Genomic DNA, 144,179 nt, shown 5'->3' with positions numbered 1-144,179 from the left:
TGCAATCATAGCTGCAAATCAGTCATGTGACAACGTGGAAGAGACGAATAAGCTGCAAATACGTAAGTCCGTTAAATTAGGAGAAGCAAACACACGTGATAATGTTGAGAAGAAGAATTTGTTCCACCTGCAAAAGTCTGAGGGCCGGGTATTGCTCCACCAAGCGGCTGTATAGATGGAGCATGGCACCTCTCGTAAGCCATCTTGAAAAAGAAATTTCCAAACATATCTCTTCAACTGAACAAATAAAGTTTCATGAAATTGCCAGTAAATTGAGAACAGAATTAATATCGAGGTGGACAAGTCCTGCACAGCTCAGAAAAAGTCAAGCAGTAAACATAAAGTTTCTTCGTCATAAATTATTCGGCCGAAGAACAAACAGCTTGCTCTTCTCCCGTGCTCTACTTCGCAATACACCGTTGTTTCCACTCCTTTGTGCTTCATGTGACAGTTCTCTCACGCCCCGCTCACTCTGCACTTGTTGTACATGCCAAAACATGATACGTGCCTGTGCATCTTGCCTCCAGCTTGCGTCCTTACCCTGGTCTCTTGTTTCGTGTCTTGTCTCTCTCTCTCTCTGTCCTTTCTCTCTCTCTCTTTCTTCCTACCCTTTTTTCACGTCACCATCTTCCAATCGGTGAGGCCGCCGCGCCCCACGACGCAAGAAGGTTTCTAAGCCTAAAAAGTCCGGCCCCAGCAAGGCTTCGAGCGTGGAAGGCGTAGGTTAATCTGGGCCCGCCTACTCCGCAAAACAGCGTCCGTCCTCCTCGTTCCCTCCTTTTGAGTAAGAACGAGAAAGCAACCACATCCGCATCGCTGTCGTAGTGCCCGTAGAGTGCAGAAACTAGCCTGGCGCTTCAGCCCCCAGTGGCCGCCATCTTTCTGCCTTGTTTTCTTTCTCTTTGATACACTCCTGCTTCTTGATGTGCCCGAAGAACGACTTGTTATCACGTCCAGACGTTTCGATGGAGTTTCATCATCAGACGGAGACATCAAATTCGTTTTAAGAACCTGCAGCCATTGTTCAAAATAAAACGTTCAGTGCGGTCTCATAGCCAGAGCGTCTCATTTCCTAGCCGAAATGGCTTTGGTTCTTCATAATTGCGTGAGATGGAGAGTTTGACTTGATATTGGGACATAGCTCAATTAATATCCGCGAATAGCAGCAGTAATCGCAAAACTAATACATTGTCTAGAGCCTGGTACTCTATTTTCTTAATGCGCTCTTACTTTGCAACCTAACGATAAACTGAAAGGAGGTTTACGGGGAGCCTTAGTGGCACATAAGCGTACGAGTAACTGTCATCAACAAATTAGATAGCCAGATCAAATATTTTTAATGGGCTGATTGGTTCCAACCTTGTAACAAAAACTAAAGAGCTGAACATAGGTTGAGAAAGAGCCTCAGCCCGCAGGCTTACATATCGACAGGAGGACTTATCTTCGTCTGAGAACAGAGGGAGATACATCCTCCCGTCGAAACGTTGGCTAGTGAACTGAAGCTCCTCCTAAACCCTTTTTCGGTTTTTGATTTTGTGCAGCCATATTCTCCCTCACGTTCTTCCCTGAATACTCTGCAACTAGTTTTTTTTTTTTTTTAACCTGTGTCACGCGCATTGTCGTTCGTTGTCTTATGCCCATTTCTTTTTGTAGAAACTCTAACATAATTTCTGCTCCCAATCTACAATGTTATCAAGTCTCAGCTGTTTAGTCGCAAGCTCCATAGCGCAAACTTTCTTGGCGGATACTTATAACGGTCACCTCACCTGAAATCGTTAATAAAACGGCGTGCAATCAAAGCACCCTCACTGAAAGAAAATATAAATACGTTTTGCAAAAATTGTGATTACCAGTCGCTCTTACGGCACCATAATTTATTTTCTTCCATGCCTTTAGTGCTTGCCTACTGTGGCTAGAATAGTATTGCTTCTAGAGGCAGCCGTCTAGTCTCCCTGGCTATTCCGCCCATCTGCAAGGATAAGTTCTTTTGAGTTCTTTGTATTTTTGTACGTTCTGCTGGCATTGTTCAGAAGGCACGTCTATAATGCAAGCAGACGGGAGTGTGGTCGGCAGCAGAATGACCCAACCCACGTCTAGCGACATACGCGCGAAGAGCAGAACTTTTTTATTGCCAACTATGCTTCTTTTCCTTCTTTGCCATCTTTCATCTTCCTATTACATGTATCCCTTTCCTGGCCTCCTTTCGACCAGCATGTGTTGTAATAGCTGCACAACCAAAAAAGCATGATTGTGAGCATGATTCAGTTCTGTTTGCCCTACAAATGAAGAATGAAATCGTGTGGTGATTGTCAGCATGAAACCTGTTTCACTGAACGCAAAACTGAAAGTGTGAAATTATGCTAGTTCTCGAGCCCAGTTTCTGTTGTACTATTCAATAACAAATATTTCCAGCAGTGAACACGCAATTAACATCTTCATTGCATAATTATGAAACTTTCTGTGTTCTGTCAATAGGATCACGCTAGGCCGACGACTTTCAGGGGTGTTTTGAAACCAATTAAATTGACACTCTTTCTTCGGTGCACTCTCTGCATTTAAGGGGTTAGATTTAATCACAATATGCTGCTCAGTTTTTAAACAATGTTTCGCATACGTGGATCGCCCTTTGTACATATTCACGTAACAACATATTGGCTTCATCAATAGAACACTGCTTTCAGGTGATAAGTATTTAAGTGTGTCAACGTATTTTGAACAGGGCTTTTTTCATCCTTTGTAAGCCTATAGAGACTGAAGTATGATTTATAAAGGTGCTACCTGTGAACACTAACAAATTGTCACATCTTGTACGAGAATTTGTTACTATTTTTTTATCTATCCTTTGTACAGAACACCCTTTTTCACTACAAAGCTAACGGATAAAATACAGACGAAGGAACTCACATATGAGTACATACGCATGTTTCGAAAGTTCCACTTTTGCTTCATCTCATTTTAACGATGGAAAATCACCACTTCGTTACTCACTGAGTGAGTTATGGGCATCAATATAATTTTTCGCGTTTAATTCAGCATATCTATTCTGAACATTTAGTTTTCATTGTTCATACAGTTATTTTTCTAATGCCAAAAATGTTTTCTTTTTTTATCGCACGTAGCACCTACGTGGGATATACATTGCCACCTAGCTTTTTGCAAAACAACAAAACCAAACTTTGATGAAGCTATCTTTCTTTCCTTTCTTTTTGCTTTTGCGTTCTGCTCTCTTTCAGCCGTGATCTCGGTCGGAATTTTAACTTAATTCTTGTCTTTTTCTTTCACGCCCGCTCTTTGCAAAAGCCCGTTGGAGACAGATAGTATCAGGTAGTGTTCGTCCCTCGTGTCGTCTGTATCGTCGTTGTGTCTGTCGCTTTGTCCTGTCTTTGTGCTTGTCAACTCACTCCATGCACCAGTAACATTACCAGCGAAACCACTATTTAATTACTGTTTAAGCTGTGGTGGTAGATTTTATCTCGTTTTGTACTGTTACATAGTGAAGTTGAGAATGCATGCACAGGCCTTCTACCGGGCCTAGCCGATGTGGTGGTAGTTATTGAGCAGGTGATTATTTTGCTATCATTTCATTGGTTAGAAAGGCGCGTGTTACTCGGAGCTCAGTCTGCACCAGAGTTGATATTTGCTTCATTGTGAATACCTACCTCAAGACCTTTTTTTTATCAGCGCGTAAAATTAAGCATTTGTTATGCTTATTCATTTTTTTTTAGCCAGAACCATTAGAGAAGCATATCTATCAGTCTGTTTCTTAGTCGGCTCATGAAATCAGTTTTTTTCATGTCTGTATCACAATATCCGCAAGGAAATCTCACTACAAATCGTGTTACCAGCTTATTGCAAAGCGTACACGCTCGCAATATTAGTATAAATTGGAGTAATAACCCTGAGCGCCCTAAAGCTACAAACAATAAATGCGTTTCTTTATAACCATTATTACTTATTCAGTCGAATTTAATGCTAATTTCACTAACTCCGGTAAACAAAAATTATAAAATGCACCTTCATTTAACATTTCTTCAGCCACGTAATCACAGAGTTTGAAGTTTAGTTACAACCCTGGCTACTACAATTCTATTTTGTAATGCAGTCAATTTCATGAGAGCAAGGGGCACGGTGAGCGCAACTGCGCATAAGAGAAGTTATTTCGTAGAGAGTAGGAACAGCCAAATGTTGTTATCTCAGCTTAAACAGTGCAGATAAATTTTGAAGGCTTTACATTAAAATATGCACTAACTCAAAACTATTTGTACTCAAGTGAGCACTATTCGTCTCGAACTTGTTGCTGCGTAGACAACCTTTTCCATGGATGGACTCTGTATTCGTTAAAGCAAAACCCCTGTAGTAGAAAGAAAAAAAATTTACTGATCATGTCATATGATACTTAGCACCCTCATTCGTGTTCTCCTCCATTGTGCCATACTGCAGAACCTTGCTAACCGCTGCGCACAAATAAACGTAAAATCATCATTTTTCGAATCTAAAAGCACATTTTAGGGACCTGAGACTATAGCGGGCACAATTTCCGGTGAAAATGACTAGCGTGACATTTCATACCTCCGGCTAACGTCGTGTAAGTGTATTCGTTTTTATATTCGTAGGAGAGAGGATCGCAACCTAAATTAGCACAGCAGTACATGTGCCCGAATTGCCTAAACGGCACAAGACATTAGCTCTTCGTTACGTTCCAGCTAATTGATATTGCGGAGCTTTTTAGAGGAGTGAGAAGCGTAGCACTGTTTTCAAGTATTATTGTCTCCACGGGCATCTTGCAAAGCAGCATTCCGCATGAAATTTTGAATTCGTTTTATTAGTAGTTTTATACATAGTGAACAGTGCGCTGTGTATGTAAGGCTATGTGGACTACCTTCTTTGGTCATCTTTATGCGCAGCTACATTGTTTTCTTCAAATATTGACTGTGAAAGGGCCGCTGATAACGAATTGAATATGCGCTTACATATACCGTTCTTTTGTGTTTCTTGCGCGGAGCCCTCAGTCGTCACGTACACACAATGCACTAGACAGATCCGAACTGTATGTGAAGCTTGATGTGGATGAGTGTTGATCGTATGTATGGCGTATGGTTGGCTCAACTTAGCTTGTGCTGCTGTCAAGTAGTCTTAGTGCTTGTTAGACGTAGATCGATAGCCTTCAGAGCAGGGTGTCTCGCAAACTATCCAACGTTTACACTACTGGGAGAACTCAAGGTGGCACCTGCAAATCTTGTCAGCTGATCAAAAATCTTTATGTCTAATGGTCATTATTTATTAGGCTGTTTTACACGACTGATCTTTATTATAAAAAAAAATTACAAATTACCATAAATTACAGAATGCTGTCTCTGATGCCGAACACTCTCGGTGCCCAACATCGTAGCTGCTAACTGACACATTGCGTCTTTTTAAGCTCTACTCATGTCGTCTTTCATATTGTCTCAGTTCAGTTTAGAATTCGATGCAGTGCTGACTCAATTTTTTCAGCAAACACGCTGCCTTAAAAAGCAAAGATGGTCTCTTCCTGTCATATTTGCCAGTTGACGGAGCAGGGCCAAAGCGTTGTGATAAAGAGCGCGAGACAACCTGCTTCCTTTGCTGTCGCCTGACTGCTATTGCTGCTCGCCTAGTAGTGCGGTTGTCACCCGCTGTTGACTCTGTGGGCGCAAGCTCAAGCAGCGCTCTATTCTCTCTCTCTCTCTGCCTCTCTATGACGAGCATAAAAAAATTGGCTCCTCTACCTCTTTTTTTACTCCTTTCCTCTCCTCTCAATCGCTTTGCTCATCTAAACAACAAACAACGATGACAACACTGACGAAAAATACGGAAAACAGCACCTCACAGCCCCCAACGCAAGAAGCTGTCTCTCCGAATGAAGAGCCTCTCCCTGGACAGCCCTGAGTCGACCGAGCATGCTCACCGTCGACGACAACTCACAGGTGCTGGGGCTGACGCCATTATCTCTCTCTGTCTCTGTCCGCGTCTGCTCTTGCAACTTTTTTCTTTCGTTATCTCTCTTGTTTATCCCCACCCCATTTTCCTGTGTGCCCTCTCGGTCCACCTTGACTGAGCTATTCGTGCACATTGTCGCACTTGCGTCTTGCACTTGCATGCTTGCTTGCTGCGCTTTGTTCGCTTCCTTGGCCTGAGCCCTCAACAACAAGGATGCAGCGATCATTGTGGCCAAAATACGACCCAGTAGAAAAAAAACTTCTCTAGTTTCTAAATTTTATCAGAAAACGTTTTCATGTATCACAGGATAGAGTATATCAGAATCCTAATGACCTAAGTTCGTTTGGCTCAGGCACCTTGCTGTCGTTTCATGGCTATCAAAATGCATCGCTCTCGAACCGGAAGTATCACGCTATATTTACTGTCGTGTAACGGTTATCGTGCCACCCTGGCTATCGTATCATAGCTAAAGTGCCGACGTGGCGCGACAGCCGGCACGCCTATCATGAATCTCCAATTCATGAGAGCCGACAAGCCAACTACAAAGCGAGCTTAAGCACTGCATACTTTGTAAACAGAAGCCTGGAAGCAAAGCCTGTTGTGATAGCAAGTTCGCTTCCCCTTTTTTGGTGAAATTTTCAGTGAATTTATCTTGTTATTATTTTTGTAAATTTACTCCCTGCTCATGCTTGTTTTGTGCCTTTTCGTGGCCAGCTTTCTAAACTGGTGCATCTGTTCACGCTCCCCCTTCCTGAATACTACCCACTTCCTAACCAGAATTTGTGTTCCTAACCAATTTTCTTCACCACTATTTCAGTTTACACCCTGGATTTGTTGCCATCTTTTTTCCTGTTTTTGTTCATTGTGATCTGTGCCCATTGTTTTCACCTCTGTCTCGTGTTTTGTGTCACCTTCCTTTACAGGTATATTTTGCCGTTTTCAGCGTTTTTCTGCGTTCTGTGAGGCATAACCAGCACTTAGCTACTGCCTTGGCTTCGCACTGTCTCTCAGATTTGCTGCACACCAAAAAGCCGCATGCGTTTTCCGGTGCTTGAGCTGTTGCCTCACATTAGTGACTAATCACACGCTGGTTCTAGTGCTCTTGCCCTGTAGACTCACATCTCGAAAGAATGCTCTGTGCGCGATGCCACTAAAACAGCAATCTTTCAACCTTCTAGTGCTTATGCCCTATAGACTCACATCTCGAAAGAATTATCTGTGCGCGATGCTACGAAAACAGCAATTTTTCAACCTAGCTGGTAAGAACACGTTTCTTGCCAATCGCAAGAACTTGCTGACCTACGATCAAGTATTTTGAGAGCGCAAGGGCCACATTAGCAAGGGCAGGTGGAGAAAACAGAAGGTTGTTCGTGGCTTCACTTTCCAAGCATGGACATAAGCGCTCACTTCTTTACTTTCGTCCGTGGTGTGAGAATTATGCTGTCATTGTGCTCTCGGCAGCAACTTGCTCAAATTAACGCACTGCATTAGTACCCTTAAATCGTGTAACTGTCAATTGTCATATGCTTTCAGGAGGCATATTCAACGGCAAGTCATGAAGTTTGGGTTTTCAGGCTTCGAAAAGTCGTTGTCATTGCTGGCTTTCTTTGAGCTCCAACGATAAGATTTCTAAAGATAATAATTATAAACCTGATTGCGAAGCCCTAAAGTTAGGGGATCTACAAGAACCATTCACTCTGCGGTTTGGCACATGGATCTGTGCCTGTCAGAGTGAATAAAAGCGTGGAAATCTTGTCTGCACCCTCTTCGGCTTGGTGCGCTTATGAAGCATAACGAAACATGTGTCTAAAGTTTTCATTTGCAGACAAAAACGAACATTGCATTACAGGCGAAATCCTACATCTGCCTCTTGAAAAATACTTATGGTGCTGTGATCAGCGGCATTTTTCTCCCGTGAGTTTTAAATCATCCAAGTTTATCTAACCCCATAAGATGCAATAGAAATAGTTCACGTAAAGCTTGTATTAATATAAAACACCTGCTCCTGTGCATAACTGATAAAAGTGGCCTAAATCCTTCCTTCATCTCTGTTCAATGCTGACACAAAAATATCGCTTTAAGTTCACTCTTTTTTCGCCCTGCTCCTCCCTGTCCTCTCAAAAAACCAGGACTGGACAGCAAGCTACCTTTTAATTTTGGCTTGGTTTTGCAAGTACTTCAACCGACATCATAGGTCGTCGCAGATCTTGTCCGAGCACTGCATCACTTGTAGTGTTCAAGACACCTTCTCAACATATATTGACGTTATTGCAAGGGAGAATAGCGTTTTCTAGTATTGCTATCGCTTACGAGGTTTGTTGGAGACGGCAACGTGTTTGCTTACTCCATGGCCCAAAGGCTTGCCTAAGAAAACATTGGATATAAACTGAATTTGTTATAATTCGAATGCTCTAATTACAAACAACCCGCGCTCACCAATCAAGGGACACTGCTGCACTACATATAGAAAAAAAAACACCTCCATTTCTTTTATGTATCATATGTGTCTAACTTTCCTTCATGATGTCAAGTAAATTGCACCAGCTAAAGTTACTTCTCCAAGCAAGGCAAGAAGCACTACTGTAGTGTCAGTAGCGACCACATTATACACAGTTTATGCATTGTCTCCATAATGAAATCTCAATCTTAGCGCTGCTAGGAATGGAACCTGTCACAGTAGCAACGCGAAAAAGACTGGATCGTACCGCACATATTTAAAATTTGGATGTAGTTCAGCCTGGTTGACTGATCACACAGGCGTAAATTATATCAAATGGAGTATTCCTAGTTCAAATATATCTCGGCAATTGACGCTTCATGTGAGTGCATATTTAAACGACGTGCTTGAAAATGAGGCCTTCTTGTGCATTGGACTGCGGCTTCGCTTATTAAGCGCTCTGCTGCATTTTTCCTGCTAAATGAGCATATTCACAACACTGTCCGCTTGTCGTCGCCTTCGGTCGCAGCCCCCCAGAGCCCGGTGCATGGTCGCAGGCCGCTCTTGAGCGCCAAGGCGGTGCGCATGAGTTCGGTCGACCTGCCCGACGACAACGAGAAGTCTCTCAGCAGCGCCTCCACCTCACCCTGCCCATCCCCAGTGAGTGACCGTCCTGCTCCGTACATGCTTCTTACACATGCTAGAAGGATGGCGGCGGGACTAGGGAGATTTCAAGTTATTTCAGTTCAGCGAATGGATAACGGCTAGTATACATTCGGTGTATATAGCTACTGGGTTTCTCGAACATTGTTGCTCATTTTTGTTTTTCACTTTGTCGGTTTTGTATGTACCGACCAGGACAAAAGTTGTATTTATGACACGAGCTTTGACTTAACTGTATTATACCGCCACTTCACTGGAGAGCGTGTTTACAAGCAGGGATGTTTGTCTCCTCGTTTCGAGTGTTGAAGCTGCCGCTTAAAACGTGGATCGCTTCGCAGGCTCAACGAGCCCCATAGTAGAAGCTCGAGTTGTGTAAACCATCTATACTATCAACAGGGATTACCTCACGTTTTATCCTGTACCCTCATAAATTATTTCTGCGGGGTCAGTGATTAATTGAAAAGAGCAATACAAATTACGCGAATACGAAAGTATTTTTATAAAACCGGAAATTCGGGGGATATCTAAGCTTTACCTGAGGGTATGACGCTAAAGCGGTAATGAGTCCCTTAAGCGCAGACATAAACTCTGCATTTTGCTTTCTTTTATTTGCTATTATGAGGTATGATTTCCGTCGCACAAAGCCCTTTAAGTACTACTTTGAGTGTGCATTCCTCAGAGACCAAGGATAGCGCGCCCTGCTAAACATTCATGTGGCAATTATTCTATTATCGGCTCGACCATTTACCCTCTTAAATGCGACTGCTTTTTTCCCTTTGACGCGCTAAGTAAATATGGTGCAATAACTTCACGACCATGTAGGCCAATGAGGAATTAATTGTCCATAGGCGTTATGGCTATTATACAGTGGAATCGTTGAGGGGTGTTTGAATTTCGCGTGCGAAGCCAAGTATCCTAGGTTAGTGACGTCACGACCTTATTGACGAATCCAAAATTTCTCGATGCAGTTTTCACACTAAGTTTTAGGCAGAATGAGACTTTTAATGCTCTGGCGTTAATTGTGTTATTGTAATTATGTGCAAACCTTTCATTAATTGTTAGTAAGTAAACAAATTTGCCATAAATTCCCACGATTCTAAGCAAACCAGAGCCTGTGGAAGTAGCTCCTATGCCACCGAAAAACGATTTATATTAACTCCTCGCAGACTAAGAATTAGTGACAAATTTCTTTACTCCATATTGCTCGTGACTAAATGGAATGGACTCCTACGAAAGCAATGACAATTCGAATACCAATTCATATTTTTTAACAAATGACTCACTTCAAAGTCATTGAAATGTGCTTCGATTTTTTGTGAATATCATTAGTGCTTGACGCACCAGGCTTTTAACTTTTTTCTGTTGCGTGACAAAGCTTTCACTCGCCATAAAAACTACAACTCAGACGCAACATCTCCTGATTTTTTTGTCCTTCCTAAAAAGCAGAATTAGCTGGTTTAATGTTTAAATAGAGAAGATCGATTCGAATTCCCTTTTTGCTAAACGTAAAGCAATGTCATATTTTCACACGTTCTCTTCAGTCATGACTTTAACAACATGTAAAAATAATACTAAACTTGTATTTTAAACGTAGGGTGACACTGCTGTCGCTATTATGAACGAAAAAAGATTTATGCACTGATTCTTACTCTACCTCAATTGATATTTAAGCGCCTGCCCGTCAGCGTCTGGAACAATCTAGTCTTTTTTTCTTTGCGCGCAAGAACTCTATGCTCTTCTTCGTGTAAGAACAAGGCCTCCTCTGGATAGCTTCTGGACATTTATCTCTTTCGCCACTTCACTACACTCCGAGCACTGGTGTGTCACTGAAAAGGATTTCGTTAATGTTGGTATTCGACGTGCTGGCTTCCATGCAGAAACCCCATCGCCTCCTCCCGACCAATATCTACGTAGTGCTGTACAACTTCAGAAGTCGGCATCAAGACGAGCTCGATCTCAAGTAAGTTCGCCAAATATCCTTGCGCTATAAGCACATTAGTATTGTGTCCAGTTCCAGTGTTATTACTGCCCCGAGTTAAGAAAGCAATTAACAGTCAGGAATTTCCACATTTGAGCCAAAGTTGCGCTCGGTAGTCAGGTGCACAAAGATATCGATGATGGCGACTTAAGCAGTGGTATGAACAGAACAGCTCTGAACCATTGAGAGTGGCGTGTTCTTCCTTCAAAGCGGTCTCTAGTTATGTGCGCCTAAAGCTTCTAGACATGCTGTAAAGGTTTATGGCACTAGCATATGTGGAGTGTTTAGCCGTGTAAGCATTGTCCACTCAAGCAGGGTACGCTTTAATCACACAAGGCACATAATTACGAATTTTATATCTTAATATCTCAAAACATGCGTTATCAGGCAGCGCCGCGAGCCTACTGTTGCTTGTGCTTCTACGTAGTATTTTTTTAGTAGCGCTAGTAGTTTATTGAATCACCGCATGCTAATAAGCTCCAGCATATATTTCCTCACCTCGCTTGGCCATTGAGCTTACAGAAATGCGAGGAGAGATTCGTAAAGTCCTGATGACGTTAACTGAGAAAGCCTGTTCAAGGTAACGCTCCGAAAGCCTGGATAAACAAATTAAATTCGAAGAAAATGTTTGTTTTGTCGGACTTGTGACTAGTTGGCGAACTAGGTTTACCAAGTGAGGGTACTTTGGCCTCGTTGGCGCCCGCCAAGAACTTATGGTAAACTAAACAGGTACTTGCTTTCCATCTCACACGCCACCAGCGGAATACAGCTATAGGTCTCTGAAATGTGCCTTAAAAAGGTCGCCTTCACTTTCTCGCCTTACCATTTCCAGGGCTGGTGACACGGTGACTGTAATAGACACCACAGACCCAGATTGGTGGCAGGTGAGCCTTTATTCTTTCTATCGGTTTTAATGTTGACATGAATTTCGGATCTAACCCAGGTTTTCAGCTCCCTTTGCGTCCTGAATTTGCGCCAATAATGCAGGTCTCACTTAGATAACAATCCTGGTCTAGGCTCACCTTAATAACAGCAAATGCTAGTCATGTCATTAGGCGGAGACTACATGCACGACTGCTTAAGAAGGTGATAGTTTACAGGGATAAAAGAGAAGCATGGGATGGCAATAGGAGATATTAGCCCTCACCTAATGTCTCTTGTGTACTTTTGAAGAAGACGTAAACTAGGAAAGAATTTCATGTTGTCCAGGTGAGCAGGAAATATGGTGCACGTAGTAGATAAATGAAATAGTCTCTACAGTACAGAAGCTTCTGTGAATAAAAAGTCCTTGTGCCCTGAGGCAATAAATATCGAAAAAAAAAAAGCCCTCAGCAGCAGCTTTAAGCAGCGTATTTCGCTTTTGCCTTAGTATATTTTTTGCCCCTTACTTTCACCGTGCTCTCCTTTGGGTTAGCGAGTCGTGATGAAGAAGGGGATATAATAGTGAGCTGTTTTGCTCTTGCTATCTCGCAGGGCAAGTGCCTGGGCCGTGTGGGCTTCTTCCCGTCCAAGTACGTGGCCAAGCTCCACTCGGGCGAGCGGGCTCTGCAGGTGCTGCACTCTATACAGGTCATGGACGGGCAGGAACCCATCAAGCTTCTGCGCGATCAGGTAAGCCCATTTGCTCATTCACGTCGGCCTTAAGATTGGCAATCGCTGAGAGCCAAGTTACCCTAGCTGTGGTTTATGGTTTATAGGGTCGACGTCCCAAAGCGACTCAGGTTATGAAGAAAGCCGTAGCGGAAGACTGTGGATATGTTCAAAACCCTGGGGCTCTTTAACGTGTACTGACATCGCACAGTGTTAGGGAGACTTGCTTTCCGCCTCCATCGAAAAGCGCCACGGCCAACGCTATAAGCACATAGCCTTTCCGGCTGGGCGCTAGTCTTATTGTCTTTGACCAGTTCCTTGAGCAGTGCTTGGTTGCTAAAAATCGAAACATTTCCCCGTAGTGTCATTGCAAAATGCAAAATGAACAGAGGGGGTACACATCAAACGCTTAAAGTACGGCGTTAATGCATAATACCACAAAAAAGCACTAATAGCCAAAAGGAACAAATGCAAGCTGAAACATCACGCTGCGAATTCGAAGATGATTGTTTCTAACTCCACATCGTATGCGTAACGTGGACTACAATCTTTGTGCACCTCACGTACACCACGAGCCTTGAGCATGTCTGAGCAAGTCGCTCACAAGCGGAAACCCGGCTCTGCTGACTGGTCGCGGCAGTCGATCGCACGGAGATTTCAGGGGCAGCAGCCACAAAGAGATCACTATGGGTTTATCCCGTTTGCGAAGAAATCCCATCATCTCAGCTCACCGAGCCCGGCGACCCACTGGCAACCCGTTATTTAGTTCGCCGTTCCTTGGTCAAAGAACATGAAGCTTATTGCAGCCATTGCTGAAACTCGCTTCAGCGCTGCTCCATCCGCTGCATGCAATCGCGAAAAAATAGCAAAGGCATCGTGATCTTGAGCTTGCAGCGCTTTCGCTTCATTCGATTTATAACCGTATCTTATATACTGTGTTTGGTCGTCTCGTGGAAGCGGTGTCGTAATAGACGCGTCCGCTACAGCTTCAAAAAGTGCGTCTCTCGCATTTTTCTAGGTGTGCAGCCTGTTTCTTGCGATAATCTTTCTTTTATTGATGTAGTACAAGAAAGTATCATCTCAAGAATATAAAGAATACTATATGAACATAAGGAAAGAACAGCCAATAGCAAGTCTCCTTACGAAATTTGCGGACCAATAGCAGTCTCACCTGGCCAGAAAATAGATTTCCTATTTTCTCTCCGATACCAATTATTGCAGACGTTTGATCCAGCTCCATTTTTCAGCTCTATTTTTCCTACATCATGAACCAATCCGCAAGGTATATGCGAATGTTTGAAATAAGGCTTGCTGATTATGTTCTGAAATGAGGAAGCCGTATGTAAGGATGAATATTTCTTTCATTATATGGGAATATACGTTTTATAGTGCAGCCAGAGAATAAATAGATCATACAATTTCAACTGTTTAATCCGATAATATAGTTTGTGTCACATATTTCAACATTGAAGTTTTGATCAATGTAATATATCTTGTGTAATAAAAGTACCGGCATCTTTTTTCAGATTTCTTAGATAATTGGGGCGACGCGTTCATTATGCAATTAAATACGGCACCATGATGACACATGCATATTGCACAACGATCTGATGTTCTTGTATGCGCAGATCGTGATTCAGGTGGCTGACGAAATGGACGGCAAGGTGTTGGTGCGTACTGGGCTGGGAGACAAGGCTCTTCCGTGCCCGCTCAAGTACCTCCAGGAAGTGTGAAGAGGGAAAGGACGGGTCATATAGCTGCTCTCTGCGCTTCCTACATCCGGGGGATGCGGTTTCACGAAGAAAGGAAACAAGACCACTTTCCGGAATGCTGTTTACCGCCGCCATCGTCGTCGCCACCATGGCCGCCACTCCTCTCTGTTTTCTTTCCACCCGCCCTAATGATCATCGGCATCACGCTTAGCGATGAGGGAGATCTCTGGGACGTCGTGGTCGTACCGATGGACGCTGCCGCCATCTTGACTGGGCGCACGTTCGAACGATATTGTTTGTATAATTCTGTTTCTTACCAGTATGTGTGCCAGTCCTCTTCTCGCCTCGGCTTGATTGGTGGTTTGTGATCTTGTGACTGAAAGGGGTGAATCGTGAGTGTGTCGTCGACCTCTCGCTCTGAGCTTTCCTCTAGCGGCTCGCGAGTGACTTTCGAGCGAAATGCGGATAAAACGCAAGAAGTGGTGACTTTCCGCGGAGAGGTGCATGGTGGCTTGCTCGCGTGTGGGGGTGTCATGGCGTTTTCATTTCTGTTCTTTTGGCATTGACAAGGGTTGCCTTTTGTTATTGTTATTGTTGTTGTTTTCAGGCTCTAAATTGCCTCCTTTCTCGCACATTCTACCCACGTAATCCGTCTTCTCTACCTATATCACTATGAGCGCATTCCAGTCCTTTTGAAACCCGCTGTAGGAAGGCGAAAGCTTCGCCATACTCACGAAAACGAATTGCCATCGCCAGAGAGAACCGCCGATGTTTGAAGACATGTATACTTTTAAAGCACACAGTTAAGCCGGTGTCAAATGTCTGCTGTCATTAATGTCGCGGCCTGGCCGACAGTCATCGTAACCACGGTTGCGATGATTCAGATTCAGACCTGTCTCGACTGATTTGCTAAAACTTCGCTGAATCGTGGTTATCAAATTTTAACGTGTTTGTTACGTAAACGAGTTTCAGTTCTCTGCATTCACAATCCACTCCAGAGAGTCCGTTGGCGCGAATGTGCAATGCCTTCCTTTCTGACACCAATCATGGCAGTATAGGATTGCTGGCTACCGCTAGTTTCAGATCAAATGGTGGCAGTTAATGGCCTGTGCGCAGATAATCTGGTGGCCAGTTAAACAGGTCCTAGCTGCGCAACCTTCGCCACGTTGATGGCAGGCACTAACAAATGGGACTAGAGAAAAAAGCGGTTGGCGATGCTATTTTTTATTTTGCTGATTCTTCAGAAATCAGAATGAAATCAGAACGCAGTTATATTCGATACATTCATAGAAATCGTAAAACCAAATTTTTTTAATCGTTATTTTTTTACCACGCAAACAAAACGTTCAAACGAAAAACATGCTGATGTTAGGCTGTTGCCTGCAGTTCAACTGTCGTGTCAGTGTGGGAAGACATCGGAGGCTCTCTCGGCTTTTGGAAACAAAATGCAGTATGGAGGAGGAAGAGCACGCGATTATTTTTTGAGTGCATTACATCGTCACAGATTCTGAACAGAGCTGTACTGATTGCGTCGGATTTCGTTTGTTGCTCTTTGCTTGTTCGATTGACCATCCTCCAAGAATGGTGATAGTCAACTCACATCACAACCGTGAAGGCGTGTTTGCACAAATCCCTCTTCCCACGGTAAAATGACCTCGAGTTCTTGTGAGCTCTCAATACAGTTCTATTAGATTCCCTAAGACTATCACCTTAAAATACTTGATGAGGTTGCATTGACGATCTCAATAAAAATTCAATAGTGTTTTATTTCATCGTCATCATGAAAGTCATAACTTGTGCTTGTTTTGTGTTAAGAATAATTTTGACTAAGAAAGTTCAGCGATAATAATGATTTCCAGTCTTTCATTGCTGCCACAAGAAAAGGCCTCAAGTTTTCATTGGCTCTCATCTCAAACTTGCGAATTATTCTCTTTTAATTTTACCATAATCAGCTTATTGAGCGCTTCTTGCCATAAGATTTTTTTCTTTAAAAATTGTATTGATAAATTATTTCTACTTAGTTACAGCTCTAAGAAAAGTTTAGGTTGCCGCGCTTATGTTTATAGGCATGAATGTATTCGTTAGCGTTCGAAGCAAGTCTCAGCCTTTACCCCTTTGTTTTTCCAGTTATATCGCCCGAGGAACTGATGGGAGCATTTTGCAGAAGTGTGTTTTGAACCTTTACAGAGGGCGACCACAGTCTTTGGCGTTGTTGTTGTTTTTTCGCGTGCACATGCGCTATTTGGCTGCCGTACAGGCTCAGTGACGTCGCTACATATAGGCTTTGATTAGCTGTAGTAGATTGCACCGGTGCAATTTGCGTAGGTCGCATTGACCGTGCTAGGTGCGCCGCGTTTTCGCCGATCCTGCCATGGATGTTTTTTGCTGAAAAGCAGCCGAAGTGTCGCTTTGGCAAGAAGCTTTCTTTGTTTTGGTGCAAATTTCATTTACTCCATTTTCATGGTTATTCGAGCGCCAAAAGCACTTATTGTACGTAAGTATAAATCGTCGCACTGAAGAAAATCACATTTTTTGCATTTTAAAGCCCCCGAAATATTGATTCGGCTTGAAGATATGGTCCTATGCCTGTTTAATTGACATCATATTTCATATTACGTTTTTATTTAGCGTTTCTGCGATTTCGATTGCTCACTTCTTTGATGCTGGCAGGAAACTATGGAGAGAAGTTAATTCTCATCATCACTTGAAGGACTTGGTCAAAACTCGCCACGTCTTGAAAAAAAGTTTCTGTTCTTACCGTTCTGTGTCGTAGAAACGGCATCCGTTGTGATTAAGAGCTAGGAAAAGAAAATTCAACGATTCTGCATTCACTTGCTTGAAACCCGATTGAGAATGAGTAATTATTATCAAAGGGCTCAATGTGCTCATGATTGAAACCCGCAAGCTACTGCACAAATGATGAAAAATGATGAAGGCACTACATGTATTTGTTTCCCCTCTTACCAAAGCTCCACTTCGGCTAAGACAAGAGTTGTAAGCATGTAAGCGGTTTTACAAGAAACGAGACCAGTTTCTCACTGTGGCGCCGTTTCCAGGCACCTTGTATAGATCGATGTTGCTTAGAAGTTTCGCTCTGTATAGGAATTGTTAACGCGTGAAAAGGAATAAGATTGTTGCACACTTTTTTGGAAGATGTCCTTGTTGTGAGCGCTGTCATATTGCGTAACACATGGTGGCAAGGCTGACATAGAAGGCTTGTGCAGTACGCTTCGCTGACGTGGCACATTTATTTTCAATGGCCTAGATCGAGCATTGCACTTAACGCGTTGCATAATCTAGCTTTGCATAGATTCGCGTCAAGTGTTACATAGTCCTGCTCTTGACGCGAGGCGGAAGGTATTCATAGGTTTGGTTTGTGGGGTTTAACGTCCCAAAGCGACTCAGGCTATGAGAGACGCCGTAGTGGAGGACTCCGGAAATTTCGACCACCTGGGGTTCTTTAACGTGCACTGACATCGCAAAGCTGCCGCCGAGGCCGGGATTCGATCCCGCGTCCTTGGGAACAGTAGTCGAGCGCCGTAACCACTGCGCCACCCCGGCGGGGAGGTATTCATAGGTCTCAAGATGCGTGGCCCGTTTATATGTATTCGTCTAATTCTTACTGACCGCTCGGTATATTCAGCAGGACATGTGTTCAAGAAGTCCCACTAAATTTTAGCTTCCCTTCATTACGACCCATGTAATGTCACAGTTGGAGTACGCATCATCCAGATCCCATGAAACTACTGAAGAATGAGAACCACCATACTGACGTATTTTGATGGTCGACTTCCAATTGTCATTGTAGTTTCTTCTGGAATTTGTATCTTCAGAAACTAAGCACACATTATTTTAGTTCATTTGCAGTTTCCTTGTGAATTGCGGACTGTGTGCGAAATGTTTGCTGAAATTCGCCAGCTTTCAATTACATGACACAAGCGCTCAATTTTTGAACCGACAATTTTAGTTCAAAACTCCAAGCCTGCAAGGTTCGCGTCAGGATAAAACAGAAGTCTGCAGCATGAACATTTAATCACAGTTGTGCTGTAGTGTCATAAGGTGGCCAGATTATGTATGAGCTAACACACTGAGATTTCCTTACGTGAACTGGTGCAAGAAAAGATCATTTTATAGAGTAAAGCTTTTCAACTCACCCAACTGTCGGAAACATGGTTCTGCTAGTTCGTTCGTGACTCGCTATTTCTGTCTATACGACGTCATTTTCACAGAGTCGTGCTAAAAAGACGCAAATGTAATGTGCTGTGAACACGTTACTCGCACAAGTTTGGGAACGGCGGGAGCATCTCTACCGCTGTGTGGTTTAACCATTAGAATCTAAACAGGACGTCATAAGCACACCAAAACAGCCAACTATACCAGCCTTGCCAGGTGTAAATAGCTTGTACACGACTGCACCACCGTTATTTTCTTCTCACAATGCACCCAGCACTGACTGTAGGCACGAGAGGAAAGCTGATGCCAGGCACCTCATTTGTTCTTGGTGGGAACAAAATTGTTTCGGACTCACCGAGAGCCGCTAATAAGCTACACATCAATACACGCATTCGGGAAAAGTCGGACAAGTTGTGTCTCTATAAACGTAGCAACATATCAGTGATCGCTTCGCTTTCATAGTCAGTAGTGAGATCACGTTTGGGAGCAACGTATTGGAACGTCCCATAAACAGCCCGTTATCTTGTTAGGCGTTGTCAGTTTTAAAATGTACAAGCGCCCAATACGCTTTTCCATGCTGCTGCTCGGCAGACGTGCGTCTCAACAGAGTTAAATACCAACCGCAAGCCCCAACTGCGCATGCGTATTCATGTTAATGACAGATACATGCGATAGATGGCGGCACCAGTGAAGCAAGCGCATCTGCTTCGCAGCTCCTGTCGGCGTCTCCCTATAGGGTTTGTTTTCAACCTGTAGCAGATGAATTTTTTCTACTGCTCAGAGAGCGCCACATCTTATGAACAAGGTGGATTAGGCTGCTTGTAAGCCACATCCTGTGCAAAAGGTGAATTTGCCAGCTTGTGGGCCGAGTCTTGTGCAAAAAGGTGGATATGGCATCTTGTCCCTAGACTTCATGTTCGCATCACAGAAAGGACTTCGTCTGAACCGCAGCGTCTCGACTCAATTTCACGACCCTGCATAACCGGACGTTGCTACACTTTAACCACTGAAATTAGTAGGGCCCGTACTTGACTGCCTCCCATTCAGCGCTTTGGGTGTACTTGCTGTCAAGCCCGGAATCAAAACCCAACCCTGTCGTGTTTCCGGAAACTATCAGACATTTCGCCACCTTTTAAACGTTTGATGCCATGAAATCTGAAGCTAGCTGTCGTTTTAAAAGTTTAGTTCATTGACCACAGGCGACAGGAAAAATATTAATCTTAGATTCCTGACAATATCAATTTTCAACGTCTTGTTCGACATGTATTAGAAAAATTGTCTTGGAATAAATGAGGTATAGCAAATCAGCTAGGCCATCAGTGGAGAGCAGCGGACATCAGAGCAAAGTTCTTTAAGCTTTTGTTTGAGAGTTGCCCTTTGAATGGTCTCACTGCATGCGTAGCTGCTTGTGTCAAAATGAACACTATATTTCGAATGTTCTGTGCGAGCTCTCCGTGTAAATTTCCTCTCAGGAACATTTTGTAGACAAGAGAATGAAAATTGTTGCTTGATGGTACAAGAACCTTAATTTTGTGTTTCTTCTCTTGTATGCTTTTTGCTGTCCACATCGCAAGTGAACGTTTGGCTGAACGTCAACCTATTAGGCTTTGTTTCATTTCAGTTGTGTACACGGATTTAAGCGTTTGCCAATTCACTGTTCTAATCACGCAAACCTCAACATCGGCGTCTACCCGAAGCTCTTTTTAACTACTGCTAAATCACCTAACAATGACTTTTTGGCAACTTACGATTGCTGAAGTGGAATACAATGGTTTTCACCAGAAATTCGCCGAGGCAGCTTAGCTTTCTGCTGGTACAGCCACAATAGGCGGCCGTCACTCGATCGTGCCGGAGCATCTGGCCGTCTATTACCAGGCTTCGTGAACAAAACTCCTTAAATTTGTCGAAACACGGTGTATGTTGAGATAAAGTGTGATGTGCAGCTTCTCGAACGCCATATTCTGTACGTGCATTGTCATTTTAGAGCGAGACAGCTACGACTCGTCCAAAAGCTTGTCAACGATCATTTCCTCTCCTGTTTTTGAGGAAAAGGCTTACAAGCATTTACTCGTATACAGCACAGACTTCAGACTTTGAACTCACGGCTTTCCGACAATAACGTCCTAGCTGGCATATAACTTAATGTGAAGGCTTGTGCCTCAAGGTAGACGTCAAGCTCGTGCATAGGCAAAACTTCCTAGGTAGAGAAAACTGAAAAAACAGGCAATGTATATTGGTGAAATTGCGGCAGTTCGATTATCTACAGTATATAGAGTCACCCTGCCACTCTAATGCATGTCCGATTACACTCCTTAGTCTTGTCCACTATTTTCTAAATTGTAAAATATGGGCAATCACGCGAAAACAAAAATACCTTTCCAGATTTTTAACCGACGTCTTGAAGCAAGCTAAAAGTATGTGGTTATGAGCGCTATCTATCGTTAACGGCCAGATATGCTTTCAGAGATATAAGTAGTGGTTCGGGTTGTGAACACATATACATAGCAGTACAAAGCGATGCTATTAAGCGCCAATAAAACCAACTTGTTAGAGGCGAAAATCGCGCGGTCGCTATTTTTGTATAGACTTCCGTAGACAAGTATCGAAAGCATCTGCTGTGTATACAAGTGCAGTTACTCGATTCTTCGATATCCTCTCTGCCAGTTCCGAGCTTGCAATTATCAACAATGAGAGCTGATTATCTTTTCGCTCATAGATATCTTTCCTCTGTTCGGTATCTTGCGCAAGATTTTCCTCACAGATGCTGTAGCCGCCGGGTAGTAAAGAGAACTCATCATAGCAAAGGAATGTTTTCGGACTTACCGATTGATCTAATTTCAACTCTACCAGTGAGAAAAACTGGTTCACCTAGTAGGGAATCTATAGTGGCTACAACGCGAAGTAGGCAGACGAACGTCTTGTGGCAAATTAACCCTAAGTCACTCTGATCGTGCAGAGGTTCTTTACACTCCAGCTAAACTGAAGTAGGTCTTCGCTAAAACATAATTCAAGCTGGACGGAGATTAATATTCGAAACTGTTTCATATAAACAATTCCATCTTTGTCGTCATCTGTTCCGCAGTGAGCCCCGACTTTCATATTGCATGTCTTGTGACGTCCCTCCTCTGAAACTGGCTAGCAGACGACAGTTGCCTACAACTTACCACGTTCAGAAATTATCAGACAGAAGGATATATCCTTGTGTTAGTGAAACTGCTAGAACTATTTCAGTATAAGCAGTCTTTCTGCATCATTGACTTCTCCTGGAAAGCTTATGAATTCGCTGCCTGTGAGAAAGACAAAAGAAAGCTGTTGTCTGCTAGGCAAGGTACAAGCAGACGTGAGACTCTACATGAGTCGGGGATGCCTGTTTTGTTATTGACTGATAGAGAATGTACAAACTGCCTCTGTCAGGTTCTGTCGTTCTCACTTGAAATGTTAAGGTAAAAATAATTAAAGCCTCCCTGTGTGTTGAGCACGTGACAGGTACTTTGTACAGACCACACGCACTTCTTGTAGTAGTTGATGCTCTGTTTCCGATGCCATGTTCTTAACCTTGTAGGTGACGTCTTGACCACGCACACACAAACAACCCGCATATATGTAGTCTGATGGATACCGCTTTTTTCTTCCACTGGATCACTGTATTGTAGTAAGCATATTCAAGTGTCTGCCAAAGATGGAAAATGGTTTTTGAAAGAGAGAGAGCTATGTGAAGAGGTATATAAGGTATATATAATATATGACTGTTTCGTCGGCAGCTGTGTCGCATGAAGACCATGTGCCGTGGAGTTGCTATCTTCTAAAAAAACACGACAATAAAAACGGAATACACTTTACCGAGCATTGGAAAACATTTTCTCATACAAGGTAGATCAGACTTGTTTGTTGTTTTTTGCATTTATTGAACCTTTAGTCACGACGTTTGTTGTATTGTGTGCAGATATGTTCGCCGTAGAATTTAATCTGTTTTGTTTTTGGGCTGCCCGAGCTGCGATTATCATTGAGAGTATTTCCTTCTAAGAACCAGGTACGAACCCTTGCACCCGAGGGACACCAGGGGTCACCCGGTGGCAATTGGGGCCGAACAATGTACCTCCTGCACACCAGACGGAGGACCAACCAACTTAGTGTATGACGGGCGTCCGCTGCTAACTAACCCACCTCTACTTTTAAAAGAGGACAGTTGATACTCTTTCTACCAGATCTTGTCACTGTGCCACTGTGTGAGTGTCACTTGTCACTTTTTACACATATATGTCACACAGTTTTGCCTACCACAGTTCTGGTAGATTCAAGGGCTGCTGTTTGACATTCAACTTGACGTTGAGCAATACACATGGTGAAGGAGAAAAAGGCAGAAAGGCAACGTTTGCTGCTACGAAATTGTAACGCTGGCGACAGCCTGTAATGTGTCGGGACAAAGCAGCGTTCGCCCCGAGTACTGTTTATTAGACTGAAGCAGCTAGCGTACACCTTTAAAAAATGTTGGCTTCGGCTACGCTGTATTCCGTCAGGCGCTTGACAAAACTTCACGCCCATACAACTGCCTTGATTGAACAGGAGCAAGAAACTGGCGGGCAGGATACGCGCAGCTGGAACATATTACGGAACTAATTCGAGACATTATGGGATTTGCATGTTTTGTGTAGCTTTGATTAGACCTGCAGAAGACTATTCCAGATGAAGAAGAAGAGGATGATGATGATGATGATGAGGATAATGATGATGATGATGATGCCAGAAATTTTTAAATGAGTGAGAACTAGTGAGGTTCCTCTGCAAGCGAAAGCCATGCTATTCAGTAGTCTGTTTCGTTATGACGCCTGCACGCAAATTGTTGGCAATACAGCTGATTTCAGCGCACTAAATCTCATGCGCATGAAGTCTGTCTGGCCCAAGCGACACTGTTCAACAGGTCTTCTCGGTAGCACGGACGCAGATTGTGCACATGTGGTACAGAATTTTCAGTCCACGTGATTTCCTTTTCAGCCATGTCGTGGGACACTGATGGCACCTGCGAAGCTCCAATGTGGTGTTGGGCAAGAATTCTCCCCCGCATCTTTCAACGTTATGCATATTCCCCCGCATAAGCTGAACAGCAAACCATTTGCACTGACTAATTTGGAGTGAGGCTGCATGTGCTCAGTAATTCCCACTTTTCGAAGGTTTCGTTTCACGGGTTGAGCCGAACGGTGAGCCTAAATATCGTATCACTCAAGCCACTATGGTATGAATCCCCTCCATGAGGCCGAACTGTATCAGTTACGATATGGCTGGCATTATTTATGCTCTGTGCTAGCGGCTCGGCCTTTTTTATTTACATGAACAATAAAACAGAGGTGGGTGCCGCATAGCGGCTCCGGCTACTCCTTTTCACCAATTCATAGGAACCACCTGGTGTCACGATATACATGCAGTTCAACCTCACTTTACATATACACTACTACAGTAAGATTACCCAAACACAAACAGTGCACAACATAAAAAGCAAAGTTCAAGCGTCAGAAGAAACAACACTAATGGGCGATACAGACTCTTTAAATGTGTATAGACGCCTGCAAATGTGTGATTGTGTACAGTACAGTACATAATACAATATACATAAGAGAGATATAAATAAACAAGTGCATAAGAATAAAAATAAGATTATTTGCGCTATATGCAGCAAAGTAAATAACAAAGGTATTGAGTACACACTAACAGAAAAATTAGGAAATAATGGCAAGCTTGTTTCTCAAACACAGCAAACGAAAATAGCAATAGTAATACTACACTCAATCACGGAGAGAAAGGACGCCATCATTAGGTACCCCATGGTTTGAAATGCCCCGCGACGCCGACATAAAAGACCACTTTAATCTAACCACGCGAAAGTACCTGAATGGCCTATGACTAGCATGTCTTACACGGGACGCTATGATACATGAGGAATCAATCTCCATCTCATTCTGTCATATCGAAGGAATTAACCGAATTACCAGCTCCTGTCATCTAGGCCGCGTCATGCACTGTCACGGGGTTCATCAACGAGAAAATAGTCGGTACCCGGTCATGCCACCTGCGAACTACCACCTGCCAACGGCGTGGCTGTTATTTTATGGCTCAGAAAGCCGAAGTCAATTCCGATAAGGACGACGATTGAAGAGCGACGGAACCAGTCCGTTAGAAAAATCTAGGGAATATGCGCCGAAGTGAAGGAGGAAAGTTGGTACTTATAATAATTAAACCTGAGTCCAGTAAGGAGATTATCGCCAAATTTTAACGTGATTAGGATACCTTCCGGCCAGAGCGAAGGGAGAGAAAAGACGAACTAGTAAGATAACCATAACCTGTTAATCTGGTTCTAGCTTGCTTATTCAGCAATTCCCTGTTGGTTCCAGCTGCACCTAACTGGGAACAACTTTATCAACCAGTCTGCAAAATACAATGTAAAAAATAAAGTAGGAAAATGGTTGTTTCAGTACTTTACAACCAGCAGGTTCGCAGCGCATTTCAGCGCCATTATCGACAAGACAGAGAAGGTTTAGGCGCCGCTATAGTACTCGTTGGACTGCATTGTGAGCAGAAAAATCGGTTCCGCTGCGGCTTCCATCATGCTAGCGACAAGCGAAAAATGCAGTCCAGCGAGCAACATGGCGGCGCCCAGTGACCACTTATTGAAAAGGTGGAGACGCGCAATCATTCCCATAATATGCAATTATAGCCAGTATAAAGCAAGTATTAAAAATTAAAAGATGGCAACATCTAGCTCGTGCTCATATATAAGAACAGTGTGTTACTACCTACTGAAAAAATAAACCTTAATTTAAAATTGGTCTCCAGATAATACAATAAGGAAGTTTTGATTTGTTTATCGCTTTATGGCGCAAGAATACCATTTTTTTGCATAAATATTAGGCACCATGAGAAATTTAGCCTTTGCGCTGCTCTATCAAACTGTAACCAGTTTTTCTCTCTGAGAAGTTGCCTTCAGAAACAAGCCGTAAAATGCATTATTGTGACACTGGGTGATACAGAATAAAAACGCATTTGTTTCTATAGGGTGCAAGAAAAAATGGAGGCGCGCGATGTACAGTCAGCGGACTACATATTCTATTGTTGGATGGATATGCCAGTAGTGTGATGTCGACATTCGATGATAATAATTCGTGAAAACATGCATGTCACTCTTTCGATATTAAAGCGCGTCTAGTGTAATCAGGGATGCGGGAGCGAATCTCGGCAGCCGCGGCAGAGCTTTGATCGCGCATTCCTGGGAACACCAGTCGAGCACTTTAAAATCTGAAAAGAGATTTGGAAGTTTCCACTAGGCGTGTCATACCTGTTTCTAGCCTCTGCTAAGCAGTCTAGGTTCAGAAAAAGTCTATTTACATATGTAAAAGTGATCGGTTACGTAGCACATGAATATTCACGCTATTCCCACGTAGAATTGTAGGGACCATGATCTCGATCAGGACGCCGAGGAATTCGCTCAGCGTGCAGAGGAAGCTCGACAACTAGTGCGTGTGCGGATCAAAAATCAGCAAGAGCATGATGCACGACGCTACAATCATAGACACCGACATGTCATGTACGAACCTGGCGACAAAGTGTGCGTCTGGACGCCTATTCGCCGCCGTGGACTCTCCGAAAAACTATTGCGGCGATACTTCGGGCCCTATGTTGTTCAGCGACGTTTAACCGACGTCCCTTATGAGGTGGTGCCAGACGAGGTGTCGACATCAAAGCGACGCCAGCAACAAGCAGTCGTCGTCCACGTTGTACGCATGAAGCCGTACAACTCGGACTGACCTTGACCTCGTACTTCCTTTTATACTCATCGAGACGATGCTTCCTGAGGAGGTGGGCAAATGACGCATAGAAGACGACGCAAAAGATGACATCTGAGACGACAAGCGCGAGCCTGGGAGAGAAAGAAGCTTGAACGCAAGACTCGTTCTGGTCGGCCATTCAAACCATCTATTGTTATGCTCTCCTTGGCGTTCTACCGAGACGTGACAATATACATGATAAACTGAAAAACGTGATTCCCCAGAGAGAAAAAACAATAGAAGGGGGGTGGAGGGGTTCTAATAAAGGACGACAGGCATCTTAAGCCTGCTCCCCCGTACAACATTGAAGCGCGTGTGCCAGCGCCGCAGAACTGAACTGATTTATTTATAGGAAGGGAAAGGCGCGGTAACTGTCTCACTTGTTTTCCGTGGACACCACAACCGCACCGTGAGGGAAGGGAGGAAGATGGGAAGTGAAAGTGGAAAGAGAGAAAGAGGAGCCGTAGTGGAGGGCTACGGAGTAATTTCGACCACCTGGGGATCCTTAACGTGCGCTGACATCGCACAGCACTTTCGCCTCCATCGAAACGCAGCCGCCGAGGTCGGGTTCGAACCCGGGTACTCCGGCACAGTAGTCGGGCGTCTTACCACTGCACCACCCCGGCGGGGCACCAGCGCCGCAGAAACCGCGTCTCGCCGTACGTTTCTAACGGTCCAGACATACTTCTTGATGACGAGGCGCAGCCTCTGCAAGGCTGGGTACATTGCGTGGGCGGGAGTGCGGCGCGCCTCAGCGAGGCACCTGCGACGCCACAACAGTGGTATAATTTCCTTCTGTAATACAAAAATGGGTCATCGGCGTTCTCAAAACTGTTTTGCTACTATTCCAAGGAGAAGCAGACAGGCACTGCGCATTTCCTTTCCTGCCGACCAATTTGCATTTACAATTTACACGAGGTGCCTGTGTGCTGTACGATGCCAGCGTACGTCAAAGAGCCGAAATGATTGAAATATCCTGAGCTGTCTTCTACAGCATCTCTGATATGATGAGTTGATGTTGGATACTAAAAGCCATTAACGAAGTCCTCATTTAATTCTAGGACACAGTGGTAAACTGAGTGGCTCAGTTCCAAATGGGGTACATAATTCGCCTTTCCTTCATGCGAATTATGTACCCCATTTGGAACTGAGCCTTTCCTTCATCAGTATGTCAGCGCAGGTTAAGATCCCCAGGTGGTCGAAATTACTCCGTAGCCCTCCACTACGGCCCCCCTTTCTCTCTTTCCACTTTCTCTCCCACCTTCCTCTCTTCCCTGACTGCGCGGTTTTTCCTTCATGAGCATCTTTTTGACCAGAGCTGATCTGAGTAGATATTTCCCCATGCTTAACCTAGCATTCACATTGAATATCGAAATGTTTCTTATTCAGAATAAGAGCAATGATAATAGCGCAGCGCGAAAAATATATTAGCCTACATAGTAGTTGTTGGAAACAGAATAGCAGTCCGTGCCTGTAGAAAGCGCATATTTGCCCGGTAGCCATAAGCCTCTTTTTCTTAACAGGCTGTGTAAACATCGCGACTAACAAAGTCGGTTCCATGTGTAGTGTTGTGGGGTTGTTGTCGGGTTCCGGCCTCAATTGTCTTTATTTTACGTGTGCCTGTGAGAAATTTGTCGCAGTCTGCGTCCATTGTCGTATGTTCGTAAAAATAAACATTCGCTACGATTACGCTACTTCCTAATTGCGAAATTTGAGCGCAGCTCTTCAGCGCTTTCAGCTTTTCGATAGATTGAGACTTCGAGTAACACATGTATGTATGCCACTAGAGACATTTTTTGAAAAGTGAAGGTCTTTTTTTTTTTTTTTTTACTGTGGTGAACGAGTTGAAAATGCGCAGCCTACATCAAACTATGATGCTTTTCTTTGGAAGTGTGTAAATTATCTTTGTAGTGTGTATCATATGTGGCCACGTGGCAACGACGTCGCAAAAAGCGCCAAGGAGCAGCGCTCTAAAATTTATCTTTGGCTGATAGCATTTCCCTAGGAAGGCTGGTGAGTGCTTGTACATTTTTGTTTGCCTAGAATGGCGATAGCGTGCTAATGTTATCAAGGCGAAACCGTGTAAAGATAAACAATGTAGGAACCAAAAGATGACAATGAAACTTGCATTCCTCAATTAAATTATTAATATGCATGCATAATATTGTAGCAGTTTTTGCACAGAAGTACAGCCTTTGCCAAAAATATACGGCCCAACTGTTCGCTTCTAAGCACTCTAACTAAGCCCCTATAAGCAATACTGGAATATATAAGTAAGCATAGAGAAGCACGGGGAGTAGATTTGCCGTCTACTAGATTTCGAATGGTGCAGATACGTACTGAGCCCCGTTACGGGGCTTAGAAGCATAACCCTTGGACTGTATATTTTTTACAAAGACTGTACATACACAGAAGAAATAGCGCAGCGATTAATTAAGGGCGCCAAGAACGGGCCTGCACTACTCCATCTGACGATGGAAGCGACACGGTTGACGCGTCCGCCGGCTGTGCGATGTCAGTGAGCAATAAAGATCCCCAGGTGGTCTAAATTAATACTCCGAACCCCCAACTTTGCCTCCTTTTACTCTCTATCCGCTTTCACTCCCATCTTCCTCTATTCCCCGCAGTTCAGGTGTCCAGGGAGCAAATGTGACCAATACTGTGCCTTTTATTTCCTTTGAGCCAATTACTATTGTAAGAGAGGAGGAAGCACCGGCAGGTTCAGCTTTCTATTGCCAGCCAAGCCTAATCATTAGCTATGAAGCCGCAGAATTTCGTCCACACTTCACAAATGCGAAAGACCAGGCGCTTGGCCACCTGACTGAATACATCAATGAGTGCTATAGAGCTGGCAAACTGCCCTCGACATCGATATCGGCAGATGTGAACTTTATCCCTGTACGAGGCAAAGAGAGTGGATGTGGAGAAACGCCGTCCCATTTCCCTCACTTCGTGTGCAGGCAAGCTGATAGAGAGAGCAGTGTGTGCGAGGCTTTCGCATAGTTGGAGAAAACGATTACATTCCCACAACCATGTTCGGCTTCAGGGAACATCTATCCATGCAAGATGTGCTGATTCAGCTCAAGATGGAAGGTATTGGCCCGCCCACAGTTTGGAAAAAGGTCTTTTGGATACAATAAAGACCTTTTACAAGACTGACAAACCCATATAACGATTGGCGATGTGAGGTCCAAACTCGTCTTTATGGGCATAGAGGTACACAGCAAGAAGCAGTCCTCTCTCCTCCGATCTTCAATATTGCCGTTATGCAATTGCCAGAAGTTGATAGCATAGAGGGAATTCTGTACGCCCTCTATTCAGACGACACCACTGAATGGGTGACAAGGGGCAATATGAGGGAGACGGAAGAAGTGCTACAAGAGGCTGTTTCTACTAACCAGAAATATGGCAAACAGTATGGGCTTTGCTGCTGTCCGCAAAAACCAGAACTTCTTATCATGCGCAGTCTAGGAGATGAAGCCCCTGCCTAAATTATGCTGCACGATGCTGCGATTCCTCAGCTGAAAACTGTGAGGATCCCGTAACTACTCGTTAAGAACAAGGGTGCCAACGTACTAATGAGTACTAAGCTGCGCACTGTATATGAGCTACTAATGCGCCCGTATAGAAGTAAAAAGAATGGGATAATTGAGAAAGACACACTTCGGTTGGTTCAAGCCTTTATACTTAGCCGAATCCGGTACGTGTCCCCGTACCTTTGGTTGAGGCAGTGCTACCTAAACCATTTCGACGTCATAATTAGGACAGCATACAAGAAGGCGTTGGGACTCTCATTCAAGTCATCTACATAGTGCTTGCTAGAGTTTGACGGGCACGATACCATGGACGAGCTGATTAAGGCCCGCATTTCAAGTCAATATGCAGACTATCAGGTATAAAAGCTGGACGCAAGGTGCTGGAATAAACATCAGCTGCCCTTGATACGCGGAAGCTAGCAAGACACCCCGAAGGAGTGGAGGGGTAAGTCTGTACACTGCCCCTCTGTGAAAATGTGCACCCGGAACACCATCTAGCAAGGAGGAATGCGCGGGCTAAATTATTGGACATGAGCTACTCAAAATCAGAGCCAGCCTTCTTCTTGGTCGCTGCTGGTCCTGCAATAGGGCTATCGACCATATCGGTGGTGCATCAGGGGCAGGCAGCTAGTGGGCATTCTGTTCGGCAGAAAACAAAATTGTAGAGTTGGCAGAGGTGGTCATCGCCATGGCTGCTTCTCATCCAAATTCTGAATGCGTAATTGCTAACTCGCACACTGCGTACCGAAATTATATGCGGGGCAGTATTGTGCCGCTAGTCTTCCAGATCCTGAAAAAATGGGGGGTATGCGCTTCGCGCAGACTTTATTTGGGCACCAGGTCATGAGGTTGTAGAGGTAAATAAGCGTGCACATGTTGCAGCAGAGCTTTTGGCCCTCGAGATCCCTCCTCCCTCCCAGTAGTCTTGACTACAATGACTAGGCATGAGTCATCGGGACTACGGAACGACCAATATGTCAAGCGACTATTTTTAATGGCGCAACTGACTCGAAATGCGTAAATATGCTTAGGTATGAGTGGTAATAACTAGGCATGACTCAGCTTTACTACAGAACGACCAATATGCTACACGACACCATTTAATTGCCCGCAACGTATTGGTAACGAGTAAATATACGTAGTTATGAGTGGTAATGACTACCATGACTAGGCATGACTCATTACTCAGCTGACTACAAAACGACCACAACTTGAATGACCGCAACTGACTGGAAACAAGGGAAAGAGGCAAACTATTAGAAGCAATGATAAAAAAAGGATAGCAGTTTCTCTTAAGACACATCTATGAGATCTTTTATTTTTATGACACGACACGACTATACACGGATAAGGACCAAGGAAGCAGCAGCAAGTGCCTCTACAAGTATGCTGTGAAGCTCACGGCGTGAAATGGCTATCTTACATCGCGGTCAGTCCAATTTTAAGGAGGGTTCTTGAGGCAGCTGTCAAACATTTTCTCTTGAATTCTGCCATTCTACGAAAGACTTTTCTTGGTTGTCTGAATAGAAAAACACCGCAGCGCTCGGTGACGCACTCAGAATCACTGGCAAAATTTCAGAGTACCGCAAAGGTGCCCGCGGGCGCCATCTTCCTTCCAGACCGTTGGAACGGCGAGTGACCGCATTCGTAGACTTCTAATGTTTTGAAGCAAGCAATACTGAAAGATCTTGGCATGTTTATTCAGAAAAGTACCACCAGTAATTATGTGGTCACTAACTGTATCACTTTAGTCCGCAATCGATGAAAAAGATGAAGTGTGTAAGTGAACTGGCAAACACTTCAGGGCGCCTGCTCTTGTAAATCGCCGGCCATTTGGATCAACTCGTGTTCTACGCGCAGTGCAGTGGTGTTACAACATTATAAAGTAATCAAGTGTGAAATAGCATGTTTACGAAGGTCGCAGGAACGTGTGCGTATATTGTTAGGTCTGAGAATGCCGTCCGCTGGCGCCGCTGTGCCAGACGCGGTAAAGACACGGCGGGCGACGTGCAGGGTTTATGACGCTTTGACAAATTGAATCGCTTTTTATAAGCAACACAAAGTTAAACAGTAGGTTCGCCGAGGCTGAGTAAACAAGCATACAATTTAGTATCACCGTCGCTGCGCCAAGAACGCTGCGCCAAGAACGTGAACTTGATTCTTTTGCGGCGCCGTCATTAAGTGAAGGAAAATTAACGCGCCGGTCGTGGCAATTTTCACCCTGAAAAAACAATCATGGCCTACTATATCATCGCTATCCTCGCGCGGTTGTGAATATTGTACTTTTCATTGTGTAATAGTATCTCTTCGTTTTTTCATCGCCATACGCCTCCTGCCGCCAATTTGCTAAAACGTCGCTAATTAACTGCCGTCAAAAATTAAAATGACATCGCACTTTGAAGGTATTTCTGGTTAACATAGATTTACCAAACGTTTCCAGCTAGGTTTCTTTAACATGCAACAAGAAATAGATAACTAATAAAACTGTGCATAGTTTTATGTACATTTACATTAACAATAAAAATAAAAAAGAGCTGCGGGCGGTCATCGATACGCACACGAACACGCACCCGTAGGCATGCAGGCACGAGCAGAGTGTGTGTGATTTCGCAGAACGGAATATAGATGTATCTGATGCTGGCTGGCTGGATATTTAACCTAATTTGAGGGTAGCTTTTGCAAAATTTTCAAGGAAAATGGACGCTGCATATTGCTTCGCACGTGCGGCACAAGGCGTTAGAAGGTAAACACATGTCCCCATTAAGCAAACGATGTTTACATTGAATATTTCGTGCGCTTCTTTCGCCGCTAAAAGAACAAAAGTTTAAACCAATGAACCAGCGTATTTAGTACAAGAAGGTGCTCCTTGATGGCACGAATTTTTTCTAATCGGTTCTGTGAAGCCACACCTACCACTGGTGCAGATCACTATTTTCGTTCAGGCACAGAGAAAACGCATTTCCAGACTCAGGCCTGGTGCCTCACCAGAGGCACAGCAGAATTTCTCACGTGTACACTGCGAGAAACGATCAGAAAAAGAGGAACTTCCGCGCAATACACGTATTCAGCGCACGCGCTTGGAGGGGATATCGCGACACGAAGTCACGTGACGCGCATCAGCCAGTAGACGAGCCGTCGGCGCGGGGAAAACGAATGCGGTATTCTGAAATTTTTCCAGTGACTCTAGGAAAATATACCCGGATACGTCGACTGCGACACACGGACAAGAGCCGTGAGTGTACAAGGCACCTTTCAAGACCTTATTTACGCAAATCGGAGCTCGGGAGACCGAGCTCCGACTGTCTAAATCCAGCTTCACTCCGGCGCCCTTGCTTACCCGAACGCCAGGCTTAGTGCGGCGCGAACGCCACGGCGGCAGTCATGGAGTACGCCGTAGTTGGGACGAACGCTTCCCCAGCCGAATTCGAAACACCAGATTGGAAGACAATTGTTTCTTACCGTACCAAGAACCCCAAAGCTGAGTCATTAACACCTCAGAAGAAAAATGAGCAGTCCGAGGAACCGAAGGCGAAACCTCTCCCTCCGCTACATCCCAAGAAACCGCTACCCCGACTCCCGGAGAAGGACAATAAAATCATCTACAGACTAACGGGTGGCGTAGACATCACGCGCTACACCGAAAAATCTATCAGAAAAGCGATCGCAACAGCGAGCGGCGTCACCACGTCCACGGCCGAAAACGACCAATCTAGAACCAACTCTGCAAAAAATGTGATCACCATATCGACGCCGGTGCAGGCAAACGCACTACGGTACGTCGCAGTCAAGCAAATCAAAATAGAAGGCAAAGACATTGTTATGACGTCGTACATCGCCCCTCCGGACAGGGCCCTGCAGGGCATTATCTATAGGGCTTACGATGGCGAAACGCACCAAGAAATGATGACCGAATTCCGAAAAAGAAACCCTGACATCGTTCAAGCACGCACCATGGGAAGAACATCAAAGTCCCTCCTGCTTCACTTCGACGCGGACGAACTCCCAGATAGCATCGTCTACTTCGGAGCCCTGTACCCAGTTTACCCCTTCATTCCCGAAGTAGAGGCGTGCACAAACTGCAGAAGAGTCGGCCACAGAAGAGACGTATGTCCGGAGCCACCGCAACAACGGTGCCCTTACTGCGGCAACCAACACCTGAAAGAAGTCTGCGACCCGGTCTGCATTATCTGCGGAGGAGGGCACCGCACAGGCGATAACAGCTGCAAGAAGCGATTTCAACGACACCAAACGAAAAAGTCGGAGCACAAATCAAGACCCAAATCACGGACATGTGATGACCCAACATCTACCGAAAGGAAGGACCGCTCGAGCTCCTTCCCATCCTTGGACAGCGGACGGAGCAGCAGCGGCGGACGCAACGGAAGCAGCAGCAATGGAGGAGGCGCCAGCACTAGCAGCCGGACTCAGAGCCCCGGGCCGAAACAGGTGAGCTGGGCATGAGTGGCCTCTCATGGGAAGGGGATGGAGCTGCAGACATTACAGTCTAAACTAGATCAGGCACTCACCACATTCAAATTCTCACGGATCGAATCAAACACTTGGAGGAGGAAAATAGTAAACTAAAAGCACCCGCCATATCTAAGGACCCACCTCCGAAACCACTCCCATTGCCGGAAGTCACAGAAATGGAAACTACTGTGACCGCCTCAGTCGAAACCCCAGTAAGCGTAGTTAGCAAGGAAGAAACTCCTCGCAAAAAACGAGCAGTAGCAGCTGACGTAAGAAATACCTCAGTGGAGGATAGAGTCCCAAAACTCGAACAAAAAGTGGAGGAGCACAGCCAGAAACTCGATAGTCTAACCCAAAGAGTTGATAATTTAACACAAAGACTCGAACAACACATACAGGACGTAAATCACAAGTTCGGAGTAATTGACACTGTTTTACAGGAAATTTTACACCGGCTGCCCCCTTCAGCTCAAGGGGCGCCAATCGATCTATCCCAGCAAAATGGCCAATCCTAAAACCGTAACAATTTGGCGGTGGAACTGCAGGTCTATGCACAACAAAAAAAAGGAATCTGTAGTTACACGTTCAATCGCAATCCGAAAAACCTGACGTTATAGCGATTCAAGAACCCAGAATGTCTCGACTAACTGCCAGGGTACCGGGCGGTTCTGCCATGTCACATCAAAGAACAGCCTTTAACCACTACGTTGGTACATAGAAATCTTACCGTGGTTAACCACGAGACTGAAAACGTAGAGCTCGATTGTATATTAATTGAAATTCTGCCTAGCAGAAGAAACTCCTCTTCTCTGTTCGTACTAAACGCATACAGCCTCCCCAGGGCACCGGCTGGACCAGCGAAAGCCGCTATACTCAAAACCCTCCATGGATGGATGGAAAAACTTTATTTTCGTCAGAGAGCATGTATGGATGGTTCCGTGTTAGCCCTGGTCTGGACGACCGGGTCTGAGCTGGCCAACACGGCCTCCCACTGCTCGAGGGAAGGATCACGCATAATATCCGCCGGTGGCGGTGCTATGCTACAGCTCCATAATATGTGGTCATAGGTTGCCAATTCCTGACACCATTTGCACTCCGGCTGAATGTCCGGGTAGATTTTGCTCACCACGTATGGGTTGAAGAAACATCTAGTCTGCAATCGTCGCCAGACGCATTCCTGCGCCTTCACCAATTGCTTGTCCGGGGGTGGGTAAATCCTCCGCTCAAGTTTGAAATGATTAGTAATGTCATGAAAGGATACCAGCCCATCTCTCGTTGACCTTCCCGGAACGTCCGGCTCACCTACTCGGCTGACGAAACCTCGAGCATTCATGTGAGCCGTCTCGTTCCCAGGATTCCCAGAGTGTGCTGGTACCCAGACAATTTCCGCCTCCGTAGTCCCTCGCCCCGTGGCCCGATTCAGCAATCGCGCCGCTGTGACAGATATTCTGCCCCTCGCCAAGTTTCGGATGGCTGTTTTGGAATCGCTGAAGATCAAGTCAGCATTACTACTAGTAATAGCTAGTGCTATCGCTGCTTCCTCTGCAGTTTCTGGGGAGCGGGTTTTGACTGATCCGGAGGCGATCAAGCGTCCCCGCCCGTCCACCACCGCAATTGCAAATGCGTCCTTGTCCCTATACTCGGCGACATCTACATAGACTGCCCCGTTGTACTTCCCGTACTTAACATGTAAAGCTTTGGCTCTTGCCTTCCTGCGGTCCTCGTGATGTATTGGATGCATGTTCTTGGGCAAAGGTTTTATGTACAAGCCCTTGTGCATTTCCCGCCTAATCTGAATTTTAGTGTCACCAGCTGGAGCATCAACTCCAATGCCGATCCTTTCCAATATGTCCCTTCCTGCTTTTGTTTTTGAAAGCCTACCGAGCTGCATCACCAAGTGCGCCTCCCGTAGTTCTTCTAGGGTGTTGTGCACCCCTAATCCCAGCAGCCTTTCGGTAGACGCATTGTGAGGCAACCCAAGGGCCGCTTTATATGCCTGCCTAATCATAGCCTCCACCTTGCCTTTTTCCGTCGCGTCCAACTTCAAATAAGGCGTCGCATACACTATTCTACTGAGCACAAACGCCTGCACCAGCTTACACAAGTCCTTTTCCTTAACACCTCTCTTACGATTAGCGATTCTCCTGATTAACCTCACGGTAGCATTGACCGTATTTTTAAGCCTTTTCAAGGACTCGCTATTTTTCCTGTTAGTCTGCAGATACATACCCAGGATCCTGATCGTTTGAACCTCAGCGACCGGTACGCCCCCCACTTTGACCTCTAAAGGCGGTGGCGGCACATAGTGCCTCGCATGTATCCCTCTTGGCTTGTCCCTCAGCACAAAAAGCTCGGACTTGGGCTGAGAGCACGAGAGTCCTGCTTCCCCTGCTAGCTCCTCAACAATATCCACCGCGTGCTGTAGAGTTTCTTGCAAATGTGCGTCACTGCCTCTTGTTACCCAAAGAGTAATGTCATCCGCATAAAATGTATGTTTAAGGCCCGATATCCCTTGCAGCCTGGGTGGTATCTTGATCAATGCGAGATTAAATAGGAACGGCGATAATACCGACCCTTGCGGTGTCCCTCTGCCCCCCAATGGGAAGGGATCCGATTTCATTTCTCCGACTATAATCTCCGCAGTCCTACCCTCCAGAAACGATCTGATGTACCGGAAGGTTCTACCCCCCGGTCTTATGTCCGATAGGTTCCTCAATATTGCCTCATGGGTAACATTGTCAAATCGCAGGCCAAAACCCAACCCTAATTGTGGGCGACTTCAACGCTCAACACGTGCAATGGGGACACGCAACCATATCCAGGAAAGGAACGGCCCTAATGGATTTTATCCAGCAAAGAGGGCTCACCCAATACACGGACCCCATGCAACCTACTAGGATAGGCAACAGCGTGACCAGGGACACGTGCCCGGACCTAACGATGGGCAAAAATCTCCCAGACTTAAGCTGGAGCAACACCAGACAAAATCTGGGAAGTGACCATTATATCATAATGTCTAAAATCACCATTGCCAATCTCAAACCCCAACCCAGAAAAAACAAAATCACCGACTGGGACAAACTTAGGACTATCCGCGACCCAAATAACGAACCAATCATAGGCTTAGAACACTGGACACAGACCCTCCTATCGGATGTGGAAAAGGCCACTAAGGAACTAGTACATGTCTTAGGAGTAAATACGGTTGACAGCCGACTTACGCACATGTGGGAGGCAAGGCAGAGCCTAGAAAAAAGATGGCTTAAGCAAAAATATAACAAAAAGCTAAGAAACAGGATAGTCACACTCACGAAAGAAATTCAACACCACACCGCAGAATTAGCGAGACAGCAGTGGAACCATATCTGTGAAAATGTGAATGGCAATCTAGGCACGAGGGAGACGTGGAATCTTCTGCGGCATCTCCTTGATCCGGAATCCAACAAAGCTACCACTCAAAAGGAAATCACCAAAATTTTAAACATAGACCCAGGCACGGATCAAGATATTATAGACACGCTACAGCAGAAATACTTCTGCACAACCCGTGAGACGAAGTCCCTGCCCGATTATAAAGGAGAGCCAAACTTCATCCTGGATGCTGACATAACAATGGCGGAAATAAGAGCAGCCCTCTTTAAGGTACGTACAACATCCGCCCCAGGAGAGGACGGCATTAACAATAAGACACTCAGAAATCTAGACGACGCTTCTATCACAGCCCTCGCGGACTTTGCGAACGAGTGTTGGAGGGAGGGAAAACTCCCAGCGTCTTGGAAACATGCCATCGTTAAATTCATCCCAAAACCTGGCAAAAAGCTCGCGCTCGAAAACCTCAGACCTATTTCGCTTTCTTCTTGTATAGGAAAACTGATAGAGCACGTCATACTAGACAGACTCCAGTCCACACGCAAAAAGAGAATTTATATCCAAAAACTATGGTCGGTTTTAGACCACATTTATCAACACAAGATACGATGCTAAGACTAGCAAATGAAGTCCTATCTCATGAGCAAGAAAGGAGTACCAGGGCAATCCTAGCCCTAGATTTAACCAAAGCCTTTGATAATGTTAAACACAAAGCAACCCTAGAATCCATTTCACTGCTGAATGTAGGCGCAAGAACGTTTAACTATATCAAGGACTTCCACTCCGATAGGACGGCTAAAATTGAAATTGGCACTATCAAATCCGACACCTTCACTTTAGGAGATAGAGGAACTCCGCAAGGATCGGTCCTCTCCCCCTTTTTATTCAATATAACCCTAATCAAAATGGCACACGAACTCGCAAGAATCCCAGACCTAGAGCACTCTTTGTACGCGGACGATATCACCCTTTGGACCACCAGGGGAGTATTGGCACGATACAAGATACGCTACAACAAGCGGTAGACGTAGTCCTAGAGGAGGCGCAAGCCGCGGGACTCACGTGTTCCCCCTAGAAATCTGAATTACTCATTCTACACCCAAAGCGTCAAAGAAAGAATAAAGCGCCTGCGATCAAAATCTAGGCGGAAGGTGCAGCCATCCAAGAAGTGGAAACACTAAGAATCTTGGGAGTGCTCGCACAGTCAAACCAAAAAAACGACACACTAATTAAGAAACTCAAAAACACCGTCAACCAAATTTCCCTCCTCCTCAGACGAATCGCGAATATGCGTGGAGGAGTTAAAGAAGCTGAGACCAGGAAACTAGTAGAAGCCTTCGTTCTTAGCAGAGTTATCTACTCTACACCATACGTCACCCTCACAGTTAGAGAAAGAGACGACCTGGATTCACTAATTAGGCAGTCCTATAAAATTGCTCTTAACCTCCCTCGCCATACTCCAAATGAAACACTACTAAAGTTAGGAATTCATAACACCTTAGCGGAAATGACGGAAGCACACCTCACCGCACAATACGAACGATTACCAAGCACTAAAACGGGACGTTTCATCCTAAAAAAAGCAGGAATACAATATGAAGGGACCCGGGTCCACACTTTGCCGATTCCAAGACATGTGCGCGAGTCCGTCCTCTGCCTAAAAACATGCATCCAGAATACGATACGGACAGAAGGGCTAGGGCACAAAAATTACACGAAAGATTTTCAGTACAGAAAGACACGGCGCACGTGGACGTGGCAGAACATGCGGACAGAGATGCCTTTTCCCTGCCAGTTGTCGATCATCGAGGTTCTCCCCTCGCATCGGCGACAATCAATAAAACAAAATTTCCGGAGGAGGCCGAAGAGGCTGCCATAGCTTTAGCCATTACCTCCACCACTGCCAAATACATCCTTAGCGACTCTAAAACCGCAATTCGAAATTTTTGCAAAAGGAAGGGCCCACTCCGCAGCCATCAAAATCTTACAAAAAATCTCCCATACCCGCCTTATCACATTGGTCTGGGTCCCTGCCCATTCGGACCATCCTGGGAACGAGGCAGCGCACCAATTTGCCCGAGGATTCGTAGTTAACCGGGAGGTGCGCTGCCCTGAGCTCAGGTCGGCCAGGGAGCGGATGACAACCTACAAAGAAATTACTGCCCACTTCAAGAAAGAAAGACAAATTTTCCCAGAACCACATCGATCTCTAAGTAAAACACAAGTCACCTGGCGGCAGCTTCAAACAGACACTTTCTTTAATCCGTACATGTACTCCAAATGGTTCCCAGAGCAGTTCAGCCCTGTCCTCTCTGTGGACATCAAAAGGCAGACACACCACACATCCTATACTCATGTAATCAAGACAAGTCATCACAGAGTCTGCAGCTCTCTACCCAATCTCAGTGGGAGGCCGCGCTGCTCAGCTCCGACCAGGAGGTTCAACTCCGAGTCACGGAGCGGGCCGAAGAGGTCGCCGAACGACATCGTCGGTCGGCCACCTGGCGTCCGGCCTAGAAGAGGAGCCCACCGCGGGGACGGCAACGTCAACCTACCCCGCGCCTACGACCTCTTCTTTAAATAAAGTTTACCTCCTCCTCCTCCTCCTCCTCCAGTGACTCTACACTCAGTGAAGGAGGTGAAAGCCATGTCATAGTTCCTTGATTGCGTTCCTTGGGCACGCCGCACAATATCGCTGTTTGTGTGGTAAGTTTGTGTTTTAGTGAATAGGGGTCGATAGGGTCTACAATTCGGATTATAGACCATCTCTCAACTAGCGTAAAATCAAGATGTTTATTTTGGCATCGGGGGTCCAGCAGTGTCCCAAAGAAAGATTACATCGAATTAGATATGAGTATTTTTGTATCACGACTCTAAACACTAACATACAGCTAGTCTTCCGAGATAACGCTCCTTGTGTCTGTGAGCCGTTAAACTACAACTAAAAAGTTCAGAAATATCGAAAATGTATGCAGTAAAGAATTCATATTTCGCGACATATGTGCGTTTTGTTGAAAACGAAAACAGCAAAAAAAAAGCACCAGCAAGCATCATATGCAGAATTGGTGCCGGTGAATAAAAAAAGACTACACCACATATGGGGTGTGGTCCCCCTCCCCGTTCGCGACACTGGCGAAGCTGTTTTCCTCCTGCAGCTGCGGCAGCGACCGCCAGCACCGAGGGTCTTCAGGTGAGAAGGTCCCTGAGTCGTCGGAGAAGGACGTGCTTCTCGCCGCAGTAGCCGTCGCGGTCGTCCCCTTCGACGTCGAAGACCGCCAGCCCGCGTATTTTCCCCTTTAGGCCCAGCTGCGAGCATTGAACACGCCAAAGACTCAAGGAACGAAAATAAAAACACTTGATCATATGAGGGTATCCCCAACATAGGTGCGTGCTAATAACAGGAATATGGTAGAAATACCTTGTTAACAACAAGGCACACCTTACAACTTAGTCTGAGGCAGATCTATAGCCACATCATCTAGCAAGGTTGAAAGGGGTTGGCCTTTGGGTGCATGCCGCACAGACCTTGCTGAACGTTCAGCGCCCGGGCATACCGCCGGTAGACGGAATACCTTTACGGAAAAGTATTTCGGTTTGATTTGGTTTGGTTTGTGGGGTTTGACGTCCCAAAGCGACTCAGGCTGTGAGAGACGCCATAATGGAGGACTCCGGAAATTTCGGCCACCTGGGGTTCTTTAACGTGCACTGACATCGCACAGCACACGGGCGCCTTGCTTTTCGCCTCCATCGAAAAGCGGCCGCCGAGGCCGGAATTCGATCCCGCGTCCTTGGGAGCAGTAGTAAGCTCAGATGTTGGCCCCCAGTTTGTAGCGCCTTGTATGTTTCGGGGTACAGCTGTTTGATATGCATATTGCCTCTTAATAAAATATTCTATACAGTGGAATGTGGCCTCTCGCATACAACACCAGGCCACGCACGCATGGTTGTAATCATGATAGGACACATGTTCTGTTGGCACTCACGATCCAGTCTCCGGAGAAGGGTGCGAACGAGGAGACCAATTGGACGCCCTTGGTGGCCTCGGTGCAGTCCGTGTCCAGGTTGGCGCGCGCACTCCATCCTTCCGACATCAGCAGCCGGCACACCTGGAAAGAGGCGGCCATTGCGCTCCATGCCATAGAAATACAGACCCGACACGCGGAAAACAAAGCAAAATTCCTGCATGTGTCGGTGCGGAGAATAGAGGTTGACATAAAACGCTGCATGAGACTCCAATAAGGTAGTCCATTGTGCACCAAGTAAAATAGAATCGCCTGCTTTAAACCTGTCCAGTAGCCTATACCATGGTCACTTGTTGTCTCTACTGCTCAAAAATGGCTTACAGGGGCTCTAAATTGGACTGCGACAGCGCAACCAGTGCGTATTTCTTCGTATCGAGCCGCTCGTTTCCTCTGCAGAGCAGTACTTTTAGATGTCAAGTTACTGGTCCAGCGTCTTAGAAATAATCATTAACTTACGACCCACTATCAGTCGCATGGAGTATGCGTTATTCAGACTGATTCGTGATGACTTAAGGCGACCTTTTCTTGAGAATGCTGATATGAAACTATGCGTGATACTTCATTCCCCACCACAAACCACTCTCACCAAACAGTAGTAGCAATTATGCAAACGCTCTATTTTAACCAACAGTCTATTGCCGGAGAGAAGTGTGAAATTGTTGACGCACCCCTGTCTACATTTACGTCAAAAAGTGAGGGCGAGCTAGGAATATTTTGAGAATTTATTTTTAAATTGAATGGAAAGGTCAGGCCAGAATTGAAGAAGTGCCATTCTTGACACAATACATTGAGGCTCCTCGAGTAGCAAGGAAACGTCGTTTTAAGTTGATACCCTGCTCATTATGACTGCGATTTACTACGTTAGACTTTTTATTTCAGCTGAAAGGCAGTTTAGTCGCCGTAACATTTTACTCCGAAATAATAAGGGTGTCACTCCCCGTATAAAATATTACTGACATTTAGCTCATGCTTCAAACATGAGTTACGGCAGAGCTATCTTCATGGCTACGCTTAGGATCGGCTTGGAAATAAAGACATGGCTTTCGCACATAGGGGTTCACTCTATGATTTCAGCTTTATTTATGCCATAGGGGGCACATTTAAGCACTAAAGTGCGATAAGACGAAAGCCTAAATCACGCGGTGGTCCGAAGCCCTCCACTACGGCACCTCTTTCTTTCTGTTTTCACTCCCACCTTCGCAATACAACGTAAGCCACCAGCCAATATACAAAGCCCAGCTTTAACCGAGTCGTATGAGCATGCCTGCATTGCCTAGGGAGAACGTGAATGTAAGTGTTTTGGCAGGCTGATTGTGATATCACCCTCCAATATGAAAGGAGAGACCTTAGTAGGCAGCTCCTGATAAAAGTAATGTCAGGAAGCCGTACGTCCAGTTAGTGCTCGGTCATGTCCTACCAGCTACCACCTCCCACGACTTCTTAAATTATTCTTCTTTCTTCGCTTTTCGGACAGGCACGGACAGGCACGGCAAAATGGCGAGACTGTGGCCAGTGTAGCTCTCGCAACAAAAACGCACTGACACGACAATTCGTAATGTGTTTATGAAAGCAAAATGCGTAAATCATGCCGTTGGCACTGCCATCGGCAGCGCTGCAGGTGGAAAAAGTGTCTTTTAAAATCTAGCACTGGCATCTCATTCTTGTTAACAGTTCTATATGCACAGTGCACTCAACTGTACGTTTAATAAAATCTACGCATACCGGTTAAAATCACACTAATTTTTCACTGCACGTCTCTTATGCTGGACAGCCGTCGAAAACTGGAGATAAGGACTGCCTTTACCGAATGTGTCCCACACGTCAGCGTTATTCACTACATAAAATATTAAGCTTTCAATTTTCCCTATCTTGATTTTTAACACGATCCATAAGTAATTTGTTAAGTGACAACTTGAATGTCGTGTGTCACATAAAACTCACGGTCATCGGCATAGTTGAACATGAGCGAATTGCCTTCATTGGTCGAAAGAGCCCTGAAGTCACATCCCTTTGCCTCGCGACAGAATTTCAAACATCTCACAAAGGTCGCAATAAAGTGCCGTCAAGAAGGGCAACAAATGTAATTAAACACAAATTGCAAAGCAATTTGAACGTCCCCCTCTGCCGTTCTCGAGTGATATATAATTGCAAAATTTTCACTGTGCTTGAGGATAATTTATAGAATTTAGGCCGGATAGGAACCAATGGATGACCCTTGGGTTGCTAACATCACACACCATCAGCTGAGTTGAGGAATGCATGCTGGTAGGAGTTTGGAAACAGCAGAATCTATCCGCATGTCACATCGTCTTATGCGTAAAGTGGTGTCTTTAGACAGCATGCCAGGGATATTGTGTGTAATTAGACATGTAACAATTACAGACGTATTTAAGGCAGTAAAAAAATACATGCTGCCGTTTCTAGCCACACACTGTGGAACCTCCATTTCGCTACCTAAAGAAATGGTAGGGGAGTAATATAAAATACGGCGCTTTGTGTTTTATTCAGCATCTTGAAATAAAATCGGCAAGCTTCTGCATTTAATTAATTTTTCTCTACCTTTACCATTTTACAGCGCTCCCCGAAGACACAGTATAGGTGTCCAGCGAAAACGCGACATTGCTAAAAAGAAAACAGTGCAAACCTGCAGGAAAATGTTCACGAGTTGCAAATGTTAAGGGCATTCCTTCACGCGTGCACTTGCCTGCGCGTAAGGCATGAAGCCCTGAAACTTTGCCGCCGCCAAAGTTGCGCTGGAATTGCGCAGGGGCTCCTGATCAAGCAGGAAGTGAGCGCCCATGAGGCTGACGCTGAAGAAGAGCCGCGACAGGCTCTGGCGTCGCCGGTGCGCCCCCAGCGCCGACCGGGTCCGGTTCAGAATGTGCTCCTGAGAAAACGAGGGGGGGGGAGGGGAGGGGGGAACAATGTGCCTCAGGGCGAGATGACAAGGCCCCTGGACTATGAAGTGAAATTACCACAGCCCAAGATTATTATTTTTCACTCCATTTCTACCAACATGCACCCACTAGTAGCGAAAGTAATTTCCAGCTTGCGTAGTTCATCGCGCATAGTGACAAACGTTATGTAGATAAGACAATCGCGCTGAAGCCGAAGTGAATGTGTCCGTATTTTTAGTATTAACTGCTAAAAGGAGCATGGTTATGTGAACGTGCAATTGGTTTTGATAGCAGCTACCCTCTGTAAATAGGGAATGAAGTCTTTCTAAATCACTTGAATTCGAATAATATCCAAAATCTAGTTACAACCTAATGATATAGGTAAACTAGAATTAACTCAATTAGCATGCTAATTTCGGAAACAGGGATGCTAAAAATAAGAACATGCTAAAACTCGTCTCTGCCATTCGTGGCAGTTCTTTCTGGAACCAAAGTGGGCCCACTCACGATGCCGAAGGGGACCCCCTTGTACGGTGCCGGGCAGCTGGCGTGCTTGAGGTCGCTTGTCAGATGAGTTCTCTGTATCGGGTACAGGCCACGCCTGCGGAGAATAGCGCAGTAATAAGGCAGGAAATACTAAGGATTCGGAAAATTGTGATCTCGTCCGCACTAAAATAATGTAGCCTGTCCGCACTCATAACCAGCTGTAAGGAATTACTTTTAGCTCACAAAGAATTTACCGACAAGGAAATTTATATGGCGGGAAAGACGATTTTACAACAAACATTAAGTCTCGTTTTGCAAAATCATGATGTTTTCAAGTGTCTGTATGCAAACCCACCGTCATCAGGTAATTATAATGTCTTATTTATGTTTCCCGCCTATGCGCATGAAACGGCACCACGTCCACTCTTGGTAGCCTTAAAAGGTTTTCCGTTTAAGGCTACCAAGCGTTGATGGGGCGGCTTCACCTGCTAGTAATAAAATATGATGTCATCCTGAAAGCGCAAGTGGTCCGTATGCATGGTAAAGTACTTACTAAGGCTTGGTTTGGTTTTCCAGACGTCCCAAAAGGATTAAAGCTATGAGGAGGCCGTAGAGGCGGGCTCCGGAAATTAATGCAACTTGGGGTTCATTAACATGTACTGACATCGCACACCACTCGGACACCTTTCTTTTCGCCTCCATTGAAAAGCGACCGCCGTGGCCGGGAATACGTACTTAACAAGACTTCAGCGGTAATATATCCGCCGCAAAGAAAAAGGAATATTGTAATGATTTAATGTGGTACCGTAACGAAACAGAAGAAAAAAAACTGTGAGTACATTTTTGGTTGTAATCTATAGCGGCATAAGAGAAGAGGGCTATATGCGCGGTAATTTAATCATGCATATAAGGGGCTTGGTGGCAATTATGACCCCGCCTACACTACGTTAAAGCCCAGTAATAAAGAAATTCTGGCGCACGATCACTCAACTTGATCTGCATTGAGTCTCTAGTCAAATGAAATTGTTCTCATATATGCCTGTTCCTGAATCGCATACACTGGGTTCTCTTATATCGCGAAAACATTTAGTGCCGTAACCCGTGGAAGTTTCGATTGACCTCTTTTTGCCACCCCTTGTACATTCCATTTTTCAAACCATTCCTTATGATGAGACTCAGGCGGTCACCAGAAGTGAAGAAGTAATGAAGCGTTCCATTTGAAAAGAAGCAGTTTTGTTTTCGGCTGTTCTACGCTGTCGACAAATTAAAAATTAAAAATAAAAAATCTCCAGAGTATAGAAAAGCCCGAAGCAAGATGAAATGTGCTGCGCAAAAAAAGGCTGAATTTTGTTTGTTCTGAAACAACGTCTTTCTTGGCGACTATGCCGCTGGGTAGGCCACTGTTTCATTAAATTCTCTTATCTTTCTAAATATTTAAGCATGTTATGAATAAACCTCTTTTTCTGATTTTTGCTTCATATACAAGTGGTATGTGCATACCTAAATACATCTGGCGTGGGTATATGCCCATCGCGATGATGCAGAGAGCGCGCGTAGTTTGCACAGATCTCTAAACACGCTGCGGATTTTCCTGGTTTCTCAGAAAAAAAAAAAGCCGGCATACTTTTTGCTCATCAGCATTCGGACGCATTTTCTCAGGGGAAGGGTCTCCCCACAGGCAAAGAGGATACTGGAAACATGTCAGGATGAGAGAATAACCCAGCATATTAATATGGCCACCAGCCCATTCCCAGTTTCAGGGAAATGGTTGAGCTCATAAGCTCGCCCGCAGTCTCAACTTCCGGGTAGGCTTTGCCCCTCAGTTCACATTGAGCATAACCAGGCTTCTAATCTATAGATTGCTGAGCACTACGGCTATACAGGGTAGAATATCGACCGACACATAGGACAATAAAATAAGGGCCATGAAAGCATCTGAAGGTGCTTACAAAAACAAGGTATTTTCAGAATCCAGCCACCTTTAGCCAGTGGTACACGGAAAAATTCATAGGTAGATGCAAACAATTTCAGAATGGGGCTGATCTGGTACATTTAATATGGACGTGTCCAAAAATCCAAAACATAAATCAATGAACAAAAACAGAATAATTTTGTCCATTTTGGGAGACTACTGCTGACTTGACACTGTGAAACTTAGGTCTAATCCGACTGGCAGAACACGCCGGCACGGTCTAAGGACTCCAGGTTCCCGTCTAGGCGTATAGGCAGACGCCTATCCTTTATATCTTAGAAATTGAAATTGTGCCACATACTATTAGCCAACAGCTTCGGTTGAAAGCAAAGCGACATGACCTTCATTTTAAAGTAGCATACACTCACGTGGTGAGGAGGGCGTCCAGATCGTACTGGGCGAACAGTGTGGTCGACTCCGGCAGCACGAGCGTGAACAGTTTTCCCATGCGACCAAGCTGCCGCTGGCAGATCTGCGCAAACCGATGGATGCGCCTAACGCCGTATCCTCCACCGACCGCTTTGCAATTTAGGAATAAAACATGAGAGGGAGGAGATCTTTGGGTAGAGAGGGCGTTTATTCTGATGGTTTACTCTCCATTGAAGTACCAGGAAAGATATTTAAGTGTAGTTTACATTGTCCGAGTAGACAGTGAAGGTGATATAAACTTGCTTACTAACCACAATAAAAAGTTGATCACTCACATTAATGATGGCAAGTTTTACATTTTTGTTAATAAGAAGATTTATTTTACATCCCTGGCAGCTGTCATCATTTACAATGAAAACAATTCCCGAAATTTTATAGCCAACACTCTGGCATTTCAAAGAAAACAACAAATATAATTTTAAACCCTATATACGTTCGCTTTACAAGTTTAACTATAAAAATAAAGTATTTCTTGTATCAATTTCTTATGTATAGAAGATTACCCTGCAGTATCTATATTAGTAATAAGGTGGAAGTAGTTTAGTTGAGATCGCGAGCGTGTCTCACTGCACGGGATGGTGGTCCTAACTTTATGCCCTGCTTCTGTGACCCATTAATAAAACGTCGTGCCATGTCTGGTGTAGGTAGAAAACAAAATATGCCCTGTACTATAAAGCAGTGGCTGCACTCTCGGATATTGTCAGTAGCAGTTGTCGGTGGCAGAGAAGGAGCTAGCTTGACCAGTAAATTGCGAAAGCGAATCCACCAATGTTATCTGCTAATAAATAGCGCCATCGACGGCCAAGATCTTAATGTTTGGCTCGTATGTACGAGTGTGTGAGCAAGCTTAACCAGCGGCACGTTGCGTATGTTTCAACATTCACTACTAAGGAAGCGCAATCACCCATTTGGGTCTATTACAAAAAAAATGCGAACATGAGTGTTGTGGGTTGCACTGCGCTGCAAAAGATCTGCGCGGTACTATGATTGCATAAACGCGTGAAATAGCCGGAAATAGCCGAGCGAGTCTCTGAGTCTCTTACGAGCTCCACTGAGGTTATGATCGCCTTCTGTTATTGTCTAAACGCTATATGCCTGACAGATGCTTCTCGTTGCAGCCACCTTTCATTTCGCAGTACTCCCCTCTTGCCAAACCTCTCAAGCCACTATATCCACCGCGGTTTACATCCGCTCTTCCTCCTTCCTATCTCTATACGATCTCTCATATGCCGTGAAGCGTTCCGTCGCCTTTGGCACCCGCCGGCACCGGCAGTGAACTGCAGAAGGCGAGGTTGATGAAGCAGAACTGAGAAATAAGATTATAAGATCTAAGGCTTTAAAAATATCTCTCAATTCAATACAGCAGCGCTTGGAACCGCCCCTACGAGCACGCTGCGCAATGTCTGCTTAACCTGATGAATTAGGGCCGGCCAGCGCACCACCTGACATGCATATGTATCTATGGCATTCGGATGCTATGGATATATGGTGGCAGCAGCTCTATGTAGGCGAATTTTCACAACGCGATAATACATCACTGTCAAATCACGTAAAGAACCCTGTTGGTGTATATTACTGGCTCCTTTACACCAGTCTCTCGTCGCCAATAGGCAGCTTTTGCAATCTCAATCCTACCAAACGTAACACAGCAAACCATCCCGTTTAATCTGACCCCAAGGCATACTACATAACTTCAATGCCATTACGTCTAATACCCCTGCATAACCTAATGTACCATATTCCACGCACCCTACCATGCAAAACCACCCGATTTGACCGCTATGTTTGTGCAGTCGTGGTGGCTCTACTGGGCCTTTTTTAACTCGCACCTTGCCATTATCGCCCTCAGCTTAAAGATGATAGCTTCGGTTGGCGATCACATAGCTAGATTTTTCTGTCAACAGTGAACTATGCACAATTTCCTGTACCTTTTATAGAACATACTCGTCCAGTTTCTTCGTCTTGTGTAGCTTTCGCTGCCGAAGATCTTTTTTTTTTTTTCATGGCTACACCAGAACACTGTTGTATGATCCCCGACATAACGCAGGAGAGCGCCGGAGGCCTCTCTAGATCTGCTACTGTACGGCCACTGACTCAAAAAAATATTCTAGGCATGCTGAGGCAGCATTGTATAGGCCCCAATTTTTAGCTGACTCTGATACATGTGTCGGCACCGTATCTTAATATAAAAACATTCTTCATTTACATTAGACTAAGGAGTAGTAAGTTTCGCATCTATTAGTGAACTGAAAGAACGAGGTTACTTAGCGATGGTAAGTTAAGCACAAGTATGAAGTTCTTCTGTCCAGAATGTTTAATTTTTTAAAGCGTAATTTCAACAAAGAGCAGTCAAATGTCAAGCAGCTCCTGTATTTCCCTTACATAAGGCCAATTCTTGAATATGCTTGCCCTGGATGGGATCCCCAGTTTATTTACTTATATTACATGCTCGAACGCGTCCAAAATAATGCTGCCAGATTTGTGTCTAACAATTACAACTTTTCATCTAGTGTCACGTCTATTAAACATCATCTTGGTTGGCAATTTTTAGCTCACCGCAAAAAACATTTCAGATTGCAGATCATGTATCGCATTTATTTTGGAAAGCTCAGCATTGATAAAGACCGGTACCTGCTTCAACCTCACTTTTTATCTAGACAACTTGATTATTAGTGGAAATTCCGAGAAAAAAAATACCGGACAGATGTATACAGAAACTCGTTCTTTCCACTGACGATCAATGAGTGGAACCGACTGCCAGCTGGCATCACCGAGTGCTGCACGGAAAATTTATTTCGGGCTTTTTTATCAGATGTGTGACGTAGCGCCCAGTTCTCTTGCGTGTGTTTCCTTCATCACTTTGTTTTTGAGTGTTTTCATCACTTTGTTCGTCGCGCAGTTGCCCCGTTTAGATGCATGGTTCTCATTCTGCATTATCACTTGTGTCGTGTTATTTTCTTCATTTTTATGTATTTTTATTGCACTGGCGTTTATACTGCACTGGCGTTACTGGCGTTTATAGCAATGTTATTTGTCATCTCCCCCCCCCCCCCCCCCTGCAATAATGTCTTCGGGCGCTGCAGGAATCTGTAATAAATAAATAAAAAGGGTGCAAATACAAATTGAGGCCTTCATAAGCCTAACACCGTAGAGAAAAAAAAAAACAATTTGTTGATCAGAACAGCGATTGAGAGCTAATCTTTTTCGCACGGCTGAAGTTACCTCGGCGAGACGCGTGGTGAGCTCCGTGGCGACCCCATTGACTGCACTGCCTAGCTCGACGACCAGGCCGTCCAGGTGGTGAACCACGAGCCAGCGGGCGGTGCGCATTGCGAACACCTCGATCGTGCCCTGCGGTGATCGAAGCAGGGCCCGCAGCGCCTCTTTAGTCGTGGCGGATGGAGGCGAAGACGTGGAGGTAGTCGTCTTTGGTGAAGGAGGAGACGACGCAGGACCCCCGCTTCTTGTCGTGGAGCTCATGCGGAACTCTGCAATTTTTAACGGGAAAGAAAGCAAAAGCGTGTTTCGCAACAGTACGTTAGTTCCCTTATAGGGCTTTTTGAGTGGGTACGTATACGCGTCCTGAGTTGGCGGGATGAACATGTGTGCCACGTGGTAAGAAAAATAAAGTTGCTCTGAATTTTGCGCAATTCTACTTGGTGAGCACTGGAACTCTCACTCTGTGGAAACACCGATTTTATCGAACGACGTTACTCCTCCACCTCCACTGTCCATCCACCAGCGACTAACACCGACCCCCTTCCAACTTCACTCCGCGGAAGGCCACCCACAACCAAACCAAAGAAACGTGTCCTCCCGAAACAGCACGACATCAACTCATTTACGTCCCCGCTACACAGTGTATCATAAATAACTCAAAAAAGCAAGCGTTTGTTCAGTCGAATTCAAAGATGGTGTAGAAAGCTAGCTTCACATAAAAGGCATCAAGCGCAATTTCGCATCCCCAGTTGATGCGCGACTCAGAAGTCACCTCTCCACCCCACCTCCCCGTCAAGAAAACTGCTAACTTAAATTTCATCCCGCAGCCCCTTCAACCGCTTAAAAAAACGCGAACATATGAGAGCTCAAAATCATCACTGAGCAATAAACTCCAATTCTAATAAAAGGGCACAATAAGAAAAGCGTGAAATGAAAATGCACATTTCTAATAAGCATCATCGATCAGAAAACGTGGCTCTCTGCCAAATTTTAGGGACAGCTATAGGAAAATACAGCCCCATAAAAAATGACAATCCAAGTTTGGAAATATCACAGTGAGTGCTTTAGAAAACTTCATCGGGAGCAATCTTTGATGAGGTGCATGGGCACCTGGTGTGCGCAGAATGTTGTGTGCATTGTAGGTTCTGTGAGGCTCGGATGGCAGGTTGGTCCATAGGGCGTTATGGCGAGGGGCGCTTCAGTGACGGCTATAAAGAGTGCTAAATCTACACTCATCCGCCATTCAAATTTTAAAATAATGCTTCATATGGGCATGAACATTACAAGAAGTTATTAAAGTAGAGTATTCATGCGTTTATATTTCAGAGCACTGACCAAGGATGCCCGTGACAGGTTTTGTAGAGCTTGCCTTAAATATACTGGAATTCGATATTTACAGTTTCTGGAAACCTAAAGAATTGGGTATTTTACAGTCAAGTTTAGCAATGTTCAATGAACTGGAATTACCCCTTCCTGGCAATGAGTCACTTTCACTACCTAGAAATCAAATTTGAGACTTTGGGCTGTAAAGTTAATGCCGACTATTTCACCAAGATAACACGAATTGCTGAGAATATTCAGTAATGTGACACACTTTTACCTCAGTTGCAGCTTTTTTTTTTTTTTTCAGAAGGCACATCTGTGTTCAAGTATACATTTTCTTTGTCATCTCAAAGTGTTTCCGGAACCACGTTTAAGGTCCAGCGCCCCCTAGCAAAGAGATCCGTCATGTAAGAGTAGCAAAATAAAAAAAAACGAAAGCAACAGAATAGAACTTCCTATGAGCAATATAACGTTTCGCTACGTATATCTGTTTTCTTTGTTTTTCTTAGTTTCTCTTCACCTGTTTAGGCGAAGAATAGTCATATTATTGTGTCTACAAACATTTTTGCCTTAGTTCGAATCACTGAATTCAGGAAAAGATCTGCAAGCGCTTCGGAAAGTCGTTGGAAATCAGATGCAGAAGGACGGACGCCGTACAGAAAAAAAGATTAGAACTGCCACAATCACAGGAGTTGTCCCTGCTGACAGAAGTGATGACAAAAGGGAGAAAGATAAACCCTTCTCTCCGGTCATGGAGGAGAGATAGAACTGCGGTCAGCAAGGGAAAAAGTACAAATTATATAATGAGGCAACGGGAAAGCAGGGAACGGCACTTCAGATAGTAATTGATATAATTGATCGCACTACACGCTGACGCAATCTTGACACCTCGTTTCTCTGTAGTTGCTCGTCTGCGGAGAACACTAACCTCAGTTCTAACTCAGCTCCGTACGCACACTAATCGTCTACATTTTTTGTCATTGCTAATATAATACATGGTAGGCTTAGGATATTATTATGCGATCTTAAATGCTCGTTTGTCACATGCTGTACAAAACGCTCTAAAAACAGTGTCTGCTTACAATCAGATTCGCGGACATATTCCCTCTTCAACTCCCTTATTCATACCGTAAGTTTAGAAAATGTCGAGTGTGGTGGATGTTTCATTATTAAAATGACGGGCACGAACTGCGCCCGAACCAGCAACAAGAGGATATGAGTACACATGTATGGCCTACGCTGGAAATTAGGCAGTACACTACACATTTTATTTGTTGGACAGTTAAAGGAATACGAATGAAAAAAACCTCGGAAACTATGATTTACCGTCTCCAAATGCCGCATTACCACCAAAGTATGCCGCAGTGAATGGCTGCTAACTAGTTTAGATTGCCTTACATAACGTGCATTAAACGTGGATGGTTTTGGCAGATATGAAACTCTAACTTAGTGAGGACATCAGAAGATACGAACGCATAACCGACTAGAGGAGCAGAGAGAATCAATGAAGAAATAGTGCAAACCGATGGGAGAATACATCCTTGTAAGGCACTGTGGCTGGAGAAAGAAAGGATATAGGCGATGGTTCCTTGAGGTGAGAGAGGGCTTTATAAAAAAAGCTCGGCACAAAACAATGTAAAGGAGATCAAAAAACTAGCCTAAACAATGTGGTCGCACTTGGCTCAGGGCTCTCTTAATTGCAGCCGAGAGAGAGCAGAGGCGTCTGCTCTATCCAGAAGTGGCTGTACTCTGATGTTACATTCGATCGTTATTCATTTTGTTCTATAAAGCGAGAGACTGAAGATGTGCAATATCGAGCAACAACAGTATTCCAGACACACACTTATGTTCTGAAGTAAATTTACATACACTTAGGACGTCGGTGGCCGAATTTCGAAGGAAATTAAGCTGATACTTCAGCGACTCAAAGCAGCAAGCAGACGAACCGCGCGAGGCACACGTGGCCTCCGCGATTCGAGCGCGACGCCGGAGCCGATCGTGGCGGCCACGGGCCACAGTAAGGCTTCAGCTACCTGTACATAACACTAGCATGACAACTATTAGCTTGTAAAGAAACGTCACATTTACAAAAAGTCGCCGTGAAGTCAGAAATCACCTCGTTATCGCGTGAGAAATGTGAAGGCGTGATCAGAATAATGCAGCCGTCCGCCGCGAAAACAGAGTTACTTAAGAACTCCGTCCGTGTGGGTACGCGCTTCGTTTGTCGGTTGTAGGTGGCTGTTGTGTGCCCTATATTTAAGTCGCTGGATAAATGGTGGTCACCCGACACTCCACAACCGACACGGCTGCATCTGACTACTGCTACTTGAAGGTTTTGACTGGAGCACCCATAAAACTAACGGGAGGTGCGAGCGGTGCCTAAGAACAAGTCATGCAGAGAAGCCTAACCAATGGCTGCAGGATAATGATGTCCCTGCCGGCAAACGCCTTCGGCGCCGCTCCTAGTCCCGAACACGGCAGTTCCATATTTGCTCCGCTGCTCGCTCTATAGTGATTGATCTGTATGTTATTCTAGGGCCATGACATGTCCCAAAATTGCATATCTAATTCGAGACAAAATAAAATATTCTCCTCCTTTCATCAGAATCAGTGGCGCACCTGATAATGGCGGCTGGTCGCTAGACACGTGGACGTAGACTTCCAGCAGCGGGTCGACGTCTCTCCGCGCCGCCAGGCGTCTCAGGTCGTCCTCGTTTGCTGGAACCGAAGGATAAGGCCATGCAAGGGGAGCGGAGCACCACAAGGAAGTTACAGCTGTTCCCCCCTTCAGCATTAATCCTGATGGAACATAACATAAACCTAACATGTTTATTAACCGAATCACCTATCCATCTAAAGATATTGGAGCTTTTAAGTAACTAATTCGCTGCAAATACATTCACTGACCACTGGTAAATACAAATAGTTACTGCAGGTGCATTTGTTCCTCGTTAAATCAGCCAGCCAAATAATCGATCAATGAATTATTTATTAAATCAAAACTTTGTGTATCGACTTAAGAATTACGTAAACGAAAGGTCTGGTTTACGGCTTGATGAGTTGATACGGTGCGTCAACCACTAGCGCCAGAAGCCCTGCGGTCCCTCTACGTTCTCCGCCGCTACTGGCCCGGAACGCCTCTTCTGATGGTATAGAACCCGCTCTCTATTCGCGTTCTCCGTTCCCATATGGCGTCTCATTATGCATGCAGTACATTACCCGACCGTATGGGTAAAAAGATGGATCCGATACGCATTGAACGCTTGAATAACGCATGTTGAATTTTGTAGTCAAGCAATCAAGAACGTATTCAACATGAAACCAATTTGCAAAGTATTTTTGTACTTAATGCACGGAGTAATGCATGGCTAGCCTTCAATCATCCCATTGAAACACTTCAATGTTGCAGTTCACAGCATCTCGTAAATGGAGCACTAAGTGAAAAAGAACGCACATCGCTTATAAAAGAGAGCGAAGTTCCGGAGCGTGCGGCTTAAATCGCAAAATGCTTCATGCGCGAAAAGTCTACATCACCCCACGGTTCTGCGGAAATATATGCAAAGCGGGGACGTGAAAGTAAATATTACAGTCCTCTGGACGAAGACACCCGGTTTGACTATATATATATATATATATATATATATATATATATATATATATATATATATATATATATATATATATATAAATTCGTAGATAACTGTGAATAGACCATTAGGAGTCTCTCAGCGTCCTTTCGCTATAAGAAATTAAAATATCTGTGTCGTCCAGGCCATCTCTCGTTTGTTTGTGCTTTTTTTTTTCTTTCTTTAACGGATCAGTTTTTACTCTTTAGGTTCATTCACACTGCATGGAAAGCGTCGGTGCCAGTGTCTTTTCGATTGTATTGTAAATATTGTATATAAGTGTTGACATACTCAATAAATCACTTTAAATAAAACACAAATGTGCCAGCCAATAATATTTGCTACAGTACTACACTGAATGACGGTAGAAAAATGTACAAAACACTATCACCAATTGCAATCCCAATCATCGTATAAAAATGCCATGGACTCTGAAACGCTCGGCGCTTTCTGTGTATTTTTCTTTATACATTTATTTGTTTTGCTGCTATATTTTCGTGTACGTGGTCTTTATTAGCATTTTCTTTTATCAAATGAGGACAAGTACCTTAACTGGCCGTGCTATCTCCGTAATTTCGGCTACCTACCCATATCTGATATGGAAGTCACACATGCCCGAGTCTTATAATAGCAAAGGTACGGGTATGCTTGCTGGTCACACCCTGAATCCGAAGCTAGCCATTGCGGTAACCGCAGAATCCTCACATGGTTCGACGATATCGACGGTGGCCTGGGCATCTCTCCAGATGACCCGCACTCCCTGGTAGACGAGCGCCGAGCAGAGGCCCCTGGGAGCGGCACTCGCTCTCTTCGCGGGTCCAGCCGCTGAAGAGGGCGGGGGGTCCAGGCGCCTCAGGAAGCACCACAGCCTGGGCCGCGGCCCGTTGGACCCATCATCGGCTACGTCGTCCCGGTCCTCGCTGTACTCGGGCACGCCTGGCAGGAGGGCCATGGCTTCGCCTTGGTGGGAGGCCATGCCGACGCCTTGGTGGAGCAGGCCGGCCGCGAACGCGACAAGTCTCGACGGACACGTATAACTCAACGATGCTTGCATCAGCTTTATTTCTTTGTTATACCGATTGATTGTTTCAACAAAGAGACTATGTAGCTAATAGGCAAGCGATTTAAAATAGCAAGAAAATATTTTCTGAAGCAAACTTCTTCTTCTGGCGGGCATAATTTTCTACAGAAACTTGTATTTATATGTCAATCAGAAACTAGATAAGGTTCCAATTAAAGCAATCGGGTGGCTAGTTCTCATCGGATAACCTAAATACGCCATTTAAACGAGAATGAAAAATTAGATATCGAATTGAAGAAAAAAATATCCTTATCGCCTCTAGGCGTAGAAAATATAAACACCCTTTTCTCGCACAATATCGGAACTGTGCACATGAGATGCGAACGAAGCTCGGTGGAAACGGAGAGTCCGCTTCTTATGTGTTGTAGTGGGTACGGCGTCAAATTCAAAGACCTTTATCTGCTTGTAAAGTGTCATGCATCCTTCTGTTCCAGCGTAGAAAATATCACTTTTGTTTGGGTGGTTTAACGTCTTAAAGCGACTCAGGCTACAATAGATGCAGAAAATATTACTAGCTCCATTCGCAATGATTGGTTATTTTCGCACTTTAGTTGGCGAAGCGAAAGTATGTCTAAGACCGAGCAAAATATTGGAATGCAGCTAGAATTTGGAGCCTCAGTAACTGCAACACGTCAACCGCGGTCTTGTGTGTCCAACCAAACGCAGCTATTTATTACACCGAAACAAGCCTACTTGCAACATTCTGCTAATTATTAGGCAAATATTCCCATACTCTGAATGGCTGCCAGGGACACGACTTGTGTTTCTATTCCCTTCCTAGTGTTTTCACAGTCAAGCGCCCGAATAAAAGGCCAAATATTCTCATCTTGAATCCGAGGGAAGAATACAGATCAAGAGTGGCTCGAGTGATCGAAACCTACCTTCGTCTTCCGTCAGGAAGGCGCTCCTGTTTCCAAGGTCCGCTGTGAGGATGAAAGTCGTTGTCAGTGCAGCATTCTTTAAGCGACTCACATAGCACGCTAGAAAAAACAGGTTCTGACCTGAAGTTTTATGATTACCTGGAGCAGTTTAACGCGAAAGCCGAATATGACCCATTTTTCCGAAACTTCAGTATTGTTGGTGATGACGCTGAGAGCGACTATGGGCGACTATGGCTCCAGCTGGTGGTAGTTTGGAGGTAACACGACCAGGCACTGATTAATTGGTGGTTCGTGCAACCTGGCAAGAGATAACTTGACAAGAGATAACGCGGCAAGAACTGCCAGCTGGAGCAGCTCGTTTGAGATGAGAGTGGAATCCACGGCAATCCTTGAATGCTGAGTTAGGCATCCTATTCCAAGGTCGCGCAGTTACGTTTTTACATATGTCGGGTGGTATCTCACAATCTGTGGCACATTAGGACTAACAATGTTGTTAATTTTATTTGTTCAATTTCCATTAGAAGGAAATTTACTAATATCAAAGTAAAGTGGATTCTTAATAAAAGACCGATGAAGTCGAGACCGCAATCATACTCAAGATTACCATTGTTCGTTAATATAATCTATCTAATTCCACCTTATTCTGCCGCATCTACGTAGAGAATGGTACACGCAAAATTCACCATTTTAATGAGTTAAATTGTTGTTATGGTGAGAACGTTGCTATCGAATGGTCCTTCGGATAAGAGAACAATGCCGGATAAGCGTTCGAAACAAATTAGAGCGATTAGCCAAAAATCGAAAAGGCCCGCTGCATGGGGAAACAAAGACAAACCATCTGTAACAAGTATATAGTCACAAAATGCAAACTTAACTATTACTCCATGTGCGACCATCGTCCATTCCATGGCTGGGGAGATTGTTATTCAAACTCATTGTACAATCTTCTGAAGTAGAGATCCCTCCTGCTTTTCAATATTCATTTGGTTTTCGATGCTCAAGCTAGCCTCCCAAGCGGAATCACGCGGGCCAAATGAGACCGGTAACATCTAACCGTGCTGAAATGTTGCGTATCTGTTGCCCCGCTTCAGTTAAAGATGTGCTCTTAGTACATTTCACGAAATACCTCCTCGAGGCGCTCACTTACCTATGTGCTGGCCAGCTGCTCTCTCAGCCGCTAGAGAAAAAAATAGAAAGAGGAACTAGATTAGCGCATCCGGAAAGCTAGAAAGCATCTGCGTTTTGAGCTGCTGATTTCCTTTTCAGGGGGTTAAAACCGGCGTCCCATCTGCAGAGACAATGTCCTGTACCCAAACGCACACTGCGGGTTAACTTTTAAAAAACTCTGGTGAAAGCCAAGCCGAGGATTGTAGCTAGAAATATAAATCTGAGACGAAAACAGGTCGTTACTGATGTTCCACCGTGAGGTTTTCTGTTCAAAAAAAAAAAAAAAAACTAGTGAATAATTGATCGCTCTTGATATCAAGACATTATTACTACACTACACTTTACAGGCAGAAATATTACGATGCCTCATTATTGTACTCGGGCTCTCTTAGGTTTCTTTCTTTGTACTGAGCGCTGTATATCAGCCTTCAGGTCAGACATGACGATGCAACGCAGTTTCAGAACAGCTGTAGCTCTGCAAAACGCGAAGGTAATGGCTGCGATTGGTAGAAACGATATGACGAACATTGAGGTCATGACTTATGAGTCACACGCAAGGAAATATTCGAGTCCAGAACAAGCGTAGTATACAAGAAGGTTTGCCCGCAAGTTCCTCTTCCCGAATATTCCGCTGCAGGAACCCAATCTTCGAGCTTTAAGGAGTCATATTGTACGAAGCGAACAATCACAAGCTTGCACATGCACCTCAAGACTCCTTTTGCAGAAATTCGTTTAAACTCAGCTCGATACCTTCCTTCTCATACGTACCTCGGCTCCGGTGTGAGAGAGAATAGGCAGCTTACCGGCGATGCGTGCGATGACGGTCCGGTAGGTGAAGGTGGTTCCCACCACGGCCACCGCCAGGAGGAGCAGCAGGCCCGCGCATGCGCCAAACGCCACCAGCGGCAGCAGCCACCACGAGCCGACGCGGCCACCCGAGCGTGTACTGCTACATGAGGCAGACGCCATCTTTCTACCCCAGTTGCATTTACTCGTATTCATAGGCAACAAAATGAAAACCTGTATAAGATATGGTATTCGGAGCTTAAAGCCCCAAATCGGCATAGGAGGCGAGAAACGCTGTTGTTATGGGTTCGAGAATAGGTTCGTCAACCTCAGACTATTTACCGGGCAGCTACATTTCACTCTACACGGGCGCATACCGGTTCACACCTATCACAGCGCTGCCGCCACAGCCTCAATTGACCCGCTTCCTAGGAACCAGTGGTCGCCCATCTTTACCCTTAAGAAGAGCCACAGCTTTGGATCACCAATTAATCTTGAGGAATCAAGGAGTTTACTATCCCTGCATATTTGTATTTCATTTTTCGGACCCATGACTAGCCTCTGGCTAAGGGTGCAAACAGTGTGGTACACATTTTTTGTTATAATTGGAAAAGCAATACCACTTGCACTTTCAAGCCTTCACGTGACCCGGCCGCAGTTACGGCTTACCCACGTGACGCTGTGACGTCACACCCCACGTGACACACGAGTTGGCAGGAGCTGCCAACTTGGGTCTCTCGTTTCACATGGAACGGTTATGTCAGAATCAGCCTTCCAGGACCATGGCATTCACGTTACCCCTATAGGCCACTAAGGCACGTTCATACGGCTTGGGTAAAGCGGGGCTTTATATGTGGGCTGAGGAAGAAGAAAAAAGAGAAGAAGAACGCTCGGTCACCCACAGCTAATGATTTCGCTCAATATTTGGTTCAGCAGCGTTGAACGCTTGTAATTTGTATTTCAAGGATGAATAAATCAATTGAATTTGAAGTCTGCCGAAGCTGGCGTCCATCTGCTGCCGCTTTTACGTGATAAGTAACGGACGGATGATATGTTCGTGCCTTGGTTTGATGATTCTAACGGACGAAGCAGTGAAGACAGATTGTTGCCGAAGAGCTCCAGGGACACGTCACTTGCATTACGTCATAGGAGGCCTTGTTCGGTGCAGTATTTGCTTCCAGAATTAAAACAAGAAATTAAACACTTTATAAACAAAAAGTATTCGCGAATGCTACAACTAAAAGCTAGCTGTAATAGATTTCATTTTAGAGACCAAAAATTAAAGCACACGCACGCCTCTGATGCGCAACAAGGTGGCCTAGCGAGACTTAATAACCAGCTACTTACCTGGAATCTGAAAACGAAAAAAAAAATAAATTTGAACTTGATGTTTACATTATACTTACATGTAAAATAAAAGGTTAGAATAAGGCATAAAATAAGGACCAATATTATAGTACACGTAAGTGCTCGTGCAATGAAGAAAGAGAATTCAACACTACACGCCCCTAACTATAAATAACTCTCAGCTTGAAACATGCATGCAGGAGAACAAGTATATAAAACTATTTATTGTGCCTTTTGCCATAAATAATTAATTAGCATACCGTTATTAAGGACCCTCTTCTCGGCACATAAAGGGGACTACAGGTATTATTTTAGTCTATGTGATTTACCGTTGCGAATAAGCATCGCCCATGAGAAGCACTGTCTTGCTGACCTCCAGCGATTACGTCCACCTGGGGTTCTTTAGCGTGAACCACACAGTGTATATAAAGCTAACATTGCGAACCTTCTGCATGAAAGGGTGAACCAACGAGGTGTGCCATCATGAAACCAAACCCCGGAGGTGAAGCGGCCTGTTCAAGTGTTGAATGGTGCACTTTATTCAGCAAGACCGGCTTTTCAGCGGAAGCGCTTTGGAACCATATCTCAATTTCTTTATAATTTTTACGCCAAGACAGAGACTTTCACGGAACCCTAAAGTGTCAGAGTGGCACTCCTGCACGCCCCATTTTCTGTCTAAGCAATGAAGAGACGATAGACATCCATGAATGAAGCAATGAAGTTGGCAAAAATAATTGCTGCCACGCACATCCTCTAGCTCGCGATAGGCAGCGTCAAAATCATTGCTGTGTGTGTCCATGGGCCAGAGTCATTAGCTGGTAACACCGTTACTATCCAGCTCGTTCTTCCCTTTGACAGTGTCGGTGGCAGAAGTGCTCTCTGGTGTGGTGTGATGACATGGAGTGAACAAGGTTGATTTAAAGCATGACGCTTCTGCAATTTATATCCCAAATGGGACAGAGTTCTGGCGGTACTAAAACAGTTCTTGTTAAGGCGAAAATCTTGTATGTCTTATCGCTTACAAGACGTGAAATCTTCAGTCGGAAGTTGTCATTAGAGGCTGTCCGCCAAATATGCCCACAAAAAGTGATCCCAGGTACGTCAACACGCGAGTACAGAAATAAGATTCTTCGAATAGTGCGCACGCGAGGCCTAAACCATTTCTTTCCGTGCACCAACTGAGCGCGCACAACACTTCCAGGCAAGATTTTTCAGAACTAAAAGAGCACGAAAGTTAAAAAAATTAAAAGAAATGATCAGTAAAAAATATGCGCGCTAGAAAATGCAAAATCATAAATTAAGGACGCTGGTTACGCTTCGATTTCCTAACAATGCAAATGTGTGGGCTAAGCAGTACATTCGCGGCCCGGTGTTACGTGGTTTGTTTCCTCCAATACAGGGCATATTGCAGTATGGAATACAATTGCAAGGTTCTGGCATGAGTACAGAGCTGACGCTTTCCTCTACAAGACGCGGGGCGGTAAATGCAAAGCGCGTTTCACTTTGATATCCTCTCTACTCGGGGAGCATAAACATCACTGCATCAAGAAAAGAGCGCACTTGCAACGCAAAATTACATTTCTGGAAAGACTATTCCCGCTTCTTCATCAAAGAGTAGTTCCCTATACCAAATGCCAAGAATGATGTGATTGCGAGGTATGATTTCACGACATTTATTTTTCAATAGTTTCAGAACTCGGTCCAAATGCAAATGCTGAATTAACTCTAGCTTTTTTTAAAGAAAGCATAGCAAGCCTCTTGATTACTTACCTGACGTGTGGTCGTTATTGGCGGTATCTGGATCTCCTGATGAATGAAAAAATACGTGAAATTAAAGTTAGGCAGTGACGGTCACTTTCACGTCCCTATTGCGATTTAAAGAAAACTATGTATAAAGAGCGTTCGCCGAAATTGCAGAGTCGTAGCCGGAGTTTAAATACTCACATGTAAACAAGAAGGTAGCGAAGAATAGGCACAATAGTTCAGCGGGAGCCAGTTGTTCACAATTATCGACCCGTCTCTTGACCCTCTAGTGACTTCCCCTAAGTTTTCGATTATTGCTTTGCACGAGCTTGCAACGCGCACTAAGCAAAAAGGAATGCGTATACCTTACGCCTGCGGTAATACGTGAGGGCAGACACATTTATAACCAACTTTATAATTATTTTTGATGCTTAGAGCAGAACTTTATTCCCTGCTCTTACGGAAGTCGATCTAACTAAGAATAGGCCAGATTAGGCAAGGGTTTAAATGTGCATTTGAAGATTGCGTTCTTATTATTTAACGATAATAAAAATATGGTTCTCAACGAACGAAACACACATTGAACTGTCCATTCCACAACTAGTAAACACTCCGTTAGTTATCATTTCATACCATGACAGGTAATAGGAAATAGGAAACTTCTGCCACATTCCTTATGCTTGTTATCTACTTCTTGTTTTCATTGCTGTATATACACTTTCAACTATTAAATTCAGCCGAGCTAAGAGCTCCATCGTGATGCTCGGTTACACCATCCGGACCACCCACAGTTGCGCGAGGAAAGCACACCTACAGAGGGAAGATTCTCCTTTTAAATCTTTGCCGTCTAACTTACGGTCGCCAAAATAGACTGGTCATGCTGGATTGCTGGATTGGTCACATAACAAACAACCTGCTACTTCTACCCGCACTGATGTAAAGTACACGTATGTACGCTTTCAGTGTATACATGCATATGTCGGCCACAGGTGTGCCTTAGGCACGATTTTTCTATCATTTACGGCATTTTCTCTCATTTCGAATAATATCCGAATTGACCAGTATAGGTCAGAATATATTATAATTAGAGAACACAGGACTATATTCTGATTTTCTGACTCAATTCTGATGGGGGAATTTTGACGGAAACATCAAAATTTTTCTATCAGAATATAAGTCAGTTCTTCAAATCCGTAACCACGCTTAAAGCCTTGCATACAACTGCGTGGCGTCACGGTCATGATACAACTCAAAAAGACAGCAGCCACTCACGACTTCTCCGAGATTCGCCGGCGCCGGCCGCAGTAGTAGGTCTGCTCAGTTGCACAGACGGCGGCTGGCTCTGGAAGTAGAGCTGGTTGTGTGAGCCGACGCTGTCTACCGACGTCACCAGGAAGGGGCTCTTGCGTGTCGGACCTGCTGCAGCCACGGGAACTGAAGGCGGGGGTCTGTAGGGCACCGGAGGCGCTTCTCTACCTGCATTGAGTGGGAAGCTTTCCACCAATTTCCGCCTCTTCATCATCTGGGGCTAGCACGTGAGAATACTGAGTGATTGCCGTTTACGGCTTGCGTGCGTGCGTGTGCGTGTGCGTGTGTGTGTGTGCGTGTGTGTGCGCGTGTGCGTGTGTGTGCGCGTGTGCGCGTGTGCGCGCGCGTGCGCGTGTGCGTGTGTGTGCATGTGTGCGTGTGCGTGTGTGTGTGTGCGCGCGTGTGCATGTGTGCGTGCGTGCGTGTGTGTGTGTGTGTGCGCGCGTATGCATGTGTGCGCGCGTGTGCATGTGCGTGCGCGTGTGCGCGTGTGCGCGTGCGTGTGTGTGTGTGTGTGTGCGCGCGTGTGCATGTGCGTGCGCGTGCGTGTGCGCGTGCGCGTGTGCGCGTGCGCGTGCGCGTGTGCGCGCGCGCGCGCGCGTGTGTGTGTGTGTGTGTGTGTGTGTGTGTGTGTGTGTGTGTGTGTGTGTGTGTGTGTGTGTGTGTGTGTGTGTGTGTGTGTGTGTGTGTGTGTGTGTGTGTGTGTGTGTGTGTGTGTGTGTGTGTGTGTGTGTGTGTGTGTGTGTGTGTGTGTGTGTGTGTGTGTGTGTGTGTGTGTGTGTGTGTGTGTGTGTGTGTGTGTGTGTGTGTGTGTGTGTGTGTGTGTGTGTGTGTGTGTGTGTGTGTGTGTGTGTGTGTGTGTGTGTGTGTGGCATACTGAAAGTAACTTCTGCTGTCCACATAGCAGATAAAACACACAGCGCACAGCAGAAATATTGAGTATCGTTATCGCAGTTACGAATGATTTCAGTCCTTTACTTGCAAGGCCCAATGCAGCTGCCCCCAGAGCCCGTTCGGTTAAGTTTAAATAAGAACATCACCACGTCCAGTGCCTTTAGCTTTTCGTAAACGGAACAAGCGATGCAACGAGAGTGTATTAGATTTCGCGGGCGCTGTATCCTTCCGCCAGGTTGCAAATCGTTTGCGGAAAAACATGCCGTCGTCAAAGGGCAGCCCAATCTGTTAGGCACACTGCCTTGTCCGCGGATTTACATAAGGTGCCCCTATAGCCTGTGGCGTCTCGTTCTCCTGCGAATAAAGGCATCCGGCTACATAGGCAGAAGTGCGCATGAGAGGGGCACAGCATTCCAAGAATGACGAACGGACCTCCTCGCATTTTTGTTAACTTCTATCAGTTTTCAGCACTCGGAAAAATCTGCGTGCTGGCTCTGTCATTTAGCGGTCTCCGTGTAGGCAGAAACAGCGGAATCCCTATTTCACCCTCCCGTCTGTATGTAGCGAGCCATCACCATGTCGCGTCACGAGACCGCTAGATAGGAGAGGAGAAAGGGTTTTTTTTTTCTCAGAGTCGAACCAGAAATATCGACATGGGTCACATGTAGATCTCTATGCATAATCCCTCGAAAAGTCAACTGCTGATGTATCCGAATTACAACGCAGGTGATCTTGACCGCACTCTCTCGCCGCCTCCTGTGGTGTGAAGGCCTGGAGCGAAAACGCAGACATTTGATGCGAAACCACAGGCACGGAAATTACGGGCGACAAACAAACCGTTCCGCCTTCTGTGGTAAACGCCATGTGATGACGTCACCAGAAAGACGCGGTGGGTTAGGGAAGAGCCCATGTGTTATTCTTGGCATGTGCAAATGTTAGCCACCAAGTCGGCCATGCCTCTTTAGTACCAGATAAGTCCGAAACCCTTCTTGAATAACCTCCTCCTTCAGAGGACCTTGTCTTGATGCTTTACAGCAAGACAACCCTGTCTGCTTATCACTCGCAAATTCAATCTATAAAATGTGAGCATAACAACATCTTGTCGTGTTCATCTGTGCGAAACCCTTCGCGATTTGCGGATGAAGGCACAAACCGCGGAGTCACTGCGGGGAAGATTACTTCTTCCACTTTACCTGCACGTACGTCGCGTGGAAATTACCGAATGCCGTGTTGTCCCATCACTGGTAGGCAAGCCGTGGAACACAGGAGGGCTAACACTCTCACTTCCGCAAAGACAAGCTACTATACTGTGCACTCTAGAAGGCTGCGTTGCCCTCTTCCCCATTTCACAAGTGCACACCTCAAGCTCCGCTTGAGCGGTCGCTTATTTGGCGAAGGGGACAACAGGAGTTCTAAAATAGCGACATCTGGCCAAAGCAGGACTGAGAAGACAGGCAGCCGCGACATTGAGAGAGCGCCAGGCGAACACCTCCTCGCATTAATCCGCTCCTCGCCCCATGTACCGAGAGATGAAGGCAGATGGCAATGGTCGCGCATCATCCAGTACCCGGCGCTCCTGGAAAACCCCAATAAATTACTACCTACGTTCCAGTGCCCTAATTCGCACTACCGCTGAATGAAATGTCATAAGAAAGGTAACGCCATGTGTGCGCTACGGAGGGCCTGGATTTCCCGGAAAATATTTCCGCATAGCTTCGCAGGGCAGATAGGAACCGGCACACATGGCGATCTGCATTTTTCTTACTTTAGTTTGTTTACAGCAGTCTTTGTCAAGCAGAGCTCCGCGGTAACCACGACAGCCCTCATCTCCAACCCCCCCCCCCCCCCCCCCCCCCCGCTAAGAAAAACAATTATAAAGGCCACGCGACAGCGTCAGCCTGGGCTAAACACAATTTCGCAACGTTAAAGGCATGGCTCAGAACGAAAACAAAACGCGAGAGGGAGCCAGATTTCTAATTTTGAGAGCACGCGTGAGACAGGAAGGATAGGCAGTATATACGGCGTTTATTGATGACGGAGTCGATAAAGCTCGAGCTCTGGCTGCCTTGCTAGTCATAGCTGCAGTGCAAAGCGTCTCGGGTGTCCGACGTGCGAGTTGCACGGTATTGAGTGGAGTCCAATCTCTTCTAGCGGCATGTGTGCCCCAGTCCCGGTGCGTTGTCTCCTCCCCACGTTGTCTCCTGGCCATGACGTGCTTGCTTATCAAGTACACGTTTTGAGAGGCCAGTTTATCCTTGACTCAATCCCAATTCCGCAATCTGCTCCCGGAAATTCGGAAGCAGTCCGCACAACTTCGCTCATCCTCACTATTCTCAAATGCCTCCCCCCACCCTTTCTCCCTGGTCTACAAGGTGGAGTATCAATCTTACTTTTCTGCGGACACATGACCCGTGCCTCAAGGGGAGCGAGCAAGGAAGGAGTAAAAGCGAAAAGAGAAAAAGAGATGACCTAGTGGAGGTTTGCGGAGTAATTTCAACCCAATGGAGATCTTTAACCTGTACTGACATCGCACAACACACGAGCGCCTCTCCGTTCCACCTCCATAGAAATTCAGCCACCGGCGGTCGCCTTCGGTCCGGGCACTTCGGTAGAGTAATTGGGCATCTTAACCAATGTGTCACCACGGCGGGCATTCTTCTTATGGAATGGTTCTCATTCTCTGTTTTATGGCACAGTAGCTTGTGCACCGTTCCATCTATTTATTCTGGTAAATTGGGACAAGGTGCTTCTTCGCCCCGTCTACCACAACAAAAACACTCAAGTTTAGAGAGTGGTGGGAGGCATAAATATAGTTCAATTTGCACGGCCCCTCATTCCTCGTGCTGTTTTCAGACATAGTCCAAGTGTAGTTAATGACGCTCTGCTAGGGATTTAAAGCCGGATCATGTATCATCCTTGCAGGCAAGGTGATTTAGACAAACCTATTAAGGGTTTGGCTGCACAAGAAACAAAAAAATGCCAAATATTAGCGGGAAAACAAAACGCATCACATTTTCGCGATATCTTTTAACATGCTTCATTACTGTAGGTGACTGCAGGGATGGCAAGTGTAATAGTGGGGTCATTTTTTTTATTTTTTTTCAAAATACGCAGCGGCAAAAGCAAAGCATGCATCTGATAGAAACCACTTAACCGCAGCTAAGGTTGCCATCTTAAGTTGCCCGGCGCTCAACCTATAGGTAGCTGAACTTGCGAATCCTACGCGTTGTCTACAGTCCGGGTTGCTGGAATAGTCAGGAAATTAAAATATGGCAGGCTTTCTTGATTCACGCTTCCTACGAAGTATTCAAAACGTTTTCAAACATTTTGAAGCCGTATTTGCAAATTTATACTTATTCCGAAGATGCACTTTTAACCTTCGATAATTTTTTTTTAAATCTTAGAGCATTCACACACAGCTAAGTGTTACTCGTTTTTTATATAGCGCGCACCTTTACGTACCGGTTATCTCTGGCCGTAGATTAGGAGCGCTGTATGAAGGGGACCAGGGACCTGGTTTTCTTATCCAGCCAGCGGGCGGGTGAAGATATTCGGATGGGCCCATGCTCAATGCTAGAAAGAAGCAACAAAACATAATAAAAACTGATTCTTACTTATTGTATTTCGCTCTTTACGGCATCACTTCTTTTTTAGTTTATTTATTTATTTATTGCTACAGAGAACAGTGGGGCACCAGGAAAAAAATGCCGCCGCTTGACAAGCTCCCGAGGCCCACAACATCCAGCTACAACGCCAACATTAGTGGCATGAAAACAAGTAAACCTAAGGCATAATTCACAACCTATGGATAAACAGCGAAAACACAAACTAATTGCGCGATATAGCACAAAGTACAAGTAGCATACGAAAATTCAGAGCATATATTGAAAGCTTTATTTAAACCTTTGTATACAGATATTATAACAATTTTACTGTAGTAACCATATTGACAAAGCAAGAAAAAGCGATTTTCTACAGACATGAACGAAGACAACATGATCATGGCGTACTGACGGGTGGCACTAAGCAATCAACGAGGCTACATATTTCGACCCTATATAATTACATGACAACGCCGAACTATGAAACAAAAATGCGTATCATATAGTGAAAGAAGATCCGCAAGTCAGCATTGCTGCATTTATTAATGTCAACGCCTGCATCAAGGAGGCAGTTGAGTAATGCGGGAACATAATATCTAATCATCTTGTATTCCGTAGATAGTTCGTGGCGTGTTAAACCTAGTGTTGTAGATGGCGTAGCGGGTATGCACTAGGAGCTCCAGTTTAGCGATTGGAGATATAGTTGAAATTTTCTCCCGTGTTTTTGTAGCGAAGGGACAGACATATATGATAGAGATTAAATATTCTCGTCACATTGCTATTGTAGAAAAGAGCTGCGGAAGGATAATCATAAGGTTGTTCGAAAATAAATCCTAATGCTTTCTTTTGAAAGAGATATACATTTTAAGGAGTGGTCTTTGAGCAGCTCCTCAAACTAGGTTGCACTAATGCAAATGTGACTTAAACAGCGTTTTAAACAGAAGCAGTTAAATTGAGGTCGCAAAAACATGGCGATACTGTTATAGCACGCCAGACACACGAGCAACTGTAAGGCATATATGATCTATATGTGTATTCTAGAGCAGTTTTTCAGCAAACCAGATTTTTAATGGTTTGAAGCCGTTAGCAATATCTATACCACTCGAGGCATAGCAACATTGTCTGGAGAAACTTAATATCTTTCCTTTCGGGCGAAAGAATATTGATTTCGTTTTTGAAACAGTTATATGCAGAGCATTACAGTGCACAAGCGCTGAAAGCGTGTTATTTGCAAGGATAATCAGGTCATCGGGTATGTAACCACTGAAGAATATGCTAGTGTCGTCCGCGTATATTATAAATTATGCATTCTTCTAATAGTGGCGATATCACTGATGAACAAATTACGCTCTCACAATCACGCAGGCGACGCATACTGGTGTAAGAAATATGTAAATATTATTCAGCAGAAACAACTAGTCTGAAATGGCACGCCAACAGTTCCGAGCATAATTAAAGGGGCTCAAACGACATACAAAAACTTAGCCTGCCACTCAAAAATAAAGACAACCGCCCATGGAATATACCCAACTCTGTGGAAAAAGTAGAAGCACGTGATAATGACAAAACTGGCTTATTAGAGGCTATCTAATTCTTTCAAATATTTCATTTTTATAAACCTTAACTGCAAAGCAGGCCGCATTAACCCTGCACCTAAATATAACAGTACCAGATTTATTGCAGAGAACAAACTCACTACATTTCAAAATAAGGCTGAATAACTATACGTATTCTAAATCACTTCCTAATGCGCTCAAAGCACCGAACAGGCCTTGATATTAACGAACTAAAGTTACTCTACTGCCAACCAGTTCGAAAACTGCTCGAGAGCAGCCACAGTGAGGATGGCATTGAGTACTGTTAAGAAGTGGACTAAAGCAATAATGACCAGTATAGTCTTTCGACACTTAAGGGGCAACCGAGGTCACCACACTTTCTCACACTGTAATGGATCTGCCTCCGGAAGTGAGCAAGTATTAATACGATTCACTATCACTGCAGGGTACAAAGCAAAGATTTTGGCAGGTGTACCATCCACCGAAAACACTGTTTATTCAACATAGATAACCACATCCACAAAGATTCCAAACCAGCAGGGCTGTCTCAGAGGATGTTCAAGCATCCTTTTTCCTCACCACCTCCCACCTCCTTTCTCTGGCCTCACTCATTTCCTTTATTTTATTCTGAGTACTTATAACGTCTTAGCCTCGCAACAGCTTTCCATGAAGTGTTTACTGTGATTTGAATTCCTTCCCTCTCACGACTGTCACGCAGTCAACCATAGCCTCTTACCGTTCTCTCTCTTCTTTTTCAATTGTCCACTTAGTTTCCTAGAATTAACGCCTGAAAGCGATTCGCACTATGATACGGGATATCATAATCGAGGGCTACAAAAATTTCGCCCACATGGCGTTCTCTAAAGTGCATTTACATCGCACAGCAACGGAGCCTGACTTTTCGTCTCCGTTGAATGGCCGCCGCCACTGGAATATGATCGCATTTTTTACCAGCCGACAGCCATAACCATTCAGCCATTGCCACGTGATGTCTTATTAATAATTTAAGTTTGAAACTGTTCATCGTATGCCCTCGAGCAATTAAATATGCGCTCTCTCCGTCCGCACATTTTTCCCCATGCAACTCAGCTTCTTGTTTAAGCTGTTTGGCCGGAGACCTGCCTTCATCGGATCGCTGAGTCTAGACCAGTATTTATAATGAATGGAAAGTAGCAGATGCAGTGCACTTGGCTTCTAGAATTAGAATTTTTACGGGCTCAATACGGCTCAAAAGCCCCTTTGTGGCGTGTAGGTTTGCGCAGCAGTCCTATGTGTTGATATTTGCGCTAGGTGATGTACTACAGGTGGAATATCTCCGAAAGCGCCAACATCGTTGCCACCACGCAAGCCCCTCGTTGCTCACTCATGTGCCAGTCGAGCTATATTGAATTTGTGAAGCAGGAGAATGCGGGAATCTCCATACACGAGAAGACTGGCGTTGTTCATCCCGCATAAAACTCCCCTTAACATGCACGCGCCCCGGCTGCAAAATAGAAAACTAGAAAGTGCTGTTTCCCGGATCTACCGATTTCTGAAAGTCGGTACATAAGTGAAAACGTGGGATGGCTTGCTTCGAAGTCGTTGATGTCGCATTGCGTTGTCGTTTTTTCTGGTCATCACCGACTGCACAAACAGCTAGACGTGCCCTTGGGCAGACTGGATTGTGCGAGTATGTTCTCTTTACTGCTAGTTTATCGATTCACGATACATCGGTGATTCGGCAGAGCTGTTATCAGACCTTATTCTATATTTGCTTCTGCTCTGCTATAAGACTCACATCTTGTTCTCTTGGACATGACCCGCGTCCTCAGCGACATCAGCACTTGTATGTTTACTATAGAACTTGAAGGACTCTTGTGTCTGTCAAAGGAACGCTGCTGTTAGCGCTTTCTTCTAAGCGCCGTGCCAAGGATTTAAAGAAAATTGCAGTGAGCCGTGACTGCCTAAAAAGGTACACAAAACTTTTATTAATGCAGTGTCTGCAAGCATAACACATCATTGCCTCCTAACACGAACCCTTCCTTATTCATGACGATATGTCCGACATTATGGTTCCGCGGAAAATGGTTCGTACACGAGTCGTGAAAAAAACCTTGGAACCATACCATGCCGCACCAGAGAGTTACATTGCGTACCGTGTGTTGCACCTGACACTAACGCGATATACAGTAGTAGGTATACAGTATGAAATGTAATTTATAATTGTTAAGCAAAATGCTATATTTAGCTTCTATATATTGCTATTCTTGATTTGGAAGGGTTCAATTCTAATGAAGAGGCTTGAAACACAGCACCTGCATCAGAAAACAACTGCCACCGATGGCTCCTGACACCGTTTCCCAGAATTTGCACCTTTGTGGACACCGAATGAAGACTGCTCCATTCAGTTTGGAAGGCTTTACTGAACTGCTCGGTCATGATCACTTTGATGCCAGCAATAGGACATGGTGCCGCAGGAGGCATTACTGGGCGCTGTCGTTTAAGATCGCCTTGAAGTACAGGGCATGGCAGCCGCCTAAACAGAGGGCCATACTGACCGTTGGCCGACACGGAACTTCTCGAGGAAACTGCCCTCGACGTGTTGCGGCTGTCAACAGGGGATTCCGAGGAGCTCTCTTCGGAAGAAGAACGCGGCGAAGAGAGGCAGCTTTCCTGCATTCTGCGGCCTCCTGCAAGAAGCGTCATCTATCAATCAAGATGGCGCTTAATTGGGTGGAAATGCAGAGCGCATTCAATTGATGACGACGGGAAGCAGTACAATCTCAACATTAGTCTCAGCTGTCGCGTAATGTTCCTGAGGCAGCCTTTATGGGAAATAATAAATGTTAATTCATGTGTGCTCAGCAAGTTTGTCTCTCGTCTTCACCACAAGGTCACCTTGTGCTTTGATTAACCATTAAGGCAGTGCAAATGAGCGTCAGGATAGAGAGCGTTCACTTTTTTGCACAACAAAAAGGTTTGCGTAGAGCAAAGCAATGCACTGCAATTTCACTCCGCCTAAACTCATCAGGACATGTGAAAGCAGTGTTTAGCGTTGTTTCGCGTAATATTAGCAAATTGATTTACTGGAAAGGAAAAGCGCAGTATATGTCACTCTTGTTCTGTGGACATCTGAACCGCGCCATAAGGGAAAGTAAGGAAGGTGGGAGGTAAAATGAAAATAAAAAGGGAGGGGCCATTGCGGAGGGCTACGGAATAAAGGTAAAGTGAAAATAAAAAAGGAGGGGCCATTGCGGAGGGCTACGGAGTAATTTCTACCAACTGGGTAGCTAATGTTCATTGACATAGCACAGCAGAAGGACGCCTCAACGTTTCGCCCCATTGAACCATAACCACTGCGCCATCGCGGTAGGGCTACCGCATATATTTGGTTTGGTTTTGAGGAAAAGGCAGACACAATACCTTCCTCAGTACCCTGTGGAGACCTACGTTTGCAGTTATGAGCATTGAATTGGAGATATGTCCTCGTCTTTACTTTTATCGCCAACTAGCCTCGAACTTGACATGCATATGGATTCAAAATGGGAAGGGAAATAGTACGACTCCTGGTATACGCTGCTCAGTTATTGCTTGTACCATATTACAAAGTATACAACGCTCAAGAGGAAAGTATACAACAGTTGCATCTTGCCTGTACTCACCTATGGGGCTGAAGCGTGGAGGCTAACCAAGAGAGTTCTACTTAAGTTGAGGACAACCCAGAGGGCTATGGAACGAAAAATGGTAGGGGTAACATTAAGAGATAGAAAGCGTGCAGAGTGGGTCAGAGAAATAACTCAAGTTACCGACATTCTAGTAGAAATTAAGAAGAAGAAATGGACATGGGCAGGACATGTAGTGCGAAGAGAGGATAACCGATGGTCGCTGAGGGTAACAAACTGGATTCCAAGGGAAGCGAAGCGTAGCAGGGGGCGGCAGAAAGTTAGGTGGGCGGATGAGATTAAGAAGTTCGCAGGGGTCAAGTGGATGCAGCTAGCACAGAACCGGGTTAAGTGGAGAAATATGGGAGAGGCCTTCGCCCTGCAGTGGGTATAATCAGGCTGATGATGATGATGATGATGATGATGATGATGATGATGATGATGATGATGATGATGATGATATTACAAAACTATAGTTTCCCTGCGCGAGGTAAAGCCAAGGTCGTCGTGTACTTCCGATGACCTTCAAGAAGCTTGCAGGTCAAGTTGAAACTTAAGCCACAGCCATGTGGGGTACCTTTGTTCCCATCAAAGGTTAAGGCCATCAAAGGTCAAGATCATAGTCGAAGGACAACTGACGTGGGAAGTAGCTTAACGCGTAAGCAGCTGTGTGGCGAGGTACATGATCGCTGACGTCAATCTCGAGCATATAAAGAGGCGCGGCGCGCCTCGTTGACTCCGAGAAGGGTGCGAGTTCCTGGCCCTACGGGGCTGGGACGGTAGGTCAACGCCGCTAGCGGCGGGGGCTAGCCAGCCACCGATTTTTATCTGTTGTAGGCCGTCATTGCACCCGCCACCGCTTCGGTGGTGGTGGACGACGGCTGTTGTTGCGGCGCGCGTCTTTCTCTCCCTTTTCTTTTCTTTCTTGCCTACTTGCGAAACGAAGTGGCGTCCGTGTGCTGTGCGATGTCAGCGCACGTTAAAGATCCCCAGGTGGTCGAAATTACTCCGTAGCCTCCATTACGGCTCCTCTTTCTCTCTTTCCACTTTCACTCCCATCTTCCTCCCTTCCCTTACGGCGCGGTTGCGGTGTCCACAGAAATCAAGTGAGACAGTTACCGTGCCTTTCCCTTCCTATAAATAAATTTTTTCTCGCAGCGGAGGTGGCTCAGCTACAGAGCCAGTAGCAGGCCCGTGCATTTTCGTTTCCTTCTTCCTAGAGCCGCAACAACAATAACAGCGGCCAGAACCGCGCCATGGATTCGGAGGAAGAGTGAGAAGCCGTGCTCTTTACGATCGTCAGGTGGCTGCATCTGACGATCCGAAGGACATTGCGTTGCGAGCTGAACGTTTGCGGAGGAGAAGAGAAGGGGCTAAAGTCAAAAGAGCGGCGAAATGACGGAACAACGTGAGGAGCGTCTTACGAAACGCCGCCGAGAGGATGCTGCAAGGCGTGAGCGACGAGCATCACAGATGTCCGCCGGCGCCCCCGTCGCATCGACGCTTCTCCCCCAACACCGACAGCGGAGCTATCGTTTCACATTAGGGTTACCCGAAGCTAAACCACAGTCCACTTTTGATGTGCAATCACTTTATAGTTGTCTTGCCCTTTCCTCTTAAAATGTTAAGCTTCAGCGGACAGGACTCGGACTCGGAAGGCCTTCGCCACAAGCACAACAAAGTTGACATATCGATTTTGAAAAAAGATCTCGAAAACTTCGCGCTTGATTTCACATGAAAACAGGGATGCAGTCGTTTTTTGCGCTGCATTTCAGTTTCATACCATTTCGCTTCACAGCTATCATTCACTAGGCAGTGAAGTTGGAGGTTGACTGTGCCAAGCATTCAATCCGACATCATCATCAAACGTTCACAGAGAAGCGAGTCAGAAAAAGCGCCTTCCTTGCACAAAACCCACCTCATTAATAATACAGCTGTAAACTCCCGAATTAAAAGGGCTATGTCTGTTGCCCTTACTCATAAGACGAATTGTAAGCGCCCCTTTCTTTTCTCCACGCACTTCAAGGTCACCCGCGAAGCAAGAACGTATTTCGTTTTTAAAATGGCACAGCAGAATGCGAACGCACATATGAGCATTAGTGATGGCTATGACAAATGTTAGGTGGAAAACGTATTTTCTGTTTCTATCAAACCGGACATATTCGGCAGTAAATTGCACCGATTGAGCCTCGTCTGTTAGAAACTACTATCATATGTCCACCGATGTTCGTCAGATTCTAAGGAATAAGCGAACGAAGCGGAGAAATTTCACCCCTCGCGGCATATCTTGAAGCTGCCGATAGCATCGCGTACTATTCGCGAATACTTTAGTGCTGTGATATTAGATTTAAGAGCATCCCTCACCCTCTAAAGCATTTTATACATTGCCGATATCCCTCCAACGGCCTTGGGTAATGTCGGCAAGTATTTTAAGCTCCGGCGAAAAGGGGATTTCCTTTCTATTTTTCATGGCAACCTAGCGTAGACTGTTGTCACCCTGCGCATAAAGCGCTGCCCTCGAGGAGACTGAATCATTCACTCCTAATTTCAGCATCTCTTCCATGCTTTCTATTGTTCACCCAGCTGAATGTTTCACGCACTCTCGACTTGAAAACTCCAGTGTCTGGAAGCCAAGCATTGTAACTGTGCCTTTGATCAGCCCGGTAGGAGGCTTATACAGAACAGCATCGTATACTTGCAAGTATGCAGCCTGTTCATAAGCATGTTGTGTCCACAAAGAATAAATGAAAAATGATCGGTCGGTAATTTGGTGTGGTTAAAGCAAAACTTTCTTCTGCTTTGTGGCTTCGGCATTGAGATGTCTGCCATATTACCGGTGGGAAAATTAAGATGAGTAGGAACTCACATTATTCTGTCAGCAGCTAAGGTATTATGCATCGAAGGCTTCACACCGACTACGATCCTACAACTCTAAAAGCTAATTTATTAAGACAAAAAGAAAAATGCAGTACCCAACATAATCCGAGCAGCCGACTGTGATGATGTTTCGAGAACCTAGAACAGCGAAGTATTTCCTCTAAACCTGTGCCACTAAACAGCTATATCGCTTTAACATTGGCAACGCATAGTGGGTCTTCTATTTTCGTTAACCACATTTCTGACTGAAGACGAATTAAAAGCAAAAATAATTCTAGTGCGCTATGGGCTCAACATTGTTTCAAACGCAAAAACAACATCATGTGAGAGACCTGCCATCGGCCTTCGCATTGCTCCCTGAGGCAACGAAGACGAGCTCGAAGAGGCGCTACTCCTATTTTCCGCATTGCACTGCATAGAGCCACACAGCAGCCGTAGTTGCACGTGTCTTAGAGCCGCCATCGGCAAAGCAGACCTCGATAAATACGCGCTTACCGGGCATTGTTCCCAACGTCGAAGCGGAGCAGGAATTACGGTCGACCGTTTCGGATATCACAGCCCGAGCACGAGCGGCTGATGCGGTGCCAGAGCGTGCCCAAACGTATGCCGTATGCGCGCCTCGACAGCTGCGAAGAAGACAAAATTGAAGTGGAACACGGAATCGCGATGAAAGAAGATGAAAATGATATGGGCATACTTCACTTCACTTCACTTTAATACCTTACTTAGGCATAATTTAATAGTTAGGCATAATTAGGCCAAAAACAGTGCGAAAGCGTAGCAATTTTCCGGTTAAAAAGGGAGTTTATAACACCCAAATTGCGGTCCCCCTCCAGCCATGCAGCCTGTTCTTCGAATGTTACAGTTGCTCGTACCATCTTCATTCTCTCACATTATATCTTCATCTTGTCGTCTGGCCGCCCCTTTAGCTTTCACTGACTAGGCTTAACGGTTTTCGTGTCGGTTCAATATTCAGAGCTTAGAACAAATATTAAGAAAAAATGAAACATCGTTGTTTCACTACATACATTTGGAGGTACGTAGGTTGTGGTGTCACGTTCATTTCGGATGCAAAGAAGAGGAAACCTGTATCACACGAAGGTTCGTTAATGACGCCGTACGAGGAATATGGCACGCTAGGATAGGATAGAAAATACGTTAGTTTCTCTAGGAAGGTCTTGTGCTAGTAGCAGAAGAGGTCCATCTTCCGTCTTCTCACAGGGTCGGTGCCCCTATTCCAGGGCTCCGCTGAGCTTCGCTGCTCGCTGGGCGTGCTGGATTAGACCTAGTTGGCAATCCAGATCGCCACTGGAGAGCCCGCTCTCCCACATTCCGCACTCGGGTCTTTACGAAAGCTATCGTTATTTCTACATTGCCACGTGATGTGGTATAACTAAGGTTTGCTACCACACCATGGGCAGGTGTCCCGATATTGTGACGGGTACATTTTGCTTAAGATATGCAGGTTAGGGAAAGTTCCTGTCTGCAGTCTTCGCCAGCACACTGCCTCTTGTTGTTTTAGATCCCGATGAGGCGGCGGATAACGGATCCGTACCCTTATAGTAGTTCAGAATGTCAGTACGTAGGGCCGACTCGCTCGGGTAGATCGTCCGATTGGGAGGAAGCTCGGCTCGTGTACCCTCGAGCTACCTCATCGGCGCGTTCGTTCCCCGCTATGTCGGTGTGTCCTGGCACCCAATAGATGTAGATCACGCGACTGAGTACCAGGCTCTGAACCAGGCGCAGGGTATCCCCCTCTCGCATACCGCTCCGCTTCTGCGACACACGCGTGATCATCCTGGCGACCTGAGTTGTCGATTGCTTGAGAAGGCCGAGCGTATGGCCGCATCGCTGATTGCTCTGAAGCCACATTCCTAAGACTCTTATCTTGTCTCGTTCGGGAAGTAGCTGTCCTTCGAGGGAGACATTGAGGGTTCCTTCTTTGTGTTTCACTTTGTGAACTCGCAGGAGTTCAGATTTTTCTGGGGAGCAGGCGAGACCTCGTGCACGGACATATTCTTCCACGCAGGTGGCCGCTGCTTGCAGTCGTTCTTCTATCTGGCCGAGCGACCCGGAGGTAACCCAAACCGTGAAGTCGTCAGCGTACATGGCGTGCTGTATGCTTTCGATCTTCTCAAGTTGTCTAGCGAGTCCGATCATATCCACGTTGAAAAGTAGTAGTGAGATGAGGGACCCTTGAGGTGTGCCTTTATTGGGGGTCGAGAATTTATCGCTGCGAAGGTCTCTGAGCTCAACCGCTGCAGTTCGGTTGGAGAGAAAGGCTTTCACATAGCTGTGAATCTTATCGCCACAGTGGAGGTTGTCGAGTCCTTCCATTACAGCCGCGTGGCTAACGTTGTCAAAGGCCCCTTTCATATTGAGGGCCATGACCGCGTTCTCACCAGTGCTGGGGACATTGGTGAGGACTTCTTCTTTGAGTTGTATGAGGAAGTCCTGGATAGAGAGGTGAGCCAGGAAGCCGAACATGCTGTGGAGGTACAGGTCTTCATCCTCCATGTAATTTTGGAGCCTCCGAGTTACGACACACTCGTAGAGCTTGCCTAGGCAGGAGGTGAGTGAGATAGGTCGGAGGTTTTCGATTTGGAGTTTCTTACCCGGTTTTGGGATCATTACAACCTCTGCATGCTTCCATTCTTCAGGAAGCGTTCCTGCGGCCCAGTGCCCGTTGAGGAAGGTGGTCAATTGGTCGACAGCCCCGTCGCTGAGGTTGCGTATGAGTGCATTATGGATCTTGTCTGCACCCGCCGCAGTGTAACGCGTGCACACCTTTATGGCAGCGAACACTTCTTCCCTGGTGATCGGCCTGTCCAGGTGGGTGTTCGGTCTTCCCAAGTATGGTTTCGGGTATGCTGCAGGCAAGGTCGTGCCGTAGCATTTCTCTTTTACTTTATCTAACAGTTCCTCCTCCGTACCCTCGAAGGTGTGGATGAGTCTGTGGATAGCTTTCCCGCTTTCGGCCCTGGTTTGGATAGAGTCGAGGAGGGTCTTGAGTATACGTCACGTCTGAGGGTGCCGTCCAGCGAGCTACTGAACTGCTGCCAGCTCTGCCTGGCCAGTTGGGCTGCGTACTCCTCCGCTATCTTGGTGACGCTAGAAAAGAGAAATGGCCGCTTCCGTGGCTCGCCGAAGGCTGTAGTCTGAGTCGCTACGGCAACCGACGAGGCGGATGCCCTCCCAGTCGCTATGGCAATGTCGAGACTATCTACGTTCAGAGCGGAAACTTACAGGGCATAGTAGTTGATGGGTGGCAATAACAAACACAGATTTGCCCCAAGGTTGTTTAACATCCGCACCCTATGTGAATGCTGCATGTGCCTGTGAAGGCATCGCAACAGAATCCGCGACTCGCCTAGACCGTACGGTGGCGAGGCTGACGGCTAGAATTTCAGAAGTCGCACAAATGCAGGTGGCTGAGATCGCATCAGCTGCAACACACACCTAGGGGCTAAAGTCAAAAGAGCGGCGAAATGGGGGCTGGGACAGGTGGGTCACTGCCGCTTGCCGCGGGGGCTAGCCTGGCACAGAATTATTATCTGTTCTAGATCGTCATTGCATCCGCCACCGTTTCGGTGGTGGATGACGGCTGTTGTAGGGTCCTCTGAGCAGCGTCACCTGGCGACATATGGCAGAAATATTTTTAAAACGAAGAGTGCAATTAAAGCACGCGGTTCTTGTTGCTTGTGTGGCGCAGTGGATGAATGTTACATTTTTAAATGCGAAAAAAAAACGATTCGAATCCACTTTGTGCAACTTTTTTTTTGTCACAGGGGTGGAAGTGCTGCTCCAAAAACTACACGCAAGGCCGGTCTTCTCCCTTGGCTTCTAACATCTTATCCCAAGCCAGACCCCAGGCCTCAGGCCAAGAATATCCTGGTCATCAAGTGGTAGAGGGAAACGTGTGTGTCGGTTTAGCGAGACAAACATTCCCAGCACCTGCTCAAGGACTCGATAAATCAGATTAGTGTAACCTCCGACGGTTACAAACATTGCCCTACAACAGCCCAGATTGGCAGCACGCAATTAGTTCCGGTACTACGGTGTCTCAGTGGTAGAGAGCTCGACTGCTGATTTTGAGAACGGGGGATTCAATCACGGCCGTTTCGAAAGGCGCTCGTCTCCTGTGGGATTTGACAGTACGTTAAACAACCCCAAGTATTCGACGATACCGAAGCACGCCACTACATCATCCATCATAGCCGATATCGCTTTATTGCTAAACCCCATATGCACTTCTTTTCTCTTTTTTCTTTTTTTTTTTTGCTTTTAAACGCTTCTGCGCATCCGCAACAGTGGCAGTAAGCACATTTTTCTTTATAGAAACGTTCGAATGAAAGAGCTCGGACAGCAGCCTACGCCAATGGGGTTCCGGACTGAGGACTCCAACCGCCGCTACCTCATAAATATTTTCATTAAAATATTTTTACCGCCACCACCCACGCACCATCAGTCTGTGGAATGATCTTCCGAATGGCATCACATCACTCCACAATCACGACGCGTTTCGCGACGATCTACTGAAGTACTTCATTGATAACGCTTGGAGCGCGGCTGCGCTATACGGGCGCAGTGGATACCCGGGCACTGCGGCATAGAGGGCAACGAACGTGCCAGACAGCCACCGAATTTTACAGCGGTTGTCGCGTGGCGTTCCATTTGAAAGCGCGCCAAGGAACGCCACGCGACAGCCGCCGCAAAATTCGGTGGCAGTTTAGCCCCCGTCGCAAGCGGCGTTGACCTACCAGTCCCAGCCCCGTAGGGCCAGGATCAGCCACCTTTCACAGAGCGCGCGTTCAAGTGTTTCATTGCAGATGGAAGGGACGCATCCCGCCTCAGCCAGTAAGAACGCATCCCGCCTCGGCCAATCAGAACGCCTCAAAATCCCGTTTTGAGGCGTTCTGATTGGCCGAGGCGGGATGCGTTCTTATTGGCTGAGGCGGGATGCGTCCCTGCTTCTGCAATATGCCACACTTGAACGCGCGCTCTGTGAAAGGTGGCTGTTCCTGGCCCTACGGGGCTTGGACAGGTAGGTTAACGCCGCTTGCGGCAGGGGCTAGACCGCTAGACTGTCACCGAATTTTGCGGCGGCTGCCGCGTGGCGTTCCTTGGCGCGCTTTCAAGTGTGGGATTGCAGATGGCAGGAACGCTAGACAAGGAGACCTCAGGCTTTCGCCTTTCACTAATTTAGTCGCTAAAGTCCCTCGTAATTTTATTTCACTACTACCTTTCTCCTGTTCTTATGGCACGGTTAAGATTTCCGCGGACAATAGTGACAGATACTGCGCCTTCTCTTTGCTGTAACGCCGCTGATGCCTAGTGTACTGCGTCTGCTGTATGCTGTTGGGTGCCGTGTGTGAGTAATGAATGATTGAATGAAAACTTTATTTCCACCGAAAAGGAGCCCCTCATCTCCGCCCCGGCACGCAGGCCGGGGAGCAGGTCAGGAGGGCTCCGCAGGCTGAGCCAACGGCTGAGCCCGTGTGCGAGTAAGCTTCTAATGTCGTGACGCCATCATCGTATGTGATGTCATCGTGATGTCACTTCCGGTTATTAGATATGTCCGGAGACGACTTCCGGTGGATGTGACGTCACACCATTCCCGTGGCTATATCGATGTCCGCGATATTTCGACGCAATTTTAGGATTTTTTAGTATAATTAATTACTGTAGACTCATCAAACTTGGGTTTTAGATTTATTCCTTCCTCCTCTATTTGATTCAAAGAATTTTCAATCTTTTTTAGTTCCTACTTAATGAAAGCGTTACGGCCGGACGGACATGATCATGGCGGCGAGCATGAGCCAATACAGGCTTTCGCCTTAACATTCTAGCGGCAAGGCTCCAAATATAGAAGGCAGTGGCAACAAATATGACGCAGCTAGTGGGCACTTGGTCACACGTTGTATATCAAAACTGCAGCTCCAAAACTCTGAATAAATTAGGCAGTGGCAACAAACATGCAGTGGATATCTGATCACACGTTGTATATCAAGACTCAAGCTGCATGACTTCCTCCGGCGCTCTGACCACCCACTAGCATATTTGGTACTAAGCCGTCCGTGCTTCCTTACCAGGTGGAGGGAATGATGCACCAGGTATAGAGTCCTCTTCAGAAGGTACAGGCCACACAACCAGCGGTCATTATCATCTTACGGCAACCTCGGGCAAGGTGGGGAGCGGGCTTCGCCCAACCAAGAGGCTCTCGCAATGTGGCTTATCCCTACCAGGGCGGGGACGCAATGCCAGTGCATCATTTTCTTCAAATAATAATCGTTTCCGCTCACATATTTGCATACCTTTTAAGAGAATGTTATCTTCCATAATAACCTACAAAACTCAAGTACATTACTCTGGGACGTTAGTCTGACAAGCGCTCAGTCATGCACATGTGTAGCCTTATTTTTGGAATCGGACATCATGCCTTCCAAACCAACTTGTTCAACTTCCTAGTGCGAAAAAATGGGCGCGGTTACTGGGCCATTCAAGCAAGAGTAGTTTCTAGAAAATCGTCGGAGAACTTCCTCCCACAGAGCCGGTTCCTAAAGTTTCTGCTAGTGCTAACAAAGACGCTCATTCCAGCACTAGCTTTTAAATGTCATGCAGAAAAACGCAACAAAATTAGTGAGGTAGGCTTCTATTGCGCCTTAACAATAAAAAAAATAATTGCCAGATTCTTGCAAGCTTTATGGATCAACAGGATTGCGTTCCAGAAATTGCGTGCATCTCTTATCGCGGAAATTTAGAATAGGAGTATTTAACAGTCTCTAAGCAACCTGCGTTTAAATATTTTCAGAAATGTTGAACACACTGCCGCAGGTTGCCATGTATAAATTTTTTTCTTTTCGTTTGGTTTGTGGGGTTTAACGTCCCAAAACAACTCAGGCTATGAGAGACGCCGTAGTGAAGGACTCCGGAAATTTCGACCACCTGGGGTTCTTTAACGTGCACTGACATCGCACAGCACGCGGTCGCCTCTTTGTCTCGCCTCCATCGAAATGCAATATTTTTATGTCTAATAGTATATAATAGAACAAATTATAGTTTAACGAAACATAAGCTGGTTATCAAGAGAGAACGAAGCCTTTCCGGTAGCTCAGTGGATAAGACGTTCGGCGATTGAACCGGCAAGCCACAGCCGAAAGACGCAGTTGTTGTTGTGGCTGTAGGAAGAAGGAAAAATCAAAACGCGCGGGCCTGCTACTGGCTCGTACTTCCTCGTGCGGAGGCGGACAGAAAAGAGAAAGTAGAGAAGAAAGAAAAAAAATTAAACATGGCTTAGCTCTGCTGTGCCTGGATATACGTAGCGAAAAGCAGCGACTACCTGGGGATCAAAAGAAGGTAATTTCTCCTGTCTTCTGCACCGTTTGTCAGCAGCTAAACTTACCCTGGCTTGCATGTCTAGCGCGTCTAAGTTCACCGGCGTTCTATAATTCGTTTACAGGAAAGGAAAGGCGCAGCATCTGTCACTCGCGGAAGGCAAGAAACGCCGCCCAGCGGCGTTGGAGCGCCCTCGTTGGAGCGCCCTTGGTCCTCATAGCTGACGGCAGATGGGTGACATCACATCCTCGACGTCACCCTTATTGAGCGAGTATTTGTCAAAGAACGCACCTCCTAAGCCGGGCGGAGCGTTCAACTCCTAGAGCACGAGAGAGAAAGGAGCTTCGACGCAAGTACTGAGTGCGGACACACCGACATGAACCTCGGGGCAGGGGCTCAGCCAGGGGAAGGGTCTCCTCCTTGCTTGGCACTGACACGCATTCACATTTCTATAGACAGATAATGTATGTATGTATGTATGTATGTATGTATGTATGTATGTATGTATGTATGTATGTATGTATGTATGTATGTATGTATGTATGTATGTATGTATGTATGTATGTATGTATGTATGTATGTATGTATGTATGTATGTATGTATGTATGTATGTATGTATGTATGTATGAACTTTATTAAGTAGCCGGCTAACCTCGGGTTAAAGCGTCGTGATGCTGGCCAGACATCAACCCGGAATTATGCCCTACTCTGCACTACCTCCTTTCGCCCGTTTGTGGAGGATTGTGAGGCTTGTGCTTTTCGAGCGCACCCCGGGCCTGCTGGACGGCCCGGACACTTTTCGATGGAGGCGAAAAGCAAGGCGCCCGTATGCTGTGCGATGTCAGTGCACGTTAAAGAACCCCAGGTGGTCTAAATTTCCGCAGTCCTCCACTACAGCGTCTCTCATAGCCTGAGTTGCTTTGGGACGTGAAACCCCACAAACTAAACCAAACCAAACCATAGCTGAATGTCCTTGTCTGTACTTTGCACAGCACTTTGAAGTTCCGGCGGGTGTGTCTTGGATGCAGCTTCGGTCGGGAACCTGGCACAGTCCCACATGTTATGCCATTGGTCCGCCGGACCCACTTGACATACACTGCACTTATCACTCGTGTAGATGTCTAGGTGGAGGACGTGTAGCACTGCCGAGGCGAAGAGTGACCCGGTTTGCATTTGCCTTAGGATGACCGCCTCCACCCGACTAAGTGCCGGGTGAGGCGGCGGCATTGTCAGTCCAGCTAGGCGGTAACATTTAGTCACTTCTTAGTAACTGGTCATTCGGTCGTTTGTTTCTACTATATATATATATATATATATATATATATATATATATATATATATATATATATATATATATATATATATATTAGAGAGAGAGAGAGAGCTTCAGGAGCATATATAGCCAGCTAAAGCAGCTTATATGGCTTGCCAGTCTGCAGCTTTAGAGGCATTGACATTTCTATAGTCAGCTAAAGATAACTGTATGACTACTAGTCTATAGCTTTCCATTTCCATTTTGTCGTTCAGTCGTGTCCGACTCTTGTCACGCCACGCTTTCCGGTCTCTCACTATCTTCCTAACATCACATAACTTCACCTGCAGTGCCTCGAGGATGCCATCTAACCATCGCGTTCGCTGCCTACCCCTTCTCCGGCGACCCTCAACCTTTCCCAACATCAAATCTTTCTCCAGCGACTCCTCTCATCAGATGACCAAAGTAGCTGAGCTTTAACTTTAGAATTTGACCCTCCAATGAGCAGTCAGGGTTTAGGAGCATACAATTTTCTAGGGCCAGCTAAAGAACGTTGTATGGTTCAGAAGCTGCAGACAAAGTGGTATAAAAATATCTATAGCTGCCTATAGACGTTCCTATGGCATTTTATGGCTGAATATATAAAAGGCCACAAACAAACATCACTGACCATAAACTCTTTCCATTCCAGGACATAGACCGTTTTTGTATGGGATGTGTTTATATTATTTACTGTTTCGGCTAAGGTCCTCTGGCAACGACGGTGTGCGGACTGCTGAAGTTTCTGAATGGGCTTTTGAAGCAGCTTGTACTTCCTTCTAGGCTTAGGATGTTCTTGGTGGCAGAACGGCGGCTAGTAGAGGAAGCTGCAAGATGCATTAGAAACAATTGAAAGAAATGCGTGCCACACTGCATAACATCTGAAATGAAAACCAAGTAGACACATTGACCGAGCCTGGCCGCTACCTATATATCTCATGCATTTATCAAGCCGGTAATAATCACTTCTCTAAGCTTATGAATAAGCGGAATAAAAACAATGGACATTTTAGGAAACACTAATTAACATTTCTATTACTGTTCGATGTCGACAATTCAATTAGAGCTCATATGGGTTGTAGTCGAGCTCTACAATAAAAAGTTCGATTAAGGGCCAGAGGAACAAGTGTACTCTATCAATGTATTATGTAACGTAACAAAAACGATAACTGAGGAACGCCAAAGAGGAATTCACAGCATGCTGTTGGGCTCGCAGAGGCCCGCGACATTGCTACCGTCTCGGCAGCGTCATTTATCAAAAGCACGTCTTTTGAACATAATATTTTAATGCCGCCACGTAAATCGCGTAAAACTGTAGTCCACGCGCCTTCCCGTCGGTAACAACTCCTCGAGCGAATTCACGCAGTTAACGCTCGTTCATGCAGCCGCAGTAACCTAAACAAGCAGCAAAGCTAACAGGAAGGCTATGCATATTGCCAGGCACGCCCAGAAAGGAATTTGGAAATTTAAATGCTTGCTTGCTCACCTTCTGAGTTTAAATTCGAAAGCGACGCATTCAGACGCTGTTCGAACAGTGCATGCCGCCACTTGCCGCGTCTCAATAGAGAAGCGCTGACGCAGCACCGTCCGAGAAGCTTTGCACGATACAAACTTTACCACAATCAACACAACGACGTGCGCCTACGGCTGACACATTAGAAACCACGTAGTACATGTTATGTGCCGCTTCCAAATGGCAAGAAGGCGTGAAGATACAACGAAGACAACGCTGAACCACCATCTTCCCGCATGCAAGCCCATCGCATGCTGGACGGTTCCGCCCAGTTTACAAGCGCAGAAAAGACCGCAAAAAAAAAAAATAAAGTGTGCTATATAATTACTGCGGAATTACTATACCGCGCTTTTTTCAAGAAATCAGAAGGCTAAACTTCATAAACATACGAACGTGAAATTATTATTTTTTTTTGTTTTGTTTTTTACTGAGTAGTTCAAGTATTTACAACTCATTGCAAAGATATCCTCCCAAGCGATTGGTGTCGCTGTCCTCGTTTTGTTACGCGACCATGAGATGGGCCTTGGCACCGGCGGCACCTGGCGAACTGCGCAATGGAGTGTCATCACGTTGGCATCTGAGGCTTCAAGCATAGTTCAGTCCCGTCCGCTCGCTTCGTCGTCGCTCTAGTCCTTGTCTCTTCTTTGATGACCGATTCAAGTCATCTCTTATAGTTCTGCTAAGATATTAAATAGTCAAATATGTTAAGATGATGAATTCGCTGGCGCTTTCTATCATAGCTTGAAGTACAAACATCGGGGCATATATAATAAGAGACCACCAGCTGGTTGCCATTTTATTGCGACAGCATTTCTTTCCTCTAGTGACGTCATGAAAGAGTCCCCAGTGTGCGTCATCAGAGCGTGTCACCAAAATGAGTAAGCCGAGTTGTTGTTCTGACGAATTCCTGTGAACGCGCCCATAATTTTCCGCCTCTAGCGTAAAGATGCTTGGGGGCGCTGAAATAAATAAAAACGTTGAAATAAAGTAAACACTGAAAAACACTACAAATGAGATAAAAGTAAATCAATAGTAAGAATTGGAAATCAATAAATAAAATTAAAAATTAATATGCAAAATAAGAATAAAAAGTGGCAACGCATCAACTGCCGTCGCAGCAACAGCAACAACGTTTACGATTTCACAAATCTCCAGTGGAGGTTTTGCGGTGCTCTCAATTTTTTATCTTCTTAGTAGCAACAGGGCTCTATGCAATTGTGCACGAATGCCAGCATTTTTAAGAAATTGCTCTAGCGTTTTTGTTATTCCGACGACAGCTGACAATGTGACGCAGTTTATCAGGCTCTGAGAAAAATTAGTCACACTTGTTTTTTCTTTTATCTTTCTTTGCACGTTTCACTACATATCTGCAAAATTAGGAGCAATGTCGCCCTACAAGCCTGTCAGAAATGATGTGAACAAAATTTGATATTAATTCAATTCTCTTATAATCGTCAGACGGATATTCTTACATCTCGGAGATCGACCGAGACATCTGCTCTAAGGTCGCTGCAGATAAGTAGGCCCATCATATTACCACAATGAGCTAGACGTGTATAAAATTAGGACTTGGCAATAGGAACTGACTATTCTCGTTTAATTCATCAGAATTGAAATATCAACATGTTAGTAGCCTAATAAAGATGGGTGGAATGACGTGGTATTTTGCAAGCTGTATGTGCATTCGTAATTGCTGGCTGATGCAATTCATTTGTTAATATGACTTCTACAGTCGTATAAAAAAGCAGAAACTTGACTTTTGATGGTACCGCAGTACTGCCTTTACGCGATGAAATGTCTGCCGCTCAACTTGATGCTAGAGGCAATTTTTCTCGTCGTTTTTGTGTAAGTACGAAGTTGCAGAAACGCTCACCCTTACTGCGGGATCTCATGTATTGTGCTTTGACAGTATCCTGTGTATTGTCTTCTCGGAACCATTCGTTGCAAGGCTTCCCAAAACGTCTCTTGGAATAACATATAAACGTGGTAGTCTCTCAAGTTACGTATATAAAAATTACAGAATTGCTTTTAGACTTCTTAAGGGCTGACAATCCGAAAGCCTGTCTCCATTTCTCTGTCTTAGGTGGGCACTTAAATCTACTTAGGTACAGCACTGTGAACGCCTTTTAAGACGAAAGCCTTGCTCATGGTAGTACGTGAATAATAGAGGTTGTAATAGAGATTGGTAGAGGTTATAATGACTTTTAATCACTTGTAATCATCCATATGTCTAACCATTATTTGTGACGACTACATTTGATTATTAATAACTAAAATGTTTAGTACTGAGTCGTAATGACTTGTCATGACTTTTAATAACCTGTAATCACCAATATGTCTAACGAAGACTTGTAACGACTGCAACTGATTGTAAATGACTAAAATGCTTAGTAATGAGTAGTAATGACTAAAGTGACCTTAATAACTTGCAGTGACATATATAACGAAGACTTGTAACGACTTCAGTTAATTAGACATGACTAAACTAATAATGCTAATAATGATAATTAGTAATAACTGAAGTGTCTACTACTGACTTCTACTACTACGCTTTCACCATTCCCATCTTAAGTGATATCTTAAGAGACCTTGTAATTTTTTTATTACTGCTGCTGATTACCTGCTGTATGCTTGTTTCTTTATGCCTTTGCCGTTTCTGACATGCAACTAAAAAAATCAGCGGGGCGTAGTTGTTTCCACAGCGCCGGTCATTGGGGTGAGAGACCAGTGCGATCGCACATAGCGCCAGCATGAAGGAGGCGCCCATCTGTACTGAGTACTCACCTTCCCCCCTTATGTCCTCTCCGTCCGGCCCTTTCCTTGTCTTTCGTCATTCACAAGAGACATAGCCTTCTGTGAGGGAAGAAACTTGTTTCCTTGAAGAATCCTTAAAACGAAGGCCACCAAGAAGGAGTGGGCCTTCCCAGAAACTGCCTGGGAAAGCCTCGGGACGTGATATGGTTTCTGCCTTCTTTTGCGCACACTGCTCCAGTGCCCGTCTCAGTTATGTGTTTTTCTATCGCTTAGAACTCCTTTAAACGCGTCCTTTGAATGATGGCTGTTTCTTTCCATTCTGCATGCTCCGCGGTGAAAACATACAATACGCAGCTTGAAAAAAAAACATGATTTTGAGCTCGAAAACAAATCTGAACGTCGATTAGTTACCTTGATCTCCGTTTTGTGAGCGCCGTTGTGAGCCTCTATTAGCTCGGCTCTGGAAGAATTACTTTTGGACGAAAGAAATGATATTGCTTACGAACGCTAAAAAATATCTGCGGACAAAATTCAATTAGCCTGATTCGTTTGGTGAACGATTTCGTTCTATAGTGTTGCTATGTGCATGGACGTGACGTGACAAAATTTCGTCCAGTGGTGAGGCTACTTCGAAAAAAGAGGTTGGGTTTGCTGAGTATGGCATTACGTTAAAGCACGGTTTGTTTTTATTTTGAAATCTCCTCCCTTCCCTGTTGCAGACTGAAGAAAAAAGAATATACTTATGACAACCCATGGCTGCAAATGTGTTCTCGTAAGCACAGTTCTAAGCGAGAAGATTTTTTAAAGCAAATCAAAAGCAAAGCAAAGCAGAAATGCCTAATTTATAGATATGCAGTGAAAGTTTTGCAGGGAAAAAGAAAACGGGAAAACGCCTTTTTAAAGTACGAGAAACAGTTTACATTTCGTAATAGGACTAAACTAACCTGATCTAGCCTAGCGAGCATCGCCCGGTGTGTAACATACTACTTGAGCAGGTTCAGCTCATATTGGCAACAATCATTTTTTCCCCGCTGAACTTGTGCGTGAAGAAAAGTGATGAGCCAAAGTTTCTTCACACGAGCCCACAGCCGAGGCACTATTTTTTAGCAGTGAAGAAATACATAACAATAAGAAGAGCATATAGAAGTCACGTTGTTTAAAACCTTTTACATTTATTTTACATTTATATGTTGCATGACTGTATATTGGTATGCTTTTTGAGTTTTACTTTTATGTAAGATTTATGTTTGTGGTTATGTTTAATGCTTACGGTATCAACAGGTTTTGCTTGGGCATTGCAGAGCACAAAATCGCTATCTTGCTCTTTCTGCAAAAATAGCCTTCACAATTTTTCATTGGAGATCACCTCATAATAATGCGATCGCGTTAATGGCACCGTGTCGCAGAAAAGCCGATATCGATGTTGTGGTTGTAACGAGAAAATCAAAACACAGTAAAGAAACAAATGTTTCGCGGAAACCCGCAGAGAAGAAGACGGTTTGTTCGCAGTGCGAGACGAGCATGTAACCACTCCGCATTGCTTCTCTCTGTATAAGGGTAGGCCTAATGTATGTATTGCCGTATGACTGTCAGCTAATGTTTAGGTGCATCTTTAGAAAGAAACTTATTACGGAAGTAATAGTTAAGCGAGTAGCAAAGTACTTTTTCGTTTTGCTTTAGCTGTGATTCGGCGCTCACTGGAAAATTCCTTCGACCGTACGGCGTTGCCGCAACCGATGTTGCGAGCCGCCACCCGATTGTGCAAAATACAAAATACAGTATTTGACGCGGCTAGCTGACGTGAGGCGCCGTCATCCATTCATCCGTCGGATGTAAGCAAGCGAAATGGACGGATGGGCTTCTGCAACATTCTGGAACCTGTATGCGGTAGGCTGTCTCGAAGCGGGTGCCTTCGCCTAGGGTGAAGACAACCGTGTCATCTGCTACGGGCGCATCTCATTTTTGCGCCCACTCTTCTCATTGCACTTCAGGTGGTGGTGAGAAACATTTATTTACTCTTTGTACAAGGAGGTGTTTGGACCGAGGCCCTATTGGCCCTGGCCCTCACATATCTAGCTGGAGCTCCTATTCCGGAGCCCCAATGGCTTCTAACGCCACTCGTGCCCTGGCGACCAAGGTCCGCTGGGACTGTAGGTCATGGCAGCTGAGCAGCGCCGCCTCCCAGGCCTCCGTAGAAGGAAGGGGAATGAAGGATTGGGAACGGTGGGGATTGGATGGACAGGCCCGGACCATGTGGAAAACGTCCGAGAAGGTCGCTCCACACAGGTTGCAGCCCCAATCAAAGTCTGTATTGAAGTGTTTCAAGACTACTGGGCACAGCATTGTGTGGAGCGCGCACTGGTGTTGAAGGCGCTCCCTCAAAAGTGTTCTTCTTTGCTCACGAAGTGCAACATATCAATATGAATAGAAGGCAGATGACGCGAACGATAAAATATTACGTGCTCAAATACCTCCTTGGGTGCCTATTTCATGCAGTTATTCTTCGGGAATACACGACCAAGCGATGATATAGTGTGGTATACCGCATCTATCTACGACACTCAAGATTATACCACATATACTTTGCGAAGCCTGTTTGTGTAAAGTTTGTGTTTTATGGTTTCTTAAAATAGTATTGACTGGTTATTTAGTTTGTGGGGTTTAACATCCCAAAGCGACTTAGGCTATGAGAGACGCCGTAGTGGAGGACTTCAGAAATTTCGACAACCTGGGGATCTTTAACGTGCACTGACATCGCACAGCACAGGGGCGCCTTGCTTTTCGCCTCCATCGAAAAGCTGCCGCCGAGGCCGGGATTCGATCCTGCGTCCTTGGGAACAATGGTCGAGCACCGTAACCACTGCGCCACCCCGGCGGGGTTACTATTGATTGTGGTTATAAGATATTAAGGGCGCTGTAAAGCATAACACCTCAACCGCGCCGTAAAGGAATTAGTAGAGAATGAGTGAAAAAGGGGGACACACGTGCCCTAGTAGAGCGCTTTGGGATAATTTCAGCCGCATGGGGATCTTTAGTGTGCTGACATCGCACAGCACAGGGGCGCATTTTGTGTTTCGTCTTCGAAAACGTTGCCATCGAAGTTCGGTGAAAATCTAGGTACTCCGGTTCAGTAGTCACCACGGCGTAGGGGCCTTAAACAGCATTTTTTTTTAACCTGCGCCAAAACTTTGTTTTCGCTTCGCAGCCGTTAATGCTTTCACTAAATTTCCTAATAACACGAACGATTCCTCTTTTTTACCTTACTGTAGTAAAAATAAGTTAGTGTCGCTTTAACTGGATATTGATTTTCTATTACTACAAAGGGCATAAAACTCCATAAATATTTAACAAAGCTTGAAGATGGGCTAGGTGGTGCATTGCAACTTGCTAAAGATAAAACGCACAGGAAGACACATTCAAGAGAAGAAGACACAGGACACTACATAAATATCTTGATGTAATGCTGAAAGGCCCATTAAAATCAGCAGAAATGTCTGGTTCTCCTTACGGCACCACCGTATTCGGTGCAGATGGCACAATGGATGTGATTCTTTCCTTCGGCGAATTTCGGTGGTGAAACAAAGCTGCAGATTAAATAGAAAGTGCATGTTGTGTCAATATGAAGCCGGACAGACTTGTATAATACAACGGTGAAGGCACACTATTTTAATCGACCCGTGTAGTGCCTCAAGTGACCAGAAGGGTTCTCGTCAGAACAAAGACAGCACAAGGTATTGACATTAGCGATAACAGTAAAACGTCCGCGAAAAAATAAGGATGAAATTTTGTAATTGCCCCAACACCCCAACAAGTGCCTGGCGCTTGTTGGGGTGTTGCGGCTATTACAAAATTCCATCCTTTTTTTTGGCGGACGTTTTACTGGCACTTTCCCTGTTTGAGCCGTAAGTAGCAGACGGCTGGCATAGGCTATTGCATTTTATTATTATTATTATTATTATTATTATTATTATTATTATTATTATTATTATTATTATTATTATTATTATTATTATTATTATTATTATTATTATTATTATTATTATTATTATTATTATTATTATTATTATTATTATTATTATTATTATTCCCGCTTCTCTTCTCCGTTTTTATTAATGATGTTTCCTCGGCGATAAAGAACTCCTCGTTTCTTCTTTATGCTGATGATATAAAAATATTCAAGGTAATACATTCTTTTCAAGATTGCGTGTTGTTGCAATCGGACATATCTGCTTTTTCTGATTGGTGTGCGATGAATCGACTTACCCTCAATTCTTCCAAAACTAGGGTTGTGTCCTTTACTCGTAAAACACATAGCTTTCTCTACCATTATTCTGTCAATTCTGTGCTGTTGGATAGGGTTGATGAAATTAATGACCTTGGTGTACTTTTTGACCGCACCCTCAGCTTCTCCTCTCACACTAAACGCATTGCTCAGCGGGCTATGCGCACACTCGGATTCGTTTGCAGACTTTCGAGAGAGTTCCATACTCCACTTCCGTTCCTAAAACTGTACCTGTCCATATGCCTCCCGGTCTTGGAGTATGCGTCGGTTGTTTGGAATGGCACTTGCAAATCGAACTTGGACAAGGTTGACAGAGTACAAAAAAAAATTTTACGGATATTTCATTATCGCTTTCCTTTCGCAACTTCCCCCTCTCGCTCCACCAGGAGCGCCCAACTGAATCTTCCTTCCCTTCACTGCCGTCGTATCAGACTTGATATCATATTTCTGTACAAACTCCTTCATGGCCACATTTTGTGCCCTCAGCTCTTAGAGTACATCCTACTGCGCGTTCCGCGAAAGAGCATGAGGGAATTCAGACCATTTCAGGTTTCTCCTCTTCATTCCCACTCCCCTCTGGACAGGATGCAGTGGTTATTTAACTCTTTTTGTCCTCACCTTGACATCTTCCAAAACTCGCTCTGTTCATTCACATTGGATGTTCGTAGCGTTGTATTCTAAATAGTACTTTATCACATATAACTCCCACTTTCTAGCCTTAAATTGTATTTACTTCACTTTTTGCTTTTTCTCCTGTTCAATGCTGTCTGTATCTTGAACTACTTTTTATCCGTTTCTTGCTTATATTTCAACTTTAAACTTTATATTCAAATCTTACTGTCCCTTGTTCAATTTTACTTCTTTATTGTATTATTCTGTATTTCTAGCCTGTGTTTTAAGTACCATGCACTTGTTGCGCCTGGAATGGTTGTTTATTTTATGTATATTTCTATATTACTATAATCAATGTCAGTCATCTGTTTTTTTTTTTTTTTTCCTCTCTTCTACCTACCGTTCTTTTTTTTTTTTTCTTTATTTCCTGGTGTGCTAAAAAATTCTCTCACTGTGTATATAAGTGATGATACTCATTGTTTGCTTAATTTCTGTGATACTTTTCGTCTCAGTTTCATTTCATGTATTATTTATTTCTTTTTTTGTGTGTTCTCTCTGTGTGTGTAAACATGTTTGTGCTTTTTCATTTTTTTTTTGTGCTGCAGCACAAAGACCACATGGTTGTTCCTGCGCACATTAAATAAAGATTGATTGATTGATTGATTGATTGATTGATTATTATTATTATTATTATTATTATTATTATTATTATTATTATTATTATTATTATTATTATTATTATTATTATTATTATTATTATTATTATTATTATTATTATTATTATTATTATTATTATTATTATTATTATTATTTAAAACTTTATTGCCGCCGATACAGGAGGTTCCCCTACTCCCCCACCCAGGTACGCAGACCCGAATAGGGGGCTGGGACTCCGCGACTAGAAGCGCGCAAGGATACATTGATTCTTCGCGGCCTCAGCATTTGTAACATTCGCGCGCTGTCTGATTTGTCTTAGATTAGGGACGAAAACATTTCTCTCCGTAAAGCAAATGGTAAAATATACACAGTTCCCGCCACTACAGAATATTTAAAACTTTACCTGCATTCCCAAGATTTGTGAGTTGTTCTCCTTAGTTATTATTAATTAAAACAGCGCGAACAAGAACACACTGGACAAGATACAAGGAAGCCACAGTATAAGCGCTGACTCACAACTATGCCTAACTTTTACTCCAAGGCCCAGATAAAAAAAATATGACGAAGACGAAACAATCACGTGAAACAACCCCTGGGTTCACCTTCTGCTCAAAACGTCACTCAAAAAAGACATCTCTTTGCTTGAAAGAGCAAGAAAAGCCTTGCTGACACACTTATTGTCCGTTGAAATAAAATATGATTCAACTATCTCTCTCGTCATCTTTTCTTTGGGGTGATACAAAATCCTAACCTGGTCAAACATAGGAGTACACTTCTTCTTCTTCATTGTTTCACATGAATGGGAATGTGAGACCAGAAATGTTTTATCCTTGCCACTTTCCAAGTTGTTCCGGTGTTCCAGTAGTCTCTTGTTAATACAGTTAATATAGGACAAACTGGACGCCTACTGGAACACCGGAACAGCTTGGAAAGTGGCAAGGATAAAACATTTCTGGTCTCACATTGCCATTCATGTGAAACAATGAAGAAGAAGAAGAGGAAGTGTATTCCTATGTTTGACCAGGTTAGGAGTTTGTATCGCCACAAAGAAAAGATGACTAGAGAGATAGTTGAAACATATTTTATTTCAACGGACAATAAGTGTGTCAGCAAGACTTTGCTTGCTCTTTCAGGCAAAGAGATGTCTTTTTTGAGTGACTTTTTGCGCAGCAGGTGAACCCAGGGGTTGTTTCACGTCATTGTTTCGTTTTCGTCATATTTGTTTTTATCTGGGCCTTGGAGTAAAGGCTTAGGCATAGTTGTGAGTCAGCGCTTGTAGTGTGGCTTCCTTGTATCTTGTCCTCGTGTCTTCTTGTTCGCGCTGTTTAAATTAATAATAACTAAGGAGTATAACTCACAAATCTTGGAAATGCAGGTAAAGTTTTAAATATTCTGCAGTGGCGGGAATTGTGTATTTTTTACCATTTGCATTATGGAGAGAAATGTTTTCGTCCGTAATCCAAAACAAATCAGACAGCGCGCGAATGTTACAAATGCTGAGGCCGCGAAGAATCAATGTATCCTTGCGCGCTTCTAGTCGCGGAGTCCCAGCCCCTTATTCGGGTCTGCGTACCTGGGTGGGGGAGTAGGGGAACCTCCTGTATCAGCGGCCATAAAGTTCTAAATAATAATAATAATAATATGCAATAGCCTATGCCGGCCGTCTGCTATTTACGGCTCAAACAGGGAAAGTGCCAGTAAAACGTCCGCCAAAAAATAAGGATGGAATTTCGCAATAGCCCCAACAAGTGCCTGGTGCTTGTTGGGGCTATTACAAAATTCCATCCTTATTTTTTGGCGGACGTTTTACTGTTATCGCTAATGTCAATACCTTGTGCTGTCTTTCTTCTGACTAGAACCCTTCTGGTCACTTGGGGCACAACACGAGTCGATTCCAATAGTGTGCCTTCACCGCTGAATACAAGTCTGTCTGGCTTCATTTTGACACAACATGCATTTTCTATTTAATCTGCAGCTTTGTTTCACTACCGAAATTCGCGCTGTTTAAATTAATAATGGACGTTTACCAACTCGCCCAACCAAGTATCTTGGTTATTCTCCTTAGGCATGCCACTTTCGAAATCTATTAAGCAATGACCAATATCGCGTTTTAACTGCGCGTAGTGTATTCTGTTGGACGAAAATTGAACTATTTCATTCCATAATTCAGTTCCTCAAATCAAATTTCTGGCAGATAGCAGCTAGGTATTCAAAATATGTTTTGATAAATGTAAGAGCAGGCAGTTCTTGTTTTAGTGATTTCATTGCTCGGTTTTCACTCCTTGCACGGTGACATCAAGACAATTTTCTCACGCAGGAGGACACGGGTCATCGAACAGACGTAAATATGATTCTTTTTGTGTTTTCCAATTGCCTCAATGCTCTTTACTCCTACCACAGTTTTTACTCCCCTTAATAGCGCTCACTTGCAATTACACATAAATAGAATCATTTTTTATACTTAGACATAAACGCTTGAAAAACAATTTGAGCGTCATCGAAAAAGAACACATTATTCAATGCAATATGTCCTTGGTGAGACTTAAATTGCAGACAAAATGCGCCATTTCTTTTTCTTCATACGTGGATTTCACAAACACGCTAAACACCATGGCGCAATTGTCAACTGGGGGTTCCCTATATAAACACTAGCATATATCAATGCGATGCCTGCGACTGACCTCTTGATTGGCTCTGCAGATTTTCCTCACGATGGGGCAGCTGCATACTCCTTGATTATTTTATCTACAGAAAAGGCAGACCGTTATGCAGTGTATAATGCCTTCAAACCATACCAAGTGAAGGCAACGCATAGGGTAACCGGGCTGATTGCCTTGTCCGGAAGTCAAGGGTTTGACCATTTGGGTTAGAAACGAAGCACGGTTGTCCACTGAAATCATTATCAGACAGAACGTCTTATCTATTTTTAAATTATTCAGTCACGTGAAACATATGGCCAACTTGGCACATTTCTGTCATGCCCTCCTGGACTTCCTGCTGCCCAGATTTAAATTTTCTTATTTTGTTATTCATGTTATTACCTTTAGAGCATAACGTTTATTTTATTTTACAGACATGTGTTATAGATGTCAATTTCATGATTTCGGGTAGAGTTTGGATAACCGTGTTTATTTCTTAAAACAGCGTGCTTTATACACTGCGTTTTCCGGTTCCGGGTATACCGTACCAGACCGTGCAATACCTGAACCCGTTGCCAGGCGTGGCCGTTAACCAGTTCGTCCTCTTGCTCGTGGAGTGCGCGTACCAAGTATGGCTGGCACGCTGCGCGGCCGCATACAACAGCAGAGTTCCGGGCCTCCATGAAGTAATCGCAAAGATACGGAAAGAGGTCTGGTTCTGCCTGCAGCGGGAACGTCGCATTCTTGGCGAGCAGAGGTTCTCGAAGGTTTGGTGCGGACCGTCTGTGATTTTTTCGGTTAAGGGTGGAACACTCTCTGTGTCATTATGATTTTCTCACAGGGATTGGTTGTCCTTAGGGACACTTGTGCTGTCATGAAGGTTCGCCTCGTTGGCTCGATGCCACGATGGCGCTGCAGGCCGTCTTTGCGTTTGATGACACTCACTCCTGTGAGGGCATCACGCGGCGGCCCCCTTGTCCGGGTAGGACCCTCACCTCGAACTAAAAAACTACCCCACTTGACCCTGGGGGGGGGGGGGGGGGGGACTTTGCCGGAGGTGTTGAATGGATGATGATGGGCTGATGAGTTATGTGTGACTCTGGGGCACGGCACCTCCGTTTGTCAATCCCCCTCCCCATCTGACAACGGCAAAGAGTTCCTCCGTCAATGGTCAACTTATTTTCTTGTATCTAAAAACAGTGTCTTTAATTGTTTGAGGGTCTTTGATGTAACATAGCGGCCAGCTGGGACCTACACTAGCAGCTGTGTAACCTATATGGTTAGGTCTCTATTGTTGTCCGTTGTAACTTTTGGGTATATGCAAAGTGATCATATGCTCTTTCGATTGTCATTTGTTAACAACATTCATGCTTACAGTCATTTTTTGGAGGGTGTTGTTCTCTTGTTATCATCCAGCATCCTGTCATGTATTCACATGATTGTATTGATCCCGTGCCATGGTGTTGACGGGTCTGTTTTGTACTGCTGTACTTGACATGTCACCTTCGGGTGTAATAAAACATTTTCTTTCGCCTTTTAATGTATAAATTGTGCTCAAGTAGAGACCAATAATCATCCTATAAAAGAATGTGTAGTCGCGTGTACTATGTGGAAGCTTGTTGGGAAGGCTTTGTTTTGAAAGCACATGCCTTTTAATGTATAAATTGTGCTCAAGTAGAGACCAATAATCATCCTATAAAAGAATGTAAGCAATCTAACGTTTTGAAAGCACATGCCTTTTAATGTATAAATTGTGCTCAAGTAGAGACCAATAATCATCCTATAAAAGAATGTGTAGTCGCGTGTACTATGTGGAAGCTTGTTGGGAAGGCTTTGTTCTGAAAGCACATGCCTTTTAATGTATAAATTGTGCTCAAGTAGAGACCAATAATCATCCTATAAAAGAATGTAAGCAATGTAACGTTTTCAAAGCACATGCCTTTTAATGTATAAATTGTGCTCAAGTAGAGACAAATAATCATCCTATAAAAGAATGTGTAGTCGCGTGTACTATGTGGAAGCTTGTTGGGAAGGCTTTGTTTTGAAAGCACATGCCTTTTAATGTATAAATTGTGCTCAAGTAGAGACCAATAATCATCGTATAAAAGAATGTGTGGTCGCGCGTACTATGTGGAAGCTTGCTGGGAAGGCTTTGTTTTGAAAGCACATGCCTTTTAATGTATAAATTGTGCTCAAGTAGAGACCAATAATCATCGTATAAAAGAATGTGTAGTCGCGTGTACTATGTGGAAGCTTGTTGGGAAGGTTTTCGGTGTGTTTCCTGCACATGCCCCGAGACAGCGGAATAAATTTGGATACTTGGTGTACTCTACAGTGATGTATGTACTGTGGCACTTCCGTATGTGTCCGAGAGGTCGAGAAGACGAAACAGAGATATGTTTTCTAGGTTGTGCAAATTGCGTACATTCATACACGCTCGTTTGGAGGAACGGCTGTTTGTTTTGGGGGAACAAGAGTTCCTCCGCCAATGGTCAACACGATATTTTCATGTATCTAAAAACAGAGTGCTTTTAACTGTTTGAGGGTCTTTTTGATGTAGCATAACGGCTAGCTCGGACCTACACAGCAGTTGTGTAACCTATATGGTTAGGTCTCTTTTGTGGTCTGTCGTAACTTTTGGATATGTGCGAAGTGATCATTTGCTCTTTTGGTTGTCATTTGTTAGCAATATTCATGCTTACAGCCAATTTTAATTTGGAGGGTATTGTCCTCTTGTTGTCATCCAGCATCGTGTCATGTTTTCACATGATTGTATTGACCCCGTGCCATGGTGTTGACGGGTCTGTTTTGTACTGCTGTACTTGACATGTCACCTTCGGGTGTAATAAAACATTTTGTTTTTCGCCTTTTTACCGCGAGGTTGTCAAGATAAAGCCGACTCTCGATGCAGAAATGTCAGATATTAATGTAGGCGGCCTACCAGCCATACGCATCAGCGAATTAGTAGCCGTTCGCAGGCTTTCAACTGATGAGCAACGAGAGACCAATGTACGCAAATGGCGAGCGTGGGCAGCTTGCCGGCTGCGAAATGTAGTGCGAGATTTTGACTGGCTTAGGCGCTGGGGCGTCCTCCCCACGAGACAGCGCCTTGCCAGATGGGGTGTTGTACCCAATGACCAGTGTGCCAACTACGGTGCTCCCGAGAGGCTCGCGCATGTTTTTTTTTTTTTTTTCGAATGTGTAGTTGCGATAACAATGTCGCGGCTCGCATATAGGATGTACAACGTCCGCATGGGTCCCGGCGTCAGGCGCCGGCGCGTTCGCGGTAGCTATGGAAGCCGCTTTGGAGCAGGATAACTTTGAGCTTGTCGAATTCGTGACTTTTCTGTTGAAGGTGTTTGGACAGGGGAAGGTGGCGGAGAGATTTAGTGTGCGTGCGATGGTTGTTGAATCGAATTTGGAACGGGTTCTCGGTCTGCCCTATATGTATTGCATTTGACACTCGCCGCACTCGAGCATGTATACCAAGTTCCCTGGACTCACAATTCAAGTTTCCGCGAATGGAGTGTTTAAAATCAGTGCGTGCTCTTTGTCGCGGTCGTTGATTGCAGGCTTTCAGCTGATGAGCAACGAGAGACCACTGTATACGCAAATGGCGAGCGTGGGCAGCTTGTTGTCTGCCAAATGAAGTGCGAGATTTTGACTGGCTTAGGCGCTGAGGCATCCTCCCCACGGGACAGCGCCTTGCCAGATGGAGTGTTGTACCCAATGACCAGTGTGCCAGCTGCAGTGCTCCCGAGAGCCTCGCGCATGTTTTTTTTTTTTCGAATGTCAAGTTGCGAGAACAATGTGCCGGCTCGCATATAGGATGTTTAACGTCCGCATGAACCCCGGTATCAGGCGCCGGCGCAACCCTTTTGAACACCTTGTGTTCAGTGTGGTTCTGTTTGTGTTGTGGCGTCGCAGGTGCCTCGCTGAGGCGCGCCGCACTCCCGCCCGCCCAATGTACCCAGCCTTGCAGAGGCTGCGCCTGGTCGTCTGGAAGTATCTGTCTGGTCAGTTAGAAACTGACGGCGGGACGCGGTTTCTGCGGCGCTGGCACACGCGCTTCTATGTTGTACGGGGTAGTAGACTTGAGATGCCTGTCGTCCTTTATTAGAACCCTCCCCGTTTACACTGTTTTCCCCTCACTGAGGAATCGTGTTTTCTTTTATAGTTTATTATGTATATGTAGCCTATAGAGATTTGTATAGTGCTTTGGTTTGTGAGTAATTTTTGTGAGGAATTTCTGTAATTTTTGTTTTTGTATGTATGTATGTATGTACCCAATAAATTCTCTCTATGTGGCGAGAAAAGAGACCCAACGCGAAGCATTTGATGTCAACAGTGTACAAAGAAACAAATTAGCGCTAATAGAGACACAATGTCATGCCCAGAATAAATATAGTGAACAGTGTACAAAGAAACAAACTAGCGCAAATAGAGATGCACTGTCATGTCCAGAATAAATTAAGTGAATAGTGTACAAGAAAAAAATGCCGCAAATAGTTAATTGAAAAAGAAAACATTGTTCAATGAAATGTGCCCTCGATGCGGCATAAATTACGGAACAAAGGGGCCATTTTCTTCTTCTCCATACGTGGATTTCATGGCCACACTAAACACCATTGCGCAATTTTCAAGAGAGAAGGGTGGAGGGGGGGAGGGGGGGGGAGAAGATGTACCGCTAATCGCTGCTGAGCGGGGTTCCCTTATATAAAGACTAGCATATATGAATGCGATGTCTACGACGGACCTCCTGATTGGCCCAGGAGGCTTTCCTCACAATGTGGCAGCTGCATACTCCTGGATTAATTTTATCTACAGAAAAGGCACACTGTTATGCAGTGTATAATGCCTTCAAACCATACCATGTGAAGGCAACGTATAGAGTAACCGGGCTGATTGCATTGTCCGGAAGTCAAGGGTTTGACCATTTAGGTTAGAAACCAGGTACGGTTGCCCGCTGAAATCATTGTCGGACAGAACGTCTCACCTATTTTTAAATTATTCAGTCACGTGGAACTTGTGGCCAGCTTGGCAAATTTCTATCATGCCCTCCCGGACTTCCTGCTGCCCAGATTTAATTTCTTTTTATTTTGTTATCCATGTCATTACCTTTAGAGGATTACGTTTGTTTTATTTTGCACGCATGTCTTATTAACGTCACTTTCATGATTTCGGGTAGAGTTTGGATACCCGTGTTTATTTCTTGAAACAGCGTGCTTTATACACTGCGTTTTCTTTTCTTTTTTAAGGTAAAAGCAAATTTCGTAACGCTACAGAGCTTTAGAGCATTAATCCATATTTAAAACTGATATGGCATCGCGTTGCCCACACATGTAACACCACGTTCGCGCCGTCTTCCAAATTCAAATATATAAAAACAAAATTACTAATTTTTTTTTAAATCTATAGATTTAACTGTTCACGAAGCCTAGGTATTTTTGGTCCACTGCTTTACGCAAGGAAAATAATAGCGATCGCTAGCTGCGAGGCTTGCATAGTTACTAGTGACGCCGCAATGAAGGCACGACACGGCACAGTACAGCGGAGAGTTCGACATAATCGCTATTACGACTGAAACTTATTAAATGGAAAAATATTTTTTCACCGATTTTTGTGAGTGTATGATCCGGCACAAGCGTGACGCAAGTTTTTTTTAGCGCAAGCTGGAAGTGGGTTTCTTAACGCAGTGTATACGTCGCACTTTCCTATAAACGATAATATTGTCAGGAAAACGTGACAATATTAGAGAGTTTTAGCTTACCGTGATCCGCGATCCTCTACCGTGATCCGCCACCGCGCGTTCCACTTCGCCTGCCCAGACACCCCTTGACGCCGATAGATGGCGCCAGGTACTGGATGTCGGCACACATACCTGCTGCGTCGGGACCGATCGGACGTGCGGTAGAGTCCCGGTGGCGGGTCACGGATCATGGTAAGCTAAATCTCTCTAACACCACACAGCATTATCATGACAAAGCCGCGTTTCAGCGGCGCTGAGTATGATGAGTAAGATCGCTCGGCGCTTTATAATCACGGCGATAAGGCTGAGCGCTGGCGAGTGTAGAAAATAACAACAACAAATAACGCTTTCAGTGGTTTGCAGCCATACCAAAGTTTTCACTGATATTATGGGTACACGTCCTTAATTGAAAAAAATAGCCGGTCTGAATTCCCTCCCATAAGCGTGTTTTGCTTCCTTAAGTATACAGTCGTGAAGCTCAGGGAAATTGCACGGAGAAGCAATATTTCTTGGAAGCCAATATAGTCTCCGTAGGAAGGTACCTTCAGGATTTGGTTAGCACATACCAGCCCTGTTCGGTACCTGGAACATCGGTGTTCGCTTCGTTGACACTGACGAGAGACGTCTTCGAATACGCCTGTGCCAAACGGATCACTGAAGCTTCTGTTTCCTTGGACCAGGCAAAGGCCTTCGACTGCGTAGAACATGGTTACTTGTTCGCCGTGCTCCGCTCTTTGGTTTTCCTGACGAATTCGTTCAGCTCCTACGCGGCCTTTACACAGATCTTAGCAGTGAACCAGTACTGAATGGCCGAATTGCCGACAAGTTTCCGATTACGCGTGCGTCAGGGGTGCCCGCTCTCTCCGGTATACTCTTCATACTTTTGCTCGACACGCTGCTGCGTAGGGTCGCCGCGGACAGGCGTATTCGAGGAAAGAAGGAAGGAAAAACTTTATTTAGAGTATATTACTTGGCGGTTTTGGGGACGTCTTCAGAGATGTCTGCTTGTTGAATCCACAAGAGTCTTCTCCGTCGACCTCGTCCACTTCTGCACAATGGTCGGTTGCCCTCAGTCCAGGGCTCCGCTGGCTACTGCCGCCCGTTGGGCTCGCTGTACCAGACCTTGCTGGTCTTCGCAGCGGTCGCTGGACAGCAGAGACTCCCATTGCTCCGCACTCGGGTTGCGAATTTTGGGGACCACATCTATGTTTTAACAGGCCCATGTGATGTGATATAGTGTTGGGTTTTCATCGCACCACGGTCATCTGTCCGCGTATATGGTAGGGTGCATTTTGTTTAGTATGTGTAGGTTTGGGTATGAACCCGTCTGTAATTGCCTCCATATGACAGCTTCCTCTCTGGTGAGAGAACTGTGCGGTGCTCAGACTGCAAAATTTCATGGAAGATAATCACCATGTACCCCATACCATGTTCGGCTTCAGAGCAAAACTCTCGACGCAGGACGTGCTACTTCAAATACAAGATGTGCTCCGCAACATACCCCGAACGGGTGAAAATGTCACAATGGCCCTCGACATCAAGGGAGCATTTGATAACGTCAGTCACGAAGCGATCCTTAGAGGCCTACACGACCTGGACTGCGGACGCAGAATCCACGGGTACGTCAAAGCCTTCCTGTAGGATAGAACTGCAACCGTCGGCATGGGAGACCTTCGATCGAACAAAATTCACGCGCCAAACAAAGGAACACCCCAAGGATCAGTCATCTCACCTTTCCTCTTCAATATAGCTATGATAGGTCTAGCACGAAAACTAGAGAAGATCGAAGGCATCAGGCACGCCATGTATGCAGACGACATAACAGTCTGGACGAACAACGGTTCCTTCGGGGAGAAGAATAAAAATACATGAAGCGGCCTCCTGTGTACAGAAATATCTCGGAGAAAGAGGACTCGCATGCTCGACCGAGAAATCGGAACTGCTTCGAGTGTGGAGAGGCAAACAAAACCAGACCGTCCCAACCAGTGAGGACCTGAAACTCAACATCTACCTGGAAGGAATGCCCATCCCGGAAAAGACAACAATAAGAATATTAGGTATGTGGGTTCAATCGAACCAACGCAGTAGTCACACTTTTACTATGCTCAAAACAACAACGCTACAAGTGACACGCATGATCACCCGCATCACCAACAGGCGGCATGGCATGCGCGAAGAGGACACACTAAAACTAGTTAGATACCTGGTAGTGAGGCGAATTATGTACAGCCTGCCCTACCATTGCCTCAACAAGAGTGAAATACAACAAGCGGATGCCCTGCTACGCAAAGCGTATAAGACGGCGCTCCGATTATCGCGCAACACGTCTACAGGAAAGCTCATGGCGCTTGGATTGCAAACCACATTCGAAGAACTACGCGAGGCGCAGTTTGAGTCGCAAAAACTCAGGCTGCTGCAGACAACGACTGGAAGAGCGCTCTTACAGAGACTCGGATACTGTGAGCAGATGCGAGAAATAGCGAGGACGGAAACGATCCCCGACGAGCTTCGCAGGTCCCTCAAGGTAGCTCCAATCCCGAGAAACATGGACCCTAACCTCCACCAAGGTAGAAGAGAAGCAAGGGCCGATTTTATTTAAAAAAAACATACGCTCCTCAAGACACGACCGTGTATGCAGACGCCTCCTCGAGAGAAGGACACAACAAAATTGCAGTGGCCACGGTGGTCGATTCATCCCTACGTGAAGGCGTATTCGAGGTTTTCCATCAGTAGGACAGGAGACTTTCGTTGTATCTGCATACGCGAACGACATTTCACTCTTCGTGCGTGACAATGACAGCTTCATTGTTTTTTTGAACATCTTTTCAGAATACGCAGCTGTATCAGGAGCGCAGCTCAACGCGAAGAAAAGTAACGCTCTCCGCTTCGGTCAGTTCAGGGGCCCTTTAGCCGCCGCCGTACCGTTTGTGGACGCAGTGCGTGTACTTGGCGCGCTGTTTCAGCCAAGCGCGGGTCTCCTCCCGGACATGGGACGTAGTTCTCTCGCGAGCAACGCACGCCCTTTCTGACGCAGCGCGTTTCAACCTCACGCTCAATGCTAAAGTTAGTGTCGTCAAGACACGCGAGTGCGCTTTCACCCTTTATGTGGAGCGTATAACGACAATCCCGCGCCGTGTGCCCCGCCGGGGGAGAGGGGGGGGGGGGGGGGGGGTGCAGTGGTAAGACGCCCGATTACTGTGCCGGAGAACCCGGGTTCGAAACCGACCGCGGCGGCTGCGTTTCGATGGAGGCGAAACGAAGAGGCGTCCGTGTGTTGTACGATGTCAGCGCACGTTAAAGATCCCCAGGTGGTCGATATTACTCCGTAGCTCTCCACTACGGCTCCTCTTTCTCTCTTTCCACTTTCACTCCCACCTTCCCCCCTTCCCTTACGGCGCGGTTCAGGTGTCCACAGAAACAAGTGTGACAGACACTGCGCCTTTTCCTTCCCGTGAACCATTTAATAATAATAAAATGAAATTAGTAAATTTTTTTAAAGGTATAAAAATTTAACTGTTCACAAAGCCTATGTAGTTTGGTGCACTTCTTCACACAAGAAAAATAATAGTTATCTCTAACTGCGAGGCTTTCATAGTTACTAGTGACGTGGAAAAAAAGTGCAGGACACGGCACAATACAGCGGAGAGTCTGATTTAATTGTCATTATGACTGAAACTGTTTTTGAACGGAATTTTTTTTTCAGCAATTTTTGTGGGTGTATCATCCGCGGAGGTTTCGTTTAGCGCAAATAAAAAAAGAAGTTCCTATCACTGCAGAGTTCAGAGGCGCAACAATCATTCTGTTTGCTTTTGAAAAAGGCTTACATGAAAAAGGCTTACGCATTGCTCGTAGCGTAGAACATCCCGTTTGCGTTCCTCCAGACACCTCCAAACGAAATTAATTTTTGTATTTTTGTATCACATAGCAGAAATAAATGTTATTTACAGTAAAACATTCGCTGCAGATTACAGTACGTTATGAAACATGTTTGGCGCTGCTATTCTACGGAATGTTCACAAATATTTTCTGAAATATTTTCTGAAACACCTCTGCAAACATTCCTATTGCAGAGATGTTGCTTCTTATAATTATTATTATTAATATTATTTACAAATACTGCAGGCTCTTCTCTGGACTATGCAGATGTGGATATAGAGAAAAGAATATGTAAGCTTCTATGTATGCTGGAGACAAAAAAACTAGGTTACCTGCGAACTGTAAAATATATAAATTTTGTAAATATTTGGTTAAAGTATGTACTCATAACGCATTTTGTGAATATTGATCAACCAGTGGAATCCTCCTGATGCACTATATGGTCCGTTCCCACCTGCAAACAAATACAAAGCAGCACCCAAGTGTTCAGTCACCGAATCTTGCTAGTAAAAAAAAATGGAAACAGTCGGCGCAAGCATGTTCCCGGAATTTTCTTAAACCTATCGTTGTGTCTCAGCTTTGGCTTCTTTTATGGTGCAATTGCTTTATGAACGCTGTGGAAAATGAGCTGCCCGTGTTCTTTCAATAAAGTTTTGTTGTTAATATCACCTTGTGCAGTCGCCTTTCTCTGCACGGTCTCTTGTTGCGGTTTTTATTCCCCGTGACTTCCCACCAGCTGGCCTTTAACTCTAAGCGAAACCAGCGTCTCAACAATTCCTTCTTTGCAGCAACGCAAAGCCAATTGTGCATTTTCTTATTTTTGTATTGTGACTCACTTTTGTATTTCTTCGTACTGGGAGAACATTTCATTTGAATAATGCTCGCTGGATGTATACGTAGCGAAGTCGAGCCTGGCCTCTTGCATGGCGAGCAGCATCTTTGCATCGAGCGTTGTCTCTGGCAACGTGCCACTTCCAAGCATATAGGCGGAGAGAAAGTATCGTGTACAATGGTGCCTCGTGTCCCGTGTTTGCTTTGTTCACATGTTTCATACGCCATTTGGTCTGTGAATGATGACCGTCGACGAAAAATGGTAGGGGTAACATTAAGAGATAGGAAGCGTGCAGAGTGGTTCAGAGAAATAACTCAAGTTACCGGCATTCTAGTGGAAATTAAGAAGAAGAAATGGACATGGGCAGGACATGTAGTGCGATGGGAGGATAACTGATGGTCGCTTGGGGTAACAAACTGGATTCCAAGGGAAGGAAAGCGGAAAGCATAGCAGGGGGCGGCAGAAAGTTAGGTGGGCGGATGAGGTTAAGAAGTTCGCAGGGGTCAAGTGGATGCAGCTAGCACAGAACCGGGTTAAGTGGAGAAATATGGGAGAGGCCTTCACCCTGCAGTGGGTATATTCAGGATGATGATGATGATGATGATGATGACCGTCGGTACTCCTACATGTGCTTTATTTGAATGAAACTTAAACTGTGCCACCTCCGCCGTAAACCCCGTTTTCCTATACTTGATTAACCATTCAAAGTATCGTGTTGCAGTCAACGAAACTCCCAATATTCTGTGACCTTTCTATCAGGTCCGCAAACTGATGAGCTTTGTTTGATGGTCGGTCCCTCTTTCCTTCTTCCCCTCCTTTCTTTTCTTCTCTATATATTTCCTAGCCGGGAATAAAGCGTCGTCTTTTTGCTCTGCGAATCTGCCTGGTCTTCATCGCGTAGCTGCCGGCCTTTGGCCGGTAAAACGCAACGTAAATAAAATTAAAAATCAAAATGCAAAATAAAATAAAAAGTGGTGACGCATCAAGCGCCGTCGCAGCAACAGCGACAACGCTTACGATTTCTCACATCTTCAGTGTAGGTTTTGCAGTGCTCTCAATTTTTTATCTTTATAGGAGCAACAGTGTTCTGTACAAATATCCACGAATGGCAGCAAGTTTAAGAAATTGCTCCAACGTTTTCGTTATTCCGGCGACATTTGACTATGGGACGCAGTTTATCGGGCTCTGAGGAAAATTAGTCATTTTGATTTTATCTTTGTATCTTTCTTTCCCCACTTCACGACATGTCTGCAAAATTATGAGCAATGTCAAGCTGCAAGCTTGTCAGAAATAATGTGAACGAGATCTCATGTTTATTCGATTCTCTTATAAACGTCCCATGGATATTCTTACATCTCGGAACTCGCCTGAGATCTGCTCTAAGGTCGCTGCAGATAAGTAGGCCCATCATATTACCACAATGAGCTAGACGTGTATAAAATTAGGACTTGGCAATAGGAACTGACTATTTTGGTTTAATTTATCAGAATTTAAATACGAATATGTTAGAAGCCTAATAAAGATGGGTGGAATGACGTGTATTTTGCAAGCTGTATGTGCATTTCTAATTGCTGGCTGGCGCAATTTCTTTGGTAATATAACTTCCGGAGTCTTATAAGGAATAAATAAATCCGGTATCGATGGTACCGCAGTACTGTCTTGACGCGATGAAATCTCTACCCCTCAATTTGATGCTGGTGGCAATTGTTTTCGTCGTTTTCGTGTAAGTGCGAAGTTGCAGAAGCGCTTATCTTTACTGCGGGCACTCATGTATTGTGTTTTGACAGTATCCTGTGTATTGTCTTCTCGGAACCATTCGTTACAAGGCTTCCCAAAACGTCTCTTGGAATAACATATAAACGTGGTAGACTCTCAAGTTACGTATATAAAAATTACAGAATTGCTCTTAGACTTCTTAAGGGCTGAAAATCCGAAAGCCTGTCTCTATTTCTCTGTCCCAGGGGTGCACTTAAATCTACTTAGGTACAGCACTGTGAAAGCCTTTTAAGTCGAAAGCCCTGCTTACTTTGGTAAAAGTTGTTTGTGCCGCGTTAACTGGATATTTTATTTTCAATTACAACAAAGGCATAAACCTCCATAAAAATCTGATTGTAATGCTGAAAAGCACATTAAATTTTGAAGAAATGTCTGATTCTACTTGCGGTACCACTGTGTTCGGTTCAGATGGCAGAGCAGATGTGCTTCTTTCCTTCGGCGAATTTCGGCAGTGAAACAAAAGTGCAGATTAAATAGAAAATGCATGTTCTGTCAAAATGAAGAAAATGAATCAATTCAATAGTAAAGGCATGCTATTGAAATCAAAGCGTCTTGTGCCCCAAACGACCGGAGGTACTGTACCGGAAGGGTTCTCGTCAGAAGAAAGGGAACATAATGCATTCTAGTTGGCGATAACAGTGAAGCGTACGCCGAAAGATCGAATTCTATAACGGTTTAAACAAGCTCCAGGCACATTCGCTCTTTGAGCCGTAGATACCGGGGAGGGGGGGGCTATATCTGTAACATTCGCGCGCTGTCTGATTTGCCTTGGATTACTGACGAAAACCTTCCTCCCCGTAAGGAAAATGGTAAAAAACACTATTCCCGCCACTGCACAAAATTTGAAACCTTACCTGAATTCCTAGGAGTTGAGTTATTCACCTTAGGCATGCCACATATGAATTCTATTATGCAATGACCAATATCGTGCTTTAATTTAGCGTGTGCTGTATTCTCTGGGCTGAAAATTGAACTGTTTCAATCCCGAATTGAGTTTCTCAAGTCAGATTTCTGGCACTTAGCAGCTAGGTATTAAAAAAATATATATTTTGATAAATTTAAGAACAGGCAATTTTTGTTTTAGTGATTTCATTTCTCGGTTTTCGCTCCCTGCAGGGTGACATCAAGAAACTTTTCTCTCGCAGGAGGACACGGGTCATCCAACGGAAGTAAGTATGAGAATTCTTCCCTAGTTTTCCAATTGCCTGAACGTTACTTACTCCTACTACAGCTTTCGTTTTCCCTTAACAGCGCTCAGGTGCAATGGACAGAAACAGAATCATTATCTGTACGTAGTCATAAATGATTAAGACATTTTGAGCGTCATCTAAAAATAAAACATTATTCAATGCAATGTGCTCTCGGTGAAACATAAATTACTAAACAAATGTGCCATTTGTTTCTTAACATACGTGGATATCACGACCACGCTAAACGCCATTGCGCAATTTTCACCAGAAAGGGTGGGGGGAGTAGTTGGGCCACTAATCGCTGCTGAGCGAGGTTCCCTTATATAAAGACTAGCATATATGAATGCGATGTCTACGACTGACCTCCTGATTGGCTCTGGATATTTCCCTCACAATGTGCCAGCTGCATACTCCTGGGCTAATTTTATCTACAAAAAGGCAGAACGTTATGCAGTGTATAGTGCCTTTAAAGGATACCATGTGAAGGCAACGCATAGGGTAGCTGGGCTGATTTCCTTATCCGGTAGTCAAGAGTTTGACCATTTTAGTTAGAAACCAGGCACGGTTGCCCGCTGAAATCATTATTATAATCCTAGTAAGCGAACGTCTCACCCATTTTTTTAAATATTCAGTCACGTGGAACATGTGGCCAACTTCGCAAATTTCTTTCATGCCCTCCCGGACTTCCTGCTGCCCAGATTTAAAATTTTCTTATTTTGTTATCCATGTCATTACCTTCAGAGCATAACGTTTGTTTTATTTTGCAGGCATGTCTTATTTACGTCCATTTCATGTATTTTTTGAAACAGCAAGTATTATACACTGTCCTTTTTTCCTTTTTAGGATAAAAACAAATTTTGTAACGCTACAGAGCTTTAGAGCTTTAATCTATATTTAAAACTGATATGGCATCGCATTGCTCCCACATGGAACACCACGTTCGCACCATCCTCCAAATTCGAATATATGTAAACGAAATTAGTATTTTTTTTAAGTGTATAGATTTAACTGTTCGCGAAGCCTATGTATTTTTGGTCCACTGCTTCACGCAAGCAAAAAATAGTGATCGCTAGCTGCGAGGCTTGCATAGTTACTAGTAACGTCGCAATAAAGGCACGACACGGCACAGTACAGCGGAGAGTTCGACTTAATCGCTATTATGACTGAAACTGTTATTAAATTGAAAATTATTTTTTCACCGAAATGTGTGAGTGTATGATCCGGCACAAGCGTGACGCAAGTTTTTTCTAGCGCAAGCTTGAAATGGGTTTTTTAACGCAGTATATACGTCGCACTTTCCTATGAACGATAATATTGTCAGGAAAACATGATGATATTAGAGTTTTAGCTTGCCGTGATCCGCGATTCGCTACCGTGATCCACCACCGCGCGTTCCACTGCGCATGCCCAGACCCCCTTGACGCCGATAGATGGCGCCACGTACCGAATGTCTGCACACAGACCTACCACGTCGGGACCGATCGGCTTGAGCGCCCCGCCCCGCCCACGTGCGGTAGAGTCACGGTGGCGGATCGCGGATCATGATAAGCTAAATCTCTCTAACACCACACAGCTTTATCAAGAAAATGACAAAGCCGCGTTTCAGCGGCACTTAGTATAAGTAAGATCGCTCGGCGCTTTATAATCACGGCGATAAGGCTGCATGCTGGCGAGTGTAGAAAATAACAGCAACAAATAACGCTTTCAGTGGTTAGCGGCCATACCAAAGCTTTCACTGCTATCATGGGTGCATGTCCTTAATTGAAAAAAATAGCTAGTCTGGATTCACTCCTTAAGTATACAGTCGTGAAGCACACGTAAATGGCACGAAGAAGCAATAGTCTTGAAAAATTGCGGAATTCACCTCTCCTTCCGAACAGTATTGGTCTGCGCTGACTGACGGATGATAGTGGCGGGTGTCGCTGCGTGTTTCACGTTAGGGTCCCGTGGTTTTGTCACCATGGCGCCTTCAACGCTGTGGAATCCTATGAAGACTCTGGTCTTCGACATAGTCGTCCCAGCGGGGACCAGTCCCGACACAGTCGTCGACGCGGCGGCCTCGATAGTAGGTTTACCCGAAGTTTACTGCGTCCAGCCATACTCCTCCTTAATAGTCCAGCATATGGGCGCCCAGTCTTTTCAAGTTACAGTGAGGAGCATGGCATCCATGTCTCTAATCGTTGACGCCGGCTGCCTCGTCATCGGCAGCGAGCGTGTACCAATCGTCCCTGTTGGGCCTCAAGTTACCACCGTGGCCTGCCTTTTCCTGCCGTCTTACGTTTCAAATGAAGCGCTCGTCCAGGTCCTGAGCCAGCATGGTAAAGTCCTGTCCGTCACTGTGGGCCAGATGAGCTCCCGTAAGGGTGCTCTCACTAGGACACGGTATGTGCGGATGGAAATGTCTGCGTCGTCACCAGTACCCTACTATCTACGCGTCGCTGGGCATCGCGTAACCTTTGACTATAAAGGTATGCAGCGTGTTTGCCGGCGATGTGGCTTCTCGGATCTCTTTCGGGCGCAGTGTTCAGCGCCTTTTTGTGGACGCTGTGGTATCCACGGTCATCAGGGCGAAGGCTGCACTCTGCCCTGCCGACGCTGCAGTGATGACCACCCGACAGTGACGTGCCCGGTGCGCCGTTCTATACTCGGACGCAGCGGCAAGTGCGTTTCCTCCGCTTACACCCATGAAGATTACAGTGCCGGTCCCATCTGCCAAGCCAGCTGAGTCGGCTAAAGGCAAGGAGGAAGTGCAAATGGACTCTGTAGAGGGCACGACATCAAAAACGTTGACGAATTCGTCTACTGGTACAATGCCGGAAGGAACGGCCAGCAGTGATGACGTGCCGTTGGACAAGCATACGACTGGTCCATCCCAGCCTGAGATTGCTTGCGCGACGGCGGCTGACGTCGTGGTGGCCCCCGGATCGTCATGTGAGCCTACTGCTACCGAGGCAGCTCCTGCTACATCGTCACCCGAGCCTCCGTGCATGGCTAAAGTTCGCGGCGTCCAGGCTAAGCATGGAGTTCACGGAAAGAAGGTGCAGTCGGCATCTAAGACTTTGGAACGCAGGCTGGTCGTATTATGAAGCTGGCGGCGACGCCGGCCACTGCTGGCATTTCTAAGATTCGTGGAGCCTTGCAAAAGCAAACGGAACGCGAGAAGAAGCTGCCGGCATTACGAAAGGATTTAAAGGCGTCATCTGAAGTTGTGAGCTAAAAAAGGATTTGGACGATTCCAGCAGCTCTTTCAGCCTTGGTGTCAGACACTCCCCGTTGCTTTCACCGCTCAGTGAATGTGATACGGACATCGAGCTCCAGCGAGAAGGGCATATGCGCTATGTTTCATCGCCGGCCTCAGGATCGGATGCGCACAAGAAGGTCGCCCGGAGGAACACCCTCCTAAGAAGTCCCGTCATTCTTCAGGAGAGCCGGGAAACTCCGCCTAATGTGAATGCAAAGCACTTTCGTGGAGCCACCTCAGGGCGCGCATCTGCCTTAGTGGCGTTCCAAATTCAACACCCGGTATGGCATTAGGACTGAAAATTATTTCTAACCAACGCTCAGGAGTTTCGTAATATGCGAAAACAGAGGGCTACGGAGTAATTTCGACCACCTGGGGATCTTTAACGTGCGCTGACATCGCACAGCACACGAACGAAGTGGCGTCCGAGTGCTGTGCGATGTCAGCGCACGTTAAAGATCCCCAGGTGGTCAAAATTACTCCGTAGCCCTCCACTATGGCCCCCCTTTCTCTCTATCCACTTTCACTCCCACCTTCATCCCTTCCCTTACGGCGCGGTTGAGGTGTCCACAGAGCAAGTGTGACAGATACTGCGCCTTTCCCTTCCTATGAACCAACCAACCAACCAACAAAACAGACAGAAATAGTAGATTTGGCTTTCAGAACAAATTGTGATATCTTGTGTCTTCAGGAAACAAATTTCACTACTCTTTCTGATGTATTGGCCTTTAAGCGCGATTTTCATTTGGGGTGCTTCTTTTCTTTTGCCACTTCGCGCTCTAGTGGCGTAGGAATTGTGGTGCTAAACAGATCCCTTTTGCGCGATCATCCCTTCACTTATGACGGGTTCTGGCGTGTGCTAGCGTTGGTTGGTTGGTTGGTTCATAGGAAGGGAAAGACGCAGTATCTGTCACACTTGCTCTGTGGACACCTGAACCGCGCCGTAAGGGAAGGGATGAAGGTGGGAGTGAAAGTGAATAGAGAGAAAGGGGGGCCGTAGTGGAGGGCTACGGAGTAATTTCGACCACCTGGGGATCTTTAACGTGCGCTGACATCGCACAGCACACGGACGCCTCTTCGTTTCGCCTCCATCGAAACGCAGCCGCCGAGGCCGGGATTCGATCCCGGGAACTCCGGCACAGTAGTCGGGCGTCTTACCACTGCACCACCCCGGCGGGGCATGTTGATTGCTTATTTTCGGCTGTGAGGTTGCGCATATTGTGGATCTGTGCTCCGGCGGACTACAGCCTTAGTAATAATTTGCTTAAAGGGTTGGACGTTTACTTTTTAGACGGCCGCCAAGTAATAACAATGGGCGATTTTAATTGTGTCATAGACTCACATGTTGATGTCCAAAGCCCTGGTCGAGAGCGACCGACTTGGAACGCTCCTGAGCTGCAGCGCCTGTTTCAGCATTTTGCGCTTCTTGATGCGCACGAACTCATGTATGGGTCGAGTTTCTGCTGGACATGGCGTCGCGGTTCATCTGTGAGCAGGCTAGACCGCGCATATGTGCCGCAGTCCCTTTCAACGTATGTGTCGGCTATGGATGTGACCTTGCCTCAGACGCCCATTCGTATTTCTGACCACCGGCCAGTCATGCTCAGCCTCTGGCTCATTTCGTTCGTGGCATTTTGATGTGCGCGTACTACACGATTCGCGTTCGCGTGAGAGCTTGTCGCTAGCTTTACGCGTTTCGCTTCTGACAGTGCTGAAAATGAATGGGACACTCAAATCAATTTGGCTCATGCACAGTTCGTTAGAGGGTCGTGCACTACGTCATCGAGTGTCTCAGGAGCTGGTAGAAACAGCTGCAAAGATCCGCATCACACACAGAGCGGGTAGACATACCCCTCTGATGCGCGCCTGGTGTGAGGAGTTACATGGCCGGTATCAATGCCTTATTGGAGCCTCGTCCCTGTCAGCCTGGCGTGGAAGCCGTAGTCTATCTGCAAATCCTGAGATGCTTTGATTTGCGCGGAGAACTTACATCCATAGCTCAGCATTGAGCGGAGCACCCCACTCTGCGTCCTATCAAACTAGGGATTGTATGCGCTTATTGACGCACTTCAAACTAATGGCGTGTTCAGATGCTATGATTGATGTAGGAGCTGTAGAGACGCATCCAATGTTAGCTGGGTTGCCGCTGGTCAGCCCGGAGATGCATGATGTGCTTTGTGCACTTCCCTCTTTAGGAGAGCTAAAGACAGCTTTAGAATCAATGAAAACGCACCTGGGCCTAATAGGCTCCCTGTGGAATTTTATTTGGGTTTCTGGGACGTTGTCGGTCCAGCACTGACCAATGTCCTTCGACAGTCATTTAGAATGTCCTTTGAGCATTTAGATTTTCCAGCCAGTCTTCGAAAAGGGAGAATAATTTTGATCCCAAAACGCGATCCTGGGTCATCTCGTCCAGAAGAGTGGAGGCCGATCACCCTTCTAAACGTAGACAACAAAGCTCTCGCAGCCATCGTGATTCGGCGCTTGAGGGGTGTTAACCCAGTTTGGACATGGGGATAGCATATCGTTGTGACATCAGCGACTATTGGCTGCTAGACCAGAGCTAATTTCAATATTAAAAACAAAAAATGCCCACGAATATATTACTTCCTAATGCGAAATTTGAGCGCAGCTCATCAGCTGTTTCATCTTTTCGATAAATTGAGGCAAAACGAAGAGGCGTCCGTGTGCTGTGCAATGTCAGGGCACGTTAAAGATCCCCAGGGGGTCGAAATTACTCCGTAGCCCTCCACTACGGCTCCCCTTTCTGTCTTTCCACTTTCACTCCCACCTTCCTCCCTTCCCTTACGGCGCGGTTCAGGTGTCCACAGAGCAAATGTGACAAATACTGCGCCTTTCCTTTCCCGTGAACCAATAGAGAAAAAAAGGCAAGGATTTCGAGCAAGGCACATAAGCACAATTACATACTTCTTTTAACACGGTAGCGTTAAGGAGCTCGTGTCGCAGAAAAGCCGGTGTCGTCGGCGTCCAGTGAGCGATAAATCCCGGCATGCACTTCATAAATAAACATGCACTTCATAAATAAAAAGCAAGTTCCAAGATGGGCTGGGTGGGAATCGAACCAGGGTATCCGGAGTGTGAGACGGAGACGCTACCACTCAGCCACGAGTTTTTTTTTTTTCTTTATTGCCGGTCATCACCAACACACAACAAAACCAACAAAAACGCGCTACAATCAAATGCTCAAAGCAGAGCGGTTACCACAAGCATGACACTTAATACAGAAGCCGGCAGGCTCATACGAGTTGCCTTTGTCAAGTTAAAATTCCTTCAGCTCGCATAGTGGTTCGACTGTTAAAATCCAGCCTGGCACAGTGGTCTTCAATTTGTGCATTTCAACCAATGCGTGTATACTCTCGCGGAAGTAGAGCCTTGCACGCGGGCGTCAGGGTCACAGTGAAAACCCGCCATTCTGGACCGCCATAGACTGTGCAGGCCTATTAGCATAACCGTATCAAGTGGAATCCCATCACGAGTTCGATGCTTGAAAGCGGTACAAAAGCGCTTCTAGTGAGTTCGATGCTTGAAAGCGGTACAAAAGCGCTTCTAGTGTATGCGGTGTTGCCTTAGAAACATGCCGTAGAACGTTATACTGCAGTGTATATCGGTAATTATGAGCATGTTACCTAGAGAAGTCGCAGTTACACGAGTAGCGAAGTACGTTTCCGCTACATTTCTTCTGCGCTCTGTGCACATGCAGAGCCATCTTGCAGCAAACACAGAAGAACCCCTCCTCGCAATGTGCGGCGCTGCCCCGACACGTGGCGCGCCACTCGCCCCTGACGTTTCGCCGTGCACCCTCACAGGTTGTAGAATCAAGCGTCTTTCCTTTCTTTAGATCACTATCTTCGCTCACCCGCTTCTCCCCTTCGGGCCGCGCGGGTACCGGTGCGAGGATGCCCCAATACCCTTGCGTTTAGTAAGTTTTCTCGACGAGGTGCAATAACGCTATCGCGTTCCACTCTTGAAGGCGAAGCTTAAGCGTCCTCCAAATTTTTTTTTTTTAGTTTTTCACACGTATTCCTTCAAGAAACACTCCACTAACAGTTCTTGGCCGTCATGAAAGAAGCTTTGTGGTCCGAGAAATGAAGAGAGCAATTGAGTTATCGGGAGGTTGCGGGAGGCAGCGCGTGGGTCCATAGGAACGTTGCGCAACGAACAGATAGCAGCGACTCGCTGACGCCGCTAGCGAGTGAAGCGAGCCTGGAAGCGAGTGAGAACGGGATGCACGCACCGTGATCCGCCGCTGTACGGTTGCTTTCTGCGGATGAAGGATGCTAGCGCTATTGTATCCCCCTCCGGACCGGTCGTCTCGGTGCGCCCTCATACTTGTGGAGCGGGTCGGCGTTTCCGCAACCGGAGAGCACCCTCGCCTCCACTCAGGAAGAGGGGGGGGGGGGTCTCCTCTTTCTGCATGGCGGCGACGGTGTTCTACGCAGCACGTTGTGTTGACTAGCTAGCGACGTCAGTCAGTCGCTGCTAGCGCTGCCTCCGGCGACCCCCTTTTTTTTCCCTCGTGAGCTCCGGTAGCTGCGCGCGCTCCTGCCCCATCATTCGCCGCTGAGTGTACCCCCCCCTCCTCCTGCGAGGCTCCGGTGGCCAAAGCGCCGGCTCGAACGGGGGGGCTGAAAGGGGGGCGGAACTGGTTACGAGGCCGACGCCGACGCCGCCGCGAAACCCAGGAACGGCCGCCAAAGAGCTGCGCTCTGAAATAATATTAAAACCTACTGCACCGAATGAGTTCAAATTCTCTCCTTAAGGGAATGGGCAGATAGGTCACCGCCGCTTGCGGCGGGGGCTAGCCTGCCACCGAATTTTTATCTGTTGTAGGCCATCATTGCACCCGCCGCCGCTTCGGTGGCGGACGACGGCTGTTATTGCGGCGCGCTTCTTTCTCTCCCTCTTCTTTTTCTTTCTTCTCTACTTTCTTCTGTCTGCACCCCGCCGGGGTGGTGCAGTGGTAAGACGCCCGACTACTGTGCCGGAGTACCCGGGTTAGAACCCGACCTCTGCGGCTGCGTTTCGATGGAGGCGAAACGAAGACGCGTCGTGTGCTGTGCGATGTCAGCGCACGTTAAAGATCCCCAGGTGGTCGAAATTATCCGTAGCCCTATCCGGCTCCTCTTTCTCTCTTTCCACTTTCACTCCCATCTTCCTCCCTTCCCTTACGGCGCGGTTGCGGCGTCCACAGAAAAACAAGTGAGACAGTTACCGCGCCCTTCCCTTCCTATAAATAAATCAGCTAAAGGCAGCGGAGGTGGCTCAGCTACAGAGCCAGTAGCAGGCCCGTGCATTTTCTTTTCCTTCTTCCTACAGCCACAACAACAAAAATGAGCTCAAATTTCAAATATATATGATTATAATGTGTGTGGAGTGAAACGCAATAATCTGCTTATACTCAAAAGTTAGCTGTCATGGCCTCTTTACCCACACCATGTGAAGGCAACGCATAGGGTATGATTGCCTTGTCTGGAAGTCACGGGTTTGACAATTTGGGTTAGCAACCAGGCACGGTTGCCTGCTGAAATCATTATCATAATCTTAGTAAGCCTACCTAAGTTTTCTGTAGTCAGAACGTCTCATCCATTTTTTAAATTATTCAGTCACATGAAACATGTGACCAGCTTCGCAAATTTCTGTCATGCCCTTCCGGACTCCCTGCTGTCCAGATTTAAAATTTTCTTATTTTGGTATTCATTTCATTACGTTTAGAGTGTAACGTTTGTTTTATTTTACAGGCATGTCTTAATAATGTCAATTTCATGATTTCACGTAAAGTTTGGATAACGACGTTTATTTTTTGAACCAGCGTGCATTATAGACTGCGTTTCTTCTTTTTTAGGATAAACGCAAATTTCTTAACTTTACAGAGCTTTAGAGCTTTAATCTATTTTGTAAAACTAATATGGAATCGCTTTGCCCACATATTGAACACCACGTTCGCATTATCCTCTAAATTCAAATACATGAGTATTCGGGTAACCCGGGTTCGATCCCGACCGCGGCGGCTGCCTTTCGAAGGAGGCGAAACGAAGAGACGTCGGTGTGCTGTGCGATGTCAGCGCGCGTTAGAGATCCTCAGGAGGTCGCAATTACTACGTAGCCCTCCACTGCGGCTCCTCTTTCTCTCTTTCCACTACCACTCTCATCTTCCTCCCTTCCCTCACGGCGTGGTTGCGGTGTCCACAGAAAACAAGTGAGACAGTTACCGCGCCTTTCCCTTCTTATAAATAAATCAGCCCAGCCCCAGGTGTCCACAGAAACAAGTGTGGCAGATACTGCGCCTTTTCCTTCTTGTGTACCAATTAATATTAATAAAATGAAATTAGTAACTTTTTTTGAATGTCTAAAAATTGAACTGTTCTCGAAGCCTATGTAGTTTGGTGCACTTCTTCACGCAAGGAAAATAATAGTTATCGCTAACTGTGAAGCTTTCATAGTTACTAGGGACGTGGAAAAAAAGTGCAGGACACCGCACAATACAGCGTAGAGTCTGATTTAATCGTCATTATTACTGAAACTGTTATTGAACGGAAATTTTGCTTCAGCAATTTGTGTGGGTGTATCATCCACGAAGGTTTCGCTTAGCGCAAATAAAAAAAGAAGTTCCTATCACTGCAGAGTTCAGAGGTGCAACAATCATTCTGTTTGCTTTTGAAAAAGACGCGCATGGCGTTGCTTTGATCGTAGCGTAGAACAACAACCTCCCGTTTGCATTCCTCCAGACACCTCCAAAATATTTAGTATTTTTGTATCACATAGCAGAATTAAATGTTATTCACAGTAAAACATTCGCTACAGATTACGGTACGTTATGGAACGTTTTTGGCGCTGCTATTTTACGGAATGTCCACAAATATGTTCTGAAAATCTGTGTAAACCTGGGATCATTTCTCACGGCTCCCTCTGGATTGTAACTTCTGTACGCATTTTACGTCATGTTTTCTGCATGTAACTTACAAACGCACTGCTCCGCGCTGCCTGTGTACGTGGAGTCTCGTGGTTCAGTATATGCGCGTAAGGCTTTAGCAGGATGATTTATATGGCAAACCGTGGGGTATTAGCCTTCTCCGCACTTCTAGGTCGTCAGCTTTGAATACCTCCTGTTCCCTCCTCTATGAACACCTCCTCCAACAACAACAGTGATTGTTGTTGTTGTTGTTGTTGTTGTTGTTGTTGTTGTTGTTGTTGTTGTTGTTGTTGTTGTTGTTGTTGTTGTTGTTGTTGTTGTTGGTGCTGTAGGAAGAAGGAAAAAAAATGCACGGGCCTGCTACTGGCTCTGTAGCTCAGCCAGCTTAAAAAACTGATTTATTTATAGGAGAGGAAAGGCACGGTAACTGTCTCACTTGTTTTCTGTGGACACCGCAACCGCGCCGTAAGGGAAGGGAGGAAGATGTGAGTGAAAGTGAAAGAGAGAAAGAGGAGTCGTAGTGGAGGGCTACGGAGTAATTTCGGCCACCTGGGGATCTTTAACGTGCGCTGACATCGCACAGCACACGACGCCTCTTCGTTTCGCCTCCATCGAAACGCAGCCGCCGAGGTCGGGTTCGAACCCGGGTACTCCGGCACAGTAGTCGGGCGTCTTACCACTGCACCACCCCGGCGGGGCAGCTCAGCCACCTCCGCTGCCTCGTGCAGACAGAAGAGAAAAGAGAGAAGAAAAGGAAGAGTGGAAGAGAGAGAGAAAGTGAAAGACGCGCGCAGCAACAACAGCCATCGTCCACCACGAAAACGGTGGGGGGTGCAATGATGGCCTAGAACAGATAAAAATTATGTGGCAGGCTAGCCCCCGCCGCAAGCGGCGGTGACCTACCTGTCCCAGAACGGTAGCCACGCACCGTTTGCGGCGGGCACCAGCTTGGCACTGGTGATTGTATGTGTTGTAGGCCGTAATTGTACCCACCACCGAAGCAGGGGCGGACGACGGCTGTTGCGACTCGCGTGTTTCTCTCTCCCTCTCTTTCTTTTTTCCTTTCTTCCCTATTTTTTCTACTGTCCGCACGAGGCAGCGGAGGTGGCTCAGCTACAGAGCCAGTAGCAGGCCCCTGAATTTTCTTTTTCTGCTTCCTGCACTCACAACAGCGACAAGAACGCGGTGCTTCGCTGGAGAATTTTTTTAATTCACAGGAAAGGAAAGGCGCAGTATTGTGAAAATCTGAGCCGCGCCGTGAGGGAAGGGAGGAAGGTGGGAGTGAAAGTTAAAATAGAAAAATTGGAGCCATAATAATAATATTTATAATAATAATATTAATTGGTTCACAGGAAGGGAAAGGCGCGGTAACTGTCTCACTTGTTTTATGTGGACACCTGAACCCCGCCGTAAGGGAAGGGAGGAAGGTGGGAGTGAAAGTGGAAAGAGAGAAAGAGGAGCCGTAGTGGAGGGCTACGGAGTAATTTCGACCACCTGGGGATCTTTAACGTGCGCTGACATCGCACAGCACACGGACGCCTCTTCGTTTCGCCTCCATCGAAACGCAGCCGCCGTGATCGGGTTCGAACCCGGGAACTCCGGGCAGTAGTCGGGCGTCTTACCACTGCGCCACCCCGGCGGGACCCATAGTGGAGAGCTGAAGAGTAATTTCGACCCCCTGGGAACCTTTAACGTGCTCTGACATCACACAGCACACAGACGCCTCTTCGAACCCGGGAACTCTGGCACAGTAGACGAGCACCTTAGCCAATGTTCCACTGCAGCGGGGTAGGTGGAGAAGGAAAGAACCAGATTTGTGAAAAGCAGAGCGGACAGAGTATTGGCGAGCCTCACTGTACTAGTTTCATTTCAAAAGACCACCACTTCAGTGGTGCACGTCTGGTATATTAGGTTTCTGAGTATTGGTGACATTTTCTTTACTACAGCCATTTTAGTGATGAGCGTGCGGTCTTCGCAGTGACAGTTTAGTAAGCATAGTGCCGAAAAATTCCGTAATTGGCATCGGACAAATTTATCATCCTGAAGGCAAACCTTTCGCAAGATAAAATGTTTACGCCTTTAGGGGATACTTCTTTTGCGCCTGTAGAGTTCGTTGACGAACGGAAAGCCTGCACAGATGGACAGGCGGAGAGGCGATTAAAGTTTGAGAACACAAACGATAAAACGGCAGGTGATGAGCTTATTCCTGTAATGATATTCGACTGGTATTTGCTGTTAGCGTTCAAAAAGGAGCCAAGAGCTCTGTAAACCACTTCAAGGCTATCTCCGGGTGCTCGCTTTGAGCAGTGGTTGGCCTGGGACCCAGGGAGCCTCATTACACTTTCATATGTGCTCCTAACTGATCGTCTGGTGCGGTAGGGCGCCATTACAAAATTGATAAAGTTTACCTTCAGTGATGTCCTCTCAAAGCTTCTGTACTTAGCTCTGACCGAGTGCAGTTTATCTATGCTTTCTTTTTGACGTTGTGATAAATCCTTTGCCAAGGCAATTTCGGCTCCTTGTATCACTTGCCTTTTCAACATTTTAGCCTTTAAACATAGCCACCATTGAGGAAGAAACGAGAGCTACTGCTATTCAATTTCCCGAGATCTAGCGGTTCCCTACTTTCAGCAAAGAGGGAGGGGGGGGGGGGGGCATTACCATTTTGACAACGAATATTTCTGTATAAAACTATGTGGTCGAACAATTAATCATTCTTACAGATTCCGTCATGAATACATGTTTTGTTCCGAGATTAGCATTGCATATATTGTTTCTTTGCAGACTAGTACAAAAAACTTAAGTGAACACTAAATTTTTGCACACCGCAGATTCTCCACCGAGACCCTCTTCAAGCTCAAATGTGCCGCCCAAAAAACGACCACACAGTCCGACACCCCCTGGTTCTCCGACAAGACAATCCGTTCCTCCTGGTTCTCCGCAAGGAGGTTACCTTCTTCACTTCACAGTGCAAGCGAACACACCTCAAGGATTTCTGCCTCATGATGTTCCGTTGGAAAGTTTACCGGCCTGGGCTTATGTTCCCCCACCTCAAGGTGCTACATCTCAAAGTCCTCCGAACAGGCCTCGTGGTTCACCGCCTCGTGGCACTCCGTACGAAAGTGTCCCGAACAGGCCTCATGCTTCATCGCCTGGTGGAGCTGCGTCTAAAGGTTATCAGTCTAGTATTATCACGCGTCGTCGTTCGTGGCCTCAAACTAACTTGCGTCCTATTACTTCCCGTAAGCCTTCACTACCTGATATCAGAAGGGATCGCTTGTCTTCCTCGTCGTCCACATGGTATTCAGGTTCGGTAGATTCAGATTACCCTGAAGCATTTTCCCCACCACGTTCACCGTTTTCCAACCAATAGAGGTCTTGATCAGTGCCACGCCTAGGCAAACATGGTTGACAGAACACAGGACTTCACCATACAACATGCCTTCCAGTCAGCAGCCTTGATAGTCTCCTATATTGTACTAGTACATATTATAGTTAGCGTATTCTAGCATACTACAGATTCATATTTCGGCAGAGCTCCCTGCACTCCAGCAGTCACATATCCGATCCAGTGAGAGTAATCCACGATCTGTGTACAGACCAAGGAGTAAAAGTGTATCTCAATTGTGGTGTATGTTTCGTAATTTTCTTTTCAATGTGACAATTTGAATGCAAAGCGTCTTGCCATGAATTTCGAATACTTTACTCGCAAATAATCATATCGCGCAATTAAATTAATTAAAATACCTAATGACTATACCCCGTAGGAGCCACAAAAAAGTTGGAGCAACTGATTCTGGCCATTCGCATCAGTCCACTTAAAATTAACTTACAATGCTATTTCACCACATTATTTGAAATAATAACGGAAACTTTTTTTACTCACGTTCGTACTATGTATTATCATGATGACATTTTAAGTGCCTAACTAATTGTATGCACGTTTTCAATCATACCTACATAAAATTTGAACCCTATCGATCACCCAAGGATAAGCAAGAGAAGTTTGGTTGGTTTGGTTTCTGAGGTTTAACGTTCTAAAGCGACTCAGGCTATGAAAGACGCCGTAGTGGAGTACCGCAAGTTTCTACCACTGGGGTTTTTTTAACGTGCACTGATATCGCACAGCACACGAGCGCCTTGCTTTTCACCTGATGTCCCGTACTAGGGACCCACCCTAACATTTGTAAGGACCCGATCTTCAAAGATTCGGCTCATGCATACCTCCACCCCTTTTGAGTCATTGAACGTTTTTCACCACCATCATCGAAAAGCGGCCACCGGAGCCGGGATTCGATCCCGCATCCTTGGGCAAGGAGTCGAGCGCCCTAACCACAGCACCGCCACGGCGAAGCGAAGGTCTAGAGAAGTACCGATCGACTAAGTGCGGTGCTGTGTCACGTTCTCTATTTCCTGACACTCCCATCGGTAGTTGTTTCGGACCATGAGGGTATATAAATAAATAAACAGCATTCCAGGAAATGAAATCTTCGAACATGCTGCACACCAAATAAAATGTCTTACCAGTGCGAAGCAAAGAAACTGACATGCTCAACAAACGCAAACATTCCTATTGCAGAGGCGTTGCTTCTTATAGTTATTATAGTTAATATTATTTACAAATACTGCAGGCTCTTCTCTGGACTATGCAGAAGTGGATGCAGAGAAAAACATATGTAAGCTTCTATGTATGCTGGAGACAAAAGAAACCTAGGTTACCTGCGAACTGCAGAATATAGAAATTTTGTAAATATTTGGTTCAAGTATGTACTCATAACACATAGACGAGTACAAAGGCATTCATTTGTTTTTGCTTTTGTGAATATTGATCAACCAGTGGAATCACCATGATGCCCTAGATGGTTCATTCCCACCTGCAAACAAATACATAGCAGCACCCAAGTGTTCAGTCACCGCACCTTGCTAGTAAAAGATTGGAAACAATGTCGGCGCAAGCATGTTCCAGGAATTTTCTTAAACGAAGTGTTGTGTCTCAGCTGTGGCTTCTTTTATGGCGCAGTTGCTTTATGAACGATATGAAAAATGAGCTGCCCGTGTTCTTTCAATGAAGTTTTGTTGTTAATATCACCGTGTGTAGTCGCCTTTCTCTGTACGGTCTCTTGTTGCGGTTTTTATTCCCCATGATTTCCCACCAGCTGGCTTTTAACTCTAAGCGACACCAGCGTCTCAACAATTCCTTCTTTGCAGCAACGCAAAGCCAATTGTGTATTTTCTTATTTTTGTATTGTGACTCACTTTTGTATTTCTGCGTGCTGGGAGAACATTTCATTTGAATAATGCTCGCTCGATGTATACGTAGCGAAGTCGAGCCTGGCCTCTTGCATGGCGAGCAGCACCTTTGCATCGAGCGTTGTCTCTGGCAGCGTGCAACTTCCAAGCTTATAGGCGGAGAGAACGTACCGTGTACAATGGTGCCTCGTGTCCCGTGTTTGCTTTGTTCACATGTTTCATACGCCATTTGGTCTGTGAATGATGACCGTCGACGAAAAATGGTAGGGGTAACATTAAGAGATAGGAAGCGTGCAGAGTGGTTCAGAGAAATAACTCAAGTTACCGACATTCTAGTGGAAATTAAGAAGAAGAAATGGGCATGGGCTAAACATGTAGGGAGGATAATCGATGGTCGCTTAGGGTAACAAACTGGATTCCAAGGGAAGGAAAGCGTAGCGGGGGGCGGCAGAAAGTTAGGTGGGCGGATGAGGTTAAGATGTTCGCAGGGGTCAAGTGGATGCAGCTAGCACAGAACCGGGTTAAGTGGAGAAATATGGGAGAGGCCTTCGCCCTGCAGTGGGTATATTCAGGATGATGATGATGATGATGATGATGATGATGATGACCGTCGGTACTCCTACATGTGCTTTATTTGAATGAACCTTAAACTGTGCCACCTCCGCCGTAAACCCCGTTTTCCTATCCTTGATTAACCCTTCAAAGCATCGTGTTGCAGTCAACGAAACTCCTAATATTCTGTGACCTTCCCATCAGGTCCGCAGACTGATGAGCTTTGTTTAATGGTCGATTACCGTGGGAAGTTCGCTGAAGAACTCGCAAAGAAGTAACGTCGAAGCTGCACTTCTGCAGGATCGCGAAGCTGGAAGGATATAGTAATGTCTCTTTTCTGGTACACTTGCTGTACACCGCACCGCCTGCGCATTAGTAATGTGATTACCAGCGGTGATTAGCGGACTAACCGAAGTAGGGGTTACGTTAGTGAGCTGAGTGGAGAACAGTCTATTTATTGATGAATGAGTAGTGAGCAGAATCTACCAAGGCAAGGCAGTAAATCCGTATATGACCGTCGCTAGCCCTTAAGGACGGATGTTCGTGTGCTCCAATTAGGCGTCGGCTCCAGAATCCGATGTCGGGTTCGTCGTGCACTGAGCTCGCGGTTGGGGCACGACGTCATTTTCGCTGGGTACTGCTGTGAATTTTGAAATCAGTCGCGTAATCTTAGAGGTTGCATTTTGTGCAGATTAAGTATAATAACTGCAGTGTCGACGTTCGTCGTCTTCAAACAGCAGAACATCTTCCATATTTCGGCATACAGCAACTCCGCCCCCAAACTTTTCCGTATTCCACTTCCACTACGGTGGCTAGGGGAACCACATTGCGTAGCAGTAGACGGCGACAAACGTGCGCTAAATGCAGATAGGCAGCGCGGCATGAGCCTTGCGGCTGCACAGGTAGCCGTCGATTTCTGGTTGCGACGACCGGAGTGGGTTATATTTTGGAGACAGTGAATCCACCCAGGCCAATTCTTCTGTACGAACAGCGGTGACGAACGTCGCCGCCATGTGGTGTTGGAGGTCCGTCCGGCGTCGTATTTCCTCGAATATGAGCGTCGCTGTTAGATTCGGTAGGTAGGAACTAGGGGTGCAACATTCAAGAACAACTCGTTTGAGCCCATGAGGTTTCAGGGAAACCATTCGGTACAAGTGGCTTTGCAGTGTTCTGTCATGCATCATCGCTTCACCTTTCAATGACAGAATCATCGCCTGACGAACACTCAATGCACTGTGAACCTTGACGAACAACGCTTTTTTAACAAGCGATTCCTGTTTTTCTTATCAACAGAATAGAAAACAATTGAAAGATTGAAAACGATACCCGTTCTTTCCAATCACCGAATTTCATGCAATTTGAAAACCGCTTCAGCTTCCCTTTAAGGCATTCCCATGTGATGTGGTAGAGAGTACCGCTCTCCCCAAATCCCTTACATTTATCATAGGCCTGGCCTCGACGAGGCACAGCCAGGGCGGGGTCGGGTAAGCACCAGCCCGTGGGCGACTGCCTTTTTATTTATTATCCGGGCTGGTGATGGCAGCAATTTCATACTCGGTCTGTAGTTTCCTTGCGACCTCTCGCCCATCCTCGTGCAGTGAGGATGCTCCACGATTACCCAGAAGTAGAGATATCGGGGATCGGGTATGTGTGTATGTGTGTGTAGGGGGGGGGGGAATGCGCCGCCTCGCTACTGGGGGCGGACTCGTGTGCGGGGCTACAAATTATCGCGCCCCTTCCTGTTTCTAAATTCCAGACAGTTGCATTATGGTTAGGTTACCATTGGTTGTCACGCAAGCGAGGGCTATTCCTATACTTCTTCTGATGGTGTGTTTCACTAGGGTCCTTAGAACTCTAGTTCCACCATCGAATGGATGTGGTGACGACTGCTGCGCCTCGGCTATTGACCACCGTGGATACTGCTGCTCCCCACTTTCTACTAGCTGCATCTGTACGTACCGAGACCTCCTCGATCCCTCTCTTTTCTCTCTTCCTTCCTTGTCATATGCGGGGTGCGTGTTTTGGAGAAGGCGTGGTACGACTACGTTTTTTTTTTCGGATTCTTAGTGGGATATCGGTTTTGTCGCTTCTTCCTTTATCTGTTTTTAGTCCCACCCAACCCAGGATGGCTGTACTCGCGTTGGACTGACTAAATCCTTCTAGCTGTGCCATGAGCCCGCTACGGGATGTGCTTGCGACGTAATGACCATACAGACCAATCGGCATTGTTCCTAGTCACCACAGCACTACAACAAAATTTCACGACCCACCCAACCCAGGATTGTTCTACTCGTGTTCGACTGACTACATCGTTCTGTGCCATGCATACAGCCAGTAATGCGGTTGTGATATAACGACCATCGACCAATCAGCCTTTTCCATGGCATTAGGTTTGCCCTAGGATGTGCCCTTAGGCTATCATGTAATACACCACGGAGCACCACACTGGATGACAGAAAAGCGGTACAAAAAACTGGAGGGTTAGCATACAAAATGGTTTTAAATATATACCTCATGCGATATCTCAAGGGCCCCGTGTTGCAGAAAAACTAGTGTAGGCATTGGGATAATAAGCAGAAAATCACCAGGAGGCAAAGAAACAAATTACACGCCTGTCCGACATTTTGGCATCGGCGCTTAAATGCTCAGTTTTGCAATCATAAAAGGACTAGCTGTACCTTCTAATGAGGGGTACTTTTCCTACTGACCTAGCTATCCACTCTTCTACATCCCATTGAGATGCCCGCGTCTGATGAAAAAGCAATGTACATTCCGCAGTATGTTACTCTATGGTTGAGGGATGCATGCAGTAACGCGGCACGCCGAGGTAAAAGTTTAATTGAAAAAGCTGTTTTATTTTTGATGCTCAACTTTCACCTAAAAGATAGTGTAGGTGCGGCAAGTCTAATAAAAATATCGCTTTAAGCCTTCGGTATTCGCTACACACCTTGCACGAATGATAAATGTTCTTAACACCACCGCGTACCATCAAAAACGTCGGTTCAATTGTCTTCAGTGAGTTACACATTATCACACGAACGTACTAAGAATACAGCAATCGTAAGAATGTACCCAAAATAGCTGGTGACCTGCAATGGCAAAGCAGCTGCAATTGCAACCAATGAATCGATGGCTTTTCACCATGTAGTCTGATGCCGATTAGCGTGCATAGAACTTCATCTGCTCCCATGTAATAACAGTATTATATACTATAATAGTTCCTCAAATTGTCGAATAGCATGACTAAACAATTTAATTGAGGCTGCCTATGTTTGCACAGAACAAACAAAAATAATACGTCAAAAGAGCCACAGCAGTGGTTACCAAAAATGAATAATGGTTTTATTCATTTTTGCCCAGCAACTTTGTAGGACACGAACACACAATGTTGATGAAAGCTCAATGGCAAAAATGCATTTTATTTTAACCATAACCGCAGCTTACAGAAAGAAAAGCAGGCCAGCCCTTAATCCTTGAACACTCTGGCTCTAGCCACGGGATGTGCTTGGCCCGGCTCCATCTGCACTGCCTATACCAGCAGCCACATTGACATCAGTTTCTGGTTGCCCTGCATGCGACTCCTGGCAAGACATGGCAGCCGCGGCTTTTGCAGCTTGCTGCCTCCGCTCCGCCCATTTCGCCCTCACCCATGGCTTCTTTACTCTCTTGCGGACGGGGTGAGACTTGCGGCGTTTTTTAGGAGGCTGTTTGGATAGCTTCACTGTGTCAGCAACGTTTTGCTCATCCAGCAAGAATGGCCAAAAAAAGTACGACATGAACCGGCCGCAAAGCATATCGTACTGTCGTCGCGTCTCTCGCAGCTGTCCACACCGTAGGCACGCCTGATTTTCCGGGCCCGGTGCGGACTCCATACTGTCAATGGAAGTGGAGTCCTCCTCCAATTCAGTCGTGTACCTGCAATCAGCACAGCGAATGCTCTCAACGTCCACTGCGTCAAGAGATGCGGACAGTTCTGGAAAACAGGTGGAGTCTTGTAGAGAATAAAGGCTGTTCTGAGGTTCTCCATCCAAAAAACGATCCACAAGTCGTCCAAAAGTTGTCACGGTCGTCTGCAACAAACAAGGGGGACCGCTTGTTTCACACTTTCAAAACACACTCATTGAATGTACTTCAGCTTACTCTTGAGGCTCTTGAGGTTAAAATCAAACAAGAACACACCAACCCAAAGACACTGCAGCCACGCGAAAGATCAATATAGCCCGTGCGTTTTAGGCAGAAAGACAAGAGTTTGGTTTGGTTTATGGGGTATAATGTCCCAGCGTGACTCAGGCTGTGGAGAGGCACCACAGTGCCGGACTCCTAATATTTCGCTCACCTGTGGTTCTTTAAAGTGTACTGACACCGCACAGCATGCAGTTGCCCGACTTTTCGCCTTCGGCTAAAGTGACCCCATCCCGCACTCTTGGGTACACCAGGCAAATACCCTAACTAAAAACTGTGCTACCTCTGCGAGGCAGTCGACTGTGTAGCATATCTTCATGGATTTCATGATTTCATGCTGGTGAATGCATGATCATGAATTTCATGCATGAAGACCATGCATTTTTTTTTTTTTTGCTGAAGGGCCATTATACCTACAAAGCTGCCAACAGCTCTTCTAAACAGAACAGCCACAATATCGTTTTGTTGCTATCCAAAAACTTTTCCCTAAACTCTACCTTTAACATGCGCTCTTATATTGTGATGTCGCATGCCTGTGTTTATCTGCATCAGCACAATGCCCTGCTAAACGCGAATTCCGAACGTTAGAACAGAGGAACAAGATACATTCTCGCCTCGAAATACACCGATATATTTTTTTTTAAATTCCGTAAGTTTCATAGACACTTTTATGAATTCCACAAGACAGCCAATTATGAAACTAAAAAAGTTAGCACGGTTTTTATTCAGGTTAAACCGAGTTCAACGTGCGAAAGCATGGTTTAATTCACTTTAGCTGTTGATTGGCATTTATTTTATTTTTATTTTATTTTTTGCTCTCAGTTTTAAATTTGTTACGCTCTAGAATAAACATACATTAGGCAATGTGTTCACGTTTACGCCGTCTTCTCTCCCTTCGCATCTAAGCCCGCCAGACGCGGCATGCTTCGAGATTACAAATCATTTACGCTTCTGCAGGAGTGCACTCCCGGGACCCGCCAAAGGTCTCGACAGATCTGAAGAGTGCCTCCATAGACGGCTCCAAGCCGGTTGTTTTCTAAATCTCGCCATACTGAAACACATGGGCTCGACATTCACGGGTAGGTGCGAGCTCTACGGGCAGTATGCTGACCTATACCATACCTAGTATACCACATGGTGTGGACCTGCCAGCAAAATACAATTATAAAAGTTATAAAAAGCCACTTAGGGAGGGCTGGGAGGTGGCCTTGTCTAGCTCAGATCTGGAGGCCAGCGTGCCCCGTTCTAGCAGGCTCGGCGGCGGCGGCGGCCAATGGCATCCCGGAATAGGGTCTGCCACCCAGCACCACAACCATACGCACCTCCCTTTCCCAAATCCTTTCAGCGTAAATAAACGTTTTCTTCACCTCCTCGGCCGAGACTGAACCTTGCTTACAAACCCTCCTAGCATGGTCGGAGGTGCCATAGCAAATGTGTGGAATGCCTATGCAAGCAAGCATGGCACTCAGCCAGATGTTATTTTATTTAATCTTCTTGTTTTAGTTTTTATTTTATATTTTATCCCAATATTTATGAGTGATTACTACTGTATCAGTATTTGTTATTATTATTGCCATCAATATTTATCACTTTTACATACCCATCTAATGCATTCATTAGTAAATAGCTTACAGGAAAGATAGTATCTGTCACTCTGTGGACACCTGAACAATATAATAATACTTAGTGTACAGGAAAGGAAAAGTGCTGCACATATGGTGCACATCCTGAAGGCCTGGTTAAACCTCATAAAATAATGCACTGCATTAGTGTTTGTTATTATTATTGCTAGCAATACTTATCACTTTTACATACCCATCTAATGCATTCATTAGTAAATAGCTTACAGGAAAATATCTGTCACTCTAAGGACACCTGAACAATATAATATTTAGTGTACAGGAAAGGAAAAGTGCTGCACATATGGCGCACATCCTCAAAGCCTGCTTAAACCTCATAAAATAGTGCATTCGCCTAAAATTATGCAGAGTTAGAGCCTAACAATGAAGCATCGAGCATCTATTCACTGAGCATTATTCAAAAGAGTGGAAAGGGGTCAGTGTGGATTTCGCAGCTTCACGGACAATTATGATTTTAGGCTTCAACGTGAACAAAAATACTATTCTCTAAAATCCCACAGGTAGAGAAAAACACGAATTTTTTCACAAGAAACAGGCACAACCCATGTGTTGTAAGGGAAGTTCAGTGTTGTCAACCTGATTCCTTGACACTCTATTCTCGAACTGATACATTTTAAGTTTTCCTTTTTCCCTTGGACATTGTCATGCTGCAACAATCTTTTAAAGATAGGTACACATTGACCAAAACTGTCGAAATTTGTATCCCTTGTCTTTTTTGTTGGTTCTTGCTTGTATGCACCTATGTCCCTTTGCTTGGACCCAAGCACCTCAAGTATATAAAAATAAATTGTGAAGAAGATGGACCCCTTCGCTGGAGGCTGACAAAGAAGCAGTCTGTGGAATTGCTATTGTGCAGATCATGCTGGTCTTGATCGCTCCGCTTTCCCGCCAACCTCGACGTCGTAAGTTAAACCTTCTGCATTTGGTGAGCGTGCGGAATACTCTTGCCTCACGCTGGAGCTTCGCACCTGCAAGCTACGGGCAACCCGCATGGCTGAAGACAGACAACAACCAGCTGCCCCGATGACCCCGCCATTCGTATGCTCTGGCTCCTTAAGACAGCAGGAGCTTCACTCTTCAAAGATACTGACAACACTCACTGTGCGACTGGCTTGCTTGATACGAGCGTGTGAGCTCATACAATAAGTGGGACGACGCCACAAAGTTAACGGACGTCATCTTTTATTTTACCGTAATTGTCAACCTGTGGTATCGTAACCACAAAGCCGACACCACGACATGGGACGCGTTCAAGGCGAGTCTTACAACCGTGTTTGGTCATCCTGCTGTATGCAAGCTCTGCGCTGATCAACCCCTGCACGATTGATCACAGCAACATGCACATCGGTATGAAACATACTGTTAACATGTTGCAGTGCATCAGGTGCCCAGTTCAAACCATGTTTGACAACGTATGAGTGTGTGCAGCCTGAAATGTATGCAGTAGAAGGGGGTTTGCTGCCGAGTCCTGTTCTGCATTATGTCTCAATTTCCATGGTCCCGTTAAAAGGTCATCACAATGGAAGGGCCTCGTGTCCCGAGTCCTCCACAGCTTGGATTGGTAAATATGCTGGACAGCCTCATTAAACAGCTAAGAAACTAAGCCCTTGGGCTTTATACGTTTGGACGGGGCTGCATATGCTCTTTTTTCGCATCACCATTAGATACATGAAGGATTGGCAACAATGCCTACATATATGTTTTTAAGGTATTACCTTCTTGCAATAAAGCATTGCTCAACTAATGCATGGTCCATAAAACCCTTTGACGACCCTATACACTTTTTCCACTACCATCTTGCAAATCCATGCAGGCCAGTGTCTTTAGCAATGGAGCAAAAATAGATGGAAGCCGTAGGACACTCTCTTTGCAAGCAGTGGAATACAGTCCCCAGCATTAAATAAGAGTTTATCTGCAGATGCAGCACTGTGCCAGCACGAACCATTGAAAGCTTTATTGCTGTTTTCAACATCTCCGCCCACGTGGCCTTATCACTGTGATTGCACCGCAGGGAAGGGCTTTGCTCATACTCGTTGTTGCGACACGCAGCTTTATCGCTTTTTTTTTAGCGCGAGATCTGCAGAGATTTTGCCAGAGCGATCACAGCGAATAAAAACTGATTTCATGTTGTTCTAGATGTTTCCAGATACCTTAGATCAGTTATCGAGACGGTTCTTCGCCTACTATAATTTGACCACAGATAAATGCAACAAGCGCGATTTGTGCTTTCGACGCCACTCTGTTTCTTTATTATTTGGCTGGCACAAGTTAGCCCAATAAAGAGTTCATTTAAGTGCAACATAAGCCTTTTTGGTTGATGCTTTCGACCTTGTTTTTGACGCGACACTATTATGCCAGTGATTCAAGACATATTGTTGATATAACTGCACTGTTTCAACTTCACCGAGTTCGCATGATTGCCATACTTTTACATGCAGAAACATCATCAGATGGCACCAAGTCATCATCATCATCATCACCACCACCACCAAGTATACATCAGCAATACAGTAAAGCAACATTACTGACAGTCATGCCAGCATGACATCAGCAAATCGTTTACTAGGCGATACCGCTGCAGCTCCTGACACATATATTTCTCTTCAGTGTCTAGATACAGTTGTCACTGAGTACATAGAGACACAATGCTAGGGCAAATATGCTGTGAGAGGAAGTCGGCATGTCTAGCAATAAGGCACCACAGGTTAACAAACTAGTGCTTACTACTCGTTCTACTCCACACATATTGCATTTTCTCTATCTCTAACTTTCTAAACGTCAACACCTGTTATTAGTCCTAAAACTAAGATTAGCACGCTGCAGTAGTCCCCACCTCATTTGGTGGCACCAGGCAAAGCAGGCGTCTGCTGCCTGGCTGAAATTCACTCTCTCAAAATCGACACCTCCTATTAGTCCTCAAACTACTTTTAGCAGATTGCAGTAGTTCCCACCTCATTTGGTGGCAACAGAGAAAACAGGTGTCTGCTGCCTGGCTGAAACTCTAACTCTCACAACATCACCACCTCCTATTATTCCACAAAATAATTTTAGCACACCGCAGTAATTCTCACCTCATTTTGTGGCACCAGGTGAAGCAGGTGTCTGCTGCCTTGCTGAAACTCTAACTCTCCCAACATCACCACCTTCTATTAGTCCTCAAACTCAGGTTAGCAGACTGCATTAGCTCCCACCTCATTTGGTGGCACCAGACAAAGCAGGTGTCAGCTGCCTGGCTGAAACTCTAACTCTTTCAACATTACCACCTCCTATTATTCCTCAAACTAAGGTTAGCAGGCTGAAGTAGCTCCCACCTCACTTGGTGGCACAAGACGAAGCAATTATCTGCTGCCTGGCTGAAACTCACTCTCTCAACATCACCTCCTCCTATTATTCCTCAAACTAAGGTTAGCAGACTGCAGTAGCTCCCACCTCATTTGGTGGCACCAGACAAAGCAGGTGCCATCTGCCTGGCTGAAACTAACTCTCTCAACGTCGCCACCTCCTAGTATTCCTCAAACTAAGGTTAGCAGACTGCAGTAGTTCCCACTTCATTTGGTGGCACCAGGGAAAACAGGTGGAATCTGCCTGGCTGAAACTTTCAACATCACCACCTCCTATTAGTCATCAAACTAAGTTAGCACACTGCAGTAGTTCCCACCTCATTTGGTGGCACCAGGGAAAACAGGTGTAATCTGCCTGGCTGAAACTTTTTCTCAACATCCGCCTCCTATTCGTCGGCAAACTAATTTTAGCAGACTGCAGTTGTTCCCACCTCCTTTGGTGGCACCTGGCGAAGCAAGTGCCTGCTGCCTGGCGGAAACTCACTCTCTCAACATCACCACCTGCTATTAGTTCTAAGCTTAAGGTTAGTAGGCTGGGTAGGGCCCATCTCGTTTGGTGGCACCAGGGAAAGACTCTGCCTCACCACCTACTATTAGTCATCAAGCAGACTGTGGTAGTCGCCACCTTGTTTGGTGGCACCGGGTAGCAGGTGTCTGCTGACCAGTTGAAACTTTCTCAACATCATCACCTTCTATTAGTATCCGACCTAAGGTAAGAGATTTCAGTAGTTCCCACCTCATTTGGTGGCAGCAGGGGAAGCAGCTGTCTGACGCCCGGCTGAAACTCTGTGGGCACGGCCAACACGCTATTACGGAAGAAGTCTGCAAATGTTGACACTGCTTCTTCTCCGATGACACATGGGTCAACTGATGTCCCATCCAGGTTGTGCAGGTCAAAAAGGACTGCAAGGAGGAAAGGGACAAACGTAAACATTGGTACTGAGCATGTGTACCGGGTCACATGGAAACTGACACATTACAAGAGCCCAGAAGCTGCAGGAATACAATACAAAAGCCACAGTAGGGCATCACCACTCACGTATCCTTGATTTCATAAGTCAACGATGTCGTTAGGAAATTACTGCACACCTTTGTTTCACTTAGCTCACTGAAGAATCCAGTCATAAATCCAACCAGTTTGATTTGTCCATTTATTCATTCATGCATGTATATGTACATACTATATGTACATACAAGTTTATTTCTTCCTCAGGGAATTTATCTACTCAGCAATGCTCTATGCCTTCTCAAAACCAACCCGCCACAACAGCACCGCCATGGGCTCTTTTGCATGGGAGCAGAAGGAAGGAAACCAAAATTTTTATTTGCACTAGAAATTCCTAATATATGCTTTCAGTGCAGTCCATCTGCACCATTTGTGCACACACTGCATTACTCAAGCAACCGAGTGCAGTAAACGTTCACTCGGCTGCCATGTGAATGACTAAGGACTTCCATCTTGGCCGTGACTGCGTCCATCTCCTCTGCATCTTGGCCGTGACTGTGTCCATCTCCTCTGTGCACAGTGGCGCCATGACGCAGCAGCTACGAGAGGTATATGAAGTTCTCGCACAGCATTACGCAGGATGTTCTGTGACCAATAAACACCTTTGCTGAACCTTCCTTTTCCTTTGATACTGATTGGCCACTCCAGTGGCAGTAAACAGAAATTCAACTTAACTACTCATCGCACTCGCGAGTCATCGAGGGGCACGGTAAATGCCAGGCCTACCTCACGCTTTTTTGTTTGCAATTTTAATTCCCTCCCTGCTTCATGGCAAATTTTGGTCAGATCCCTATTGCATGCACTTTTGCTTCTGAGATGTATGCTTTCACAAATCCCAGATGACACTGAGATTAAGATGCGAAGCCCAGAGCACATTTACTGCACCGCAACACCTCTTGTTACACCTCGGTTTACCCAAGTTCACAATTCATCCAATGTTCTCCACCTTTAGCCAATCTTAATGCATCTTATTCTAGAAATTACCAAAGGTAACCTACTTCTAATGTAAAAGAATCCACTCTTAATACAGGCAATTTACCATAATAGAGCCAACTAAATCCCACATAGTGCATACTAATCCATTGCGGTTCAATCTGCCAGTCTACATTTTTCAACGCAATTGAATCCAACCACCCCTATGTTATACCAGAATTCACACTTGATCCAGCAAAATCCACCTTACCTAATCCATTCTTAACCAACGCTAATTTAACACGCATGGCATAGTGTGGGCTTTATCCTGGCAGCTTTTGAGTGGTGGCCTGAGATGGGCTCCAGCCCCGTGATCACTCCAGGCTCTCATTCCATAAAACCATTTGGCAGTGGTGCATGCAGCAATATTTTCTATCTGGAGCAAATTGCTGCAAACTGCGCGTCATTGCACAACTGGCCCTCTTAACACCATCGCTAGCAATAGTAGGGGATCAAATAAAATGACAGCGAAATGAATTAATGAATCACGAAAAAATCTGGCTCCGGGTCAGGACAAATGGCCAGTCATGCGTACATATGTATGCCGCCACTTGGACGGTGCACCCACCATTCTTTACAGCCTGCCACTCCTGGCGCTCATAGCCACCCATGTTGGGCGAGAAGGGCGGTAGCACAGGCTGCGCATACATGGCGATAGCCTTGTTCAGGGTCCTGCCCTCGGGGATGGTGCGCAAAGGCATGTGGCCATTCTTAAGCTGATCCAGAAGCAGCTGGTGCAGCTGCATGCAGGTATCCTGGTCCACTGTTAAGCCCTGCACATTGTTCGAACGATTTAGTACTTCCGTCAGGCTTCAAAACATTTTCAAGGTCAAATCGGTCGGCGTTGTCATTAAGTTCTACAACAAGGAGTGACCAAATTTATTTGCCAACAGTGGCGACGTATGTGAATGTGCTTCAATGAACTTTAAGATATCGTATTTGTCTGCCACACCTTATCACCGCGTTTAATACGAGCGCAGCTGACAATGGTGGCGACCGTGACCATCGGCAACAGCCACCCACAGTTTCTGATCTCTCTGCCACTGAGCTGAGCTACTTACTATATACTTTGAGAGCACAAAATGATTCGTTTCAGCCTCTCTGTCCCCAGACCAGCTCGATCGCTGCCATAACTAGATTAGAATACCTTGTGCGCCTAAATTCATTTCTCACACCTACTCACACAATTGTGTACCCTACGTGACCCCACACTGCATGACTGAATTGTATCAATCACTATGCTAGTTTAGAATGCTGCAATTTCTCCTGGCACGCTCCAACAACTTGGCAGACTTGGCTAGCCTCACACAAGCTAATGAACCAGTTGGCTTTGATGGTCTTGGCCCAAGGCATACTGGAAGCTTAGTACTGGGTTGAAAGAAACATATCTCTCTCCACCTCTCTCTCTCTTTCTGTGCCTCATGGCCATGTGTGCCTCACATTTTATACAAACTTCTGACTTCCACCACGGGCCTGGTCGCCATAAAGGGACATAAGGTATAAAGGGAAGCCTGTGTGCATATATCGATATAATAATTACCATGCTCTAAAAATAGACGCTGATTTAACTGAAGTAATGCCATTACAGGTTCTAAATGAAAACAGAGTACATGCGCTGCTACCACCGGCCATTATCGGAGCTAAACTGCTGTGAAGTCTGGGTGCCTGCATTCTGATCTTGGTGCCCAGGCAACAGCATTTGTGTATCTCGTGAGGACCATCGATCCACTTTATAAGAGGGAAGCCTTTCTTCATGCTCTGTGATCAAAAGCTGACCAGAAAGTGACCACAAAATCTCATTCACACCTGTCAATCATCCAGAGACCAATAATAATCACACCTGTCAATCATCCAGAGACAAATAATAATGAAATTATTCCCTGATAATAAATATGGTCATTATGATTGATTACTCAGTCATGGTTAGTCATAGCCAGTTAACAAGTCATAATTATTAGTCATATTTAGTCGTAGTTATAACTGATTGAACAGTTACCCTTCTTGCCCGGTTGAACATTCCAAATAAACAGTTCACAGAGGAGGAGCTCCGCATCCCAGAACTCTGGAGACGCGCCCTCAGAGTGCGGCCTCTGCCTGCCAACATGTCACGAGAAGACCAGAATGGGCGGCGCCTGGCGCGGGCGGAAGCCTTGGCCCGCCATTATGGCAACAAATCAGGTGTGTTCTACGTGGATGCCTCAGGCCCCCATCCGGGGGCTGGTATACGGCCGCAGTCATTCACATCGGGAACATAGTCGATGTCCTTACATTCAAGGCCAAATTTATAACACACGCTGAAAAGGTAGCCATTGCACTCGCCGCCTCAGACCACACTTCTAAACATATCACCGACTCACGAGCTGCTTGTCGGAACGTCGCCCAATGGTATACCACACCCTTAGCCTATAGAATATATCAAAATTACAGTCGGGACACAGACCCCGCGTGCCGATATCTCGTCTGGGCTCCTAGCCACCAATGCCTTGCAGGGAACGACGCAGCTAACGCAGCCGCCCGCGCGCTTTCTCTCCGGGCAGTTTCCTCAGGACTCGAATCGGCTAAGGACATCGATTCGAATCCGGCCTACACATTCAAAGATAATGTAAATTTTTATCAAAACTCGCATCACAAATACCCTAACCCCTGCAAAGAGTTAGGAAAAGCGAACGAGAGGCTGCTCCTGGGCCTCTTCACTAACACGATGCTGTGCCCGGCAGTACTTTAACATTTTGACTCCCAATTCACTGGCCAGTGCCAGTACTGTGGGGAGGTGGCTGACACCTACCACATGGTATGGGCCTGCCAATGAAACCCATCCATTCCCCCATCCCTAACCCTACCCGGGAGGACTGGGAGGCGACCCTGCTCGGCTGCTGCGACCTACAGGCCCAAAGGGCCTTAACGCGGCGTGCGCGGGCGGCGGCAACCGCCAATGGGGTCCCTGGCTAGGGTCTCCACCCAGTATTGTAAGGCGGAGGCCTTAAGGCTCTGCGTCAAACAAACCTCTAAATATACAATAGACATTTTCACCACTACCATCATAGCATCTCGCAGAATATGACAGATCTCACACACAACTCGCGCGCACGGGATTTCGTTTCATGAGCATAGCAAACCTTTCGCCTTAAAAACACTTTAATGAGTGCAGTTTCTTGCCATAGCATAATGGTGATTCAAAGCAACATGCTCAATACCTTTTTGTCGATATATTTCTAAATATTGTGCCTTCCTTGACATGATGGCACCGCACTTTGTAAACAAAGGAAAAAATTCTCAGAGCACTGCAGAAGCTGCCCTAGAGAAATACAAAAGCCACAGTGTTGCTGCCGTACATGTTACGTTGAGCACCACTTGTCGAGCACACTCAGCGTTCCATCAAACACATCAAAGTTCATCGGCGTTCTCTAATTTGTTTACAGGAAAAGAAAGACGCATTATCTGCCCCTCGTGGAATCTCGCTGACACATCCACAGGACAACAAAGCAACCCAGTAAAAAAATTCAATGGGTCCAATTGGGAATCTTCCAACTGAAATGAATTGGTCAAAAACGAGTTGTGTTTTCGCCCCCCATTGGCCTGACCATTTGATATGAATTGGTGCTTCCAAATGGAAATAATGGGTCACCCATGAAGACCAAATGTTTCACCAATTGAACTGAAATGGCATACTCATTGAGCCCAAATGGTTTGAACTCATATAGCTGAAAAAAAAGAATGGAGATGTAATTTCGATGTTTTCTGTTGAGAAGTTACAGGGGAGCCGACTTTTATATACAAGTTGAATGAAATTACAAGTTTTTACAGAAATCATAAGACAACCATGCATCACACACACGGAACTAACAGAGGTTCAATTGATATATTCAAAGGATACTTTGCAGACTTATATACTCCATTCGTTAAACAGGGCCACTGGGACCAGTGACACATTTCTGTTATTCAGAGTTAACTTATTTAATTATGCCTGCACTTACAGTGGACATGATAAGGTCAATTAATAAGATTAAGCCGCATATACTTTTTATAAGAATTTAATTTTTAACTGTTGTCTCTTTTAGAGGTATGTATATATGTGCACATCTCAGTCAAGGATATCACTGACTTGACTTTCCCAATTGGGAATATTTCCTTAAGACCAATAAGAACCAATACAAAGCCCAGTTAGAAGCCCAATTGGTTTCAATTGGGCGTCCCAATTGGGAGTGAAAGCATCCAAATTGGAATTGAAGAAGCCCATTGGGCTTTCCAATTAGCCCCAATCGTTTTATTCAATCCCAATTGGGACGCCCAATTGGGAATGCAGAAAGGGTACTGTCTAACCCAACTGGTTTCTTCACTCCCAATTGGGAAGCCCAATGGGTTTCTTCAATCCCCATTGGGATGCCCAGTTGGTTTATTTCCAATTGGGCATCACAAATGGAAATAAACCAACTGGGCATCCCAATTGGGATTGAAGCAACCCATTGGGCTTCCCAATTGGGAGTGAAGAAACCAGTTGGGTTAGACAGTACCCATTGAACAAACCATTTAGGATATGCAGAACCAATTCAATCTGACTGGTCGTCCCAATTGGACCCAATGATTTTATTTAACTGGGAATACTTAGGCTTACGTATTTCTCCTGTGCCGATATGGCAGTGCTCTCAGAATTTTTTTATTATTGGATACTCATTACACACTTCTGATCAGTATCATGGAGTTTTTGGCTCATTAAGTCAGCAATAAATTCACTTCCGGCTGGCGTGGTCATATCCTTTAGATGGCAACATTAGTCGGAATAATTTTACTTTTAGATTTTTGTCTCTAATTATTTATCACCCAACTGACATAAGTATTTTCTGCAGTATTCTCTCATCGTCATCTGTTGATAGTAACCATATGTTTGGTTCTAACCCTCTAAGTTCAACACTGTGGCTGCCGACACGTTCTCTACACGAGCAACCAAGGAGATAGCCTAGTAATGCTTTTGCATTACAAACTTCTCCAACAAGAAAGATGTCCAACCTTGGCCAGCTTCAGCGCAGCAGCCTTCAGAGTGGGCTCTTTTATCCCATTTCGGATGCGCTTATAAGTATCCATTCGCCGATCCATTGCAGTTGTCTGCCTGCACAGGGCCTTGGACACCGCCAGAGGAGGCCCTGCGTGGTATTTCTCCAGGTCGGCTGACGTCACTTTGTCCTTGCCGAACAGCTGCTGCAGCTGGTAGTAGCACCGCCGCAAATTAGTGGCTGTCCGGCCGGGCACCTCCTTGGCCACCTGCACGCGTCACGACTCGCCCACTGCAACAGCTCAGCATGGTACACTCTCACGGCACAAGGCCGGCACGACGTGGCAGCCGGTTACCGTAAAGCTTCACCCAGGTAGCTACGCTTTCAAACGCTGATATCTTCAGCTTATGCCACATAAACCAACACAAAGTGCAGCTGTGCATAATATCTACACATATCTGATGCAACCGAGGCTAGCATCACCAGTTACAAATAAAACCCGGGCAATGGAGCAGTCTTCACAATAAGGAGCATCTGTGAGCATGAGACATGGTCACAGCGGACAGCCTTGTGCAAGGGGGGGGGGGGGGGGGGGGACGTGAGCATTGAGGCCTAAATAAGAGAACTAATAATCAAAGAGGTTTCACTTTCGAGCCCAAGAGCGTAGGAAAGATGTGGGATGCGATGCAGCGAGAAGTCGGTTATGTCCCCCCTTTGCGCTCAGCGCCAGGGCTGCATATTTGGATTCCAGTGTATGGTATGCCTGCACACAGGGAAGCGACACTGCGGCAACATACAAATCAGCGCAATTGTTACGTCAGGAAAGCTAAGTGCACTTCCGCCATCCAGGCGCACGCATAAGTTCTGCGCCAGGCAATAAGGAAGAGATAACGCACAGTAACCAAGTTACAAGGAGCGACACAAACTCGTCCCGCACTCAAGCCGCGCCTATGCGTATATATCTATAGCTACCAGCCTACACTGCCTCAAGCACGAAGGAAACAAACTCGGT

At 45.5% G+C, this 144,179-nt stretch overlaps 2 protein-coding genes and 1 long non-coding RNA gene across 6 annotated transcripts in view; 2 read left to right on the top strand and 1 right to left on the bottom strand.

Annotated features, from left to right (window-relative positions):
• The window catches only part of Stacl (SH3 and cysteine-rich domain-containing protein), a 273,599-nt gene extending 256,889 nt beyond the window's left edge, over positions 1 to 16,710 (top strand). For 2 of the 3 annotated variants that reach the window (XM_084576454.1, XM_084576453.1), the window contains exons 14-20: positions 3,301 to 3,324; positions 5,841 to 5,945; positions 8,925 to 9,054; positions 10,923 to 11,018; positions 11,869 to 11,920; positions 12,510 to 12,647; positions 14,255 to 16,710. In XM_084576454.1, the coding sequence (XP_084432580.1) occupies positions 3,301 to 3,324; positions 5,841 to 5,945; positions 8,925 to 9,054; positions 10,923 to 11,018; positions 11,869 to 11,920; positions 12,510 to 12,647; positions 14,255 to 14,359 (650 nt within the window). In that variant the 3' untranslated portion in view covers positions 14,360 to 16,710. Of the gene's footprint in view, positions 1 to 3,300; positions 3,325 to 5,840; positions 5,946 to 8,924; positions 9,056 to 10,922; positions 11,019 to 11,868; positions 11,921 to 12,509; positions 12,648 to 14,254 lie in introns of all 3 variants that reach the window. The other variant, XM_084576455.1, reaches the window with a different exon arrangement.
• A 23,370-nt stretch (positions 16,711 to 40,080) lies between these two features.
• LOC146181414 (uncharacterized) lies at positions 40,081 to 79,044 on the bottom strand. Its single transcript, XM_084575785.1, has 15 exons — positions 78,960 to 79,044; positions 63,952 to 64,155; positions 62,707 to 62,742; positions 60,937 to 60,943; positions 59,607 to 59,749; positions 58,784 to 58,813; positions 57,637 to 57,678; positions 56,380 to 56,610; positions 54,668 to 54,766; positions 50,729 to 50,994; positions 47,446 to 47,549; positions 45,127 to 45,220; positions 44,427 to 44,609; positions 41,684 to 41,806; positions 40,081 to 41,006 (listed from the first exon to the last, which is right to left on the bottom strand). The coding sequence occupies exons 1-15, from the start codon at positions 79,042 to 79,044 to the stop codon at positions 40,887 to 40,889; spliced, it is 1,767 nt and encodes a 588-aa protein (XP_084431911.1). The 3' UTR covers positions 40,081 to 40,886.
• A 9,396-nt stretch (positions 79,045 to 88,440) lies between these two features.
• LOC146181413 (uncharacterized) lies at positions 88,441 to 124,868 on the top strand. 2 transcript variants are annotated; one of them, XR_014700206.1, is made up of 3 exons: positions 88,441 to 88,542; positions 110,991 to 111,043; positions 124,068 to 124,868. It is a non-coding gene; the product is annotated as an uncharacterized LOC146181413 (long non-coding RNA). The 2 variants fall into 2 exon arrangements; XR_014700207.1 differs by lacking the exon at positions 88,441 to 88,542 and adding an exon at positions 109,700 to 109,821.
• Positions 124,869 to 144,179: the final 19,311 nt, after the last annotated feature.

Source organism: Amblyomma maculatum, chromosome 8 (genome assembly GCF_055883805.1).
Source record: "Amblyomma maculatum isolate TAMU_Amacu chromosome 8, ASM5588380v1, whole genome shotgun sequence".
NCBI lineage: Eukaryota > Metazoa > Arthropoda > Arachnida > Ixodida > Ixodidae > Amblyomma > Amblyomma maculatum.
This window is presented reverse-complemented; position numbering and strand designations above follow the sequence as displayed.

Excerpts from the sequence above, each read along its gene's own strand:
- LOC146181414 (XM_084575785.1), bottom strand. The coding sequence starts at position 79,044 with ATGTTCGGCTTCCTGGCTCACCTCTCTATCCAGGACTTCCTCATACAA. Across the intron at positions 64,156-78,959 it reads CACCAATGTCCCCAGCACTG|GTAGAGAAGCGCCTCCGGTG; the intron begins GTGAGAACGCGG and ends CACTCAATGCAG. Across the intron at positions 47,550-50,728 it reads TCACCACGCGTCTCGCCGAG|ATCTGCCAGCGGCAGCTTGG; the intron begins GTAACTTCAGCC and ends CGGTTTGCGCAG.